This window comes from Bufo bufo, chromosome 1 (genome assembly GCF_905171765.1).
Source record: "Bufo bufo chromosome 1, aBufBuf1.1, whole genome shotgun sequence".
Lineage (NCBI taxonomy): Eukaryota > Metazoa > Chordata > Amphibia > Anura > Bufonidae > Bufo > Bufo bufo.
The window spans coordinates 532,220,975-532,365,153 of record NC_053389.1 but is presented as its reverse complement, the minus strand read 5'-3'; the positions used below and the strand labels follow the sequence as shown (position 1 = coordinate 532,365,153).

The 144,179-nt window shown below is 44.9% G+C and overlaps 1 protein-coding gene and 1 long non-coding RNA gene across 2 annotated transcripts; one reads left to right on the top strand and one right to left on the bottom strand.

Moving 5' to 3' along the window:
- Positions 1-41,995: 41,995 nt before the first annotated feature.
- On the bottom strand, positions 41,996-137,718 carry MAPK12 (mitogen-activated protein kinase 12). Its single transcript, XM_040411996.1, has 12 exons — positions 137,361-137,718; positions 102,946-103,075; positions 95,438-95,496; positions 87,289-87,400; positions 69,489-69,518; positions 67,261-67,308; positions 64,139-64,253; positions 48,562-48,633; positions 46,033-46,112; positions 44,747-44,825; positions 43,499-43,672; positions 41,996-42,465 (listed from the first exon to the last, which is right to left on the bottom strand). Exons 1-12 carry the CDS (start codon positions 137,480-137,482, stop codon positions 42,398-42,400), a joined length of 1,089 nt encoding a protein of 362 aa, XP_040267930.1. The 5' UTR covers positions 137,483-137,718; the 3' UTR covers positions 41,996-42,397.
- Positions 81,271-100,268, top strand: LOC120982084. Its single transcript, XR_005774837.1, has 3 exons — positions 81,271-81,281; positions 99,536-99,540; positions 100,137-100,268. It is a non-coding gene; the product is annotated as an uncharacterized LOC120982084 (long non-coding RNA).
- Positions 137,719-144,179: the final 6,461 nt, after the last annotated feature.

Below are 144,179 nucleotides of genomic sequence, written 5' to 3'. Positions count from 1 at the left end.
AGGCATGCAGCTGCATTTCCACCCTAGCCTTGCAATTACCTATCTATATAAAGGGTTTTGTCCGGGATTTCACAATTGATGGCCTATCCTCAGAATAGGCCATCAATATCTGATCTGTGGGGGTCCAGCACCCCACAACGCTGCCAATCAGCCGTTATACGGCACATCTGTCGCTGACTTTCAGAGCTGGAACTACACAGCTCTATTCATTGTTCATCTTCAGCATTGCTCCCATTGAACTGAATAGAAACGGCACTGCAGTAACTAGCTCAGTCCACTACACAATGGACAGGGCTGTGTACCTCCGGCACCGACTTCCAAGGCCAGAGCTATGATGAAACAGCTGATTGGTTAGGGTGTGGGGTGTCAGACCCCCACTGATGAGATATTGATGGCATATCCTGAGGATAATACAATGTACTGTAACTACTTGGACTGAATGGAACAGCACTATATCGCCATCTCTTGGTTATAAGTAGTACTGGCTTATGTATGGACTAGAAATAGATATTGCGTGGGTTTCCTCCGGGTACTCTGGTTTCCTCCCACACCCCAAAGACATACTGATAGGGACCTTAGATTATGAGCCCCATTGGGGACAGTTGGATGCTAATGTCTGCGGAATATGTCAGCATAAAATAGATAGATAGATAGATAGATAGATAATAGTTCTCCGATAAGAGGGCCAATATAAATAGGGTATAAGAGAATTGAAGATAGATAGATAGAAAGAATCTGTTCCCTATGGACCCACCCTATATTTCATCCTTTATCATTTTTTCTGAAACTTCCAGGCAGCTGGACACAGTGGGAGTGGAACCACATACACACTAATTAAACAGAGATTAAAATAACTGCATTCAATTAATCAACTATGTAAAAGAGGGAAATAATTGGGGCAGAACTTTTAATTAGAAAAAAATGGTGAACATTCAATTCTTGGTTTCTGCAGAAAGCAGTTTATTGAATTTAATTGAAGAAGTTTTTTTTATTATAAATGATGCATTTGGATATGCTCTATAATATATGCACGCATGGGACAGATTAGTCACAGAAATATCTACTACTGAAATTCAGCTTCATTCATTTGAATGAGGTTGTTTCACCTGGAAGCATGTGATAGCTGCAAGGTCATTCAGATAACTGGGACAGTCACGGAAATATCTGCAACATGTAGATATCAGGATCTCTTCTCTTATAGCCATAGCAGAGCCAACTGATGTCCATCTAACCACTGTGGTTGATATGCATATTGAATTGGATGCCCCTAGTAATAGACTTCAGCAGGGAAAATAAGCATTTAGGGGCACATTTATTAAGGCTGGTGTTTTAGACACCGGTCTTAATAAGGCCCTGCACTGGCGGTGGAACCGCCGAAGTTATGTAGAGACGGCGGCGCAATCTGCTCCAGAAATATACCTAATATAGGCATATTTCTGTTTAATAAATGACCTCCTTAGCTGCAGGTGCCGGGCTGAGTGGATCAGCAGTGGGACTTTTGTCACCAGGGCACATGCAATATATAAAGGAGGTTGTAGAGCGAGGCAACTCTTGGCATCTATAATGACTCAATGGCACACTAAAGGGGTTGTCTATGAGGAATACTATTGTTAGTTAAATAAAACCCAAAATTATGAAGATAATTTGTATTTACACAATAAAATGCTTCTATCGAGAGATATTCAACTTATATGCTTAGAATACCACCTACTGTTTCTCTACTAGTATGTCCACCTAAAGGTGCATTCACACCGGGCGAGGACAAGCCGATTGCGGGAAGGAAGCATTCCTTCCTCACAGTCGGCTGCTTGTTAAGTGGAGGTAAAGCGCTGCAGTTACATGTGATCGGTGCTGCCATTGCTTGTCCGCATACAAAATCATTGGGCAGCAGAGTGCTGTTTAGACAGCACGATCTGCTGCCCAGGAATTATGACTGAGTTGTCTGCACTTTAGACAGACAAATTATCAGGAACGATAATCGTGTTGCGTAAATCCAGTTTTAGGCCTAGTTCACACTTCAGTGGTTTGGTCAGTGTTTGATCAGTGATTTTCATTAGTGATTGTGAGCCAAAACGAGACACGGATCGAAAACGCAGAACAAGAGGAAACCTTTCCTTTATACCTTATCTCTGAGTAGACTCCACTTCTGGTTTTGACTCACAATCACTGATGAAAACATTAACGTGTGAGTTAGGCCTTAGTAAACATGCCAAGACGGACATGCATGTGCCATTTTGCTGCTCTCTCTCTCTCTCTGGTGTCCTTGGCTATGTAGAGCAAAGCAAACTCTGCTGATCAAAGCATGGATTTTAAAGAGATGTTCAGTTTATAATAAGTTATCCCCTATCCACAGGACCCCTACGAGCACAAGAACAGAAGCCCCACATCCTGATATGAATGGAACATCTGGTCGAGCATGCGCCGTGCCGCTCCATTCATTCTCTATGGGACTCTATGGGATAACTGAGTACAGCACTTGCCTATTTTTGGGCAATCCCATAGTGAATGCTTGACCAGACACTCCATTCATTTCAGGGTGTGGGGCCCCTGCTTTTCTGACGGGTAGGAGCTCTAACGTTCTAATAGTTATGTCCTATCCTGGCGCTAGGGGTAACTTGTTAGAACCAGAATAAGGAAGAAAACTGTTGAGCCAAAGAGTGTTGGCCAGCTTTAGCGAATTAATTTTAACCCATAATTTAACACACCCAACCACCACTACCAATTTTTGTTTGTAAAAGAATTGGTTCGACTATTGCTTACTTACTCACATGAAGTAGGAAAAATGTCCTTTGTGTATTTTCAAATCTGTAGCAGACTTGGGGTGTAACTATAATTCATAGGGCCACATAGCAAAATAAGATGGGACCCCCACCTCCTAGTGCAAGAAAAATAAAATAGCAGTATAAGCAGCAATAATTAAAGGCGTTATCTCACTTCAGCAAGTGGCATTTATCATGTAGAGAAAGTTCTGGTAATACAAGGCACTTCCTAATGTATTGTTATTATCCATATTGCCTCCTTTGCTGGCTGGATCTATTTTTCCAGCACATTATGCACTGTTTGTTTCCATGGTTACAACCACCCTGCAATCCAGCAGTGGTGGCCATGCTTTTTCCTATAGTGTGCAAGCACAACCACCATTGAAAGATTGCAGGGTGGTCGTAACCATGGAAACAAGCAGTGGATAATGTGCTAGAAAAATTAATCAAGTCGGCAAAGGAAGCAATATGGACAATCACAATACATTAGTAAGTGTCTTGTATTAACTTCCTCTACAAGATAAATGCCATTTGCTGAAGTGACGCAACCCCTGTAAAGGTGTGTATAATAGCACCATATATCCGAAAACCCACATTATAGCAAAAATCGACCATATTGTTATTCCCCACAAAAAGCTACAATGTTCTTACTCCCAATCTCCGAGCCTTATAGGAAGTGCTATGGCTGCAATGCTGTAGTTATGTCCATGCCTGCAATGCAAAGCATGAAAACAGCAGCAGAATCACCATGTAATAATTGCTGGATATATGTCATAGGGTGTGCATTTCAAATTCTAATGCACTCGGCTGTACAAATGCTGCACACTTCATGTACACTTCTGCAGTGAATGGAAAGGCCACATGCACAAAGTGCGTATTACACATGGATTTTCATGTGGAAAATCGAAAGCATAATACAGTACCAGCTAAGTAGATGAGATTTTTAAACTCTCATCTACACAGCACGGAAATTTTCCATTTGGAAATTGACCTGAGGTGTGGATTTAGAAATCTTCTCCGTGCAAAGTCTTATCAAAATCCGCAAGTAACACATGCTAGGTGTTTTACTGGTGAAAAATCTAGGACACTATTTTTCCCTTAAAAGTTGAATAAAATGGCGCTCATTAGTACACAGTGGGTGTGGGGAGCAGTGAGTGTAGCGCTGCTAGAGCTGTTATTACTCAGCGCTCCCTGGTCTTCTCCGGTCACTGCGTTGTGTCCTGACTGTGTACAGCATCAGGACGTTGTGCATGTAAGCAAACACTATGACCTAATGCTTTGTGAGGTCAGTGCAGCGCAGCAGGAAGAGCGCGCTGGATCTCCCGAGTGGTGGTGCCGTCCAGAGCAGGAGAGTTAAGAAGTTTTATTTTATTTTTTGTCTGATCTGAGGTCTGATGAAGATTGGGGGTTTGATCTGAGGTCTGATGACGAGTGGGGGGTCTGATATGAGGTCTGATGAAGATTGGGGGTTTGATCTGAGGTCTGATGACGAGTGGGGGGTCTGATATGAGGTCTGATGAAGATTGGGGGTTTGATCTGAGGTCTGATGACGAGTGGGGGGTCTGATATGAGGTCTGATGAAGATTAGTGGTTTGATCTGAGGTCTGATGACAAATATATTTTTTTCTTTATTTTCCTACTCCAAAACCTAGGTGCATCTTATAGAGGGAAAAATACGGTATATATTCATTGTTTACTTTCAATGCTCTTGTGCATTATTTATATTCTGTTTTCATCAGTGGACTATAGCCTGTGGATCTCCAGATATTGTGAGCAAGCAGGAGCAAGACTGGTCGAGGTGCAAGATATTTGGGACGTGTGAAATGTTTTCTCCTGATTTGTATCAAGTGACTGTTTTGTGTTTTTGCACCTTAGACTATTGGATCCATGAAGACCAGAGCTGCCATCAAGGCATTACAGATGGCAGGGGTGTCACTATGCCAAAACATCCAGGGCACTCAACTGTCACACATTCAATTGTATTGTCATCCTGAGGACATTGATACGGTTGAATATTGTGGCAGGTCAGTGGCTCCCTGACCTGCTGTAAATCACTCTTATACGCCACAGGCGACTAGGCCTGAAGCCTATTAGAGAATGCATCAATGGTGCAGGCTGGGTAATGACCTCATAGCGACCGCCTGCTCCAGGACGCAGGTCGAAAGGATCCCGTGGCCTACAACGCAAATGGCGATGGGAATCGGGAATGAGGTATTTGATTTTTACTTAATATTCTTGGGAGACATACCAATGGGGAACTACACTGCGCAAAAAAATAAAGGGAACACTTAAACAACACAATGTAACTCCAAGTCAATCACACTTCTGTGAAATCAAACTGTCCACTTAGGAAGCAACACTGAGTGACAATCAATTTCACATGCTGTTGTGCAAATGGGAAAGACAACAGATGGAAATTATAGGCAATTAGCAAGACACCCCCAATAAAGGAGTGGTTCTGCAGGTGGTGAGCACAGACCACTTCTCAGTTCCTATGCTTCCTGGCTGATGTTTTGGTCACTTTTGAATGCTGGTGGTGCTTTCACTCTAGTGGTAGCATGAGACAGAGTCTACAACCCACACAAGTGGCTCAGGTAGTGCAGCTTATCCAGGATGGCACATCAATGCGAGCTGTGGCAAGAAGGTTTGCTGTGTCTGTCAGCGTAGTGTCCAGAGCATGGAGGCGCTACCAGGAGACAGGCCAGTACATCAGGAGATGTGGAGGAGGCCGTAGGAGGGCAACAACCCAGCAGCAGGACCGCTACCTCCGCCTTTGTGCAAGGAGGAACAGGAGGAGCACTGCCAGAGCGCTGCAAAATGACCTCCATCAGGCCACAAATGTGCATGTGTCTGCTCAAACGGTCAGAAACAGACTCCATGAGGGTGATATGAGGGCCCGATGTCCACAGGTGGGGGTTGTGCTTACAGCCCAACACCGTGCAGGACGTTTGGCATTTGCCAGAGAACACCAAGATTGGCAAATTCGCCATTGGCGCCCTGTGCTCTTCACAGATGAAAGCAGGTTCACACTGAGCACATGTGACAGACGTGACAGAGTCTTGAGACGCCGTGGAGAACGTTCTGCTGCCTGCAACATCCTCCAGCATGACCGGTTTGGCATTGGGTCAGTAATGGTGTGGGGTGGCATTTCTTTGGAGGGCCGCACAGCCCTCCATGTGCTCGCCAGAGGTAGCCTGACTGCCATTAGGTACCGAGATGAGATCCTCAGACCCCTTGTGAGACCATATGCTGGTGCGGTTGGCCCTGGGTTCCTCCTAATGCAAGACAATACTAGACCTCATGTGGCTGGAGTGTGTCAGCAGTTCCTGCAAGACGAAGGCATTGATGCTATGGACTCGCCCGCCCGTTCCCCAGACCTGAATCCAATTGAGCACATCTGGGACATCATGTCTCGCTCTATCCACCAACGTCACGTTGCACCACAGACTGTCCAGGAGTTGGCAGATGCTTTAGTCCAGGTCTGGGAGGAGATCCCTCAGGAGACCGTCCACCACCTCATCAGGAGCATGCACAGGCGTTGTAGGGAGGTCATACAGGCATGTGGAAGCCACACACACTACTGAGCCTCATTTTGACTTGCTTTAAGGACATTACATCAAAATTGGATCAGCCTGTAGTGTGTTTTTCCACTTTAATTTTGAGTGTGACTCCAAATCCAGACCTCCATGGGTTAAAAAATTTGATTTCCATTTTTTTATTTTTGTGTGATTTTGTTGTCAGTACATTCAACTATGTAAAGAACAAAGTATTTCAGAAGAATATTTAATTAATTCAGATCTAGGATGTGTTATTTTTGTGTTCCCTTTATTTTTTTGAGCAGTGTATATGCATTATAACTGCTGGGGCACTACTGGGGTCAGGGGCATTACAACTATTGGGACTATACTAGATCACTATAAAGGGACTTTATGTCTACCAGGGGCACTATAGGGGGACTTTTTAACTGCTGGGCACTATAGGGGGCATTATAAATAGTGGGGGGACTACAGGGGCATCATAACTATTGGGGCACTAAAAGGGGGTGTCATACAGTAAATACTGGGGGCCTTAATACTACTGGGCACACTACAGGGGGGTCTTATTAATATTAGGGGCACTATAGAGAGGGATGGCATTAGTACTAACAGGGGCACTCTTGGGGAGCATTATCATTATTGGGGGCACTGTTATTAATGAGGGCTCTCTGGCAGAGCATTATTACTATTGGTCGGACTTTTGGGGGGGGGGACTATTACCATGGGGGGGAAGTATCTGTATGGCACTATTATTTCTGCAGTATAGTATTTGGGGGCATTGGAGAACACAGCGGGCACAGTATTGGGGTAGCAGCAGAATAACACTGTTGGGGCACCAAGGTGAAAAGGATAATGGAAAGCAAGTGCGGACTGAAAGGTTCGTTCTCAATAAATTGCCTGCAACATCGGTCCATGTAAAAGGACCATTCGTGGAAAACCAAATATCTGCATTTAAACTGGCAGTGAAGTAGTTAATTTTCCCACGTAGCTGCCTATAAATGTCTTAAGCTTCAGGTTTATTTTTAGGTGACCTACTTAGTGCGGCAAAGTCTACTTGTTTATCTATTTCTCCCCGTAAAATGCAAATATGACAGTTGCCAGTATTATCTATGCTGAAAATTGGATCAAATGATTTTTGCTTAACAGGTTTTGCAGAAGATTGTTTATTCATGATTTATTCAGTAATGACCTCAGTCTTTGCTTCCAAATTTCACCGATTCCAGCTATTTGTACACGTCTGTTCTTAGGAGAGTGAATATGAATGGACATTGGGTATACAATCTGATTCATACAATCTATAGTGACTTTTCGTCGGACAGAGTAGAGATAAGCAGATGACTCCTGACAGTCACAGAAGAATACCTTGGCTGCACCCTAGTTTCCATGAGCTGGCTTATCCTCAATTACATTTTTACATATATTCAGTAAAGTAAAATGTTAGATGCTCTTACCTTTCGACCCAGTAGAGCAGGGATCAGCAACTTTCGGCACTCCAGCTGTTGTGAAACTTCAATACCCAGCATGCTCCATTCGTTTCTATGTGAGTTCTTAGAAGAGCAGAGCAAGTCTGCATGCTGGGAGTTGTAGTTTCACAACAGCTGGAGTGCCGGAGGTTGCCTACCCCTGCAGTAGAGGTTTAACTAAAACAATATTACCATTAACAGAAACACAACTATACTTTACAAATGTGCCCCAGGTACTATTCCTTTGAAACTCAGTAGACGCTATAATTTCTACTTGCAAAATACTGAAAGAGAACCTGTCATGTTCTCCTAAACCAGCGACCACCATTACTTGGCTGTAGCTGCTGCTTTACAAATTTGGGCACAGTTTTTTCCCCCTCGTTCCCCTATTACAACATAACTGGTACTGGTAGTTTCGGCTTCCAATATTCATCCATGCACTGTCAAAGAAACAAGAGTTTCATTGTTGTCCATGCAGATTGGACAGCTTCCAGGTAATGGCTGCCACTGTTGAAGGGCTTGAGGGCATCAAAGTAGTTACCAAAGGTGCCAAGGACTGCAGGGGGGAGCTAGGCTATAGTGGAAAGGAGCATGGTATGAGATTGGCTACAGTGGGTGAAGAGAGTGGCCTGCAAAATAACCCCTTAATGACCGTGAAACAATTGTTCGCAATTTAATTAATGTGCATATTTAATACAACTTGTGACTCATACAGTTTGTGAAAGTTGTTTCATAGGTTTGCGTGTGTGCCCTGAAATGGATTCAGGATACTGAATTCCCACACCCATACCTTTCAACTTTTGAAAAGCCCAATTAGAGACAATATTGGCAGCCTAGTGTGCCATGGCAACATTTTTTACACTAAGCCACACCTCTGCCCAATGCCTATCTATACACAACCAACCCTGCCCAGTGCCCTTTGTGTCCCCACACAATAGTTATTCCCACTTGGGGCACTTCTTTCACACCTGCAGCTGGGTATTCCGCCCCGCAGGTCTGGCAGACAATGGTGGGAATCAGCTGGACAAAAACTGCGTGCTGACTCACAACAGACATACTGGCTGGATCTCTGCCAGACCCCATTATACTAAATGGGGTCCGGCGGGAAGGCAGTAGTATCCGGCAATGCCAGATCTGGAGAACTCCGGCAGGCTGTTCTCTACTGGACTTCCCTGCTGCATGTGTAAAACCAGCCTGAGTACTGTGAAGTTACACTCACACAGTAGTTATTCCCCCTTAATGTCCCTTCACAGTAGTTATGCCACCTAAGTACCCCCTCACAATAGCAGTTTAAATAAAATAATGTAATCCTCACCTAGCCCCATTTTCCTAATGAATGGAGTATATCATCCCCAGCCTGTGCTCTCTCCTGGGGAGCACACTGGCTGGCGAATGGTGGAGCGGGGAGCTGCTTCACCATTGTATTCAACTGGATGTGTCCTGAGAATGCCGATCCAGTTGAAATTGAGACAGACCACAGCTCTCCTGGGACAGCGGCGGAATCCAGGACTGACCCACCAGATCTGGGATGATTAGGAGGTATGCACAATTTGGCTGCTTGTTTGAATGTTCTTCATCATCGCAAAGTAAGCGTGCCACACGTTTTTACACAGAGCTGTTATTCAATATTGTGAGGAAGATGAAATTGTAGTTGCATGGCCATGAAGAAAACTGTTTTGTAAGGCAATCCTTTAAATTGCAAGACCTTAAATCTTTTGCATTTGCACTCAGAGATTTGCTGATCCTACAGTCTGAATTTTTAGCATTCCTGATGATGGCAATTAGGGTTTTGACTGATGTAAAGTGGTCATCTACAAGCCACTGCAAATTGAGACGACTGTAAATCTAAGGCTACTTTCACACCTGCGTTCGGTGCGGATCCGTCTGGTATCTGCACAGACGGATCCGCACCTATAATGCAAACGCTTGTATCCGTTCAGAACGGATCCGTTTGCATTACCATGAGCAAAAAATGTTTGTTTGTTCATGATAATGCAAACGGATCCGTTTTGATTTACACTGAAAGTCAATGGGAGGCGGATCTGTTTTCAATTGCACCATATTGTGTCAGTGAAAACGAATCCGCTTGGCTCCGCATCATCAGGCGGACATCAAAACGCTGCCTCCAGAGCGGAATGGAGGCTGAAAGGAGGCAAACTGATGCATTCTGAGCGGATCCTTATCCATTCAGAATGCATTGGGGCTGGACTGATCCGTTTTGGGCCACTTGTGAGAGCCCTGAAACTGACCTTACAAGCGGACCCAGAAACGCCAGTGTGAAAGTAGCCTAAATTAGTCCCAAACTGTGGAATCATGCACATTATTAAAGCATCTTAAAGCCACCCTAACTTAAGGCATAAGCCAAGAAATTAGAGTTAGAGTTCCAAACTTTTATTAACAATTTGTTCTAATCATTAACTTTAACTATCAGCAGATAACGGCAGAACTACAGAGAACCTCTTTAAAGAGGACCTGTCACCAAAAAATGCAATTCAATCTGAAAGTACCATGTTATAGAGCAGGAGGAGCTGTGCAGATTGATATATAGTTTTATGGGAAAATATTCAATAGAACTTGTATTTTATACATTTATATCTGCAGCCCTGTGAAGAGCTATCGGTACAGGAGGGAAGAGTAATCAGTGACTGACAGCTATCTCTGTATACACACTGCTGTCAGTCACTGATAACCCCTCCCGCCTGTACCGATAGCTCAGGGATGGCCAACCTGCGGCCCTCCAGCTGTTGTAAAACTACAACTCCCACCATGCCCTGCTGTAGGCTCATAGCTGTAGGCAGACTGGGCATGCTGGGAGTTGTAGTTTTGCAACAGCTGGAGAGCCGCAGGTTGGCCCAGCCCTGCGATAGCTGTTCGCAGGAGGAGTAAAAAGCAGAGATATAAATGTATAAATTACAGGTTTAACTGAATCTTTTCCAACAAAAATATATATCAATTTGCTCCGCTTCTATTTCTCTATAACATGATTCTGTTAGATTGCACTGTGTTTTTTTGGTGAGAGGTCCTCTTTAAGGATGCCTGTACACACCGCCTGGAAATTAGTAGTGAGCTGCCTGCAGATCCTGCTGCTGGGGCCACACCATATACTTTTTACAGAGGCCAATGCATAGGCAATTATCAGAAATGAACCAAACGTTCCTGACAATTGTCTAATCATTGAGCTGAGGTGATAGCTGTATTTGCATGCACCAGTCATCTCCTCTGTATAGGGAGGAGCGATCCCATACAGTTTCATTTAATGCAGGCAGCACATTCCTGTTTGCACAGGGCAAAGTGGTATCGGCATATAATTTTATGTGGCACATAAAAAATGCATTCATCGGGTGATCAGTGGCACCTCACACAGGGCAATTATTGGTAGAGTGTTTGAATAAACCCTTGTTCCCAATAATTGCTCCAATCCTCTTTCTGTGCAAAAGGCCTTTAGATGACCATGCAAAATTGCACTGAAAAGTGGTCTTCCAGGGAATGGTCTTCATAATGAAGATAGCCAGTTTGCGTAATATGGTGGGATTTAAAAGGGGTCTGAAATAATTAAAAACCTCGGACATTCCCCTGAATGCTTGTAAAAAAAAAAAAAGGATTGTGTACTTTCCTCCTTCTCTCGCTGTCTGTCTACAGGCAGGTATACAGCATGTCACTGCTGCAGCCAATCACTGTCCTCAGCGATATACCACTAAAGATTGATTGGCTGTATACCAGCACATCACCACTGCAGTCAGTAAAGAAGCGGAGAAAGAGCGCTTTTATTATTTTACAGCATTCGAGGGAGTGTCAGAGATTTATAATTATTTTGGACAACCCTTTAAAATATGTCGCAAGAAATTAGGGTTTCTCAAAGGGGGGGTCTTTTGGAGAGATTTCACTGTATTTAGATGATAGAAGATGAGTTATTCATATACAATTTCCTGATGTTTGGAAGGTGAAGCTGTAATTATGGAGTGTTTCTATGGAAGGCATAGAATTCTATTTGATGACATTGTTTGTGTCAGTATTTGAAAATCCCACAGATCAGTTCAGTAATAAAGAGTTTATTTTTGTGCCATGCAGTTGATGTATTATTCCTGAGCATATGGACACAATGAAATAAAGGAGCGTTTACCCAGTAAAATCCCTAACCTGCACAGCAGGCTTTAAAAGCAAGTACAGGCTGGAGAAAAACTAAAATTCCAAGGCTTACTAGCAACAGAAGCAAGTGAAGCATTTCAGGGTTTTGGGTTAAAAATCCTGCCATAACATTAAAGGGGTTGTCCACTCCTTTACATGTGATGTCATTGGCAGGGTCTGACACCCCAGACATCAGCTGTTCTGCAGTAGCCTAGGTGCCAGAAGTAGACGGCTCCGTCCATTGTTTAGTGAACGGAGCCAGTTACTGCAGCTCTGCTCCTATTGAAGTGCATGAGAGTAGAGCTTCGGTCCCCAGCTCTGTCCACTGCACAATGGACTGAGCGGTCAAGTTCTGGCCCAAATGTTACTGCCGAACCGCTGATCTGTGGGGTGTCAGACCCCAACAATTAGATACTCATGGCTTCTCCTGAGGGTGGACAACCCCTTTAAGACAACACAGATTTTCTTGTTATCTTTGCTTCAGATCTAGAACATAAATCATATAGATTTAGTTTTGTAATATTCCTTTTGTTGTGGAAATGAAATAGAGAAAACTGATATGCATCTTTATCATGAAACCTTTTATATGAAGGTGCTTGAACACAGTTAAAGGGTAACTAAACTTTTAACGAAGGGGCAGATGCGCAGCTCAGAGCCGCCCCCCCCCCCTTCATCTTTCATCTACTCTATTTTTCATCACATGCTTTTTAGCTGCAGAGCCAATGAACGCTGTAGGTACAGAGCACTCTTAGCAACCATTATGCCCTTCACGGGCAGACTGGCCATAGACCCTAGAGGGAATTTTCACAGTGGGCCAATGCCCACAGGGCCAACAGAGCCCTCCTGACTGCGACTGGCTGGTTACATACTACTGGGGGCACTATAGGGGGTCATTATTAGGCCCCTTTCACACGGGTGAGATTTCCGCGCGGGTGCAATGCGTGAGGTGAACGCATTGCACCCGCACTGAATCCGGACCCATTCACTTCTATGGGGCTGTGCACATGAGCGTTGGTTTTCACATATCACTTGTGCGTTGCATAAAAATCGCAGCATGTTCTATATTCTTCATAGAAGTGAATGGGACTGCGTGAAAAACGCATTGCATCCGCAAGCAAGTGCGGATGCGATGCGATTTTCACGGATGGTTGCTAAGAGATGGTGTTTGTAAACATTCACCTATTTATCACGTGTGTGAAAAATGCATCATTGCGCATTGCACCCGCGCGATAAAAACTGAACAACTGAACGCGATCGCAAATAAAACTAATGAACTTGCTTGCAAAATCGCGCAGTTTTCACTGAACGCATCTGGACATGCTCGTCTGCAGGGGGCCTTAGAGTAAGTCCACGAAGCATGCTAAAAGTCGGGTTGGCTTGGTGCTGTGGCTGTATCTCACCTGTTAAGCCCCCTGCTCTATATCTTAATTAGAGGCAATTAGTGGAGGAGGATGACAGAACATGGCAGCTATTGATGGCCACCACAGAGAGACAAGCTTCTGTGGAGGTATTTTGTGCTGAATATGGTTTTGTTGGATGGTATATTCTGCTGCACTGTGGTATTGCTGAATCTTGCCAACTTGTATTGGCCCCATTTACAAACCGGATTCCAAAAAAGTTGGGACACTATACAAATCGTGAATAAAAACTGAATGCAATGATGTGGAGGTGCCAACTTCTAATATTTTATTCAGAATAGAACATAAATCACGGAACAAAAGTTTAAACTGAGAAAATTTACCATTTTAAGGGAAAAATATGTTGAATCAGAATTTCATGGTGTCAACAAATCCCCAAAAAGTTGGGACAAGTCCATTTTCACCACTGTGTGGCATCTCCCCTTCTACTTACAACACTCAACAGACGTCTGGGGACCGAGGAGACCAGTTTCTCAAGTTTAGAAATAGGAATGCTCTCCCATTCTTGTCCTCTAACTGTTCAATCGTCTTGGGCCTTCTTTGTTGCACCTTCCTCTTTATGATGCGCCAAATGTTCTCTATAGGTGAAAGATCTGGACTGCAGACTGGCCATTTCAGTACCCGGATCCTTCTCCTATGCAGCCATGATGTTGGCATTATCTTGTTGAAAAATGCAGGGTCTTCCCTGAAAGAGATGACGTCTGGATGGGAGCATATGTTGTTCTAGAACCTGAATATATTTTTCTGCATTGATGGTGCCTTTCCAGTGACTCATGCAACCCCATACCATCAGAGATGCAGGCTTCTGAACTGAGCGTTGATAACAACTTGGGTTGTCCTTGTCCTCTTTGGTCCGGATGACATGGCGTCCCAGATTTCCAAAAAGAACTTTGAATCGTGACTCGTCTGACCACAGAACAGTCTTCCATTTTGCCACACTCCATTTTAAATGATCCCTGGCCCAGTGAAAACGCCTGAGCTTGTGGATCTTGCTTAGAAATGGCTTCTTCTTTGCACTGTAGAGTTTCAGCTGGCAACGGCGGATGGCGTTCACTGACAATGGTTTCTGGAAGTATTCCTGAGCCCATTCTGTGATTTCCTTTACAGTAGCATTCCTGTTTGTGGTGCAGTGTCGTTTAAGGGCCCGGAGATCACGGGCATCCAGTATGGTTTTACGGCCTTGACCCTTACGCACAGAGATTGTTCCAGATTCTCTGAATCTTCGGATGATGTTATGCACAGTTGATGATGATAGATGCAAAGTCTTTGCAATTTTTCGCTGGGTAACACCTTTCTGATATTGCTCCACTATCTTTCTGCGCAACATTGTGGGAATTGGTGATCCTCTATCATCTTGGCTTCTGAGAGACACTGCCACTCTGAGAAGCTCTTTTTATACCCAATCATGTTGCCAATTGACATAATTAGTGTTAATTGGTCTTCCAGCTCTTCGTTATGCTCAAATTTACTTTTTCCAGCCTCTTATTGCTACTTGTCCCAACTTTTTGGGGATTTGTTGACACCGTGAAAATTGGAATCAACGTATTTTTCCTTTAAAATGATACATTAAGGCCTCATGCACACGACCGTTGTGTGCATCCGCGGCCGTTGTTCCGTTTTCCGTTTTTTTTCGCGGACCCATTGACTTTCAATGGGTCCGTGGAAAAATTGGAAAATGCACCGTTTGGCTTCCGCGTCCGTGATCCGTTTTTCCAGTCCGTGAAAAAAATATGACCTGTCCTATTTTTTTCACTGACAACGGTTCACGGACCCATTCAAGTCAATGGGTCCGTGAAAAATCACGGATGCACACAAGGTAGTCATCCGCGTCCGTGATCCGTGTCCGTTTTTCCTATCATTTTCAATGCAAACTTGACTTAGTTTTTTTTTTCACTTTTCATGTCCGTGGATCCTCCAAAAATCAAGGCAGACCCACGGAAGAAAAAACGGTCACAGATCACGGAACAACGGAAATCCGTTTTGCGGACCGCAAAAAAAAAAACGGTCGTGTGCATGAGGCCTAAGCGGGAGTCCTAGTCATTTTAATTTGTCTGGGTATTTATCTGTGCATACGTTGCCTGAGAAACGTGTAAAAACTATGAAAAAATCCCAGTGGAAAAAGCTCTAGAAATGTATGCCAAGCTAGAAGAGGAAGAGTAAGACCAGACACCTGTTACTAAGACCTCATGAGAAGACCTGGCAAGAATGAATATGACTGATATTAGATTGTAAGCTTTATGTTATCAATAAATGTTCATGCTGTAAAGCTACAGCGTCTAATGTCATTTTTATATATAGGTTTTTATATGCAATCACTCTGCAGTACTCATGGAGATAATATTATGGAAGGAGATCATACTTCCTGCAATGCCCTATACCTGTGCAGATTTGTCACCCATGCCCTACACATGTGTGTGGTGCCCTCTGCAGATTAAACTGTTGAGTTCATAACTGCCAATATATTCATTAGCTGAACAATAAAGTTGACATTTTTTTAAAGCAGAGAATATACAAAAATTAGTGACACAATGAATCCTTGTAAGTCAATGCAGAAAAATAACAATGCTACATTTGCCCTGCAGTAGCTGTGGTAGCAGTTGATCGAGGGGGGTTAGAGAATTAGCGAAGCCAGACTTGTGTCAATCTGACAATCACTGCTGGATTCCAGTTGTCTTCAGTTGGGTACTGCCACACGGAAGTGCCTGGGGAAGATTCAAAGTTTATACTGTAGCAGCAATGTGAATTAGGTTTAAAAAAATCTCATCCACATGCTGTGGAAAATTTCTACAACAGTATCCACCCAAAACTATACCTGTGGTGTGGATATGCACATGGGCGGAATGGGAACTTAAAGTGGCCCTAATGTTGTAGGTGGGTCCAAATCTACAGAAGGTTGGGCAACACAAGTACAAACCGCATTCCAAAAAAGTTGGGACACTAAACAAATTGTGAATAAAAACTGAATGCAATGATGTGGAGATGGCAAATGTCAATATTTTATTTGTAATAGAAAGTAGATGACAGATCAAACGTTTAATCCGAGTAAGGCCTCATGCACACGAACGTTTTTTTTCACGGTCCGCAAAAACAGGGTCCGTAGGTCCGTGATCCGTGACCGTTTTTTCGTCCGTGGGTCTTCCTTGATTTTTGGCGGATCCACGGACATGAAAAAAAAAGTCATTTTGGTGTCCGCCTGGCCGTGCGGAGCCAAACGGATCCGTCCTGAATTACAATGCAAGTCAATGGGGACGGATCCGTTTGACGTTGACACAATATGGTGCCATTTCAAACGGATCCGTCCCCATTGACTTTCAATGTAAAGTCCGGAGTCCCCTTTATACCATCAGAGCGGAGTTTTCTCCAATCCGATGGTATATTTTAACTTGAAGCGTCCCCATCACCATGGGAACGCCTCTATGTTAGAATATACTGTCGGATATGAGTTAGATCGTGAAACCTCATTTCCGACAGTATATTCTAACACAGAGGCGTTCCCATGGTGATGGGGACGCTTCTAGTTAGAATATACTACAAACTGTGTACATGACTGCCCCCTGCTGCCTAGCAGCATCCGATCTCTTACAGGGGGCCGTGATCAGCACAATTAACCCCTCAGGTGCCGCACCTGAAGGGGTTAATTGTACTATCATATCCCCCTGTAAGAGATCAGGGCTGCCAGGCAGCAGGGGGCAGACCCCCCCCCTCCCCAGTTTGAATATCATTGGTGGCCAGTGCGGCCCCCCCCCCCTTCCTCCCTCCATTGTAATAATTCGTTGGTGGCACAGTGTGCCCCCCCCCGCCCCCCCCCCTTCCTCCCTCTATTGTAATAATTCGTTGGTGGCACAGTGTGCGCCCCCCCCCCCCTTCCTCCCTCTATTGTAATAAATCGTTGGTGGCAATTATTGGCCCCCCTCCCTCTATAGCATTAACAACATTGGTGGCCAGTGTGCGGCCTCCCATCTTGCGCCCCCCCCCCCCCCCCCCCCGATCATTGGTGGCAGCGGGTTACTAGCAATAGTACAAGATTCATACTTACCTGGGAGCTGTGATGTTCGTGTCCGGTCGGGAGCTCCTCCTACTGGTAAGTGACGGTTCATTTAGCAATGCGCCGCACAGACCTGTCACTGTCACTTACCAGTAGGTGGAGCTCCCGGCCGGACAAGAACATCGCAGCAGCAGGTAAGTATGACTCTTCAACTATTGTACTATTGCTAAGTAACCATGGCAACGAGGACTGTAGTAGCGTCCTGGTTGCCATGGTTACCGATCGGAGCCCCAGCGATTAAACTGGGACTCCGATCGGAACTCCGCTGCCACCAATGATGGGGGGGGAGATGGGAGGCCGCACACTGGCCACCAACGTTGTTAATGCTATAGGGGGGGGGGGGGGGGGGGGGCAATGGGGGGCGCACACTGTGCCACCAACGATTTATTACAATAGAGGGAGGAAGGGGGGGGGGGCGCACACTGTGCCACCAACGAATTATTACAATGGAGGGAGGGAGGGGGGGGGGCGCACACTGTGCCACCAACGAATTATTACAATAGAGGGAGGGGGGGGCCGCACTGTGCCACCAATGATATTCAAACTGGGGAGGGTCTGCCCCCTGCTGCCTGGCAGCCCTGATCTCTTACAGGGGGATATGATAGTACAATTAACCCTTTCAGGTGCCGCACCTGAAGGGGTTAATTGTGCTGATCACGGCCCCCTGTAAGAGATCGGGTGCTGCCAGGCAGCAGGGGGCAGTCTTGTACACAGTTTGTAGTGTATTCTAACTAGAAGCGTCCCCATCACCATGGGAACGCTTCTGTGTTAGAATATACTGTCGGTTCTGAGTTTTCACGAAGTGAAAACTCAGCTTTGAAAAAGCTTTATGCAGACGGATCTTCGGATCCGTCTGTATAAAAACTAAACTACGGCCACGGATCACGGACACGGATGCCAATCTTGTGTGCATCCGTGTTCTTTCACGGACCCATTGACTTGAATGGGTCCGTGAACCGTTGGCCGTGAAAAAAATAGGACAGGTCATATTTTTTTCACGGCCAGGAAACACGGATCACGGATGCGGCTGCAAAACGGTGCATTTTCCGATTTTTCCACGGACCCATTGAAAGTCAATGGGTCCGCGAAAAAAAACGGAAAACGGCACAACGGCCACGGATGCACACAACGGTCGTGTGCATGAGGCCTAAGTCAATGGGGACGGATCAGTTTGAAGATGACACAATATGGCTCAATCTTCAAACGGATCCGTCCCCCATTGACTTTCAATGTAAAGTCTGGACGGATCCGTTCAGGCTACTTTCACACTTAGAAATTTCTCTAAGTTATAATGCAGACGGATCCGTTCTGAACGGATGCAAACGTAGGTATTATAGGAGCGGATCCGTCTGATGAAAACATCAGACGGACCCGCTCCGAACGCTAGTGTGAAAGTAGCTTAAGAAAAGCCTGTGTTAGAAAATCCAGATGCCGCTCCTTCCCTTCTGAGCCCTGGTGTATCCCCAAACAGCAATTTATGGCCACAAATGGGGTGTTACTGCATTCAGAAGAAAATGGGCAACAAATTGTGGGGTTATAGTCTCCTGATATCTCTTGTGAAAAAGAAAGTTTGTGCCTAAAGCACTATTTTCTTGAAAAAATGAATAAAATTTTTTACATTTTTTACAGCTGTTATATAGTCTATGAAACGCCTCTTGGGTCAAAGTGCTCACTACACTCCCTAAAAATCACTATCGGGGTACCTCAGGGTCTCTTCAAATGCAACATGGCTCCCAAAAATCTGCCATGTGCCCATACAGCAGTTTAGGACCACATGTTTATGTAAACTGCAGAATCAGGGTAATACATATTGAGGATTGTTTTGTGTTAACCCTTGATGTGTTCCAGGAAAAATTTATTAAAATGGAAAATCTGCAAAAAAAAAAAAAGTGACATTTAGAAGTTTCCCCTCCATTTTGCTTTAATTCTTGTGGAATACCTAAAGAGTTAACCACATTTGTAAAAATCAGTTATGAATGGTGTGAGGGGAGTAGTTTCTAAAATTGGGTAATTTATGGATGGGTTCTATTATGTCAGCTCCTCAAAGCGACTTAGACCTGAATCGGTCTATAAAAAAGTTTATTTTGGAACTTTTCTTGAAAATTAAAAAAATAGCTTCCAAAATTCTAAACCTTTTAACGTCCTAAAAAAATAAAATAAGATTACCAAAATGATGCCAACATAAAGTAGACATATGGTGAATGTTAACTATTTTATGATGTATCAGTATCTGTCTTAAAAGCAGAGAAATTAAAATTTGAAAATAGCGATTTTTTTCCCAATTTTACGGTAAATATGGGATTTTTTTTTTATAAATAAAGGTAAAACGTATTGACTCATTTACCAATAACATGATGTACAATGTGTCACAAGAAAACAATCTTAAAATGGCGTGGATAAGTAAAAGCATTCCAAAATTATTACCACATAAAGTGACACGTTAGATTAGCAAAATTAGGCTTGGTGAGGAAGAAAGTAAATGGCCTTGTCTGGAAGTGGTTAAAGGAACACCAGTTTCACTCTAGATCAGGTATGCTCAACCTGCGGCCCTCCAGCTGTTACAAAACTACAATTCCCAGCATGCCCTAATAGCAGTAGGCCGTCCAGGCATACTGGGAGTTGTAGTTCTGCCACAGCTGACGGGCCACAGCTTGAGCATCCCTGCCCAAGATGAATAGTTATGCATTCAATGACTTATGCTTAATGATTGCATTGTAATGACTATAGATCACTTTGTAGAGATTGCTTGTCACCCAGAAACATGCAAAATAGCTCTCCTCTAGGAAGAAGAAAACGGTCTCTCTAGTGCCAGCTATAGGTAGCAACCCTGTGAGCCACTGTCAGACCCATTATAGAGCCTTGATACAAGACTAGGTATAGCAGTCAATCCAGAGACACTCATCTGTAGACGGCACGGTTTCAGAATTGAAGCTCCTCATCAGTTCAAAATAGGGCTCAAGTTTTCTTCCTATAGCAGCAAAAATTCCAAAACAGTGAATTTTTACAGGTGGGTGTCTCTAGTTTGCCTGATATCCCTAGTTATGTCTGAAGGTTCCATAATGGGTTGGACAATATTTTACAGGGTAGCTACAGTACAGACCAAAAGTTTGGACACACCTTCTCATTCAAAGAGTTTTCTTTATTTTCATGACTATGAAGGCATCAAAACTATGAATTAACACATGTGGAATTATATACATAACAAACAAGTGTGAAACAACTGAAAATATGTCATATTCTAGGTTCTTCAAAGTAGCCACCTTTTGCTTTGATTACTGCTTTGCACACTCTTGGCATTCTCTTGATAAGCTTCAAGAGGTAGTCCCCTGAAATGGTCTTCCAACAGTCTTGAAGGAGTTCCCAGAGATGCTTAGCACTTGTTGGCCCTTTTGCCTTCACTCTGCGGTCCAGCTCACCCCAAACCATCTCGATTGGGTTCAGGTCCGGTGACTGTGGAGGCCAGGTCATCTGGCGCAGCACCCCATCACTCTCCTTCATGGTCAAATAGCCCTTTCAAAGTTTTCCCAATTTTTCGGCTGACTGACTGACTGACCTTCATTTCTTAAAGTAATGATGGCCACTCGTTTTTCTTTACTTAGCTGCTTTTTTCTTGCCATAATACAAATTCTAACAGTCTATTCAGTAGGACTATCAGCTGTGTATCCACCTGACTTCTCCTCAACGCCACTGATGGTCCCAACCCCATTTATAAGGCAAGAAATCCCACTTATTAAACCTGACAGGGCACACCTGTGAAGTGAAAACCATTTCAGGGGACTACCTCTTGAAGCTCATCAAGAGAATGCCAAGAGTGTGCAAAGCAGTAATCAAAACAAAAGGTGGCTACTTTGAAGAACCTAGAATGACATATTTTCAGTTGTTTCACACTTGTTTGTTATGTATATAATTCCACATGTGTTAATTCATAGTTTTGATGCCTTCAGTGTGAATCTACAATTTTCATAGTCATGAAAATAAAGAAAACTCTTTGAATGAGAAGGTGTGTCCAAACTTTTGGTCTGTACTGTACCTATAGGTGGCACTAGAGGTACAGGTTTCTTAATTCTGGAGGCGAGGTATTTTGCATACCTTTCTCAGTATTAGGCTACTTTCACACCTGCGTTCGGTGCGGATCCGTCTTGTATCTGCACAGACGGATCCGCACCGATAATGCAAACGCTTGTATCCGTTCAGAACAAATCCGTTTGCATTATTCTTTAAAAAAGTCTAAGTCAAAACAGATGAAAGTCGGGATGGATCCGTTTTCAATTGCACCATATTGTGTCATTGAAAACTGATCCGTCCCCATTGACTTACATGGTAAGTCAGGACGGATCCGTTTGGCTCTTTATCGTCAGGCGGACACCAAAACGCTGCAAGCTGCGTTTTGGTGTCCGCCTCCAGGCGCAACGGAGGCAAACTGATGCATTCTGAACGGATCCTTATCCATTCAGAATGCATTGGGGCTGAACTGATCCATTTTGGTTGGCTTGTGAGAGCCCTGAAACGGACCTTACAAGCGGACCCAGAAACGCCAGTGTGAAAGTAGCCTTACCTGTAAGGCTACCCACACTAAATCTCTGCAAGGAAAATCAGCACCACAGTTGTCGCTGACACTAAAGGGTTAGTTTTATTTCATGTGGCTCTTTAATAAAAGACCAAAACCTGACTGAGGAGGCACTACAGTAAATGAAAAAGATCTGAAAATATTCCATGTCATTGTGGATTACCTATTCTATACACTGTGGGCTAATATTACAGTTCTTTCTTCTTGACAATGAGTAAGGTAATGATGGTAACATGACTCATCCTCCTATTTCAGGTTTCATTTCTACTTGCTTTTATTATGAATGTTTGATTCTCTACAGTGCCTTGAAAAAGTATTCATACCCCTTTAACTTTTCCACATTTTTCAGGTTATACCCACAAACAAGTCAATATTTTTTAGGAACACCTTTTGCTACAAGTCTTTTGGGGTATGTCACTTTGCACATCTAGAGGCTGAAATTTTTGCCCATTCTTTTTTGCAAAATCGCTTAAGCTCAGTCAGACTGGATGTAGAGCGTCTGTGAACAGCAATTTTCATACATACATTAAAGGGGTTGGCCACTTTCTGGTTATTGTTGACCAAAGTTTATATAAGATAATTATATGACACTTTCTAATATAGCCTTTGTTGAAATTATGCACCATTTTCTATATTTCATAAGGTACACAAAGTCTATTGTACTGTCTACAGAGAGGTCTTGTCCATAAAATGGCTGCTGACGGAGGGTCATGTGACCAGGCAAATCACCTCCATGTGATGTATCCTCCATTTAGATACACTGCCCCACCATTTGCACTTGTTTTGTTTAGTGCAGGTGCAGTGTGTTCGGATGGAGGAGACATCACATGGAGGTGATTTGCCTGGTCACATGACCCTCCATCAGCAGCAATTTTATGGACAAGATGTCTATGTGGACAGCACAAAAGACATTGTGTACCTTATAAAATACAGAAAATGGTGCAGAATTTCAACATAGGCTATATTAGTAAGTGTCATAATTATCTTATATACACATCGCTCAACAATAACCAGAAAGTGGCCAACCCCTTTAACATTAATCACCTCAACTTAAAATAATAAAAAAAGGAGAGGATATATGTGTGGTTTTACTTCACTCAGTAATTGCCCATGATTAAATCATAGTTTATCATATCGTAGCCAAAAAACAGCAGAGCCACTGCCTGTCATCAGACACATATATGAACTAGATGTAAAGTACATTCATAACAAACTATTCATATTTATAATCATAGAGTGCATATACCAGATGATGACCAAAAAATAATAATATTATGCATAGGAAGATGACTGGATGTATACTTGCGTGTCAGATACTTCCCTTAATATATAGCGCCAAGTTCAGGTCTGTGTTCAATTCAGCAATGGCTAAATACTGGGCATTAGCATTGGTGGTACAGTGGTTGCCATCATGATGGAGAGTTTGGTTTCTTCCAAAAGGCCAGATTTGTGGAGTACACGACTAATAGTTGTCCTGTGGACAGATTCTCCCACCTGAGCTCTGGATCTCTGCAGCTCCTCCAGAGTGACCATGGGCCTCATGCCTGCCTCTCCACTTTGTGTTCTCCTTGCCTGGGCTGTCAGTTTAGGTGGACGCCCATGTCTTGGTAGGTTTGCAGTTGTGCCATACTTCTTCCATTTTCGGATAATGGTTTAAAAAAGTTCTCCATGAGATGTTCAGAGCTTGGGATATTTTTTTAAAAAACCTAACCCTGCTTGTCACTTTTCCAAAATTTTATCCATGACCTGTCTGGTGTGTTCCTTGATTTTCATAATGCCGTTTGATCACTAATGAATACATTTTTAAGGCACTGTATGTGCATTTAGTGCAGTAAGGATAATGATGAGGAATTTGCCCCCAAAATATATTTTTATATATACACAATACATATATCTATACATGATGCTATTTTAACCCCCTAGTGACCAGCCTGTTTTGGGCCTTACTGACCAAGCATTTTTCTTCCTTTTTTCATCGTCATGTTCCAAGAGCTATAACTTTTTTATTTTTCCGTCTATATAGCTTTAGGAGGGCTTGTTTTTTGCGGGACAAGTTGTAGTTGGTGCCATTTTGGGGTACACATAACATTCTGATGAACTTTTATTAACTCTTTCTGGGAGAGAGATGGGAAAAACAGCAATACTGCCACTGCGTTTTTATGTTATAAATTTATTTTACGGCTTTCATTTTTCGGTATAAATAACATATCTTTATTCACTGGGTCAATATGATTACAGTGATACCAAATACATATAGTTTTTTTTAACGTTTTAAAACTTTTTTGCAATAAAACTCCTCTTTTAAAAGGAAAAAATGTTTTTGCATTGCCGCGTCCCAAGAGCCATAACTTTTTTATTTCTATGGAGTTGTGTGAGGGCTTAAGTTTTGCGGGACGACTTGTATTTTTCATTGGTATCAGATTGGAGTAAATGGCACTTTTTGATCTTTTGTTATTAAGTATTTTTCGGTGGCAACTAAGAATAAATTGGCAATTCTGTCTTTTTTTTTATTTAATTTTTTTATGGCGTTCACCGTAGGGGATAATTTATGTGATATTTATGTAGTCCGGGTAGTTACAGACGCGGCAATACAAAACATATATATATTTTTTTTGCAAATTGTTTCATTGAAAAGCATATTTTCAATGGAAAAAAAGCGTATTTTTTTAATGGAATTATTTTTATTTAATAAATGTTTGTTTTTTTACCACTTAATAGTCCCACAAGGGGACTATAACAGACAGTATTTTGATTGCTTTTAAAATGTAATGCATTATCCCTATAGTGCATTGTATTTTATTGGCAATGCTATTCTAACATTGACCAGCAGGCTACGCCAGAGAGGCGCAGCCTGCTGGAAATTTCTGAAGGCTGGTCTGGGGCCTACTTCAGAGCCTTCCCAGCCTTCACAGACATCGGCACCCCGTGATCGCATTTGTGGGGTGCTAATGGGAGTCCGCTCCCTCTGTCAGCACTTTACATGCGGCGGGCGCCATTGCCCGCGGCATGTAAAGTGTTCAACAGCCCGGATCGGAATTCCTGCCAGTCCGGACTGTGAGAGCCGGGGACACGTGCAGCGCTTAGACTGGGCCGCCGTAAAAAAGCAGCGGCCCAGCCTAAGGCGCCTTAGTGACCGCTGTAAAAAGGCGTATGGGTGGTCACTAAGGGGTTAAGGGTTCCCACACACATGAATTTACATTTTATTTTTTTATTTCTAAATGTGTGAACCACTTTTTCCCCTGTAGTTTTTATCACAAAAATGCATTAAAATGCAAATGTGCATAAAAACTGAACCCACCTTAAATGGTTTATCGAGTGTAAAAACTCAGGCAGCAGCTGTAAATGCGATAAAATAACAAAACAAACAATAGTAACCATTTATCTCCCCTGCCTCCCCAACTTCGTGCCCCGATTCTACAGCGCTGATGTCATTTTTCCTGGCTGCAGTGGCGATGGCCATGTACACACATATACAGCACCTTACTGCTCAGGACGATGACTGGCTGTAGTGGTGACAGGGTGTGCATGGAACTGTAGTCAGGAAAACAAACGAGGAGGACCAGAAAACATTGAGGTAAGCAGCAAGGAAGAAACTGGTGAGTATTGCTTCTTTTGTTATTTTATCACATTTACAGCTAGTTACTTTTTTTTTTTTTAAAACCCCTTTAGGCTTTCTTCAAACATGTTTGGTTTGCTATATTAATTCCAGTAAAAATTAGGGATCGACCGATATTGATTTTTTAGGGCCGATACCGATAATTTGTGAACTTTCAGGCCGATAGCCAATAATTTATACCGATATTCTGTGAAATTTCATTATTTTTTTTTAAAATCCTACACACATCTGCTGAAAATGAATATTTTTATTGTTAATGTGTATTTTTTTTTTTTTTGTAAATCTTTTTTTATTTATACTTAATATTTTGGTGTTTATTTTTTACTAACTTTTAACCCCCTTAGGGACTAGAACCCTTGTCCTATTCACCCATATAGATCTCTATCAGGGTGAATAGGATCTCACATTGTCCCTGCTGCTCTGTGCACACAGCAGCATGGAGCTGAACATGGCAGCCAGGGCTTCAGTAGCGTCCTGGCTGCCATGGTAACGGATGGGAGCCCCAGGCTTACACTGCTGGGGCTCCGATCGGAGGAGGGAACCCTGTGGCCACTGCCACCAATGATTAAAACTGGGGGGGCTTGGGTGGGGGGCGCACTGCGCCACCAATGTTTTTAATATGGGGGTGGGGGGAGCACTGCGCCACCAATGATTAATACTGGGGGGCCACACTGCGTCACCAATGAAGATAAGTCTCTCATTTATTCATATACAGTAGGCGGGAGCTGGCTGCAGAATCACATAGCCGGCTCCCGACCTCTATGAGCGGTAGCTGCGATCCGCGGCACCTAAGGGGTTAATTACCGCAGATCGCAGCTACCGCTCATAGAAGTCGGGAGCCGGCTATGTGATTCTGCAGCCAGCTTCCGCCTCCTGTTCAATTTGAATGAATTAGTAAGTCAACATCATTGGTGGCGCAGTGGCCACAGCCCCTCCCCTTCTTTTGTCCTCTCTCCTCTAATTGGCGGCAGCAGCATCACAGGGGGAGGGAGACACTGCTTCCTTCTCCCCTGTGCTGCTGAGGGAACACGGAGAGCGCTGAGCAGCGCGATCTGTGTTCCCAATACGTTATCGGAATATAGGCAAAATAGATGCCGATAACGGTCAAAATCCTGAATATCGGCCGATAATATCGGTCAATCCCTAGTAAAAATGTTCCATTTTGCATGTTAAGCATTTTGACATGCATTTCCCCCCCTCTAGGGTATGTCCACATATAAAGCCTCATTCACATGTCAGTGATTTCCATGTCAGTGATTTTGAGCCAAAACCAGGAGTGACTCTAAACACAGAACAGGTGCAGATCTTTCCCTTATACCTTATGTCTGTGGAGGCTCCAATCACCGACGGAAATCACTGACCAAAATACTGATATGTGAATGAGCCATAACTCAAAATACAGAGGGGCTCATTTATAACTGTAACCCTTACAGTTGTGGAATGTATTGTACAACACCGACAGCATTAGGTCAGTGTTATCCAATACATTCCAACTGTAATGGTTACATAGCATCATAAATCAATATAATGCTACGCGACCCCAGCAGGTCTCCAGAGTTCAGGAAGGGTGCTCTCTCTAACACACGCTGCGAGCGCCCTCGCCACATCCCTTTTCTCAATCTGTCAGAAAAGTGGCGTGAGAACTGAAAAGTCATGGATTTTGCGGCAAAATGGCGGGACAAAATCTGCGTCTGATATACGCCAAAAAAGTGGCATATATCAGTTCATGAATGAGCCCCAGAGTTTAGATGTGGATATCACTGTGGATTTTACCCTCTCCATTGCAAAGAGTGAAATCTGCATTGGAGAGCCACAGCTTAAGATCACATGCTGCACCCTTCAAACCTGCACTGCAAGTGCATTTTTTTTTAACGCAGCGTGTGGATGAGGTTTCTTAAAGTCTCATTCACTTTGATCTCTATAAACAACGTTGCATATTTGTTGCATGAAGATCTATGATGGCTAATCCACAGGATATCAGTCACACGTGGACACAGCCTTGTAGCTGTTCTTGCTGTGCAATGCCATATTACTTTTATGCCAGTTATGTCTCCAAGTAGTACAAAAACTGAATTCACCTTTTCTGCAAACATTGAAGAAAAAAATAAATAATAACAAATCTTTAAAGTGTCAGTCTCTGGTGTGTTACTATCCCATGGTTCTGTCAACAGGGTGGATGCAATAAGAGGCTTTCCAACACTGAAACAAACAGCATCAGAAAATAAGGCTGTCATTTCCAAGTGTTCCATTCAACTTAAGCCAGGGGTAGGCAACCTCCGGCACTCCAGCTGTTGTGAAACTACAACTCCCAGCATGCATACTTGCTCTTCTCTTCTCAGAACTCCCATATAAATGGAGCATGCTGGGAATTGTAGTTTCACAACAGCTGGAGTGCCGGAGGTTGCTGATCTCTGACTTAAAGGGAGTCTGTCACCACATTTGGGCATATTAGACCGATCAAATAGGGTTATATGATCCACCCAGAACTTAAAAACGGTACCTTTGTTGTAGAAAACTGACTTTTCTTTTAGCCGAAAATGAACTTATATGGTTATGTTAATGAGCCCTCTCAAGTGCCCAGGGCGGTCTCTCAATCCTCGGAGCCCCAGGCAGCACCTCCTCAACGGCTCATAACCCCGCCCTCCGTGCGCCTCTGCCCGACCGTTTACTCCCCTCCCCTGTCCTTTTCCACTGCGGCTGTGCGGTCCAAATCGTAGCGGGCGCATGCGCAGTAGGTATCGCGATGCCCTGCCAGGAGTGGGCATCGCATTGCGCATGCGCCCGCTACGATTTGGATCGCACAGCCGCAGTGGAAAAGGACAGGGGAGGGGAGTAAACGGTCGGGCAGAGGCGCACGGAGGGCGGGGTTATGAGCCATTGAGGAGGTGCTGCCTGGGGCTCCGAGGATTGAGAGACCGCCCTGGGCACTTGAGAGGGCTCATTAACATAACCTTATAAGTTCATTTTCGGCTAAAAGAAAAGTCCGTTTTCTACAACAAAGGTACCGTTTTTAAGTTCTAGGTGGATCATATAACCCTATTTGATCGGTTTAATATGCCCAAATGTGGTGACAGACTCCCTTTAACCACCTCAGCCCCCAGTGCTTAAACACCCTGAAAGACCAGGCCACTTTTTACACTTCTGACCTACACTACTTTCACCATTTATTGCTCGGTCATGCAACTTACCACCCAAATGAATTTTACCTCCTTTTCTTCTCACTAATAGAGCTTTCATTTGGTGGTATTTCATTGCTGCTGACATTTTTACTTTTTTTGTTATTAATCGAAATTTAACGATTTTTTTTGCAAAAAAATGTCATTTTTCACTTTCAGTTGTAAAATTTTGCAAAAAAAACGACATCCATATAGAAATTTTGCTCTAAATTTATAGTTCTACATGTCTTTGATAAAAAAAAAATGTTTGGGTAAAAAAAAAATGGTTTGGGTAAAAGTTATAGCGTTTACAAACTATGGTACAAAAATGTGAATTTCCGCTTTTTGAAGCAGCTCTGACTTTCTGAGCACCTGTCATGTTTCCTGAGGTTCTACAATGCCCAGACAGTACAAACACCCCACAAATGACCCCATTTCGGAAAGTACACACCCTAAGGTATTCGCTGATGGGCATAGTGAGTTCATAGAACTTTTTATTTTTTGTCACAAGTTAGCGGAAAATGATGATTTTTTTTTTTTTTTTCTTACAAAGTCTCATATTCCACAAACTTGTGACAAAAAATAAAAACTTCCATGAACTCACTATGCCCATCAGCGAATACCTTGGGGTCTCTTCTTTCCAAAATGGGGTCACTTGTGGGGTAGTTATACTGCCCTGGCATTCTAGGGGCCCAAATGTGTGGTAAGGAGTTTGAAATCAAATTCAGTAAAAAATGACCTGTGAAATCCGAAAGGTGCTCTTTGGAATATGGGCCCCTTTGCCCACCTAGGCTGCAAAAAAGTGTCACACATCTGGTATCCCCGTACTCAGGAGAAGTTGAGGAATGTGTTTTGGGGTGTCTTTTTACATATACCCATGCTGGGTGAGATAAATATCTTGGTCAAATGACAACTTTGTATAAAAAAATGGGAAAAGTTGTCTTTTGCCAAGATATTTCTCTCACCCAGCATGGGTATATATAAAATGACACCCCAAAACACATTCCCCACCTTCTCCTGAGTACGGAGATACCAGATGTGTGACACTTTTTTGCAGCCTAGGTGGGCAAAGGGGCCCATATTCCAAAGAGCACCTTTCGGATTTCACAGGTCATTTTTTACAGAATTTGATTTCAAACTCCTTACCACACATTTGGGCCCCTAGAATGCCAGGGCAGTATAACTACCCCACAAGTGACCCCATTTTGGAAAGAAGAGACCCCAAGGTATTCGCTGATGGGCATAGTGAATTCATGGGAAAAAAAATTTTTTTGTCACAAGTTAGTGGAATAGGAGACTTTGTATGAAAAAAAAAAAAATAAAAATCATCATTTTCCACTAACTTGTGACAAAAAATAAAAAATTCTAGGAACTTGCCATGCCCCTCACGGAATACCTTGGGGTGTCTTCTTTCCAAAATGGGGTCACTTGTGAGGTAGTTATACTGCCCTGGCATTTTCCAGGGGCCCTAATGTCTGGTAAGTAGGTAAATGACCTGTGAAATCTGAAAGGTGCTCTTTGGAATGTGGGCCCCTTTTCCCACCTAGGCTGCAAAAAAGTGTCACACATGTGGTATCTCCGTACTCAGGAGAAGGTGGGGAATGTGTTTTGGGGTGTCATTTTACATATACCCATGCTGGGTGAGAGAAATATCTTGGCAAAAGACAACTTTTCCCATTTTTTTTATACAAAGTTGGCATTTGACCAAGATATTTATCTCACCCAGCATGGGTATATGTAAAATGACACCCCAAAACATATTCCCCAACTTCTGCTGAATACGGAGATACCACATGTGTGACACTTTTTTGCAGCCTAGGTGGGCAAAGGGGCCCAAATTCCTTTTAGGAGGGCATTTTTAGACATTTGGATACCAGACTTCTTCTCACGCTTTGGGGCCCCTAAAATGCCAGGGCAGTATAAATACCCCACATGTGACCCCATTTTGGAAAGAAGACACCCCAAGGTATTCAATGAGGGGCATGGCGAGTTCATTGAAAAAAAAAAATTTTGGCACAAGTTAGCGGAAATTGATTTTTTGGATTTTGTTCTCACAAAGTCTCCCTTTCCGCTAACTTGGGACAAAAATTTCAATCTTTCATGGACTCAATATGCCCCTCAGCGAATACCTTGGGGTGTCTTCTTTCCAAAATGGTGTTATTTGTGGGGTGTTTGTACTGCCCTGGCATTTGAGGGTCTCCGCAATCATTACATGTATGCCCAGCATTAGGAGTTTCTGCTATTCTCCTTATATTGAGCATACAGGTAATGAGATTTTTTTTTTCCGTTCAGCCTCTGGGCTGAAAGAAAAAAATAAACGGCACAGATTTCTTCATTCGCATCGATCAATGTGGATGAAAAAATCTCTGCCAAAAAAAGAAAAAGGAGGGGAAAGGCGTCTGCCAGGACATAGGAGCTCCGCCCAACATCCATACCCACTTCAGCTCGTATGCCCTGGCAAACCAGATTTCTCCATTCACATCAATCGATGTGGATGAATAAATCATTGCCGGGATTTTTTTTTTTATATATACAAAGTGTTTGCCAAAGTATATGAACACCGCCACCTCCTCAGCTCATATGCCTCGGCAAACATATCTTTTACTGCAGAGGAGAAATCTCGTCTTGCAGCGCCGCATACACCGACTTGCGTGTAATCTGACAGCAGCGCAATGCTTCTGTCCGAATGCACATCAGTGCTGCAGCTGGTCGATCGGTTGGTCCACCTGGAAGGTAAAAAAAACAAAACAAAAAAGAAAAAACCAGGCCGCAAAGCAATAACTTTATTAACTTTAGAACAGAACATATTAACTTTTTTAAACTTTTTTACTTACCGGTAATTTTTTTTTTGTTTATTTTTTTTTACCTTTATAGAACAAACCTCTCCTTCCCCATGGGACAATGTGCAAAGCGCAAATCGCCCAAAGATGTGGCGAAGTACGTTATGCACTTTATCCCAGGTGAAAGGAGAGGTTTGCAGCAGCTGAGAGTTAGAAGGGCCCTAATAGCCCTGTGTGCCTGTCCTGTGAGATGCAATCCCTATGCTAGGTGTACCTGTGTGTGGTACTTCCGGAAACACTCTCCATAGCATAGGGCAGGGTGGTCCGGACAGTCAGGACAGAAATAGCGGGTGTCACGCCTTATTCCACTCCTGCTACAGACACGACATCTTTTTCGGGGTGACGGTTGGGTTGAGGTACCAGGAACGACACTGGGGAAATGTCGCTCGTGTAGACGGCTAACTACACTGGGGGATGGGGCCACGGAACCTCCTGGGTAAAGGAGGTTCTCGATGATCTCTTCCTGGAATTTGAGGAAAGATCGTGTTCTCCCAGCCTTACTGTAGAGAACAAAACTATTGTACAGCGCCAATTGAATTAAATATACAGACACCTTCTTATACCAGCGTCTGGTTCTGCGGGAAACTAAATACGGAGACAACATCTGGTCATTGAAGTCCACCCCTCCCATGCGCGCATTATAGTCGTGGACACAGAGGGGCTTTTCAATGACACGGGCTGCTCGCTCAATTTGGATTGTCGTGTCTGCGTGAATGGAGGAGAGCATGTAAACGTCACGCTTGTCTCTCCATTTCACCGCGAGCAGTTCTTCGTTACACAAGGCAGCCCTCTCCCCCCTTGCAAGACGGGTGGTTACAAGCCGTTGGGGGGAAGCCCACGCGACTAGTTCGCGCGGTGCCACAGGCGCAAATCCGTTCTAGAAACAAATGCCTAAAGAGGGCCACACTTGTGTAAAAATTGTCCACATAAAGATGGTACCCCTTGCCGAATAAGGGTGACACCAAGTCCCAGACTGTCTTCCCACTGCTCCCCAGGTAGTCAGGGCAACCGACCGGCTCCAGGGTCTGATCTTTTCCCTCATAGACACGAAATTTGTGGGTATAGCCTGTGGCCCTTTCACAGAGCTTATACAATTTGACCCCATACCGGGCACGCTTGCTTGGGATGTACTGTTTGAAGCCAAGGCGCCCGGTAAAATGTATTAGGGACTCGTCTACGCAGATGTTTTGCTCGGGGGTATACAAATCTGCAAATTTCTGGTTGAAATGGTCTATGAGGGGCCGAATTTTGTGGAGCCGGTCAAAAGCTGGGTGGCCTCTGGGACGGGAGGTGGTGTTGTCGCTAAAATGCAGGAAACGGAGGATGGCCTCAAATCGTGCCCTGGACATAGCAGCAGAGAACATGGGCATGTGATGAATCGGGTGCGTTGACCAATATGACCGCAATTCATGCTTTTTTGTCAGGCCCATGTTGAGGAGAAGGCCCAAAAAAATTTTAATTTCGGAAACTTGGACTGGTTTCCACCGGAAAGGCTGGGCATAAAAGCTTCCCGGGTTGGCGGATATAAATTGTGTGGCATACTGGTTGGTCTCTGCCACGACTAAGTCCAAGAGCTCCGCAGTCAAGAACAGCTCAAAAAATCCCAGGGCCGAACCGATTTGAGCCGTCTCAACCCGAACTCCAGACTGGGCGGTGAAAGGGGGAACTACAGGTGCGGCTGAAGTTGGTGACTGCCAATCAGGGTTTGCCAGCACCTCAGGGATTCTAGGGGCTCTACGGGCCTGTCTGTGCGGTGGCTGCGACGGGGTAACTAGTGCACGTGCCACCGTACCAGCTTCAACTGCCCTTCTGGTGCTCGCCACGTCACCATGTTGTACGGCAGTGCTGGTACTAGGTCCAGGGAGGGCTGCGCTGCTGGTGTATGCCTCACCACGTGATCCGGCAGCGACAGCCCCACTCTGCTACCCTTGAAGCGGATCCTGCATAACCTGTGGTCTAGCGACACGGGGCCGGGTACGCCTGGTGCTGCCAGGGACCTCCACCTCCTCGTCCGAACTTTGGGTCAGAGAGCCACTGCTTTCCACAGGTTCATATTCTGACCCGCTAGATTCGTCAGATGAGGGTTCCCACTCCTCATCCGACTGGGTCAGAATCCTGTAGGCCTCTTCAGAAGAATACCCCCTGTTTGACATTTTGGACTACTAAATTTAGGGGTATTCCCTGAGACTACCCAAGAAAAAAAGCAAACCTGTCTTACAAAGGGGAGGCTAGCGAAGTACCGGAGGCCGCTGCGGTTGATAAAAAATATCAAAACTGATTTTTTTATCGCCGCAGTGCGTGTAAAATGAATGTGCAGTGATCAAAAAATATATATTTTTTGTCACTGCGGTGGAGCGGGCGTGGGTGAACGCACGTGTGGGCGACCGATCAGGCCTGAAAACCTAACAGCCAATACCAGTGAAAAAAAAAAAAAAAGTGACAGTTTACACTGATCACTTTTTTTCCTTTCACTGATGATTGACAGGGGCGATCAAAGGGGTGATCAAAGGGTTAATTGGGGTGCAGGGGGGTGATCAGGGGCTACAGTGAAGTGTTTGGTGTACTCACAGTGATGTCTGCTTCTCTGCTGGATCCAACCGACGAAAAGGACCAGCAGAGAAGCCATATAACAGATCATATTTACTAATATGATCTGTTATATGGCTTGTGATTGGATTTTTTAAAAATCGCCAGCCTGCCAGCCAATGATCATTGCTGGCAGGCTGGTGACGAACTTGTTCTTTAACTTTTGCCGGCCCGCGATGCGCATGCGCGGGCCGGCTTGGAGCGAAATCTCGCGTCTCGCGAGATGACGCGTATATGCGTGACTGTGCGCAGCGCTGCCACCTCCGGAACGCGAATCTGCGTACAGCGGTCCGGAGGTGGTTAAGCAATAGGGGTTACCTCACTGCCAAACAGACATTAGTGACAAATCGTAAAAGTCAATGATATTTGTTATAGCTGAAGAGAAAATACAGTACATGTTATACCAGTGACAGGATCAGCACTACTTTATAGGAAAATGTAACCAATGAAAAGGGTTCAGGTACATCCACTGCTAAATTTCCATTTTTCTCTCAAATCTGCCGCCACAAAGACGACCCAGAATGAGCAGGTTTCTCCAATTGCATTGTTTCAGAAATCACTGCACTGCAAATGCAGGATAAACTGACACTGTGGATTGAAAAGGCAGTTTATGCTGCAAGATTTTTTTTACAGTGTCTGGATGATATTTCTACGATTTTACTGCTCCTTACAAATAAAGACCTTATTTAATAGCAAGCCATTCAATTCTGGAATAATTGTTAAGTGGTGAAAAGAAAAAAGAAATAAAATAATAAGCTGTTAACAAGCATTGTCTGGAATCACAAGAATGCAAAGTTCAGAAAAAGACAGATGCAGGAGAAAAAAAAAGAAAAGAAAACCCAAAGAAAAATATTCCAGAGCCATCTTGTGAGATGCAAAGGAAAAAAAAGAAACAGAAAAAAGACAGTTAATGTCAATCCTCAGCCCCCTCATCCTGCCAGGGGCTTATTCTTAGACCAGAGGGGCACCGAGAAAAAGGCTCTTGCAGACTTTAAATTGGAAATTCTCTTCTTCTTAACAAGAATACATGTAAATACAAGGCAGACACAGCGTCCAGGTATTTGATAAAGAAACTGTTTTTTAAAAGTTGCTGGAGCATTTCCAGGACGTGCACAACACCAGTTACAGATTGCCAGATGTTCCCATCAAATGATTGCGCTAATGGTCAGAAGAACTTACAACATGTTGTACATCTCAGTAGTGGCACCATCCATCACATTTCTCAGAGATGTCAGTGAGTCATCTAATCCGCTTTAAAAGCCATGCTTCATTGATCTGAATGACACATTGCTTTGCCATGAAGGGCTTTTACACACAGCAAAATGTATATGGTGCTTGAACATCAAAATACTTAACACTTGTATTATATAGGAAGCCTTAGATACAATGTAATCACGACATGTCCATTTCAGTAAATACTTGCCCGTGAAATAACAATTCTTGGGCATTTTTTGTACCATTCCTATGTTTTTCCACCTACAAATTTTATTGTAGAGAAGATGGATGCCAGCGGCAGTATTAGACTGAAGGGACAACACTTGGACTTGAATATTCAAGAGGAATAAGAAAAGATGCCCCAGAAATGCTATTTCACAGGAAATGTCAGTATGTACTCAGACAAGTCAGGAGGGGTGGCAGGTCCTCTTCAGTGGTCACTGATCATTACATCTTGGCTTCAAACAAAACTATTGTACTGTCATTTTTCTCAGTTTTTGTGTAATTAATGTGCCTCACATTCAAAAAACAAGCCCACAATATACAGGTAATAAACATGTAAGTTTGATATTGAGTGAGCAATCAATATTCAAAATCATAATATATTTATAAATCATAGTTTTTTTTATTGTGAACAAAGCCAAATAATACCAAACGCTTTATTAATTTTACATGAATGTTATGTCTATGGCGCTTGTATGGTCTGTCTGCAATATCACTAAAGACCCATCATTTTAAGTATGTTAATTTTAGTTAATATTAAAGGGAACCTGTCACCTGGATTTTAAGTATAGAGCTGAGGACATAGGTTGCTAGATGGCCGCTAGCACATCCGCAATCCCCATAGCTCTGTGTGCTTTTATTGTGTAAAAAAAACGATTTGATACATATGCAAATTAACATAAGAGTCATATCTTACTTGTGTGACCAGAGAAGTCATATTTTCAAGCTCTGACTCCTCTCAGGTAATTTGCATATGTATCAAATCGGTTTTTTGACACAATAAAAGCACACAGAGCTATGGGGACTGGGTATTGCAGATGTGCTAGTGGCCATCTAGCAACCCATGTCCTCAGCTCTATACCCAAAATTCCAGCGACAGGTTCCCTTTAAGCACAGGTTGAAATGTGTGTTGGAGGCTCTGTTCAGGACCTCGGTAGCAGATTCCGCCAACAAGAGCTGACAAAAAAAAAAAACCCTACATGCAGGACTTTCTTCTGATAAAAGGCAGACATCCGGAACAGAAACACAACGGAGCCCATAATAGCCAGTCGGGTATGTGTGGCTGTGTTGGTTCCAGTTATGTGCCAAACCTGCAATTTCCATTCTGCTAAGAACAACAGTGTAAATACCTAGTGCAGATGTGAACGTGGCCTAATCTGTGTGTAGCCACAACCATACACTAGTTTCAAATTCCTGCCAAACATTTCACAGTTTGAATTTTATTAAATAAATTTTTGGTCATAAGTCTTTCCATTCATATACAATGTGATACATGTTTCACTATACAGTAAGAGGTATAAGAGGCTATGGTATTAATTTCCACTAATATAATTAACTCCTACCCCTTAAATCTGTTCATGGAATACGCTGTGTAATATGCAGGATTATTAGAAGAATCCAGTTCAAAACTCATAATCTCAGTTATAAACACAGATTCTTAAAAGATGAAGTTGAAAAGTGCACAATTACAATATTTCCAGGGCTGCTTTTAAGTCAAATTCAATAAAAAATAAAATGTACAAATTTTTTTTTTTTTAAATCATTACCTTGCTTATATAACAATGCTGCAATTGTGAAAGCTAAATATGATAACCTAAAAATATACTGCTCAAAAAAATAAAGGGAACACCTAAACAACACAATGTAACTCCAAGTCAATCACACTTCTGTGAAATCAAACTGTCCACTTAGGAAGCAACACTGAGTGACAATCAATTTCACATGCTGTTGTGCAAATGGGATAGACAACAGGTGCAAATTATAGGCAATTAACAAGACACCCCCAATAAAGGAGTGGTTCTGCAGGTGGTGACCACAGACCACTTCTCAGTTCCTATGCTTCCTGGCTGATGTTTTAGTTACTTTTGAATGCTGGCGGTGCTTTCACTCTAGTGGTAGCATGAGACGGAGTCTACAACCCACACAAGTGGCTCAGGTAGTGCAGCTTATCTAGGATGGCACATCAATGCGAGCTGTGGCAAGAAGGTTTGCTGTGTCTGTCAGCATAGTGTCCAGAGCATGAAGGCGCTACCAGGAGACAGGTCAGTACATCAGGAGTCGTGGAGGAGGCCATAGGAGGGCAACAACCCAGCAGCAGGACCGCTACCGCTAGGAGCACTGCCAGAGCCCTGCAAAATGACCTCCAGCAGGCCACAAATGGGCATGTGTCTGCTCAAATGGTCAGAAACAGACTCCATGAGGGTGATATGAGCGCCCGATGTCCACAGGTGGGGGTTGTGCTTACAGCCCAACACCGTGCAGGACGTTTGGCATTTGCCAGAGAACACCAAGATTGGCAAATTCGCCACTGGCGCCCTGTGCTCTTCACAGATGAAAGCAGGTTCACACTGAGCACATGTGACAGACATGACAGTCTGGAGACGCCGTGGAGAACGTTCTGCTGCCTGCAACATCCTCCAGCATGACCGGTTTGGCATTGGGTCAGTAATGGTGTGGGGTGGCATTTCTTTGGAGGGCCGCACAGCCCTCCATGTGCTTGCCAGAGGTAGCCTAACTGCCATTAGGTACCGAGATGAGATCCTCAGACCCCTTGTGAGACCATATGCTGGTGCGGTTGGCCCTGGGTTCCTCCTAATGCAAGACAATGCTAGACCTCATGTGGCTGGAGTGTGTCAGCAGTTCCTGCAAGACGAAGGCATTGATGCTATGGACTGGCCCGCCCGTTCCCCAGACCTGAATCCAATTGAGCACATCTGGGACATCATGTCTCGCTCTATCCACCAACGTCACGTTGCACCACAGACTGTCCAGGAGTTGGCAGATGCTTTAGTCCAGGTCTGGGAGGAGATCCCTCTGGAGACCATCCGCCACCTCATCAGGAGCATGCACAGGCGTTGTAGGGAGGTCATACAGGCACATGGAGGCCACACACACTACTGAACCTCATTTTGCCTTGTTTTAAGGACATTACATCAAAGTTGGATCAGCCCGTAGTGTGTTTTTCCACTTTAATTTTGAGTATGACTCCAAATCCAGACCTCCATGGGTTGAAAAATTTGATTTCCATTTTTAAATTTTTGTGTGATTTTGTTGTCAGCACATTCAACTATGTAAAGAACAAAGTATTTCAGAAGAATATTTAATTAATTCAGATCTAGGATGTGTTATTTTTGTGTTCCCTTTATTTTTTGAGCAGTGTAGATAAATGATATACTTCCTGGACCAAAATTATCAATAAATGGTGAAACGGCAGCACAAAGATACAATGGGCCACATTAACTATTGACACTGCATCAATTTTGTCTAAATTCTGGAGGATTTTGGCTCAAAAGGTTTTATGCCAAGCTCGACAAGGGGTATGTAACTTAGTTGAAAGTGGGACTGAAATGAAATATAAAAAATAAAAAAACAGAAAGAAAGCAGAAAACTGTCTTTTAGACTAGCAATTTATAGTTGCACAAGATTTTTACTACAACCTGAGCCACTGTTATAATTTTGGTGTATTTAAAGACTCCTTGTCTACATGTTCACCCTGTCCAAAATCGCAGTAAACCTGGGCCATTGTTCACTGCGGGATGCTCCAATGGCCTTTCCCAAAAGTTCAGCTTCTAGGTGATGTGAAGAACAAATAAGAGCATCGAGATTTGCTTGTGCCATGTGTAAACACTGGTCTCTGCTGGTTAACAGATTAGTAAACAAAGGTGCTCTAATTATTATTTTATATAACAAAAATGTTGTGCTTGGAAAGCATCTCACCTGTGAGGTCTTATTTATGGAGCACACAAATATAACTGGGTGGAATATGTAAGTGGTTCTCTTTGAAGACATTGCCTATAGTACTGTGGTCCTTCAACCCTTGCTTGTTTGGATTGACATACTGGAAATAAACTACAGCTTGTTCAAGGTCAGTGGAGAGCTTGTCTGTGGGGGACAGTGATACTGGTTTTCACTAAGGAGAACCAGCTTGTGTATGGAGTCTTACAAGCAATGCTCCATGAAAGAGTATGCAAAATAGCTCTCTTCCAGGAATACGGCCAGTGCTGCAGCAGAGATACAAAGTGGCCATTACGGCAGCTGCTGCACATGCATACCTATACGTGGTCCTATAGTTTTTTTCTAAAGTGTGCAAGCACGGCCACTGCTGATTGATTTGCAGGGTGGTCGTAAGCCCCTTGATACAAGCACGGTGTAATGAATGTAATGAAAAAAAAAATTAAGCAAGCCAGCAAAGGAGGCAATATGGACATTAGTAAGTGCCTTGTATTAACTTTCTCTACATGATAAATGCCAAAGTAAGACAACCCCTTTAAGAGTTTGGAAATTGCACAGCTAATTATAGAGGAAAACTTTATTCAATACTACTTTCATCAACATGTAACAAAAGCCTGTCTTGAGAGGGTTGTTAGAAAGTAACTTTTCTTTAAAATCTTTAGCATTTTCTATAAGGACCTGTGTTATATTGCGATCTGAATCAGATCACCTTCCCCCTGGACATCCATCAAGTGTTTTTCTAAAGCCTCATGCACACGTCCGTGGAACAGGAGTGCATGGAGTCATTGGTTGCTATGATGCCGTGCGCTTCCTGCTGCCGCCGCAGTACAGTAATACACTGATATGATCTATACCAGTGTACTACTGTACTGCGGCGGCAGCAGGAAGCGCATGGCGTCATAGCAACCAATGACGCTGTGCGCTCCTGCACTCCGAAGAAATCCAGGCCTGTATCACATGGTCCGTGTTCCACGGAAGTGTGCATGAGGCTTAAGGAAACACTTCTGGGGTATGTTGGGGACTTTACACTGCAGAACTTAGGCTACACTCTTTGTAGCATGACTGAGTGATTTGAAACTATGGAACTACAACTACAGTCCAAATGTATGCACTCAGTTAAATGCTGTCAATCAGGCGCACTACAAAAAGTCAGTGTAGCTGAGACCTCCCTGAACACTGTTCTTCACAATGAGTCTAAAATAGTCCCTCTAACTTAAACAAGTAAAAGGCTGTTCTTAATAGAACAATTGAAAAAGACATGCACATCTTATGGTATTCAAAGAACATGTGAAATTGCACTTCTCTAAAGTTAGAAGAGTGCCACACTCTATGCATACAAGTAACTAGCAAACTAACTTTTTGGCAGAAAACTCTAGATGAACACAATTCATTGTTAAGACGCTTGATTATTAGTTTTTTTTAAAGTACCAAACGTATTAACAATTATCATGGTCTACAAGGGGTTGGCCTTCTGTATCTTTTAATGCATGCACACGTTCCAAAGCACAGTGTTAAAATACAAATTGATTTGTCTTCTGAAAAGAAAAAAAAAGAACAAATAATTTTTTTTTTTTACTCAATATCAGCTTGGAGTGCGTACCCTCTTTCTTCTCTCCTGAACACTCAAAGCCAACATCCTCTTCGTCAGTTTAGATGAGTGTTCATGAGAACAGAGATAAGGGTTACAGACTGATTCACACTAAATGGGACTGAGCATCCTGCAATGTTTGGGAAGACATGGAGGCTGCAGAAGACAACTACAGCAAATTTCTTTTTAATAAAAACTAAATTGCAAAAATGATTTTTAGCAAACAATGCATGCATTTAAAAAAAAAAAAAAACATTCCCCAAAAAGGTGTTCATAACCTTCAAGATTTAAATCTAATGGCTACCACTAAGCATTAGCCACCGTTTTTATATAAGCTGTGCAGCGGCTGAAATGTGATCTCAAACACTATCAGCAATTCTTTTTATGTGATATTTTTCAAAAACAAGACTGTTGTGATATTCTAAGGATTTTCAATTTCACCAGAATGCAGACGCTGTTTACAGCAGCCTGTTATCTTGTCAATGAGGCGGCAATACCATTTTAGTCCTGAAATGAAATGTGCCAACATTGGAAACATATCTCCCCCAAAAAGAACATGAGAACATATCATTGCAGTCCCTTGTTAAATACAGAGAATCTAAAAAAAATTAAAAAAAAGGTATAAGAAGTGCCCAGCGGCCACTGAAATGACACACTATTAGAGCAGAGATCAGTAGTACACGGCTTGACTTTTCCGCCGCACCAATTCCAAATAATGCCATCCATTCTTTTTCCATAAATAGCCGGCTTAGTCATTATGCTGCTTTCATTTAATAATCCCCTGTTCAAATGTTCTCAGAGGGAGGAACAGAGCAATAATTTGTTTTTTGGAAGTGTGCAATGCTAGTTCTCTGGTGATTAAATGATTACTGTACTGACCTTGGATTACTCCCCTGCACCTGCTGCCATGTGTGTAGCGCGGAGCACAGTGAAAGACGGAAGCTCCACGGGGTGTGTCAAGTGGGACGAGGGAAATTGAACACATTTTGATTATCTATTTAAAAAGGACAGCCTAACGGGGATTATCTCAACATGGCAGTTTCAGGAAACGTTTGTGTGTTTATTTTTAACCACGTGGGCATGCTTCCTTCTGCCAATAGGAAAAGTCTGTCCAGTAGACAAAATTCATGCACTTTAATTAAAATGTTTATTATTCATAATAATACTGCAGAGTGTATTGGAATGTGACAGGGCTTGCCCAAATCTACATCTACGGAAGTACAGTATACCAGCAATATCTCACTGCTACAGAGACAGAGCACTTTGCTTAGAAACACAGGAGGCCCGCAGAGTTGACTCAATGCTACCAGTATATTCACAATACTTCTCGTTGATACAGTACACTCTGCAGACAAATAGGCAAGACAAAAATCCCCACTTAAAAGAAATACAAAAAGGCACTATATATCCCCAACTGGAATGAAAACAATGACACAGATGACTGAAAACGCATATATATCCAGTTATCCAGTTTCAGAGTTCATGTCTCATAATTTATATCCTATTTTTCTTTTGGAGCCTTACAGCCAACTATACAGATGTTTCCTTGGACTCGGCCACTGGTGGAAGGAATGTTGTCACTTCTTTGTGAGTAAGACCTAAGGAGAGGAAAAGTAATTGGTCACAAACCCACCTCAAAACAGTACACTGAATTTCATCTAGGCTTCTGCATCACCATTATATATCTAGAACCAAAGATATCCCTGAGGTTTACTACTTTAAAATCCTCTGTACTGCGGTAGGATAACTACATCCACTATTTAAAGGAGAGACTGGTATTAAAAAATATAAAAAAAAATGTGCAGTTTTATGAAGGAATAAAAAAAAGGCAAAATTGATATTTAATATTGTCAATTAGTTTTTAACCCTTTCATGACCGGGCCTGAATGAGCCACTTTTTCGTGATTTAGCATTCACAACTTTTTTTCTTTTATTTGTTGGAATACCAAAATATTTTTTATGTGGCACTTAGTACTTTTTATTAATGTTTTTTTTTTTTTAAGAATGTTTTTCCCTTTTTGAAGTTGCATATTATATTTTTTTGTTAAGTAATGTTTAGCTTATTTTTTAAATATACAAACTGACACTAATTATTGCAATGGGTTCCCTATTTTTTGTTGAACGTTTTGATATATAATATGTATAGTTTTGCGTGAACAGGGCAACAGTTTTAGATGGCGTGGATGTTAATTTTTTTATTTGTATATTTTAAAATTAAAAAGTAAAAAAATAATTTTTGGCACACAATATGTCCCCCAAGAGGCCATTAAAAGAACTCTGGGGGACACCGAGTCCTCGAGACACCCCAGCGATCATGTCACCGCTGGGTCCAACAGCACTTATGTCCTCTGGGTCCCCACTGTCACTGACAGCCAGGACCTGACCTGATCCTGCTAGAGGGTAGAAGGAGTTTTAATCCAAGCACTTTACAGCACTAGAATTAAGGGGTTAGTCATTGATAGGCTGTACTTAGTACTTGTAAAGTAAAGGTAGACTGCACAACAGACCAATGCCTTTATGACGCTCCAGAATTTATTTCTTTTGGCATTTAGAGACTTTCACTAATTCCAAGAACAATGCAAGCTAAAATGAATAAACTAGAATTTGAATAAAAACAAGGTCATCACTTACACTTCCATTCATCAACAGGGAGATCTACATTATCACATGAATCGTCATAGGGATCTGCTTCCATCTCATCGTCAGAATCATGGAACTGCTCAAAGTAAGGATGACATAGAGCATCTGTGGCCGTTATTCTTTTTTCTGCATCCAGCACCAGCATCTTTTCCAGGAGACTGACAGCTACAGGGAAAACAGGTGAATTCGAATATTTTGTGACTGGCATACATCTAACAGACAAAGAACATGACTTGTATCAAGACGACAGTCTTGTTATCAGTTCAGTTCAATAGACTGGACTCTTCTTGGGCCCATTCCAGACGAGCATGTCCGGATGCATTCAGTCAAAACTGTGCGATTTCGTAAACAAAGCCATTCAGTTTTGTTTGCGATCGCGTTCAGTTTTTATCGCACGGGTGCAATGCGATTTATTGCGTTTTGCACGCGCATGATAGAAACTGAATGTTTACAAAACATCTCTTAGCAATCACTTGCTTGCGGATGCAATGCGATTTTCACGCATCCCCATTCACTTCTATGGGGCCAGCACTGCGTGAAAAATCGCAAAATATAGAACATGCTGCGATTTTCACGCAACGCAAAAGTGATGCGTGAAAACCACCGCTCATGTGCACAGACCCATTTAAATCAATGGGTCCGGATTCCGTGTGGGTGCAATGCATTCGCATCACGCATTGCACCCACGTGGAATTCTCGCTCGTGTGAAAGGGGCCTTACAGGAACACAGTTCATTTTACCATGGAGATACCAAGGAGTAAATATCGCAGAATTAATTTGAGCCAGGAAAAAAAAAAGTATCTCTTTACTGTTTCCTTATGGAGTAATAAATGCTTTCTATATTGGCTAAAATGTATCACTTTCCCCCCAAAAAAACAATCTGGACAAAAAAAAGCAAAAGCTTCAGACCTAATCTATTACTTTGTCTGGCTGATTGGTACAGAGCTTGTGAACCACTAAGAAACTTTTCACTCCCTTTGGACTACAGACTGGAAGAGAAAAAGGGAGAATCATATGATTTTCATTGACCGACGTCTATTTCTGTTTCACAATGCCCATGTACCCCTCTGTATGACTAAATAAATCTACTTAATGACAATAATTATAATAAATACACTGTAAATTATTCCTGTGAAAAAAAAATTGTTGATTGTCAGAAACAGCAGTTTCTGGAAACCAAAGTATGGATTACTTGCATTTGCCATGACCTATATTAAATTAACCTCAATCTAACATTACCTAGAGGGTTTGCATATCGCAGCAATAATCCAAAGTCTTTCTTTTGCACTTTTGGGAGACTCTTGATATAGTTTTTTGCCTATAAACACATAAAAAAATTATATTTATGATTTTAAAAGTGAATAAGTCACCAGGACATACACAGTTAAACTAGACACAAAGGCTTAAAGGGCTAGCTCAGCCGACTGCGATGATACATTGCTTCATTTTGCTTGTAATCCATATGCAAATCAGCAGCTAAGTGCACTCGGCAGAGCCAGCTCAGTGACTGGACAGTTGCACAATGTATCTGATGCCATTTCAAGAGCTCATCAGATCAACTGTGCAAGTGCCAAGTCAGCTGAGTGACTCGACATTATGCTGATAAGCACCATCAGATACACTGCTCAACCACCTAGACCCCAAGCTGACTCAGGTCAGGCGCAAGAATACAGGGCTAGATAAGATGTCTAGACCTGTCAATCACAGGGGAAGAGGAACGGCACAAAAGAGATGGGAGTTAGGATAGCAATGCTCCAAGCCGTCTGGCCGGCCCTTTGGTGCTCTTATCTTTGGAATGCTGCTACCTAGAGACATAAGTAAGGTACCGTTTTACTCAACATGATCAACTCTACCAGACAATATGCCTGGTTTAATAGGGTTGATCAGCCAACAGATGCACTTTAAGTCATAATGGTTATTAAAGGGGTTGTCTCACCTCAGGCATTGGGGGGATATGATTACGATATGCCCCCAATGTCCGATAGGTGCGGGTCCCTGAGGTGGAGCTTGCAAAGTGAATGAGGGGGCACCTGCCCTCCAATCATTCCTAGGAGAATGCCGAAAATAGCCGCAGTCTCGGCTATTTCCATCAGTCCTATAGAAGTGAATAGAGCAGTGGCCGAGCTCGTACGGTGGAAATAGCACTGGCTCAGCTATTTCCGTCAGTCCCATAGAAGTGAATGGAGTGGTGGCCGCTCTTGCACAGTGCACTTCCCATTCATTTCAGTGGACTGCTGAAAATAGCTGAGCACGCCAACCGGCTATTTTTGATGTTCCCATAGGAATGAATGGATGGCAGCCACGCATACACAGTGCACCCTCCATTCACTTTGCGGGCTCTGTTCTTTCTAAAGATAGATGTGGGTCCCACACCTATCAGACAATGGGGACATATCCTAGTGAGACAACCCCTTTAACATCTTTCAACAGTTGTCAGGGCCATGGCCATTCTATAACCTAGAAAGTGCATTGATAACTAGCAATACAGGTGTGATGTGTGACACTTTATACAAGGATTTACTTACATCAGGGCTTTGAAGTTTCTGCACAAAATCCTGAGTTGGTGTCCCTGTAATTTTCATGATTTCAGTCAGCTGATCCAGATCTAAAGTATGTCTTTAAAGTCATAACGCTTCAAAAATAGTTTCTCTATTACACGTCTATGGTCACAGCACTGTGAAATGCTTCATATCCCATATCAGACTTAAAAAATTAAGCATAAACCCAGGGGGGAAAAAAAAATATAGAAAATAAAGGATTAAAAGCAATGGCCATAAACAGACAGATAAGCGATCTTGTAAGATCAGTAACCTATAAAGCAAGCCCCAGGCATGATGGGAAATGCCAGACATATTTTAGAGAAAGAATAAGTATTTCAGTGTCAACTTATACAGATATTTTATCCTTTAATACGGCAAAGTCCCAAATGTAGTCTCTACTGTGGCATTCCACCACAGGCAAGGATTTGCTTCTTTTCTGCATGCGGCACATAATATGTAAATACTAATTACAGCTTCTCTTACAAGAACATTGATTCCCTAAGTGATGCGGAAGAACTTGCAAAAAAAAGGGAAAGTACATTTATTTTTAGCTGCAAGAGATTTTTTTTTAATGATCTTTCCAAAGAGCAAGTTCTTTGCCTTGTTTAAAAGCAACATACACTCTAACTTAGTCAATTAAGTAGTACACGGGCAGTTTCCAGCTGTGTACACCATAGGCTGCTAATGGCACACTCAAAAACGCCACATCCTGCGCAATCATGTGGGCATATTATATATCGTCTTTAGTGCTTGCACTAAGTAGAGAGCTGGTACAGTAATGTGCACCAACCTCTTGATGACAGGTTTTGTCTCTCCAGCTCTTCAGCCTGGAGCCTGCGATGCAGGTTTCAATAAGGTATAATAGATTTGTAGGGGAACATTTAATAAAAATGTTGAATCGCCACGTCAGCCTCCCCCAGCCGTAGCGCACACAACATCAATTTGCGTCATAAACCACCTTTTTACCTGCGCAAAAATGACCATTGCCGTGCCTCAAATCATAAATTTGGCACATGAACGAAAACCAATGACAGACTTTTAACCAAATCGAGATAGACCAAAAATGATAACTGCCCCCATTTATTTCTACTGAGCAGGCTTGTCACTCCATGTGTTAGAAATATGAAGTCTCATCTACTCCTTACTGATATATTAGTAATGATGAGTTTAGTGGGCTGAAAACTATTTCAGTATTGTACAAATCTATAATCTAGGTACTTTCACCTGATTGGCTTATTCTCATGTAACCAAAATTCAACTATAAAATCAAATATCTACATCACTATATAATTTATCTTTACCCATGTTTGGGGATGCAAAATAAATTCCTTATTAAGACTTGTCGCCACACCCATCATTGTAAATAGCTGCATCAATTTAAAGGGAGTCAGCAGTTTTGACACGGAACTGCTGACAGTGCTAGGTAGGGCTGTGGACAGCTGGTTAAATATTCATTCATGCATGCTTTTACTGGCAGAAGCATTGTGAAAAAGAACTTTATTCCAGCAAGAGACGCTCTCGCAATTGCCCTGGAAGCGGTCGCTCAATTTGAAATCTCTTTGCCTCCCACACACACACTGCCAGCAGGCACCAAGAGCGGAGGGGAGGAGTTGTGCAGCTTAGGACTTGTTCACATGTCCGTCATTTGATCACGTAGCAAAAAAATCCCAGCGGACGCTCTTGGTCTTCAAAACATCTCTTTATTACATCAATGCAAATACATATTGAGGATGCGTATCGGCCCGTCCAGCCTTCATCAGCTCATGATACGCATCCTCAATATGTATCTGCATTGATGTAATAAAGAAAGATGTTTTGAAGACAGAGCATCTGCTGGGATTTTTGGCTACATTTCCATTGGAGTGACTCCTTCCCCATGCCGACTAACTGGAAGTCAGGTGCTGACCATTTTTGCAAGTTATCAGTTATTTGCTCACAGCCAGGAGTGGAGGCTACACATTGATAAGGTATAATGAAAAGATCTGCAACTGTTCTGCATTTTTGACCTGCACCTGGTTTTGGCTCACAATAACGGATGTAAATAACTGATGTGTGAACAAGGCCTTAGTGGAGAGACCACTCCAGAGTGAGGGACAGTGTCCAGGGCATATGCTGGAATAAAAAGGTTTTTTTCACAGTGCTCCTGCTAATAAAAGGATCTGTAAATGTATGTTTAAACAAGCTGCCCATGGCTGTCAAAACTGCTGACAGACTCCATCGGATAAGTTCCCTTCTTACCTCAGAAGTAGAAAAAGACTACATATTGTGGATCTACTATTTACTATACTTGATTACTGTCACATGTCAGTGGGAGCCATATAAATTTAAATGCCATTTGCTCCCTCTAGTGGCAGCTGTGTACTGCCAAAATTCATACACAAATGTTTTTCTAGTTTCCCCAGGTGACAAGAAGGAGCAAGAGATTCCATTTTGGAAGCCAAAATGATCCCAAACAATGATCAATAGATTACCTGATGGTGGAATAAGGATTTATTCTCTGTAGAAAAAGGATACGGTCATTACCCTTGAAAAGTGGGCGCCCAGTGTACATCTCTGCCATGATACAGCCAACAGACCAGATGTCCACTGAAACAAAATGAAATATTTAGCTCCATAGTCCAGAACCACATCAGTAAAATACATTTTATTGTTAGTAAACAAAAAAAAAACTGCGATTTTCAAAACTTCTCAAATAGATCAATTACATTTACACAATAAAGTGCAATTCTGTATAACAGGTGTCTAAAGTGAATCACTACTTTTACTCAACAATGGTTAAACAGCCAGCAAACTGAAAAAAGTGCTACTACCAGGGTATTCATGCCAGGTAGTAGCCGTCCCACCGAAGTGAATGAGAAGGCACAGCTGCAAATACACCTGCTCACAAGCAGGTCAATAGTGAATTCTGCATTCTCTTCATACCGCTGATCAGCAGGGGTGCCGGAAGCTGGGCCCCCACAATCTTATATTGATGACCTATCTCGAGGACAGGTCATTATCAATTCCTATGATACATAGGAAAAGCGGACAACCCCTTTATAAAAGGGTTAATAAGCCAAATGAATCCGAAGCCCATTCTGAGTGGCACACTCTTGTGACCATGAAGGACTACAGACATAATAACCGATCCATTAGTAGCCACTAGGGATGAGCGAACCCGAACTGTATAGTTCGGGTTCGTACCGAATTTTGGGGTGTCTGTGACACGGACCCGAACATTTTCGTAAAAGTCCGGGTTCGGTGTTCAGCGCTTTCTTGGCGCTTTTTGAAAGGCTGCAAAGCAGCCAATCAACAAGCGTCATACTACTTGCCCCAAGAGGCCATCACAGCCTTGCCTACTATTGGCATGGCTGGGATTGGCCAGTGCAGCATGTGACCAAGCCTCTATATAAGCTTGGGTCACGTAGCGCTGCACGTCACTCTGCTGATTCAAGCATAGGGAGAGGTTGCAGCTGCGACGTTAGGGCGAGATTAGGCAGTGATTAACTCCTCCAAAAGACTTCATTCTGTGATCGATCTGCAGCTGTGGATCATTGAAGTGCTATTATTGACTTGCTCACTTTTTTGAGGCTGCCCAGAGCGTTTTTAGATCACTTTTTTTCTGGGGTGATCGGCGGCCATTTTGTGACTTGTGGTGCGCCAGCACGAGCTATCACCAAGTGTATTTAACCATCGATAGTGTGGTTATTTTGTGCTATATCCTACATCAGCTGCAGGCTGAGCCTGTGTCACCGAAGTGCATTTAACCATCAACAGTCTGGTTATTTTTTGGCCATATACTACATCAGCTGCAGGCTGAGCCTGTTTCACCCAAGTGCATTTAACCATCAACAGTCTGATTATTTTTTGGCCATATACTACATCTGGTGCAGGCTGAGCCTGTGTCACCCAAGTGCATTTAACCATCAACAGTGTGGTTATTTTTTGGCCATATATTACATCAGGGGCAAGTTGAGCCTGTCACCCAGCGCCTAAAAAATAGACCTGACATTTCTATTCAACCAAATCTGCACAGTTTTAGCTGGTCAAGTTATTTGTAGTGACCGTCAAAGCAGACTTTTTGTTCTGGGTTGAAAAAGCATTCCCAAATTTGCCATTCTGAAAATAACTAGTTTGTGGTATTTCAGGCCTACTTGAAATCTATCCCAAAAAGAAAATCTTACATTGAAGTTATTGCTAGTGTCATTCAGAAAAACCTAAGACACACGCTAGCGTGCTGATAGAAGGGTCATTCTGTGATTAAACCTATTAATGTCACACAGCGCAAAAAAAAAAAACAGGTCTCACATCTCTATTCAACCAAATCTGCAGTGTTTTAGCTGGTCAAGTTATTTGTAGTGACCGTAAAAGCAGACTTTTTGTTCTGGGTTGAAAAAGCATTCCCAAATTTGCCATTCTCAAAATTGTGGTGAACGGGAACAATGAGGAAAACATCTAATAAAGGGACGCGGACATGGTCGTGGTGGTGTTAGTGGACCCTCTGGTGCTGGGAGAGGACGTGGCCGTTCTGCCACAGCCACACGTCCTAGTGAACCAACTACCTCAGGTCCCAGTAGCCAGCAGAATTTACAGCGATATTTGGTGGGGCCCAATGCCGTTCTAAGGATGGTAAGGCCTTAGCAGGTACAGGCATTAGTCAATTGGGTGGCCGACAGTGGATCCAGCACGTTCACATTATCTCCCACCCAGTCTTCTGCAGAAAGCGCACAGATGGCGCATGCAAACCAAGCCCATCGGTCTGTCACATCACCCCCATGCATTTGAGGGAAACTGTCTGAGCCTCAAGTTATGCAGCAGTCTCTTATGCTGTTTGAAGACTCTGCTGCCAGGGTTTCCCAAGGGCATCCACCTAGCCCTTCCCCAGGGGTGGAAGAGATAGAATGCACTAACGCACAACCACTTATTTTTCCTGATGATGAGGACATGGGAATACCACCTCAGCACGTCTCTGATGATGACGAAACACAGGTGCCAACTGCTGCGTCTTTCTGCAGTGTGCAGACTGAACAGGAGGTCAGGGATCAAGACTGGGTGGAAGACGATGCAGGGGACGATGAGGTCCTAGACCCCACATGGAATGAAGGTCATGCCACTGACTTTCACAGTTCGGAGGAAGAGGCAGTGGTGAGACCGAGCCAACAGCGTAGCAAAAGAGGGAGCAGTGGGCAAAATCAGAACACCCGCCGCCAAGAGACTCCGCCTGCTACTGTCCGCCGCCATCTGGGACCGAGCACCCCAAAGGCAGCTTCAAGGAGTTCCCTGGCATGGCACTTCTTCAAACAATGTGCTGACGACAAGACCAGAGTGGTTTGCACGCTGTGCCATCAGAGCCTGAAGCGAGGCATTAACGTTCTGAACCTTAGCACAACCTGCATGACCAGGCACCTGCATGCAAAGCATGAACTGCTGTGGAGTAAACACCTTAAAAACAAGGAAGTCACTCAGGCTCCCCCTGCTACCTCTTCTGCTGCTGCCGCCTCGGCCTCTTCTGCTGCTGCCGCCGCCGCCTCGGCCTCTTCCTCCGCCTCTGGAGGAACGTTGGCACCTGCCGCCCAGCAAACATGGGATGTACCACCAACACCACCACCTGCGTCACCAACCATGTCACACGGCAGCGTTCAGCTCTCCATCTCACAAACATTTGAGAGAAAGCGTAAATTCTCACCTAGCCACCCTCGATCCCTGGCCCTGAATGCCAGCATTTCTAAACTACTGGCCTATGAAATGCTGTCATTTAGGCTGGTGGACACACACAGCTTCAAACAGCTCATGTCACTTGCTGTCCCACAGTATGTTGTTCCCAGCCGCCACTACTTCTCCAAGAGAGCCGTGCCTTCCCTGCACAAACAAGTGTCCGATAAAATCAAGTGTGCACTGTGCAACGCCATCTGTGGCAAGGTCCACCTAAGCACAGATACGTGGACCAGTAAGCACGGCCAGGGACGCTATATCTCCCTAACTGCACACTGGGTAAATGTAGTGGCGGCTGGGCCCCAGGCGGAGAGCTATTTGGCGCACGTCCTTCCGCCGCCAAGGATCGCAGGGCAACATTCTTTGCCTCCTGTCTCCTCCTCCTCCTACTCAGCTTCCTCCTCCTCTTCTTCCACCTGCTCATCCAGTCAGCCACACACCTACACCACCAACTTCAGCACAGCACGGGGTAAACGTCAGCAGGCCATTCTGAAACTCATATGTTTGGGGGACAGGCCCCACACCGCACAGGAGTTGTGGCGGGGTATAGAACAACAGACCGACGAGTGGTTGCTGCCGGTGAGCCTCAAGCCCGGCCTGGTGGTGTGCGATAATGGGCGAAATCTCGTTGCAGCTCTGGGACTAGCCGGTTTGACGCACATCCCTTGCCTGGCGCATGTGCTGAATTTGGTGGTGCAGAAGTTCATTCGCAACTACCCCGACATGTCAGAGCTGCTGCATAAAGTGCGGGCCGTCTGTTCGCGCTTCCGGCGTTCACACCCTGCCACTGCTCGCCTGTCTGCGCTACAGCGTAACTTCGGCCTTCCCGCTCACCGCCTCATATGAGACGTGCCCACCAGGTGGAACTCCACCTTGCATATGCTGGACAGACTGTGCGAGCAGCAGCAGGCCATAGTGGAGTTTCAGCTGCAGCACGCACGGGTCAGTCGCACTGCGGATCAGACCCACTTCACCACCAATGACTGGGCCTCCATGCGAGACCTGTGTGCCCTATTGCGCTGTTTCGAGTACTCCACCAACATGGCCAGTGGCGATGACGCCGTTATCAGCGTTACAATACCACTTCTATGTCTCCTTGAGAAAACACTTAGGGCGATGATGGAAGAGGAGGTGGCCCAGGAGGAAGAGGAGGAAGAGGGGTCATTTTTAGCACTTTCAGGACAGTCGCTTCGAAGTGACTCAGAGGGAGGTTTTTTGCAACACCAGAGGCCAGGTACAAATGTGGCCAGACAGGGCCCACTACTGGAGGACGAGGATGAGGAGGAGGTGGAGGAGGATGAGGATGAAGCATGTTCACAGCGGGGTGGCACCCAAAGCAGCTCGGGCCCATCACTGGTGCGTGGCTGGGGGGAAACACAGGACAATGACGATACGCCTCTCACAGAGGACAGCTTGTCCTTACCTCTGGGCAGCCTGGCACACATGAGCGACTACATGCTGCAGTGCCTGCGCAACGACAGCAGAGTTGCCCACATTTTAACGTGTGCGGACTACTGGGTTGCCACCCTGCTGGATCCCCGGTACAAAGACAATGTGCCCACCTTACTTCCTACACTGGAGCGTGATAGGAAGATGCGCGAGTACAAGCGCACGATGGTAGACGCGCTACTGAGAGCATTCCCAAATGTCACAGGGGAACCAGTGGAAGCCCAAGGCGAAGGCAGAGGAGGAGCAAGAGGTCGCCAACGCAGCTGTGTCACGCCCAGCTCCTCTGAGGGCAGGGTTAGCATGGCAGAGATGTGGAAAAGTTTTGTCAACACGCCACAGCTAAGTGCACCACCACCTGATACGGAACGTGTTAGCAGGAGGCAACATTTCACTAACATGGTGGAACAGTACCTGTGCACACCCCTCCACGTACTGACTGATGGTTCGGCCCCATTCAACTTCTGGGTCTCCAAATTGTCCACGTGGCCAGAGCTAGCCTTTTATGCCTTGGAGGTGCTGGCCTGCCCGGCGGCCAGCGTTTTGTCTGAACGTGTATTCAGCACGGCAGGGGGCGTCATTACAGACAAACGCAGCCGCCTGTCTACAGCCAATGTGGACAAGCTGACGTTCATAAAAATGAACCAGGCATGGATCCCACAGGACCTGTCCATCCCTTGTGCAGATTAGATATTAACTACCTCCCCTTAACAATATATTATTCTACTCCAGGGCACTTCCTCATTCAATACTATTTTTAATTTCATTTTACCATTATATTGCGGGGCAACCCAAAGTTGAATGAACCTCTCCTCTGTCTGGGTGCCGGGGCCTAAATGTGTGACAGTGGCCTGTTCCAGTGGTGGGTGACGTGAAGCCTGATTCTCTGCTATGACATGAAGACAGATTCTGCGCTGACATAAGGCCAGATTCTCTGTTACGGGACCGCTCTCCTCTGCCTGGGTGCCTGGGCCTAAATGTGTGACAGTGGCCTGTTCCAGTGGTGGCTGACGTGAAGCCCGATTCTCTGCTATGACATGAAGACTGATTCTGCGCTGACATAAGGCCAGATTCTCTGTTACGGGACCTCTCTCCTCTGTCTGGGTGCCGGGGCCTAAATATGTGACAGTGGCCTGTTCCAGTGGTGGGTGACGTGAAGCCTGATTCTCTGCTATGACATGAAGACTGATTCTGCGCTGACATGAAGCCAGATTCTTTGCTATGGCATGAAGAGACTGATTCTCTGCTGACGTGAAGCCAGATTCTCTGCTATGGGACCTCTGTCCAATTGATATTGGTTCATTTTTATTTTTTTAATTTTAATTCATTTCCCTATCCACATTTGTTTGCAGGGGATTTACCTACATGTTGCTGCCTTTTGCAGCCCTCTAGCTCTTTCCTGGGCTGTTTTACAGCCTTTTTAGTGCCCAAAAGTTCAATGGGGTTCGGGTTCGGGACGAAGTTCGGATCCCGAACCCGAACATTTCCGGGAAGTTCGGCCGAACTTCTCGAACCCGAACATCCAGGTGTTCGCTTAACTCTAGTAGCCACCTTTTTGATGGTTTTCACACTGGACATAGTACGCATGTATAAATATATGGGCTGTATAAAATTCTGGAATACTTAGTACTTTGAGTACATTGCTGTACTACATTTACCTAGTATAATAAAAAATAATAAAGGCGTGATACTTCTGCATTTTCATGTACGGTGATCTTCACTTGAAAATAATTCCAGTAATTTGTTGCCCAGCACTCAGTTGTACCAAAGGTATAGCTAGTGGGAGTGCAGGGGGGCCGGTGGAGGCATTTATTTAGCCCACGGATGCCCAACCTGCTGCAAAACTACAACTCCCAGCATGCCCGGACAGCCTACAGCAGGGCATGGTAGGAGTTGTAGTTTTACAACAGCTGTAGGGCCACATGTTGGGCATCCCTGATTTAGCCAATAAACACTAATGCTTCTGTACCGCAACTGAACCATTCCAAAGACTTGAGAATGGTTCCATAGAGGGACTGAAATGTTGGTGTTTCTTTGGTGTGTTTTTTTTTTTTTTGCAAAGACTTTTAGAGTGCAGGTTATTTGTGCACAGAATTGAGGAGTCAGTAGGCTGGGCGGCTTGTGTAAGTTTGGGAAAGGCACGGTATACACTGGAAAGCTGAGGAGTCAAAAATGTTTCCATTACAAAATATGCAGTTACAAGTTGTGGTGGTCTGGGCCAGATGGAAAAGATGGGGAAAATGAAAGATTCCCATTGGAGAACACAGACAGTAAGTCACTGGATTTTAATGTAACAATCACTTACACAGTCTGCAGAATATGTGTAGAACTGGCACCTACCCCTGTACAGTCACAGTATGATGGTCAGAGGTCGCACTACATTTTTTTCTCGAAGAGTAAAAAACTCCTCTTACCATTTTTGAGGAGTATTTTTAGCCAAGAGGGAGTGCAAAAGTTGCAATAATTCAGATACATAGGCCTACACTACATATCTGCGTTGGAGGCTGCATTTGGAGCCTCTGTTGCAGATTCTGTCAAAAAGATCGGACAAAAAAGCCTTGCATGCAGGACTTTTGCTTCTGGTAAAAAAAAATAAAAAAAAAAGTTTTGTGGACTCTCCTGTAAAATCTCTCTCGCTGAATGACGGATGCCACAGTATGGGGGAAGGGGGGTGGGGGGGGGGGGAAGACACAGGACCGTAGGTATAGCTGCTGCTGCCACTAGGAGGAGACACTAGGCTAAAAAGGGTTAGCTTCTCCTGCTGGCTATACTACCTCCAGCCTGGAGAGAGCAGCATATCAGTTTGTGCACAAGCAGTAGGAGTGAAAGAAAACAAAAATGAAAAAAACAGAACAATAACCAGCGGTCCGAACCCAGAACTGAGGACCCTACCAGCCAACCAACCGCCTTCACCTGTGGCAAAATTAGAGAAGAAACAATGGGTGGGAGCTGTGTCCCCCAATGAACTCAGCGAGAAAGAGATTTTACAGGAGAGTCCAGAAAAATCTTGTTTTCTCATACGTATCATTTGGAGACACAGGACCGTGGGACATTCCAAAGCAGTCCACAGGAGGGGGGGGGGGGGGGGGGGAGAGAAACAACACGCCCATGGAAGTCACAGTCGCGGGAGCCTAAGACACCGCAGCCCGCAAGACTTTGCGACCCAGAGCAGCGTCCACCAATGCAAAGGTATGCACCTGGTAGAACTTTGTGAACGTGTGCAAGGAAGACCAGGTTGCTGCCTTACACAGCTGCAAAGCGGAAGCAAGCCCAAGAAGAGCCCACCGCCCTGGTCGAGTGAGCAGTAATAGGGAGGGGCGGTGCCTTGCCCCGGTAGCTATACGCCTCGGCAATAGCCAAGCAAATCCGCCTGGCAATCTTCACCTTGGAGGCTGCCAGACCCTTGCAAGGAATAACGAACAGAGAGTCAGTATGGCGAAACGATCCCGAAGCAGGTAAGTAAATCCGCAGGGCACGAACCACGTCTAGCTGGTGGAGAGCCCATTGCAGAGGATGTGGAGGCGAGAGACAGAAGGAGGAGAGAACAATGTCTTCATTGACATGGAAGGCAGAGACTACCTTCGGCAGAAAGGAGGGCACAGAACCGCCTTATCTTGGTGCAGAATAAAAAAAAGGGCTCCCTACAGTAAAGCGCGGCCAGTTCCGAAACACGTCTGATAGAGGTGATCGCCACAAGGAAGGCCACTTTCCAGGAAAGAAGACTGAGTGAAACCACGTCGAGATGCTCAAAGGGAGACGATTGGAGGGCACCGAGCACAAGGTTTAAGTCCAAAGAGGGTAAAGGGGAGCGATAAGGAGGGACGGTGTGAGCCACCCCTTGGAGAAAGATCTTAACCGGGGCCTTTTGTACCAGAGTCCACTGGAAAAAGATTGACAGCACTGGCACTTGCCCTTTAAGGGAACTAAGACAGAGACCCAAATCAAGACCCGTTTGCAAGAAGGAGAGAATTGTGGGAAGGGAGAAACGGAGCAGAGGGAGGCTGCGGTCCGCACAAAAGCGAAGGAAAGATTTCCAAGTCCTATGATAAATTTTGGACTATGCTGGCTTCCTAGCCTTAATCATGTGCGGATGACTTCGTCTGAGAACCCCCGCCGCTTCAGAATAGCGGTCTCAATAGCCACGCCTTCAAACATAGCGATTTCAAATGCTGGTGGAAGACGGGTCCCTCAGAGAGAAGATCGTACCTGAGCAGAAGAAGGATGAGATCGGTGTACCAGGCGCACCGGGGCCAATCCGGGGCAATGAGATTCGTCTGGATGCCCTCCCTCTTGATTCTGCGAAGGACCCGGGGTAGGAGAGGAAGAGGAGGGAAGATGTACAGGAGAGAGAAACTGTCCCATGGGGCCACCAGTGCGTCCACTGCACTTGCCCAGGGGTCTCTTGTCCGAGAGATGAAGACAGGTAGCTTGTGATTGAGTCTGGGTGCCATCAAATACACCTCTGGACGGCCTCAACGGAGACAGATTGAGTTGAACACCTCCGGGTGCAAAGACCACTCGCCCGGGTCCACGGTCTCCAGACTGAGAAGTCCGCCGTCCAATTCTCCACTCCTGGAATGTAGACTGCCGACGGGGCTGGTACATGTTCCTCCGCCCACTGTAGAATCTTGGCCGACGACTCCTTCACCGCCTAACTGCGGGTTCCCACCTGATTTATGTAGGCCACCGCTGTGGCGTTGTCCGACCGGCAGGCCCCTCAGGAGGGGAGTCCAATGAAGCAGGAACAAATGGATGGCCCGAAGTTCCAGGATTTTGATGGGTAGTCTGGATTCCAAGGCGGGAAGACTCCGCCCCATCCGTGGAGGCTGGCATCAGTGTGATGACTGTCCATGAGACCAGGAGAAAAGATTTGACGGAGACCAAGGCTGGAGCCGAGAGCCACCACCTGAGGGCTGACCGCACCTGCGGGGGAAGGACGATGGTATGGTTCAAAGATCCCGGCAACTTGTCCTAGGATGACCCACACGTCGGAAATGTGGGACGGCCAAACCTCCTGAAATGCGGAAGACTGTCTGTTGGCAGACTGACTGCAGGCGCCAGGCCGGTTGAGGCCCAAAGGATTGTTTTTTCTTCTGCTCTTGTGTGGAGGCCCTGGGAGGTTCCCCTGCTGCCGGGCGTGTGCTGGAGCAGCGGCAAAAGGAATGGAACCGGAAATTTGAGGGCTTTGAGCGAAACGGGTGCTTGGACTTGCTTTGTGGGAGGAGAGTACTTTTACCGCCTGTGGCCTCGTAGATAATCTCATCCAATCGGGCACCGAACAGTCAAGAGGCAGAAACGGGAAGGCCCGTAAGGGAGCGTTTCGACGAGGAGTCCGCCGCCCGTACTTTAAGCCAAACTAGCGCCGCAAGGCGACTGTGAGAGCAGAGGAACGGGCAACAAGCGCGCCCAAAGAAGCCTCACAAAGGTACTTTCCAGCCTGAGAGATATGCAGGGCCAATGACTAGAGGTCCGCTGGGGGAATTTCCGCCGTGATGTTCTGATGCAGGCAAAGGGCCCATTCAAAGACCTCCTTAGCCACCCAAGCAGAGGCAAAAATGGGACAAAGTGCAGAGCCACACGCCGCAAAAGCGGACTTAGAAAAGGACTTCAGGCGCGAAACCACCAGGTCCTGAAGGGACGTGGCATTGGCCACTGGGATGGCGGTATGCTTGGCAAGACGCGCGAACGGAGGGTCCACCTTAGGAGGGGAGGACCATTTTGCTACCAAAGCCTCTGAAAAAGGCTGATAAAGCAGATCGAGGCACTTGGACGCGGTAAATCAACGATCTGGAGGGTCCCATGCCTTGGCAATGACTACCAAAAAATAGTCATGTAAGGGAAAGGCCTTAGTGGTTTGTCTGGAGCAGAGAAAATACACTGGATAACTGGAGCAGAGAAAATACCCTGGATAACTGTGGCCTAGTAGGCCCTCGAAGCAGGGGCCTAAATTAGTAATCGCGGCCGGCTCTGGCCAGGCTCCCTGGGGAACTGGGAGGCTAGGCGACCCTGTTCCCCTTGTAGAGAAAAAAGAAAGAAAAAGCAAATAAAAAAGCAGAATTGACCCTGCCACCTACGACACCAAGCTAAAAACTGATATGCTCTCTCCAGGCTGGAGGGGATATAGCCGGCAGGAGGAGCTAACACTATTTAGCCTAGTGTCGCCTCCTAGTGGCAGCAGCAGATATACCCACGGTTCTGTGTCCCGTCCCGTCCCCCCATACTGTGGCACCAGTCACCATCGAGTTCCATTATTAAAAAATATATATATATTTAATGAAACTCTATGGTGACATACTACAGTATGGCATCTGTCTGAGGCATCTGTTAACATAGACTTTTTTTTTTTTTAAACATACGACAAAAACCCAGCACTTCCCATTATTTTCGTTGTTCTCCTCATGTAAGAGCAGAATAACAGACGTAAATAGTGGTGGCATGAATGGGGCCTAAGAGGTGGGGATATATGTGGGGGAACCATGACTGATCTAACAGGCAGACAATTATAGCCAAGTCCAGTCCAATAAAGTGTACTTTAAAACTTTACTATAATATCCTGCTGTGCATTCACTACACTACATACATCACACACATCAATACATTATGCGCTGCGCTGTCACTTTGTACTGCACTGGATGTCCAGGCTGTAGTTGTCCACCACTTCCACTCTTCTGAAGCTCCACTGCTGCCATGATCGCTGGTGTTCTCGGCACAGCGCACCGCTCGCCCTACTCTCCCAGGTACAGCAACTACCCGGGAGCCAGCTTCTCCTCCTTACAGCTCCCGCCAGCTGCAGGGCGCAATACCGCTACTAGTTAGTGGTACTGGTAGTGGTCATGCTGTCATATTACATGAGATGGGGCCCACTAGGTCTCAGAGTTGTACATGAATTAGGCGTTTGCTTATTGCTCGGCAATGTGGCGCACATACAACTATCAGTTAGTACTAAACACAGTTACAGGGAGTTTAAGGCTTTCCAAATGGACTGAATGAGCTAAACCAGGGCTGGCCAACCTGTGGCTCTACAGCTGTTGCAAAACTACAACTCCCAGCATGCCTAGACTGCTTACAGCCATCAGCAGGGCATAGTGGGAAATGTAGTTTTACAACAGCTGGAGAGCCACAGGTTGGCCAGCCCTGAGCTAAACCTTTATAAGAGAGGCATTTGCTTTCAAACTCTTAGAACAACATTTGTAGCCATAAACTTTACATCTGTAATAGTATTTAATCAGCTCGACAGCATTTACTATTGTATTGCGCGCCTGCTGGTTTTAACCTGCGCAACAAGGGGCTCTGGCTTCATGGGTTTCATTTCAGTGCGGAAGATAAAAGCAGTGTTTTACTGCATTTCAATGTAATAAAACCTCTTCTTGTGGGAGGGAAATTAGAAGTGTTTGTATGCTTGTTCCCAAATAACGGCGGTATTGTGTTTCTCCGTATAATGGAGGCAATAATGTACCTGCTGCTGGGGTTGTGCAGAGTGCACAGAACACGGTTACTGCAGCAATAGACATTGTACAGTTCACTGCAGGAAACCAGAAACCTCACTCTGACGCATATTTATGTGGCAACTCCTATTACATACGGGAAGATTGCTTTTTAAGTGGTAGGCCACCTGCTGCTTATAGTGTCAAGGTTATATAATAGCCCAAGTCATACTTCATCCTTCGTATCTCAACACAACCCATATCTATAGTCACTGCAGTCCCACAGTTTATGGAGCTTTGTTGACTTACATAATATTTCCACCTTATTAAAATCCAGCAACAAAGACTGTAATGCATTGTCGCTATGCCCTTGTATTGTCTTTATTCCTCAAACACGCTGGGATTTATGTTAATTATCATTCAACACAGCAATTATTATTTCCCCAGTACAAACTTCTGCTCTGAAGTACACAATTGTGACAAAGGTAGCGTAATTGCCGGTATTTAATGTGCTTCTGAGTTTAGTAGTGTCAGAGGGTTGACTGAAGTACGCTGTGTCATAAGAGGAGCAGCGCACATTTTTTTCTATGGTACAAAAGAAAATTACCCACAATAGACTAATTAACTAGTAGTTTACAAGGTCTTACATTCCAAACGCTTTATATATTTACTGAATGTTACAAGAAGTACTTTTATCCGACTTTTAATAGAATAATTCTGGACTCTAGTTTTACTAAGGCTTCGTTCACATATCCGTTTCTGAGATCTGGCACAGATCAGCCTGCCAGATCTTCTACTTCACCGCCGGATCCCCAGTGACTGCATTGAGGTCCGGTGGTGATCCAGCATAAATGCCGGTTTTCGGACAAACAAAAAACATTGCGTACGTTGTTTTTTTTGCCAGGCCAACAGCCGCCTTTTGCTCCTCATTAGGCATCCGGATCTCCGAAACACAGATGTGAACGCAGCCTTATTCAAGCGACACAAACTACTAAAATAAAATACCAGAAGGAGGATTTAGGCAAAACTGTATGTATAATATAGAAGAGACATTAGTGACTGAGGCCAGAAGCTGTACACGAGTACAGTTACAGTACTAATCACCCCTCCATGGACTATAAGCATGTTAGTGGACATTCATTAGTATTTTGCACCTCCATAACCTCCTTCATATAACATTGTTGCTTGTGGTCATTTCTTCCTATTTCCATGGGAAGTTGTTACCGTAGGTTACATTTGCACTTTTTTTTATGGTAAATAAATGAGGAAAAAAAAGAAGTCCAAATGCCAGAATACAGAATATAATATAAAAAAAAGGGGTTGGACAATATTTTTCTTTTTTGCGCTTTAAAGGGGTCCACAAAGGTAAGCTACTCACAGGGTGTCCTACAGCAATCGGATGGAGTGTGTGGAGGTGAGGTACCTGGCAGCACCACCACATGAGAAAAGAAACATCACACAGTTCCAATTCAAATTATTGGACTGGGGAAACATTACACTGCACAGATGTGGGAGAAACCCCCTGAAACAGCTGTCTGCAAATAAGTGCCTTTTTCTTAGGAGAAAGATTCCTATTCTTGCTTATATCCCAAGTCACTGTTCCAAAGCCTGTTTGAAATGGTTGACCTATAAGGTAGCCATCCAATAGGTGGCACCAGACAGCCAGCTTTTGTCCACCCGGATAAAGCCTCATGCACACTACTGTGTCCATTTTGCAGTCCACAAAAAGTGCATCTGTAAAATATGGATACAATCTATGTGATGCCAATAAAAAAACTTTTTTTTGTGGACCCATTGACTTCAATGCGTCTGTATTTTGGAGACAGATTCTTTCTTTTTGTGGAATGGGCATACAGATGCAGAAAGCATATAGAATAATCCTTGTGATCATCCTGTTCAGCAACAAGGACACTATCCATATTTAATTGTATGGTGGAAGTCGTTATGGACGCGGCAATACCAAAAATGTAGTGGGGATTTCATTTTTTCAATTTTCCCATTGAAAAACTTATTTTTTCCCCCGAAAGAAAACACTTTTTTTTTACTTGGAGATTTTTTATTTATTAAAAGTTAATTTAACTTTTCTTTTAACCATTTTCTAGTCCCACAAAGGGACTTTCACATTTACAGCACAGCTCTCCAGCAGACTGTCCCATAAGAGAACAGCCTGCCAGAGTTCTCCCGATTCAGGCATTGCCGGATGCTACCAGAATGCCTGCCGACCCTTCTGACTATAATTGGGTCTGCTGGAGATCTGGCCAAAGAAAAACCGCTGCACGCAACAGTTTTTGTCTGTCCGATTCCTGGCATTCTATGCTGGAGAGCTGTACCTCAAAAGTAGCCTTATCCATGGCCTGTTGTCAGACAAGTCGAAGTGTCTGAAACTGGTTTAAAACGCTTAATAAATGTGTTGCAAGGCGTTTACACCGTTTCTTTTGGCGCAGTGTGCGATAGAAATCTGCCACATTTTGATTCATCTCCCCATTGCCTTCTCAGAATGTAAACCCTGTAAGGCTGTTAGTAATAAATCGATTGGTATCACTGAATAGTTAGGAGCCTATTCTAATATTCCAGGGGTCTCCAGAGTATTGGAAAATAATCTTTCATAGAAAAAGAATACAGCTAAACAAGTACGCTGGCCTAATACTTCCTGTGCTTTCATTTTGTGATCTACAGATTGACCCCAATACCTCATGATGAGACGCATCACATGCTGGGGGCATATGTCAGTTTACACACCCTGCCTGCTTCTCAGTAAGAACTGAAGACATGTATAGGAAGTGATGGACCCACAGACAATTAAGCTTTTCAGTTTTTGGTACACTACTGAATAATTACATGTTAAGGGTCCCTACCTGGGACTTCTGAGCAGAATATGTTTGTAGCTGGTTCCTACACTGCCCTGAATATTGTAGGCTTAAGTAAGTCCAAAGTGAGGCAGTATCTTTAGTGATAGGGACCCATCTGCGGAAGCCACCTTGACGCCTGGTAGATGGGCCCGACATGTATGTGCGCTAAGAGCTTCCATTATTCATGTAAACTCATTTATAGTCGGTATTGTACCACTTTTATCTAGAATGACCCCCATTTCTTAGCTCTATTGTTTGTATATATAATGGTGTGCAGCCATTTTGTTGTTTGTAATTGATGTTAAGGGTCCATTCACACATCCGTGTGTGTTTTGCGGATCCGCAAAACACGGACAGCGGCAATGTGCGTTACGCATTTTGCGGACCGCACATTGCCGGCACCAAGAGAATATGCCTATTCTTGTCCGCTATTGCAGACAAGAATAGGACATGTTCTATTTTTTTCAGGATCGGAATTGCGGACCCGGAAGTGCGGGTCCGCAATTCCGGTCGTGCAGCCCAATAGAAATGTATGGGTCCGCAATTCCGTTCTGCAAAATGCGGAATGGAATTGTGGATGTGTGAATGGACCCTTAATGTTATTCTAATGTATGCAAACAAGAATTTTGTTTTCCTTGCAACATTATCAATTCTATATTCAGGGCAGCCAAAACTCCTTACCTGTCTGTGTATAGTGCATCCAATTGAGAATCACCTCCGGCGCTCGGTACCATCTGGTCACCACATAACCTGTCATTTCACTGTCTGTGTGCCTTGCCAGTCCAAAATCCAGGATCTGTGAACATATGCGAGTGATAATTCATCAGGAAATCATCCAAATGTACTGCGTGGGATAAAAAAAACTAAACTAAAACGGTGTTAAGAGAACAGAGATAGCACACGCAATTTATTCTTAGTAATCAATATACCGTATTTTCACCCCATAAGACGCACTCTCTCGGAATATTTTAAAGAGGACCTTTCATCAGTTTTGACATAGGCTAATTACGGTATTACCTTGTAGGGCGGCCCCCACTGATGCTATGGGTGGTTTTTTAAAAGCTCCCCCCTGTTCGTCCGCTGTGCTCCTCCCCCCCCCCCCCCCAATGATTTGGCGTGCTGTATTATAATATTAATGAGCAGTATTGCCGCAATGGGGCGGAGATGCAGTCTTCTGCTGTGGGCATCTCCTTCTCCCTGGCTGTGAGCGAGATCCAATCAGAGCAGACCAATCACAGCCAGGGAGAAGGAGACTCCCACAGCAGAAGAATGCATATCCGCCGCATTGCGAGTTTACTGCTCATTATAATACAGCGCGCCAAATCATCGAGGGGGCCCACAGCGGACGAACTTAAAAAAAAAACTTAAAAACAAAAACACACCCATGGCATCAGTGGGGGCCGCCCTACAAGGTAATACCATAATCAGCCTATGTCAAAACTGATGAAAGGTCCTCTTTAAGGTTAAACACTACTTTTACTAATAGATTAGGGAACTGTATCATGAGCAACTCCAAAAACCTACATAGAGTTGCTCCCTTTACAAGCTGTATTGGTTTTGGTAATTGGGGAGAGAAGCCTCTATCTGTCAATATGGAGTAATAGTGACAGCCCACCTGACCACTCTATGGACAGAATATACACACAAAACAGTGCTGGGGAGCAGACATGGGGGACAAATCCCTCCCGCTTGTCCAGTGAACCACAGGTTTCATGTATCAAAACTGCCCATATTGCCTATATCAACCAATCAGAACTGCACTCTGATAAAGCCATAATCACTTGATGCCCCGTGGTTACCGTTCTGAAACTTACCTGGCCCCGCTAGTCTCCACACAGGATATATACACTGCAGCAAAGTGAATATGAATTAAAGTGAACCTAAACCTTTAAAACTGTGTCATTAAAAACTATTCTAAAATGTCATATAATGCATTTTTGAAATATAATTTTTTCCTGTTTTATTTACAAAAGGCATCTGAAGTTCAGGTGTCTATGGTGGTTTAGAATCCGGGCACACCTCGCTGCCCCTGCCTGTGCCAGCGCCACTCTGCTCAAGCCTTCCCTTCCACTGGGTCTATATACCAGTCTGCTCAGCTGTATATCATGCTGCCTGCAGACTGCACGCATTTCATGGCGACAGGTTCCCTTTAAGCAGATTTTTACATAGTAATACAAACTCCTGCTTGACTTCAGTTGCCTCAGATAAATCTGTTGCACTCTGTGAGGAGCTGCAAGTAGGGTTCCAACCCCGTTTTCAATGAAGCATACAACTACAGCTTATTTGGTTTGCAATTACGCAGATTCAGGTTTTTATTTGACTTGCGGCAATATTCATATCGTATAACGTTTCGGCACGCAGGCCTTCAGATACTGTACATGATAAAATAGAGACATTTTTAAGATATATCCAATGCATAATGACCATGAGTCAGTACAAATGATACCGTATATATTAACAGCATAACAAAACTTGATGACATGACAGACGCCTCACCAGTTCACTCAAGTGTGGATTACACAGTCTCCTTCTGCGTCTGCCTTCCTGCTACCAATTCTCCTTCTCCTTCTCCCAATCCTGCGGCATAGGCAAGTTCAATGGGTCTTTATATAAGCAATCTCTGTTTTCATGTGCCAGTATCTTAGCCTACCTACTCGTTATATCAGATGATCAGTTTATGTTACCAAGTCTTGACTATCACCAGATATGGTCCGTTTTTGCCCCAGCCTACCTGAGAGGACTATACCCTGCAAACCTCCAGTTCGGTCCTCAATTGTCTCTCCAGTTGATGACTTCATCTGTTATATACACATTTCTGTGATGTGACATCTATGTAGAATCTGATATACCTGATCGTATCAGACTACCTCCTTGATATCAAGTTTTGTTATGCTGTTAATATATACGGTATCATTTGTACTGACTCATGGTCATTATGCATTGGATATATCTTAAAAATTTCTCTCTCTATATTTTATCATGTACAGTATCTGAAGAAGGCCTGCGTGCCGAAACGTTATACGATATGAACATTGCCGCAAGTCAAATAAAAATCTGAATCAGCATAATTGCAAACCAAATAAGGCTACTTTCACACTGGCGTTTCTGGGTCCGCCTGTGAGATCCGTTTCAGGGCTCTCACAAGCGGTCCAAAACGGATCAGTTCAGCCCCAATGCATTCTGAATGGATAAGGATCCGTTCAGAATGCATCACTTTGGCTGCCTTTGGTCTCCATTGCGCTTTTGCGGCGGTCACTAAAATGCAGCTTGCAGCGTTTTGGTGTCCGCCTGACGATGCTGAGCCAAACTGATCCGTCCTGACTTACAATGTAAGTCCATGGGGACGGATCCGTTTTCACTGACACAATATGGTGCAATTGAAAACGTATCCATTCCCCCATTGACTTTCAATGTAAGTCAAGACGGATCCGTTTTGACTTAGACTTTAATTTTTTTTATGAATAATGCAAACGGATCTGTTCTGAACGGATACCAGCGTTTGCATTATAGGTGCGGATCCGTCTGTGCAGATACCAGACCGATCCGCACCTAACGCAGGTGTGAAAGTAGCCTGAGGTGTAGTTGTATGCTTCATTGCCTTCATTTCTGTAGCCACATGCAATCTTAGAGAATTGTGCTACAGTCAATGTAAGGTTTTCATGTACCCATTTCTAATTCCAGGTCTCTCTAAACAGAGAATACAATGATTTACGATAAACCTTCAGTAAATAACACAGGCAGGTTGCAAATATATATGGAGGACATGATGTAACAGACGGAGTACTGGAACCTATTTTACCTACCTTCAGTTCACAGTCTTCATTCACAGCTAGATTTCCAGGCTTTAGATCCTGAGGTAGAAAAACAAATGGAATTGTACAATAAGAAATGTTCTATAAAACCAAACTAACGTGGATATGAATTTTAAAAATACAAGAGGTTACTGGGCAGGTCTGCAGTTCTAAATGGAATACTCAAGACCCCAGGGGTTGACCTATCAGATCGGTGGAGACAACCACCCAGTAGGGCAGCCAATGGCACCAGGACATATCAGAGGATGTCCTGGCACCAGTGACCATGAGGATGCCGGGTCACAAGTCATGTTAAACTACAGCTCCACTTGTGAGTAGCTAATTACTAATGAAGATAAGCGGAGACATCATAAGGGTTATTATTTATTAGCTTTTTACAGAAAATCTGCTGCTGCGAACTACGAGGTAGCAGCTGGTACATTAGCTTGACCTTTTTCTTTTTATTCTAACTATCACATAACAGTAATCCTTTAGCTCATTAAACTATCCCCGCCATGTTTAGTACAAGTCCGCAATATGCCGTTCCTGTTCCCGGCCACCTGGATACCACCTGAGAGCGAATGCAATGTAAGACACATATACACTGAATAAATTGTCTTTTGAGCAGTTCTACCAACATAATTTGGGCATCTCACTTAATGGGATCATATTTTTTAGCTTAGGATGTGCATTTGCTTTACCTGAAAGAAAAGGTCTCAGCACAAGTCCAAACATAATTGGTGCATATCCGCTTTGCCTGAATTAAATGGATTAATGGTATGCGGACATCTTCCCTATATTCAGCAATGATTGAACAGGTTTGGACTATGCAGTGACATACCCTCCAAATGGTAACACCCAGATCTAACATTTACAGCAGGAATTACAGAGGGACATCACATCATAATTATGAGTAAAGATGCTCAAGAATTTATGTATTCATGAGTACAAGTGCTAAAACAGACAGACATTCAGGAGAGCAGAATAAAAACTAAAAAAATGACAGATTCCTACATCAGAATATTCTTATATTATTGCCTGTGCATTTAGGAAGCATACGCATTTGTTAGACATGACAGCAGTCACCAATACTGGGGAGGACTTAGGTCCTAGTCCAGGCATCCTCAAACTGCAGCCCTCCAGCTGTTGCAAAACTACAACTCCCAGCATGCCCGAACAGCCTACAGCAGGCATGCTCAACCTGCGGCCCTCCAGCTGTTGCAAAACTACAACTTCCAGCATGCCCTAACAGCCTACAGCTATCAGCCTACAACAGGGCATTGTGGGAGTTGTAGTTTTACAACAGCTGGAGGGCCGCAGGTTGAGCATGCCTGGCTTACAGGTATCAGCCTACAGCAGAGCATTGTGGGAGTTGTAGTTTTACAACAGCTGGAGGGCCACAGGTTGAGGATGCCTGTCCTAGTCTATCAGTATAAAACCATCTGCCCCAGAGATATCAACACCAGGATGATCGGTATATGGATGCATGTTCGTGGCACTGCAGTAAAAGGGCCTCTCTGGGCTATAGATATTGATAACCCATCTTCCACATAGGTCCTCGATATTAGATACCAATCGCTTTCGGGCTGCCACAGCACTGGTAGCAGACAGCGTACTGAGAGGAAGCAGGAGGCCATGTAGCACAGCTCCTATAGACTCCTGCAGAGTGTATGCACAGCGCCCTATAACAGCTGATCAGCAGTCGGACCCCCAACAATCTGATATTGATGACCTATGCTGACTATCTGTAGCCCAGAGAACCCCTTTAAATACAGTCATCTATAGTGGAGTGGGGTTGTAAAGTGAGCACTGTCCCACAAAACTGGTGACAGAGTCCCGTTAAATAAGGCATACCTCAGATAATGTAATGGAGTTACGGCACATCTCAAAGATTTCTTCCTTTTTTACATTTTACAACAATAGCATTATTTTAATGAATGTGATTTTGAAAACGCCAATGCAAAACATAATGACAGGAGGAACTGTTATATACACACAGGCAGGATGACAAAGTGCTAGTAGAAGCTGGGACTGTAACAGGGAATTAAGTCCAGTTTATTTTTGGCATGTTTCACAACCACGGGGGATAGTAAAGGAAGACAGCAGCTGGACCTGCTAAGACCTGATCCAAGAGAAAAAATACAGAATACGATGCAGTTCTTCAAATGGAATTATACCAATTTAAAATCTTTGAATAATACCGCCATCTAATGTACAAGAGATAAGAAGTTTATACTAACCCTGTGTATTATACCAGCCGAATGGATGTACTGCAAAGAGAGAATATTAAAGATTATCAATTGGCTCATTAGACACGTACAACATATGCAAGTAAGTAGCCATCAGACAAAGACTAACCTACCACGCTAAATTGCTGTGCACAAGTTAGGCTACTTTCACACTTGCGGCAGAGTGATCCGGATCCGTCAAAACGTATGCCATCTGATGGCATTTGTAAGACTGATCTCTGCCTGCTTAGTCGGTACGTGTAAATGCGCTTCCTGTTGGACTGTATCCATCCCTTTATAAACAGTCTTTCAGGTTACTGAACAATGTATAATTAAACCCATTCACAAAGTATGCAGGTAATGTATACTGTACAAGTCAAAGACACCTCACGCACACCTTGTAGCATTTAGAAAATACAATGTGCAGAATAGCAGTTTTAGGTATTAGGCGACATGCACACTGTGCAGATTACACACAATTTTTCCATGTGGAATTTCGTGCAGAAAATCAGCAGCATAACAATAGCAGAAAAGTTCTCAAAATCTCGCTTTTTTTACTGCATGTCAATTTTTTTAAATCTGCAGCATGTCAATGGTTTGTGCAGGTTTTCAGTGCAGATCTGGGGAAAATTTGCTTTGAAATCCTCAAGTAACAGGCAGATTTTGGGGTGGAAACGCTGAGAAATCAGCAGGAAAATCCACATAAACTACACTGCCGTGTGCGTGTTCCCTTTAAGGTCAGGCAGGACATGTGTACACAGGGATTACAAGTAAACAGTGCTTTATGGCTCACTTACGGTCACTGGTGCTAGAAGCTTCAGTAGTGGCTTACTATGAGAGTTCAGAAACACTGCACAAAAGACATCCCAATTTTGTACAATGCAGTAGTTTTCCCACAAAACCCAATGCATTACATGACCATTTATTTTATAAATGACTACATAGATTAGTGTCATCTGTAATTATATATATATATATATATATATATATATATATATATATATATATATATATATATATATATATATATATATTATATATATATATATATCTATCTATATATATCTATCTATATTTGAAATAATTGCATTTTTAGTAACTTTGAGTTCTACCTACATACAGCGGAGTGGATTGGCCATAGACCCTGCAGGGAAATTTTACGGTGGGCTGATGCCCCAGGGGGCCACCTAAATCCTCCTCTATGCCACTGACCAGGTAGCTATTGATGGCCACCAGAGGGCAGGATAGAGTGCTACACTGTGTTATTTGCTTCTGCTGGGATGGTATTTTGCACCATTGTATTGTTGACCCGCCTTCTGTTAATTTGGACATGCCTAGATAATGGGGCCACTTTAAGCTCCCAGTCCACCCCTGACATCTGGTATCTAACAAGGATAATATAAAAATGAAGCAGGTTAATAGCATGCTTTTTACAATGCTTATGAAATCGCTTCCAATTCCCTAGTTAGGAGAAACAAGTCAAAACAAGACTGAAAGCAAGTCAATCTCAAACAAGCCACAGCAGAAGTAGGGAATGTAGTTCACACCTTACAAAAGGAAAAGAGAACACAACAGAAGTTGCAGTAGTAATTGGCTGGATATACGGCTGGCAGATTTTGCCAAAAAATGAATCTCTATTTTTTTAATTTAAAAGGGCTTCTGTCACCCCGCAAAAGTCATATTTTTTTTTGGGATAGTTACATTCCTTATAGCGCGATATAGGAGAATATAATGGTATTACTTACTTTCATGCGGCAGTTTCTTTAGAAAACGAAGTTTTATAATATGTAAATGCGGTCTCTACCAGCAAGTAGGGCGTCTACTTGCTGGTAGCCGCAGCAGAAAACCGCCCCCTCGCCGTGTTGATTGACAGGTCAGTATTTCAAAAATCGCACGCCTCTGTTCAATCGGCGCAGGCGCTCAGATGAGGAGGCTCATCTCCTCAGAACTCCCTCAGTGCGCCTGCGCCGATGACGTCTTCTCTTTCGGTGATGTCATCGGCGCAGGCGCACTGAGGGAGTTCTGAGGAGACGAGCCTCCTCATCTCAGAGCGCCTGAGCCGATTGAACAGAGGCGCGCGATTTTTGAAATACTGACAGGGCCGGCCGGAGGAGGAGATCACGGCTGGCCCTGTCAATCAAAACTCAGAACCGACAGTATATTCTAACACAGAGGCGTTCCCATGGTGACGCTTCAGGTTAGAATATACTAAAAGAACTGTGTACATGACTGCCCCCTGCTGCCTGGCAGGTGCTGCCAGGCAGCAGCCCCCCCCTCCCTGTAGTTAACACATTGGTGGCCAGTGGGCCCCCCTCCCTCCCCTGTAGTTAACTCATTGGTGGCCAGTGGGCCCCCCTCCCTCCCCTGTAGTTAACTCATTGGTGGCCAGTGGGCCCCCCTCCCTCCCCTGTAGTTAACTCATTGGTGGCCAGTGGGCCCCCCTCCCTCCCCTGTAGTTAACTCATTGGTGGCCAGTGGGCCCCCCCTCCCTCCCCTGTAGTTAACTCGTTGGTGGCCAGTGGGGAAGGACCTGTGACTTACCAGTAGGAGGAGCTCCCGGCCGGACGCAGACATCGCAGCTCGCAGGTAAGTATAATGGTTCTACAAATTGCTAAGTAACCATGGCAACTGGGACTGCAGTAGTGTCCTGGTTGCCATGGTTACCGATCGGAGCCCCAGCGATAAAACTGGGACTCCGATCGGTACACTCCGCTGCCACCAATGATAGGGGGAGGATTTTAATTAGGAGGGGGAGGGAGGGGAGAAGGCCCACTGGCCACCAACGAGTTAATTACAAGGGAGGGAGGGAGGGGGGCCGGCCGCACTGGCCACCAATGAGTTAACTACAGGGGAGGGAGGGCCCACTGGCCACCAATGAGTTAACTACAGGGGAGGGAGGGCCCACTGGCCACCAATGAGTTAACTACAGGGGAGGGGGGGGGGGGGGGCCGCACTGGCCACCAATGTGTTAACTACAGAGGCGTTCCCATGGTGATGGGGACGCTTCAAGTTAAAATATACCATCGGATTGGAGAAAACTCTGATCCGATGGTATATTAACTCCTGACTTTACATTGAAAGTCAATGGGGGACGGATCCGTTTGAAATTGCACCATATTGTGTCAACGTCAAACGGATCCGTCCCCATTGACTTGCATTCTAATTCTGGACGGATCCGTTTGGCTCCGCACGGCCAGGCGGACACCAAAACGACTTTTTTTTCATGTCCGTGGATCCTCCAAAAATCAAGGAAGACCCACGGACGAAAAAACGGTCACGGATCACGGAAAAACAGAACCCCGTTTTGCGGACCGCAAAAAAATACGGTCGTGTGCATGAGGCCTTAATTTGATCACCCAGCCCTACCTGGATACACAACATATTTAGCTAGAATAGTAGTAGAAGACTCTCCCAGTAAACTGCAGGTCCCTGGGGGTCTCAGAGACACATTTTTATACAAGAAAAAAAAACTATCAATACTTAATACTGGGTTTCTGGTATCCAGAAGTGCAGGCGGCTATCAGGAATATGCTTCTATTACTCTAGCATCTGTCATATCTAGAAATTCCCCAGATACCAATTGGTGCAGAGAGAACAGCCTGCAAGGCTGCCGGGAATAGCAATTCAAGTGCTTTTGTGGTAACCCAATTCTCTCTCGCCAGGCAATGCTGACAGACCGTTGTGATTTGCGGCAAACACAATATAGCAAGTTAAAGGGGTTGTCTCACTTCAGCAAATGGTATTTCTCATGTAGTGGAAGTTAATACCAGATACTTACTATCGTATTGTGATAGTCCATATTGCCTCCTTTGCTGGCTGGATTTGTTTTTCCATCACATTATACACTGTTCATTTCCATGGTTATGAACACCCTGCAATCCATCAGTGGTGGCCGTGCTTGCACACTATAGGAGAAAGCACCAGCCTATGCGACCTCCCACGGTCCCGGCCACCAGAGAGGCCGGCGCTTTTTCATATAGTGGGCAAGCACCTCCACCGCTAATGGATTGCAGGGTGGTCGTAACTAGGGATGAGCAAACTTTTGTTTCAAGTTCAGCGTACAAGGTTCGGGTTACCTAAGAATTCCGTTATGGATTCTGCTACCATGGACCATAAGTTATGGTCCGTGGTAGCCGAATCCACAACAGAATTCTTAGATACAACAAACCCGAATCTTGTAAGCCGAACTTGAAACAAAAGTTCGCTCATCCCTAGTCGTACCCATGTAAACGAACAGTGTATAATGTGATGGAAAAATGAATCCAACCAGCAAAGGAGGCAATATGGATAAATCACATTACATTAGTAAGTGCCTTGTAGTAACTTCCTGTACATAATAAACGCCATTTGCTGAAGTGACAACCCCTTTAAGGATGCTACAATGCCTTGTCCTTACACAGATCTATTGTTTCTGGGCAGCAGATCCCAGTTTTCACAGAGGGGTCTGCTTCCAGAAATGATGATTTTGGCGTTTGCTCATTCATCCGATGACTGACCATTGGGAACAAGTGTTCATAGGAACATACATTCCCGATAATCGGCCAGTGTAAAGGGGCCTGTACACAATTCAATGTAATGACTCCAAAATGGAGCATTACCTTACCCAAAAAAGACAAAGATATAACTAATGCACAGTAATGTGAAGTAACAGCGGACTGCAAGATGTCTGTCTACAGTATGTAACCGAGCAGAGCTCTGTATAGGAGCTGTACCACAAAAAAGTAAGATCTGCCAAGTGGGTTTAAAAAAAAAAAAAAAAAAAAAAAAAATCATACAGAAGGTCTTATAGACTTTCACAAAATTACTTGGAATGGGTTTCAAAATCTATGACATTACAGTTTCTCCCTTTAACACGGCAAAAATACTGCACAGGGAACCTTGACAAGAGGCAAATTTCATAAAGAGTTACAACCAAAACCCAGCAGACGTGTTGTTCCAGAAGATTTTAATTTTTTGTATTTTAACACTGCATAAAAAGACACCTTCAGTTCTCTGTGCAGGTATTTAAAGGGTTTTCCAGGAGTAAAATATTGATGACCTAATCCTTCGGATAGGTGATCAATATCTGTTCATTTGGGGGTCTGACTTCTGGCACACTCGACAATCATTTCTTTGAAGAGGCCGTGGTGCTCAGGCCAGTGACATCACGTACAGTCAAATGACATATGCGCATCCCATGCAAATGAATGCCCCTGGACTGCAATACCAATGTATGGCCCTGTGCTTGTTAAAGGGAACCTGTCGTAAACTTTATGGTGTCCATACTAACGTCAGAATAAAGTAGAGACAGGTGAGTTGATTTCAGCGGTCTGTCATTTATAAGTTAAAACGAAGTGGTTGCCGAGAACCAACATCACAATCATTGCAGACTGGGCCTGGAAAAGAGTCCCGGCCACCTGAGAAGAGTCCTGGTTATTCCTGAATTCCAGCCCTCCATACCGACCTTCTGATGGCTGACAGGCTTCTACCTAGTTTTCTCCCTTTCTCCCTAGGAGAGAACTGCCAATCATCAGCAGATGGGTGAGAGAGCAGGAGATTATGGATAACCAGGACTCTTCTCAGGTAGATTTGACTCTTTTCCAGGCCTGGGCTGCAATGGTTATGATGCTGGTTCTCAGCAACCTCTTACTATTAGCTCATGAGTGACACACCGCTAAGATCAGCATTTCTGGCACTATTTTATGCCGCCCTATTTTATACTCGCGTTTTGGCTTTTCGTTTGCGAGATCCGTCATGGGCTCTCACAAGCAGTCCAAAACAGATCAGTTTTGCTCTAATGTATTCTGAATGGAAAAGGATCCGCTCAGAATGCATCAGTTTGCCTCCGTTCAGTCTCCATTCCGCTTTGGACGCGGACACCAAAACGCTGCCTGCAGCGCTTTACTGTCCGCCTGACGAAGCGGAGCCAAACGGATCAGTCCTGGCACAAAATGTAAGTCAATGGGGACGGATCAGTTTTCTCTAACACAATCTGGAACAATAGAAAACGGATCCGTCCCCCATTGACTTTCAATGGTGTTCAAGACTGATCCGTCATGGCTATAGAAGACCTAATACAACTGGATCCGTTCATGACGGATGCATGAGGTTGTATTATTATAACGGAAGCGTTTTTGCAGATCCATGACGGATCCGCAAAAAACGCTAGTGTGAAAGTAGCCTAAGCTGTTTGAAGGCCACAGCGCTCACTGGAGCACCACAGCCTATTCAGACAGCTGACTGGTGCCGACCCCACCGAATGTATAGTGATGACTTAGGCCTCATGCACACGACAGTATTTTTTCAGGGTCCGCAAAATGGGGTTCCGTTGTTCCGTGATCCGTTTCTTTGTCCGTGTGTCTTCCTTGATTTTTGGAGGATCACCAGGCATGAAAAGTGAAAAAAAAAAAATCTAAGTCAAGTTTGCCGGACACGAATCACGGACGCGGATGCCAATCTTGTGTGCCTCCGTGTTTTTTTGACTTGAATGGGTCCGCGAACCGTTGTCCATGAAAAAAATAGGACAGGTCATATTTTCTTGACGGACTGGAAACACTGATCAAGGACACGGATGACAAACGGTGCATTTTCCGAGTTTTCAATGGACCCATTGCAAGTCAATGGGAACGCAGAAAATCACGGATAACGGAACAACGGACACGGAACCCAACAACGGTCGTGTGCATGAGGCCTTATTCTGAGGATGGGTCATCAATATAGTAGTCCCTGAAAACGTTCCTATAGACCAGTGATGGCGAACCTTTTAGGGACCGAGTGCCCAAACTGCAACCCAGAACCCATTTATTTATGGGAAAGTGCCAACACTGAATACTACAGTCCAGTATAGTATATCTTCCATGTACTTTATCATTTAGCTATAATAGCCTGCCTACATTCAGTGCGCTGCCTGTGCTGTCCATAGCGTGCCCTGCACTGATGAATGGCAGGAAAAGTCTAAGACATATTGGTACACCATAGACCTTATCCAGGGAGTGGGTGCCCACAGAGAGGGCTCTGAGTGCCGCCTCTGGCACCCATGCCATAGTCTATAGCAGTGGTGGCAAACCTAACAGCAAACATCTGGCTGCAGGGTTTTTGGCTTTGAAAACTTCAGCAAAAATACAAACAGTTCTGCATTAATATTTGCAATCCAAGTGTAGCTCCACCACGCATCTTTTGATGTTCTGCTCCTGGGTTTGGCTTACGAATACTGATGCCTTGTACTGCACCAGCTACCAAAATACTTTGCAATCTTATAAGTACATCACAATAATCAATCTACATATCCTATTAGTTACAATTTAACAGGTTAGAGGTTTTCTGGGTCATGGCATTATTACTTTACCATAGTCCTAGTAGTAAGAATTTTGTTGCATTTCTATATTTTTTTTTTTCTCAATACGATTCACTGACCATTTCCTTTGGTGGTAGCTCCGCAGCCATGTATGCTGTATTAACATGGGGCTTTGTTGCAGCTACAGGGTAGATATTGTGAGACTCCCTTTTCCTGCATTACAACTTTAATATGTTGTAACTACTGAACCCTACAATCTATTCAATTACTAAAGGGCTCCTGATATTGCTGACCTATCCCTCAGGAGATTTCTAATTGGTGGGGCTCTAGCACCCTGCACCACCCAATGATTTGTTTGTTCCCTGCCGCTGCTGGAACTTCTAGAGCAGAGCCGCAGTAACCCAGCCCAGTCACTACACTTTGAACACGGCTGTGTTTCCGGCTCCATTCAAAGTGCCAGTTGCAATCATGGAAGCCAGTGATCAGAGGACAAAGGTCGCACCTTCTCTTTCTTTACATCTCGAGTTGGCATTTCACACATGTAGCCATCACCCTGAAGATGGTCCATGTTGGGTGCGTTCTCACTACAGAAGAATGTTCCAGTTGCCTAGACAAGGGGTAGGAACTTCAGGCATGGCCACCTGTGATTTTATGGAATATTTACTGCTGTTTTCACACATAGGCTCACTCGGACATAACCCGGAGTTAGTACTAGGGCTCTGGGGAGAAAAAGTCTGGATAAAGTCTGAGACTGATATTGCGGATGTGTGCGTTCACACATACAGTGGAATCTGGAGTTTACCCAGAGGGGCTGTAAGTGTGAATGGGGCTTTAGATGTTGCAGTTGCTATTGACTCAACTGTAGCTCAGACCCCCTGACTGCACCCAGATTTTTTCCCCCGCCCCCAATGAAAAATAATGATTTCTGGAGTTTAGCGCCGCAACGATAACATCTATGAGAAAGTAACCCGGGTTTCATCAGAACTGATGAACTCTAATTGGACTGCAGCGTGATGTGCTGTCTGACAAGCCTTGTCACTTATGGCATGTATTATGACACATACTGGAGGGTTCACTTCAGGAAGACGGCTTTAGAAAAGTTTCCTAGGTAACAAGCTTTCAGGCAGTTTGAATCATTTTGTCCTTGGCTTCCAGATTCCGACTACTTCCTAAAGCAGGGGGTGGAAGCAAGGAAAGGCATGCTTATTACATGAGAAGGTGCACTTCAGTTCTGACATGCATGAAGGAAAGCTTACAGAACGACACACGAGCCAATGCCACCAAATCCACAACCGGACTACGTGTCAGAGCATTGCATTACGTCTCCATACTGACTCCTCCTTAGGTTCAGCTTCCCTGTACAGTACTGGTATAGCTCTGCACAGAACCTACTGGAGTATAAAAGGTGGCTTCATGGGAATATACACTGATCAGCAGAACATTTTCCCAGGCACAGGAGTGCTCCTATACATGTGGTTATACCCAATACTGCACCGATTGTGAACGTGCAAGGATACACCCTGTGGACAACAGGAATGGTGATATCCAGCTGTCAGTTTAGTCACACATTTCCAGGCGGAATAACAGAGGATTGGCACAATGCAGATTTCTCAGAAAAGGTTGGATCAGATTTCGTGGATGCTACCAGTAAAATAGATGTTATACACATTAGAAGAAAGTTGGCTGAATCTGCCACTTTCAAATGGGACAATCTAATGAGTATTGGGGGCCTCCTGACTGTCCCTAGCAGATGCTAGAGGAAAAAGGGAAGGAGGCATGATGGATTTCAACATGCCTGATCCTTTGTTCCTGTGGGAGATAAGCTCCCACCATCTTACTCCCCACTACTCATTAAAGCAAACATGCACACTCAGCCGCTCAGGTATGTTTATGTGGGAGCAAGGAGGACGAGCAATATCTCATGTGTATGGCCACCTATGGTCTATTTCACACTGATGTTTGGTTGGATCAGCCAACAAATATGTCCGTGATTGTTACAAAATTTCACATCCCAATTTCTCTGTAGCCAGAAACACAAGGCTCCAGTAACAATCCCTTCCTTGGGACAAGATGTATCCTTAGGGCTCATGCACACGAACGTGTGGGCCCCGTGCCTGTGCTGTGGACCGCAAATAGTGGTCCCCAATGCACGAGCACCAGCCATGTGCCCACCATTTGCAGATGCAGACCCATTCACTTGAATGGGTCAGCGATCCACAACATTCAGTCCGCACCGCAAAAAATACGCTGCGGAAGCACAGATCGAAATCCCACAGAAGTGCTCTGTAGTGCTTTCACTCTGTATCTTGCAGATTTCTGACCCATTCAAGTGTTTGCGGGACACAGCACGGGCGCACATATTAGCGTGCAACAATAACATTTATCACAGCAGAACTTGTATGTAAGAAAGAGCTTAAAAGGGAACCTGTCACCGGGATTTTGTGTATAGAGCTGAGGACATGGGTTGCTAGATGGCCGCTAGCACATCCGCAATACCCAGTCCCCATAGCTCATTGTGCTTTTATTGTGTAAAAAAAACTATTTGATACATATGTATGCAAATTAACCTAAGATGAGTCCAGCGTGAAGGAGCCCAGCACCGCCCCGCATCATCAGAATCTCCTCCTTGCTCCCAGACGTCAGAAAGCTAGAGCGCCGTAATCTCGCGATGCGCAAGCTAGTGCATGCAGTGTCGTCATAGTGTTCCTTCCCTGTGCTGGCATCAGCCTCAGAGCAGAAACTGCGCATGCGCTAGCTCGGGCATCGCGATATTACAGCGCTCAGGTTAATTTGCATATGTATCAAATAGTTGTTTTTACATAATAAAAGCACACAGAGCTATGGGGACTGGGTATTGCGGATGTGCTAGCAGCCATCTAGCAACCCATGTACTCAGCTCTATACACAAAATCCCGGTGACAGGTTCCCTTTAACATTTTATCCTGGACACATATAGAAACAGTGTATGTAACTGTAAAAATAGGCCCCATGTTACATATTAAAATAAAATTTCCATTAATACATTTTAATGACCCCTAACACATAAAAAGACATTAAGGGTATGTTCACACAGTATTTTGGGAACAAGTTTCAGCGCTGATTCGGCACCAAAAACAGAGTCAAAACTCTGCTGAAACCGCTTCCCATTGAAAACAATGTCCCAGTTCATGAGGCCACGGTTTTCAAGACCACCAAGAATCTACAGGTCCATTCTTGGTGCAGTTACCGTGCGGACCTGCCGTACCATCAGGATGTTCCTGTGGATAGGGAATAACCAACTTTACACAACCCATATGTATCAATATAGGTATCAAGATGTGCATGTTAAAGGGGACCCGGTACCTCTCCTGACAGGTCTGTTTTAGCAACTACTTGCATTCCCCATGTAAAAATTCTGGAAAATCTTTTTACGTTGTGCCAGTACTCTATTAATTCCACTATAAGTTTATGAATGTTACCAGTAGTGGGAGTGTCCCTGCACAGTTTGACCCTATTCAAATCGGTGCTACCAGTGTCAGACTGTGCAGTGACAAATCTCAAACTGGTAACCCTCAGTTGGACCTTTATTGCAGACTATTTGCAATTCACTCATAGCTTCTAGTAACAATACGGGATCATGCACACGACCGTTGCAGTTTTTGCAGTCGGCAAAACACAGATACCGGCCCTTTATAGAACTGTCCTATGCTTGTCCATATTTTTTTTGCGAGGCTGCGGACCAGGCATACAGACACCCATGTGCTGCCTGCATCTTTTGCGACCCCATTGAAGTGAATGGGTCTGCATCAGATCCGCAAAAAATGTGGATTGGATGATGACCAAAAAGAAGTTCAGGTGCATTAGCCCTAATAGAGAAATGGCACAACATATAATTATATGAAATGACTAGCAATAAAGCCCATTGTGTGAAAAAAAAATCTACATCTAGAAAATGCACCCTAGGTATGCCACCACTCTGTCCCCTGTATGCCCATTGTGCAAAAAATACAATAGCCTCTAAAAAAAAAAACTGTTGATAATTTTTCATTTTTTCATGATACAGTAAACTGTAAAATGTGCAAGCATTTGTGGAGTGATAATCGGCCCAGAGCAGAAGTACACTCCTTCCACTTGTTGCTTCATAGTTGGATATTTTTTTGTTTATAGTTTATTTATTTGCGCCCCCCCCCCCCTTATATTATACTGACTGTATACACACAGGGACCTCCTGATAGCAATAGACCCCCCACTCCTTAGAGGAAGTGCAAAGCAACTCGCTGGGAGTGTCCACTTTCTGGCGATATGAAAGCTGTCCTGTGATGTCCGGTTGCTATGGGCAAAAGTTTTGAGAAACCTGCTCCACTAAATAGTTTACATGTAAATCAGCACATTTATCAGAATTATCCATGCAGGGAGATGAAAGATAGGCTGATAAACCCTGTCTCAGCAGTTACTCTTAGCAACTATACATTGTCTGCTTCAAATTGATGCCGATTGGATCAAGTGGTGACATCATAACCTCTTCAGCCAATCAAAGTCAGTCGTTGCAGTCAGTTCCTTTATATATTAGTATGATGCTCCAGGTTACTTTCATTTTATCAAGATCACTTTCCTTTGAAGGTTAGCCCCCTAGATGATGTACAGTGGTCTGACATATTGTCTAAGAGCCCCTTGCTATCGCTCTGTGAAACGCAGACTTTCACAATTATACCTGATACATAGGGTATACAGAACACCTGAGTTCCTACATAACATAGGTGTACGTGGCACATCTAACTGCCCCAAATGCAATATTCCAGGGGGACATATATTACACATGTTTTGGGAATGCACTGCCATAGGCCATTTGAGATCAGACTACCAGCCGAACCACTGATGTGTGCTGGGCCTGTTGCAAGGAGATAGAGAGATAGAAATTGACAATATGGCATGGTGCAAGTTAGGGGAGGGGGGGGGGGGGGGGGTAGGGTTCTTCATTCTTGTATGTTCAAGATTGTTTATTAATGTACCCAAATAAAAATTTTACCCATTTACATAAATGTACTTATGATGGATCTATAAATGTACTTATTCAGATTTTTTTTTATAAAAACGATTTGATTTAACAAGTATGATGCTCCAGAATGGTTATTACATGGGTGTAACGTAAAGTGAATTAGAAAGAGTTGAGAATGAATAAGCTTACGCAGGCTACGTGAATAAATATATTTACTAAGTGATTAAAGATACAATAACACAAATAAATCACATACAGAATAATGAAAAGTAAATAAACCTCACTAGCCTAAATGGGGTGGAGACTCCGTTGATCATGCTATAACCCATGGCCGTCTACCCTGTTATAACACATGACCGACACCCCAGGGTGTACAAGAGAGATAGGGCAATCATACTCGCATGCTACCTAGAATGGAGGCCTGGTGGAGTCTTCCGAGTGAAGGTGGGTAGCAGAGTTTTAACCTGTTAGCCCCACCTCCAGTGTGCATCACACATGTCTCTGAGATCACTCAGGAATGAGGTCTCATCAGCACAATGGGGGATGGGTACTATCTCTAACCCACTTCATTACAAGGGAAACTTATAAACTATTACACAGAGTATTAAACAGAATTAAAGGGGAGACCCAATCAGTCACTTAAAAATACCCTTACAATACAATGGGGAATGCAAGTAGTTACTAAAACTGACAGGTCAGGAGGTGACAGCTCCTCTATAATGGGGAAAATCAGGCCAATTTTTGCTTTCAAGAAGCAAAGAATTTTTTTGGTGTACTCCAACGTTTCAAACAGCCATTACTTATGCATTTATTTTTTATTGATATAGCTGTAGGGTGCTCTTTTTGTAGCTCAAAATACATTTGCCAAGTACCTGATATTCATTTACATAGTGAAGGAAGCATTAGTGCATATATTATATGCCTGCAGAGTGCTGTTGCATTGTGTTTGCTTTTACTTTTGTATTTTCTGCTATGGCGATGCGCACGTGTGCATTCACTTCATTTGTGCTGACTAACTTTGTCTTTTGTTTTTGCAGTATGCTTTTGAAGGCGTGTCTGTATCTACTGTGGTTGTGCACTCCTAACAAACCCATCATTTCCAGAGGCTGGTTCTAATTAGTGCAGTATAGCTGTAGCCTGCTCTCCCTGAATTCACGGGATGATGGGACTGTCACTTCATCAAATGTCATTTCTCATGTAGAGAAAGTTAATACAAGGCACTTACTAATGTCTTGTGATTGTCCATATTGCTTCCTTTGCTGGGTGGATTAATTTTCCCGTCACATTATACACTAGTCATGCTTGCACACAATAGGGAAATGCGTGTGCAAGCACAGCCACCACTGATCGATTGCAGGGTGGTCTGTAACTATGGAAATGAGCAAATTATGTATTATTGTGTATTATGTGATGGAAAAATGAATCCAGTCAGCAAAGGAGGCAATATGGATAATAACAATACATAAGTAAGTGATTTGTATTAACTTTCTCTACATGATAAATTCCATTTGCTTAAGTGAGACAACACCTTTAGCAGGCAGGTTGGCACAGAGGGGTATCATATAGAGTTGGTATCCACCCAGAATAAGGTCACCTCGCCGTAGTGAATGGGCACAAATGATTTTGATCAAAACATATTTACTAATCATTTTATATAGAGTATGTAGCATTATTTCATATATTCTATGTTTGCTGTTGCATTGTGTTTTCTTTAACTCGATCAGAGGTATGTTACCCCTTTGATCATGACGTGGTCAGCAGTGAACATGTCAATCAAGGGACGTATAGTGAAAACAATGACTTTCAATTTCATCATATTTTCAGCACTATGGGTGGAATTTATCATTCTAAAAAAGAAGCAACCTTGCGTTTGTGACTTTAAATGCCATCGCACTGAAATTGACATTTCTATGCCACCCTCACCACTTTCCCTAAAAGAAGTTGCGTGATGACGGCAGAGAGCGACTAGCAGACTCATCGATATTCTCTTCTTTTATGCCAGTTTTCTGGCATAAAAGAGGACTTAAATCTACAGCAGCTCAAAGCTGATGAAAACGGGATGGGCCGAAACACGTCCTGAGAGTGTATACCTTATGATATAATTAAACGCATAAGCCTTTGAAACACCTTGCATTTGTCTAGGCGCTTGGACTGCCAGAAGATGTGCCTCATCATAAATTAGGCACATCCTCTATCAGGAATATCATAGATCTGCGTAAAAAAAATTAAAATTCGGGTTTATGATAGCAGGTCATGTAGCACTCTCATTCGCATGTCATGTGTATAGTGTGGGATAGGTTAATCTCCAGCTTATTTCTTGAGTTTCTTACACAACAAACTGTTCAACTAATGCAATAAAGCCAGTCACGGACATTAGCTGCGCAATTCTAATTTAATTTTTCCAGAATAAAACTTGTTTTTCCTTTTGGTCCATCTACACATGGTGCCAGGGATGTCTACGTATTCTGCACCCTAAGGCATATTGCTATTAAGCAATACTACTGGAATTTTTTCCAGTGCACCGTGCTACTGGTGCTGGATTAGCGGTTAACCCTTAAAAGGTGCAATATTCAGGTCACTGTACTTCCTACAGACTTGCTTCTGTAAAACATGGGTGAAATGTCCAATGATGTACCACCGGCACCCCAGAGCCCCAAAGTCAAGAGATTAAAGGGGTTATCAACCCCTAAATTGCCTCCCCATAAGCCCAGGCCCTTCACACAGCTTGTACTTAGCTGGCTCCCCGGCACCCGCATCGCTTACAATACTGGTACGGCCGCCGCTGATTCTCCCCGTCGCACGGATCAACACATCTGGTGACCGGGGGGTGGGGGAACAGCCAATAGCAGGAACAAGCCTCACTAACGTCACCCGTGCTGGTATGAGAAGAGATACGGGTGACGGGGAGCCAGGTAAGTACAACCTGTGTGATGGGCCCGGGCGTATGGGGAGGCATTTTAGGGGTTGGATGGTATCTGCCTATTCCCCAGTGCTAGTCAGCATTACTAGATAATTGGTGCAATTACCATTAAAGTCTTCTTTTCTGAAATAGGAAGACGGGGATACTGTTGGGGGACTAGATTCCTTCCTGCCAAAAACAAACATCCGTCTCATCTACAATCCATACATAGCACCACTCTGTTGCCACCTTTGATTTTGGCATAGAAACATAGATCTTTATGCTACAGTGAATACATTACATAGCCAATAGTAATTGCAGAAGATCTCTAGCGCCGGGCAAGGCACCTACTGTGCCACCTTATGGCTTCACTAAGGTATACAAGCTGGTTATGATGGCCTGCTGAACAATTATTGGGCAGTTCCAAATATTGATTCTTATACATGTTTGGGCAATAGGGCTGCAGCTATCAACTATTTTTGTAATCTAGTATTATATCAATTAATCCAACGATCAATCGAGTATTCTAATAACAAAAAAAACGAATTAAAAGAAAATATTTCTTTATAAAACTCATCAGCCCCCCGTGCCACTATCTCCCCCTCCTAGCCATGTCCCCAGAACTTACCTTTCCTGTAGGGGCACCGCTCCTCCATCTTCTCTGCACGCTGCACGGTCGTCCCGACGTCACACAACATCAGGTCATAGTGCACGCTTACGTGTGTCAGGATACAGTAAAGTGCAGCACGGTGCCGGCCGGCAGGTGACCACGGAGCGGTGTGTAATAACAAGCGCTTCGCTCCCGCTCTGTGGTCACATGGAACAAATGAATCCTCGAGGCAAAAAATGCATTGCATTGAGGATTTTTTTTGTGTCGAATTACTCAGATTTACATGGGAACAAAAAGATCTTCCCCAGGGTCTGTCAGGATTACCAGATACATTGGCTAGGCGCCTGTAATACAATGTTCTTTGCTGTCCAGCATGCTCAGATTTTTTTTTTCTATCTACTTAAAAGGGTTGTCTGACGAAAAAATATTCAACATTTTTCAAACCAGCACCTGGATCTGAAAACTTTTGTAATTACATTTAATGGAAAATTTAGTATAGCCAGTGAGTTATTCAATAAAAAAAAAAAGTATCTGTATAGCGCCACCTGCTGTTTTGTCTTTTTCCAATCTCTGTCCGTCTGATTGAGATGGAAGCACATGCTCATTTCCACCCTTCAACTGCCACTAGCTGCAGTAGAAAGGACACAGCCCCTGAAAAAGTACAAGCCCCCTAAACCGCCAGCTTGAAATAATTCAAGAAGAGCAATTGGAAAAACGAATGGGGAGATCTCTGGGTCCGTGTGGTGTACAGGACTGGTTCGACGTTTGTTGCTTGATTTTCATAATTTTTTTTATTAATCTTGTAAAAACTCTTAAAAGGGGGATGTGTCACTTTAGCAAGTGGCATTTTTCATGTAGAGAAAGTTAATACAAGCCACTTACTAATGTATTGTGATTCTCCATGGTTACGATACCCTACAATCCAGCAGTGGTGGCCATTAGGGATGAGCAAGGTACCAATTGGAACTGAAGCAGAGTTCAGATTGGTACCCTGCAAGACTTCGGGAATAACAGACTTCGCCTCGCCGGAGGCTGTAAGGAGATGGATCTACGTACAGCATTAAACTGCAAAGCGACTTTGGCTCTAGGATCCGAAGCCGACTTTACTCATCACTAGTGGCCATGCTTCAACACTATAGAAAAAAAGTGCTGGTCTCTCTGGTGGCTAGGACTATGGGAGCTCACATAGGCTGGTGCTTTTTTCTATAGTGTACTAGATAAATGCTATTTGCTGAAGTGACAACCCCTTTAAGGCTACTGCTCTAACTAATGCAGAGACTAAAGCTGGGCACACACAAGATACCGGTTGGCCTCATTTAGCCGACGAGTGGAGTTACTGTATTACAGACCTCTCTTGGCAGTAGTTTAGGTCCTCAAGAACAAAAGGATCAGACATGTTGAAAGCCAATTGCCCCGTCTTCAAACATCTGCTGTCAATGAAGACTCTGGAGGCCTCCATATACTAACTTGTTAGCCCCACCGAAATCGGTGGGTTCATCCAATACTTAACTAATGTGTATGGCCAGCTTCAATCAGAATGCAAATGATCAGAAACAAACCCAATTAGACAATGAAGAAGTTGGGGATGCTGGAAATCAACGAGAAGAGATGTGACTGCAGCTATGGATAAAATGTTGCTTTATGGCACGATATCACTTATGGTTCTTTTCAATATAAGAAAAGCATCTACAAAGCAAGAAAATATACTCCACTCAGATTATAGCAGCGGAGAAGATATCAACAAGCACTCAAGCCATTTATATCAATTTCAACCTACATGTACAACACTGATATAATGGGAGTTGACTCAAGACTGTACATTTTTAGAATGAATATGAACAGCCCAGATGCCAGTTTAATGTTCCTAGTACCATAAATATCAATAGACAGTGCATTTCTTGTATCAGTGCTTGCCTGGCCCCTGGAATACGATCAGTTACTACTACTAGCTTTCGAATATTTACTTGCCCTAAGCAGACAAGGCCATAATCTGGACACACATCTTAAACTTACAGGTATTTTTTACTTTTATGAAATCTGAGTAAACGTACCAACCTTTAAACCTCTCAAGATCTGATATACTAGAAACTGAATTCTATCTTCTGACAGTTTCTCGTGTTTCATTATCTTGCCCAAGTCTGTGCCCATGAAAGGCATAACCAGATAACTGTTAAAAACAAAAATCAGACATTATGTGAGAACTTACGACCACTTGTGCCACGGTCAAGCAAGAAACATGGTCACATTTATTGTCTGAATTAAATGTGTAGATTTTTATTGTCAGTAGCTATTACTAGAATTACAAATACAGGCATATAGCACACCGGAAACAGGAGAGGACAGAATAATGTAGACCTGAAGACACATTACATAACGTCCACAACACAGTTTTTATAACAATACAATTCATATAGCACATAATAAAGACATGGACACGTGATGATGATCCTTCTAAAAACACAAACAGTAGAAATATGGAAACCAGAGGAAAATTCTAACTTTTACATTTTAAGTCTGCACTCACCTACTGTACCTCTACAATAATCTGATATCTCCTCTGTTCCACAACCCCAAACCTTTATCTCCCTACTCTGTTCCCAGGTGTACCCCCCCTCCCCCCCATCTCTCTTCTCAGCTGAGGACTTGGCCTCAGATTTTCAAAACCAAGATCAACAACATTAAAGACTTCAACCTGTGGTACCTGTAACCCTTTTATACAACTAGTCAGTGCTCTTCCCCCTAGCTGTCCAACCTACTCTCCTACAACTACCTGCGCGTTTGACCTATTCCCATCCTACTTTATCTTCAACCTTAGGCCTCATGCACACGACGAGTAATTTGGCTTCAGTGGTCAGTGTCCGATTTTGCTTCAGTTGTGTTTCCTTGTGTCTTCCTTTTTTTTTTTCTGACAGGAAAAAAAAGGAAGGTTCAAGAAAAGTGTCATTTTATTGCACCAAGGTCTTCTAGAAAAAAAACGGACACGGACGACATACCAGTTGTGCAACAATTTTTTTTGACGGACCCATTGACTTAAATGGGTCCGTCCTCAGTTTTCCACTGACAAGAATAGGACAGGTTATATTTTTTTGACGGACGCGGAGAAAAAAAAAAACGGAGGACTATCATTTTTTTTTCACAGCTCAATAGAAATTAATGGGACCTCAGCTAAACTGTGAAAAATGACGGAATGGACGCGAATGCACACAACGGTCATGTGCATGAGACCTTAAAGGGAATGTTGAAATAAGGCAATGGCTCACTCTTCCATGTCCAAGGATTTGTGTAGTCCAATTGAATCACCCTTTCAATGGTAAGTATTGTATATTATAAGATGGACTGGCACTCTAAGATAGGTAAATCACATGGATACACTGTAGATATACCATATGTACAGAGTGATTCTGCGACCCATATCATGCACCTACAGCAGAAACCCTCTTGGTACATACACCTATGTACATGTTTTTAGTCTGTACATTATTTTAGACGTAGGTTTTAGATGTATGTTTTAGATATGTATTAGATTTTGAATGACCCCAATAAGTGTTTTTTTTACAGTATATCCATGTTAGAGTGCCAGCCCATCTTATAATATACAATACTTAAAGGGAATGTGTCACTGGTCTTATGCTGCTAGGTTCTAACAGCTCCAGTGCATGCCAACGAGTCCTGATATTCATGAGCTTCTGGATTTCTCCGCCCCCTGCCACTGATTGACAGCAGGGGGTAGGGAAAATTAGAGGCTCATGAATATTCAGGACTCATTGGCATGCGCTGGAGATGTCCAATACAACATTTTAGTAGAATGGCTGAGACAATTAAAGAAAGTGACCTAGAATTTTGCTAAGGGGATCGGTCACTAGTTTATGTTGTCTTTTGTCAGGACACCATAAAACTTGTGACAGATTCCCTGTAAGGTGCCCATACACCATTGATGGCTGTCTCTCTCCCAACTAATACATACATCGGAGAAAGCTGCTGCCAGAAACTGCTGGCAGTGTCATATCTCCCCAGGAGAACCAAATGACGGAGATGAAATTCAGGAAGCTCCAAGATATTAGATTGTCAACCAGTCCTACTAAAAATAGTGGGTCTGACTGAACATAGTCTAATTCGTATGGGGTCTTTACTACTGTGTTTATCTAAACCCTATGCCATCTCTTCAACGTCTCACTTACCCACTGGTGTCTTCCCTTTTTCTTTTAAACTTGCAATCACTGCACCCATCCTCAAGAAGCCATTCCTCATCCCATCTTCCTTGTCCAGCTATTGCACACTACTCAAGTTTAGATCAAAACTCCTTAAAACATGTCCACCTAGAACTTTCCTCACACCTCTCATACCACTCCCTTGTTGACCAGCTCCAATCTGGTTTCCAACTCCACCTTTCAAAGTCAAATGTAACTTCTCTGCCCTTGATACAGCTGATCACTCCCCTCCTGTCAAAAACTTTTGATTACACACTGATTAAAAGGGTAGTCCGCAATAATTGGAAACCTCAGACAAGCCCCAAAATGGTGCTATGCTATACTGACCACCCCTTTCTCCAGCGATATTCTTGGTGCTGTTCTGGTTCTCCTGCCACTGTTTTATTACAACCAGCACTGGTGACAGGAGGGAGCGGGAGAACAGCGCTGTAGATACAGTAGTGGCTAGTATAACGCAATTTATTTTCAAGGGGTATTCTGGTTATGTAAAGTTATCCCCTAACTATTAGATTTGTGGGGGTCTTACTGCTGGGACCCCCTGATTACGATAACAGTAACTCTGTATCCCATGGAGACCCGCCAAAATGAATGGAGTGGCTGGTTGGGCATGCGCACAGCAGCTCCATTAATTTCTACAGGAGTTCTGGAGATAAGAGTATAGCACTCTGCTATTTCAAGAACTCCCACAAAAAATGATGGAGGGGCTGCACACACGCCCAACCAGCCACACCATTCATTTCAGAGAGCTTCACGGGTACAAGTGTAGGACGCCCACTGATCAAATAGTCATTCCCCTATCCTGTGCATAGGGGATAACTTTACACAACTGCAATGGCCCTTTGATCTATTTTAGGGCTTGTCCAAGGTTTATTATCTCGGACTACCCCCTTTACGTTTTAGTAAACAAGTAATACCCAAAGCATACAATTTTGATTGTACAATTTACTGTGCTTTTCTGTAAATACATATACATATATACTTGGCTTGAAAAAGGTTCTGAGAGAGAACCGAAACGTTGCTACAGAACATGTGTGAATAAATAGCACATTTTTTCATCTTTCAAGGAGTGCTGCGAAATTTTATTGTTTGTTCATCATCCTGAATCGAGGGATTACCGCTGGCACCCATCTTTTCAACTTCCAAGGGAGTGCTGCCTGATTTTTTATGGGTAGAGATTATATCTATCTATGAAAAAACCATTGGCAGCACCATTCAAAAAGAAAAAAAAAAAAAAGAAAAAAGGCGGGTGCAAGGTCCAAGTATGGCAATAGGGCCTTACCCACTTGTATAGAACAAAAATCGGACTGCACTCCAGAAGACTCTTCAATAAGTCAGTGTTTTATTCACCCATAAAGTGGCAAAGAGCGACGTTTCGGCTCATACATGAGCCTTTCTCAAAATAATAATTAAATATATATATATATATATTTATATATATATATATATATATATATATATATATTACAGACCAAAAGTTTGGACACACCTTCTCATTCAAAGAGTTTTCTTTATTTTCATGACTATGAAGGCATCAAAACTATGAATTAACACATGTGGAATTATATACATAACAAACAAGTGTGAAACAACTGAAAATATGTCATTCTAGGTTCTTCAAAGTAGCCACCTTTTGCTTTGATTACTGCTTTGCACACTCTTGGCATTCTCTTGATGAGCTTCAAAAGGTAGTCCCCTGAAATGGTCTTCCAACAGTCTTGAAGGAGTTCCCAGAGATGCTTAGCACTTGTTGGCCCTTTTGCCTTCACTCTGCGGTCCAGCTCACCCCAAACCATCTCGATTGGGTTCAGGTCCGGTGACTGTGGAGGCCAGGTCATCTGGCGCAGCACCCCATCACTCTCCTTCATGGTCAAATAGCCCTTACTTTCAAAGTCTTCCCAATTTTTCGGCTGACTGACTGACCTTCATTTCTTAAAGTAATGATGGCCACTCGTTTTTCTTTACTTAGCTGCTTTTTTCTTGCCATAATACCAATTCTAACAGTCTATTCAGTAGGACTATCAGCTGTGTATCCACCTGACTTCTCCTCAACGCCACTGATGGTCCCAACCCTATTTATAAGGCAAGAAATCCCACTTATTAAACCTGACAGGGCACACCTGTGAAGTGAAAACCATTTCAGGGGACTACCTCTTGAAGCTCATCAAGAGAATGCCAAGAGTGTGCAAAGCAGTAATCAAAGCAAAAGGTGGCTACTTTGAAGAACCTAGAATATGACATATTTTCAGTTGTTTCACACTTGTTTGTTATGTATATAATTCCACATGTGTTAATTCATAGTTTTGATGCCTTCAGTGTGAATCTACAATTTTCATAGTCATGAAAATAAAGAAAACTCTTTGAATGAGAAGGTGTGTCCAAACTTTTGGTCTGTACTGTATATAATCTTGTACTATAGAAAAAAAACATGTAGAGACAGAAACAAACCACACATTACATACTTGCATATACAGAATAATTGACTTGCTGCGATGTAACAAGGCGCAACCCATTTCACAAAAGTCATAAAACAATCACACTAGGCAAAGCATTAGGCATAATGACCGACAAACACTTGTAATGCACTTTTCTCACAGGGAATTAAAGTGCAGGGATAGCTGTGTGGCTGGGGCAACTACCTGGGAAGTCAGTGGCTGCCATAAAGGCGCTTGACCCCAACACACAATGCACACTAGGTGCAATTTTGTAGCGAAAATTGTAGCCAATTTGCATATTTTTAAAGGGCTTCTGTCACCCCACAAAAGTCATATTTTTTTTTTTGGATAGTTACATTCCTTATAGCGCGATATAGGAGAATATAATCTTATCACTTACTTTCATGCGGCCGTTTCTTTAGAAAACGAAGTTGTATAATATGTAAATGAGGGCTCTACCAGCAAGTAGGGCGTCTACTTGCTGGTAGCCGCAGCAGAAAACCGCCCCCTCGCCGTGTTGATTGACAGGGCCAGCCGTGATCTCCTCCTCCGGCCGGGTCAGTATTTCAAAAATCGCGCGCCTCTGTTCATTCGGCGCAGGCGCTCTGAGATGAGGAGGCTCGTCTCCTCAGAACTCCCTCAGTGCGCCTGCGCCGATGACATCACCGAAAGAGAAGACGTCATCGGCGCAGGCGCACTGAGGGAGTTCTGAGGAGACGAGCCTCCTCATCTCAGAGCGCCTGCGCCGAATGAACAGAGGCGCGCGATTTTTGAAATACTGACAGGGCCGGCCGGAGGAGGAGATCACGGCTGGCCCTGTCAATCAACACGGCGAGGGGGCGGTTTTCTGCTGCGGCTACCAGCAAGTAGACGCCCTACTTGCTGGTAGAGACCGGATTTACATATTATAAAACTTTGTTTTCTAAAGAAACTGCCGCATGAAAGTAAGTGACAAGATTATATTCTCCTATATCGCGCTATAAGGAATGTAACTATCCAAAAAAAAAAAAAAATATGACTTTTGTGGGGTGACAGAAGCCCTTTAAGAGTGTGGGAGGAAGCCCACACAAACACCAGAACATACAAACTCCATGCAGATGTTGTCCCTGATCGGATTCGAACCCAGGACCCCAGTACTGCCCCCATGGTAGAGGTATATCATTATTTCCAGTGAACTCCTTTTTGATCAAACACGGACAAGATAAAAAGTTTTTTTTGGTGGGAGGTCTGTGATCTGGGACTGAATACATGTTATGAATGATATACTGGTATATATTATGCACCCTGCAGCTCCATTCATTCTCTATGGGACTGCCTGTACTTCGCTATTTCTGACAGTCCTGGCATACACAATGCACGGAGCGGCAGGGCACATGCTTAACCTGCCACTCCATAAGGATGGGACCATGGGAACCCTGTTCTCGGGATTGGTGAAGGTTTCAGCGGTTGGATTGGCCGCGATCAGTTAGTTATCCCCTATCCTGTGGGTAGAGAATAACTGAAATACATGGTACAACCCCTTTATGGGTAAGGCCAAATGGTCTGGCCGGAGACTGATTGTGTGGCCATGAATGGGCATGGCCAGATAGTTTTGCCTTACCCCTCAAATTATTCACATCAAAGTGAAATTTACTGAAAAGCGACAAAAAAAAAATATACTAGAATAGCCCAAAAGTAATCCATTGTAAAAACATGTTAAATACATAAAAATATTTGCTGACATATACACTCCCACTCCCTTATGCCTGATTCAGACAATACCAGCCACGTGGTATTCGGACTGCACCTGTATAGAACACAACCCATTAAAGTAAATGATGCTATTGGTTATAGATAAGAAACTTGCAGTATGCTCTATTCATTTATTCAAATGACTGGGTCTGGGAAGAAAATTTGACGCTCCCAGACATCCAGGTATGTCCTTGTTTGCAGATGGAAATTGTGCCTGCCTTAAGATCACTTTGATACTTCTTTGTGTTGGCATCAGACGAACAGCTAAGTACACTACAAATGGTGGTAGTGTAGGATCTGCCAAGCCACTTCACTTTCCTTTCACCTGAGGAGTGGAGTTGGGGGTACATTTCAGTGTCTACATGTGGCCAAAAGCAGTCCCAGATGTGGTGAGCAGGGTTTTTAAAAAGCTTGCAACCTGGCCATACTATTTTACCAATAAGACCATTATTATAACCAGTGGGGTGCCTTGCATGGAGGCAGACCAGGTGACCGCAACAGTGCCCATGAGGGAAGGGGAGAGACACTGAGTAACTTTCACAGCTTTTAGACATCAAGTGAATTAGATGCAGCCACCACTAGGGGGAGCTCACTGCAAAAAGATTTCTACAGCTCTTATCACTGCATAAACTCATATGTACTGAGCTCCCCCTAGTGGTGACTCCAGACTTCCATAGCTTTATCATTTACAGTGGGATATGACGCTCACTGGGTGTATTTACTGCAATTCTATGGCATAAATACATAGAAAAAGTATGGCATTTAACCCAAATGTTGCATTTTCAGAGTCACAGAATACAAAGAAAGCCTTTGAAAAGGGACAGAAAAGAGCAGATCCAAACACACCTAATTAGGAAACATTCATTTTTATTTATTTTGGGTGGGGGGGGGGGGGGATTCCAAATTTTGCTATGGGTCCCTATAACTTCTGCGAACGGCATTGGTTTTTACATGGGTTCTGCAATCATCATTCTAATTGTATGGCTGACTTCCAATTTACACGTAGTAGTATATACTACAGACATGTCTGCCCTCTGAGGATCAGTCTAGTAATTAGTATATGCTTCCTGTTTACTAGGCAGAATATGAAGTCTCACAGTTATTCTCTATTACTTGCATCATGCGGTCTCTTCCTTTAGATTAGGGAGAATAAATTAAGTTTTTACTCTATGCCGCCCCTGATAAGAGGTTTTAAAACCTGGACAATTTGGAGAGCTGAGCCACCACATTATCCTGGACTCAACCAGCATCAAAACCGCGAGTGGCTACAAATGTAGCATAAAAAGTTGCATTTGCTATTTACTTAATGCAGTTCGTACTCTTTAAATGACTTTCCAGATTACCTTTGCAGTCAATTTTATGAATTATTTTTATGGGACTTATTTTAAGAAATAAATATAAAAGTTACGTTTTAAGTAAGTTTAAACTTTTCCAGTGATAAAGAGCTGACACATCTCATGACCAAACTAGCATCCCCTTGATATAAAACAGTCAAATCACAGTCAAGGAGCAAATATGATAGAAGTTGGAAAATGCAAGACTATTTACCAGTATCCAGTGTTTCAGTAGATCTTACAACCTGTCACAACTTGCTTCTGAAAAGGAGGATCACTGTAGGGCCTAACTGAAAATATGTTAAGTATGCAGCCAAAAGGGATTGCAAATGCTGACATTTCACGGCCATCGGTAAGACATCAGAGAGGCACACAATCTAACACGTCACACCGCAACACACACATTCACATGCAGGGCGTTTATACAAAGCGTGCAGGGGTCTCCTCCCTACTAACTGAAAACTAGAGGAATCGTCAGGTACAAAATGGGACAACTTACAAGTCAGTGAATTTTTCCAGGGACAAGTCAGGAGTAAATACATCTAGTAGGCCAATAACCTGCAAGACATTGGTACAAGTAAAAAAAGATTATTTGAGCAATTATGTTTTACTACAAAATGAGGGAAAGATGTAACATATTAAGACAAAATGTGGTAAAGAAACAAATGGTTAGCCAAATTTTTGCTTAAAAGGGATTCTGTCACCTCTTTCTACCCTATAGAGATGCGGACATGCACGGCTAGATTGCTGCTAGCATGTCTGAAATATACCTGTCCCATATCTCCGAGTGGTTTTATTGAGTAAAAAATAATTTTACAGATATGTAAATGAGCCTGGTAAGGAGCCCAAGGGGCTGCACTAACCGTTCTGGAGCCCAGCCACGCCCCCCTGTATCCAGGAATCTCCTCCTTGCTCATTAAGTCAGATCGCTGTAATCTCGCGGTGTGCGAGCTCGTGCATGCGCAGTGTCGGCATAGTGTTCCTTCCCTGTGCTGGTATCGGCCTCAGGGAAGGAACTGTGCATGTGCAAGCTTGCGCACCGCGAGATTACGGCGTTCTGACTTCGTGAGCAAGGAGGAGATTCCTGATACAGGCGGTGCTTGGCTCCAGAACGGTCAGTACAGCCCCTTGGGCTCATTTACACTAATATATATATATATATATATATATATATATATATATATATATATATATATATATATATACACACACACACACACATATACACACACACACACACATATACTTATTCTTTTTTACACTCAATAAAACCACTCAGATATGGGACAGGTATATTGCGGACATGCTAGCAGCAATCTAGCCGTGCATGTCCGCATCTCTATAGGGTAAATAGAGGTGACAGAATCCCTTTAAGAAAATGAACAAACGCACACAATAGAGAACACAAAATAAATACATTTTGAGCACTAGTCCAAAAATCCTTGAGAATGGGAATCCTTGAGCTGTCTCCTTCTGATAACAGGCTATAATTTTATTCACTCCTTTCTAGAACTGCTCAGACATTCAATTATGGACAATGGAAGCCGCTAATTTCATGAGGATCTGAAGAGAGATCCATTGCCCATGGGCACTGTCAGACCCTCAGCCAAGGATAGGGAAACATAGGCTGGGCACTGCAGATTCTGGATCTGCTCCGTCTTACAGAAACGTAGCCAAACACGCATTACAGGCCAAAAGCTGTTGGCTGGCTATTAAGCAGTTAGCCAATATATGAGTTTAGCCTCATTTTGGAATATTTCTGGAGGAAAAACAAAAACAAAAAAAAACACGGATCCACAAAAAATACGGATGACAATGACAATAATAGGACATGTTCAATGTTTTTGCGGAAAGGACATACGGAAACGGAATGCAAATGGAGTAACTTCAAATTTTTTTTTAACAGACCCATAGAAATGAATGGTTCCACATACGGTTCGCAAAAAACAAACAAAAAAATACGGAACGGACACAGAAAGAAAACCCGTTTGTGTGCATGAACCCTTACTGCTGCAATTACCTCCTTTAACGGGAGTGGTGACTTTCCTATCAATATGTCCTATTGTCATATGGATGTCACAGAGAGGGGCCCCTACTCATGATGGCCCTCTGTATGCAAAAGTGGAGGACTGCTCCAGCATGCCCAGCTATAATTTGATTACACCGCATGTAATACTTAGGTGAGGTCCCGCCCCAAACAATAACCTGATCAAGGGGTGTTGATAAGACCTCATGCACACGACTATGGTTTGGGTCAGACTCCAAGCCGCTTTTTTTGCTGGTCAGATGAGGACCCATTCACTTCAATGGGGCCGCAAGAGATGTCGACAGCACACTGAGCTGCTGCATCTGCATATCTGTTCTGCGGCCAAGCAAAAAAAAAAAAAATATATATATAGAACTTGTCCTACTTCTTGACCGTACCACAGACAAGGATAGGACTGCTCTATTGAGGGCTGGATGTTCCACGAAATGAATGTTCATTTAAGACCACCACTTAGTGTAAGTATGCCCGCCAAACAACTGATTGCATCTTTTATGTGGGCATATCATTTTTTTTGTTGGCATCACTTCCTCCAACAATATGCAAAATTTATGGTGAGCAGAAGTAGCTCTATACAGTGTTCAAGAACATGACAGAAGAGGACAACTTCTTCCTGAGGCTCTGTTGTAAATTTTACCAGATTTTATGTACATTTATCTGTGATTTAGGGGTAAATAACAGGCAAACAATAGTCTCAGAGGAGGTCGGCACATGTCCTATCACTGAACAGCAGGTAGAGGAAGGCATGTGAGGACATAATTGTGCCATCGATTACACAGCGTTGGGCAGTGACCTCCCTCGCCGGGCTTCCTGCCATTAAACAGAGGATGTTACATTCCTTAGTAACATGGTTAGGAAGGTTGAAGCAAGACAAAAGTCCATCTAGTTCAACCTCTTATCTTGCAGGGTTGAGAGCAGCCAGAAACCAGCTCCTTCCAAACTGTAAAAGTACGACAATCAGAATAAATCCCTGAATCCACTTGACCTCTCTAGCAAAACATATAAACCATTCTAACACCCAACTCAAAACGATTTCCACCAAGGGCATTGAGACTCCTTAAAGAAGAACTCACGATCCGGCACTTGGATCTTCGGTTCCTCTTCTCTTCTTTCTGTCTGCCGATTGGGATGAGCTGCGCCTAGGCCACGTGACCTATGGTCACATTGTCACTGAACTACAGGAAGCAGTGAGAAGGCTGCAGTGTTACTGCGAGCGCCACGGCCTTGTCAAACAGCTGACCAGCGGGAGCCCTGGGTGTGGACACACGGCAATCAGATGCTGATGACCTATCCGGAGGACAGATCATCAGTCAGAAAAAGGCCAAGAAGGCGGATAACCCCTTTAAGCCATCTTTTTGAGTAACCTCAAGTTTGATACAGCAATCATTCATGGTACTGCCGTCCACTCACTGAGGCTAGGTTCACATATGCAGTGAAATTCTGCTTTTCTGTTCCGGCATAGAAACTGGGATTGTCAGATCTGGCATATGCTGGATACCGGCAAGTGCCAGGATGGATCCTATTCACTATAATGGGGCTAATCGGGTTCCCAGCCTGGCATTCTGCCAGACAAAAACACTGTTGCATAAGCCTACATGCACACAAACGTTTGTGTTTTGTGGCCCTCAAAAAAAAAAAAAGAAAAGGATAGCGTCCGTATGGCATCTGTTTTTTGCGGATCCATTGTAACAATGCCTATCCTTGTCCGCAAACAGATTTTTTTTGCGGGGCTACGGAACGAACATACGGATTCGGACAGCACACAGAGTGCTGTCCGCATCTTTTGCGGCCCCATTCAAGTGAATGAGGCTCGGATGCGGGACCAAACCATGTTCGTGTGCACGTGGGCTAAAGCTGTATTTTTTCTAGAACCTCTGCTGCATGTGTGAATCTAGCCTAAGGCTGTGTTCAAGTCTGTATTGCATTTAAATATTTTTTTTTCTGTTCCATCATAAGAAAGCAAAAAGGAAAAAAAATGATCCCAATGACGAATCACCACATAACAGATCCTACTGACCTCAGGTTTTCATCATTGTGTACCTTATTTTACACTGGAAGAAAGCCTGCTGCACTTTTTGCCTCTATTTTGACAGAACACAGCCTACATTCTCCCTTCCGACGTGCCAGGATTATCTTAAACGCAGGTGCCAAAACTGCACTCAATGATCCATTAGTTCTCAAAGTGGTGATATGTACAGAGGTGTGCCATGTACACAAAATAATAGTATACAGAAAAATTTGTACGCTGATGCTACTTAAAATAAAGTGATGAAATTATCATGCTATGGCCTCTATTCACTAGGGGCACATTCTGCCCTTCGACTTCAACACAGGCAGCTACCCTATGAGCAGAGGGCAGGCTACTGTTGGCATATTTGCAGCTGCCAGAACAGTACGTGGAGAAGTAAAAGAAACACCCAAAAGCACAACTTCTCATAGCTAACCAATACCAAGTTACACAAGTACAATAAATGGTGAGCATGACACAAAACCACAAAAAGGACTGGTACTGCCAGACCTGCCCATTTTGAATATCTTTATGTGCTGCGGTAGTACTAGTGATGTCACACCAGCCCATATGACTGGCACAGGATAGGTTACCTGCACACGGGTGCAGGTCAACGTGCAGAAGATCTGCACAAAATTCCTTGCAGATTTCCGTATATTCCTGCACTATATCCACACTAAAATAAGCAATTTATAGTAACATATAGTAACAGTTTATAAGACATCTGTCCATCCAGTTCAGCCTGTTATCCTGCAAGTTGATCCAGCGGAAAAGGGTGAAATCTGCGGCTAAAACCACAAACATAATTGACATGCTGTGGATTTCGAAATCCGCCCTTCAGGTCAATTTCCACACAGAAAAAAATTAAATAAGTGTACATGGGATTTGTGTAATCCCATACACTTTGCTGGCACTGTACTATGCTGTGGATTTTCTGCATGGGAATCCACGTGGAAAAACTGCACATATTTCACAACGTGTGCAGTGGCGCTTTTCTGCACCATTTCTAGTTTTTAGCTGAAAGTCTAGGGGCGGGCAAGTTTTTTTTTTTTCTTTTTGCCAACATCTTCTCTAAAGGGTAAAAATGCCATGTAGGAAACACAAGTGGTTACACACACACACACACACACACACACACACACACAGTAAGGATCCATTCACACGTCCATAGTGTGTTGCGGATCCGGAATACACCCGGTCGGCACCCTTCATAGAACTGCCTATTCTTGTCCGCAATTGTGGACAAGAATAGGACATGTTCTATTTTTTTTTTGTGGGGCCGCGGCACGGAAATGCGGATGTGGACAGCACACTGTGTGCTGTCTGCATCTTTTCTGTCCCTATAGAGAATGAATGGGTCCGCACTCGTTCCGCAAAATTGCGGAACGGATGCAGACCCATTTGCGGATGTGTGAATGGACCCCAAGGGGAATTTATCAAAGGGTTTACACCACTATTTTGGCATAAAAAGAGGTCACAAATTGATGGCACATTATATTTGCGCAATAATTTGAAACTTCATTTCTGTGGCCACTTTTATGCCATATATGCCAGAAACTAGTGTAATTGTTAGTTCAAATCTATGCCAGCGGAGTCTTAAAGAGGAGCCGTCGCCTCTCCTGACAGGTCAGTTTCAGTAAGTACTTGCATTCCCATGTAATAACTCTGGAGCATCTAGTCTTATGACTCTACATTGTACCATTCCTCTGTTATTTCTACTGGAAGATTATTATTGAGTTGCAGTAAAAGGTGCAGCTGGGTGTTACCCTAGCAGGTGTGTCCCTGCACAGTCAGACACACCCACTACTGGTAACACCCAGTAGCTGCTGGCAATTGATTTATAAACTTCCTGCAGGAATAATAAAGGAGCCAGAGGAATAGATGCTCCAGCATTATTACATGGGGATGCAAGCAGTTGCTGAAACTGACATGCTAGGAGAGGTGACAGCTCCTCTAAAGAGATTCAGTCTCCTCCAAAATCAGTTTCAAAAGAAGTATTCCACCAACAAGTATTGCCACAAAACCATAATCCTTCCAAATCTTATGAAAGTCTGTGAAATGCTTCATGTTATTTTTATGCAGATTAGCTTTTTTGGAGCACAGTGGGTGGAGCCACTGCATTCGGTGCACCTGGCTTCTCCTGCGCCATCGCTGCTAGCTCAGAAATCTCCCAGACACGGTCAATCGAACAGGAAGGCAAGGCTGTGGGCGGAGTTGGCAACGGTGCACCAAACGGAGCAGCCCTGCCCACAATGCACTGAAAATATTATTGGCATAAAAATAACTAACAGAATTTCTCAGGATTAGGGAAACAAATTCTCACAAGATAGATAAGGATATGTTACCAGCACCTAACCTACATGGAGGTATTCTTATTTTGAAACCAATTTTGGATGTGACAGACACCCTTTAAGACCTTTACAAAAAAGGCAAGGTAGCTTAACCATTAAAGCAACCACGTAACAAGTCCTTTAACCCTTCCTCATGGCTAAAAAGTCAGATGTATGGAGGAACAACATTTATTTTTAGGGCATATTGTGAAGATCAGATTCATTAACTTTAGGCTACTTTAGATACAAAGTAGCAGGATGCAATCACCCTTCTCTACAGATCACGACAACCATAATGCCTGGAAAAAAAAAATAGTAAGTCATTGTCACGAGACCTCACACAAAATAATAGTGCTGCTGTAGAGAACTCAGCTTCTTTGTGCAGTATTCTATTTCAAGGTTGCAGGATGCTACAGAATGTTACTTTTATGATGCATACCATGGAGTCAGTGTCTCCATGGAGACTGGATGTATTAAAAAAATAAATTAATAGAAAAGAAATATCAGTCAACTCTGATGCGAAGATTCAAGGTCTTTAATTATCGTTAAAATATCCATGCAATCGATATTCACTTTAGAGGACTAATATCTAGCAGCACAATAAACATACCGCCATGAGCGCAGTTGCCAGGCATCTCAGGAATTGGATCCTCGGGGCAGCGTGATTTGGGGTCAGGATGCAAGAGGGAGCACATCAAGAATACAGAGGAAACATGGCTGCCAAAGTGGGAATTCAAAAAGTTCCAGTGACAATAAGGACTATGTTTTGTAAGATTGCAAGTTTGTGATTTACTGGGCAGAAAAATAAAAAATAAAGTCACCAAAAAATTACTAGCGTCCCTAGTGCAGGGATATGTAGTATATTGTATACTAACACATTTCATCTACTATACAAATTACAGTAAGGCTACCATTATAAATTGAAGAAGGACAAGAATGAAGACGCTGCCACCAACTAATTGATTGCTGGGACATAAAAAAAAAAATCATCATCTCTCTCAAATGGAAGACCAATTGCCTCTTTGAGCTCCTGATCCCAAATACATACGTATTTTTTGATTTATAAGACGCATTTATAACCAAAAAAACTGCAGTGCATCTTATAAAGTGAATACTAATGAACGCTTTCATTATGGGAGTGCTCATTAGTATGCAGGAGGAGCGGTGAGTGTAGCGCTGCTAGTGCTGGCTGTACTCACCGTTCATTGATCATCTTCTAGACGATGCAATGTGCTCTGACTGCTTATAGCATCAGTACGTTGTGCGAGGTCAGGTCACAGTTCAGTGCGGGGTCCGGAAGAAGACCAGGGAGTGGCGAGTGCAGGAAGAGCGCACTGATCAAAGCAGGAGAAGTTAATTTACTTATTCTATGTCCTATAGAGATTGGGGGCCTGATCTGAGGTCTAAGTGCGTCTTATAAAGTGAAAAATACAGTATGTCCATTTCCGGATATTTAAATTAGGACATGGCTTTGTGATCAAATACCAGTGAGCACCTTTCTATGTTAGAGGATCTCTATAGGTTCCCATTATAAGTCGCTTTACGTGCTGCTGGCACACTTGTTGTCAGTGTATAATTTGCATGACACATGAATACACAGCCAAGGCAGCTAATTAGATACTTACATTCTCATGCTGCATGTGCTTCAGAAGCCTCAGCTCCCTGTATGCTCGTTTTGCAAAGAGTTCCGACTGAAAAGGACGGTAAAGCTTCTTGATGGCCACTTTTGTTCCTGTCCTATTGTCAATGGATGAGCTGTAACATAAACACTTGCAATTACAAATCCGGTTTTGTAACCGCTGGAAGCATTTGACAAAAATTGAACTCTTTAGGCACATTCGTTTCTGCACAATTTATTATCATAGTACAATCATCATGGTGTACTTGGCAAATTTTCTAAAACCTGGCACCGGTTTAACACCCGCCCACACTCAGACGGTATGAGTTTGTATACAGGGAGCGCTGTCAATCACTGTGTGGGCAGGGAAGCAGGACTCACAGGCTCCAAGTCATAGAAATAAATATTTAAGAATCCTTTACATGAAAATGCTGGCTCATAGGAATGCACAGTATAGAGGGAAGACGCCGAGCATGCAGATCTGTATACTTTTCTAAGAAGCTGTGACGTCTAACTAGGGATCGACCGATATTGATACCGATAATTTGTGAACTTTCAGGCCGATAGCCGATAATTTATACCGATATTCTGGGAATTTTCATTTTTGAAAAATAATTATTTCCTACACAAATCTGCTGAAAATTAATATGTTTATTGTTAACGTGTATTATTATTTTTTGTAAATCTTTCTTTCTTTTTCATTTATACTTAATATTTTTTTGTTTGTTTTTTACTAGCTTTTAGCCCCCTTAGGGACTAGAACTCTTGTCCTATTCACCCTGATAGATCTCTATCAGGGTGAATAGGCTCTCACACTGTCCCTGCTGCTCTGTGCTTTGTGCACACAGCAGCATGGAGCTGAACATGGCAGCCAGGGCTTCAATAGCGTCCTGGCTGCCATGGTAACGATCTGAGCCCCAGGGTTACACAGCTGGGGCTCCGATCGGAGGAGCAGGTGAGAGGGGATTAATACTGGGGGGGGGCGCACTGCGCCACCAACATTTTTAATACTGGGATGGGGGTGGGGGGCGCATTGCGCCACCAATGAAGAGAAATCTCTCATTAATTCATATACAGGAGGCGGGAGCTGGCTGCAGAATCATATAGCCGGCTCCCGACCTCTATGAGCGGTAGCTGCGATCCGCGGCACCTAAGGGGTTAACTACCGCAGATCGCAGCTACCACTCAGAGGTCGGGAGCCGGCTATATGATTCTGCAGCCATCTCCCGCCTCCTGTATATGAATTAATGAAAGACTTATCTTCATTGGTGGAGCGGTGACCACAGCCCCTCCCCTTCTTTTGTCCTCTCTCCTCTAATTGGCGGCAGCAGCAGCACAGGGGGAGGGAGACACTGCTTCCTTCTCCCCTGTGCTGCTGAGGGAACACGGAGAGCGCTGAGCAGCGTGTTCTGTGTTCCCAATAAGTTATCGCTATATTGGTAAAATAGATGCCGATACCGATACCTGTCAAAATCCTTAATATCGGCCGATAATATCGGTAAAACCGATAATCGGTCAATCCCTACGTCTAACATACCTTATGCTTCAATTCCTCATCCTTTGCAAGGTCTCTCCTTATTGTCATAGTCAGGGGGGAACTAACTCTCCTTAGGGAGAGAGCACCTTAATCAGTGTGAGGAGACTTATAGGCCATACATGCTTCTCTGGAATTCTGGGAATAAAGGGATGTAAATTAAATATCCAAGTCATGTCTCAAGGCTTATTTTAAAAGCTGAACATTGACTTCTAGGATAGCTGCCTTACATCTGGTGGCCTTAGAGGCAGAGCTTGTTAAGAGCTCACTTGCATCCCTTCCCTCCTTATTGTCAAAGAATGGAAATGTTCTTCACAGTCATAGATTGCGCTCACATGGTCATATGTGGTCTTTGTGTGTCGTCCGCATTTCCTGGACCAACTGCAGTTCATGTGAGCCAAAGCCACATCATAGCGATCTATGAGCCACAGTTGGTCTGGGAAATGCGGCCATCACATGGAATACAGAGTTCAGACGGAACTTGCGAAAGCAGCCCATGGTTACTTTCACACTAGCGGCAGGACGGATCCGACAGGCTGTTCACCCTGTCGGATCGGTCCTGCCGCCGCTCTGTCCCCATTCACTGTAATGGGGATGGGGGCGGAGCTCTGCCGCAGCACGGCGAGAGGCCGCTGGACCAAAAGTACTGCATGTCTGACATTAGTCCGGCGGCCTCTCATCACGCACTGCTGTGCTGCACCGGAGCTCCGTCCCCGTCCCCATTATAGTCAATGGGGACGGAGCGGCAGTCCGGCGAAATAGCGGCAGGATGGATCCGACAGGGTGAACAGCCTGTCGGATCCGTCCTGCCACTAGTGTGAAAGTACCCTTAGGCTTCATGCACACAATCGTGCAAAATGCGGAACGGAGTGTCTGGAAATCGATAGAACAATTCTATCCTCGTCTGTGATACGGACAAGAATAGGACAAGTTAAGTTTTTTCTTTGCGGGGCCGCAGAATAGACCTGCAAATGTGGACAGCACAACTGTGCACTATCTACATCTTTTGTGGCTCCATTGAAGTGAATGGGTCCGCATCCGACCAGCAAAAAAATGCAGCTCAGATACGGACCCAAACCATGGTCGTGCGAGGCCTTAGGCTGAATATATATTACCATATTACAAGGAGGGCACCTGGAGCGCACACTCCTGGGCCTCCACCACAAGACAGGAAGTGAAATGCCTTCATGCTTCAGATGAAACTATAGCTTTGTCATGAGACCCAGTCTGGAATTCAGGCTCCGCATGGTTTAGCCAGCGTAACCCTGATGACAAGTTCCCTTTAAATTCCTCCCTTTAGCCAATCCACAAAAATAGCTCAAATTTAGCTCAGACCATGAACTCCAATTTATGACCCAATTTTGCAACATTATCCTTAATATATCTCACCATTAACACATTTACAGGGCATACGCTAAAATATATATGAGTACAGAGTAGAAGCCTTACACTGAGTGCACATTCTGGAGCGCCCACTAGCGGCTTAGCGTAGGGGGTTTCAAATTCCAAGGTGGCGCCGCAGCTGAAACGGGCACAGGCTGCTGACTTCCTTACTGCGCTGAATACATCACAGTACACCCAGAAGAAGACACACTCTGCAGAGCTATGCCAGCTGGTGTCTTCTTCCGGGAGTACTGTGATGTATTCAGTGCAGGCGCAGTAAGGAAGTCAGCAGCTGGCGAGCGTCCTTCCTGCACTACAAATGCGCCAGTTACTAAACTGCACGGCGCAGTCGCTAGATTACACCTGCACTCAGGGCCAGGCAGGAGGATGTGAACGCTGCCTGGAACTACTTTATCTGCTCATATATCTGGTTTGGTAACAGTTTTCAGACAATACCAGAATGACAGCAATATGTTCAGTACAGGGGAAGATATCACTGATAGAAATCGGGATGCAGTAAATGCAGCTGAAAGTGACAGTAAAAGCAAGTTTTACCCATGATTAATCCTGATTTGATTTCTAACAGTAATATCTCCTGTTTATCTTGGGCTAGTGGTGTCACTTTGGTCTTGTATGAAATGCCAGCTTTCAAACCACAGGCTTTGTTTGTGCTGTTTAAACAAAAAGGCGCACCACAGGGTAATATCGTATGTAACCGGTAAATATTGGTTCCAGTACAAGGCTCACCTTAAAAGGTTGTGCTACCTGTAGGCACAACTCGAGAAAGAGCTCGTCAGGATCTATTCCCGAATGCCGGTTGGTAGGTCTGCAGCCACGGATGAGGGTCTTCTTATCGGAGATGCCCAAAATCCCCAAGCTTATCCAGAGCAAAGGAATTTCCCACGGTGCAAGAAATAAACCACGGTTCAGATGATAGTAGTAAGTTGAGGTCTTTATTGCAGATATACTATAGGTATTTCTAAAATAAAGACCTCAACTTACTACTATCATCTGAACCGTGGTTGGTTTCTTGCGCCGTGGGAAATTCTTTTGCTCTGGATAAGCTTTCAAACCAGACCAGGCCCATGCTTCTAGCTGCTACCATTCCGGAGACATCAGCAGCTAAAGCAGCCCCCCCCCCCCCCCTTCTGCTCAAGCCCAGCTTGGGCAGAACCGTTGGTTAAAGGGGGTTGTGTCAAGAAATATATTCAAAATTTTTTAGATCAGCACCGAAATCTAAATATTTTTGTAATTTCATGTAATTAAAAATTTAGTGCACCCAGTGAGCTATGCAATAAAATATATCTGTATAGCGCCACCTGCTGTTTGCTGTTTGTCCGTTTCACTATGCTGGTCGAACATGAGCAGTTTAAATCTTTAACTGCCACCAACCATATGTTCTGCTAGAAGGTGTGGCAGTTACAGGGAGAGAGCTGGAGCAGAAAGGACACACCCCATGGGCTGCCAGGCTGAAGATAATTTAGCACAGCAATTGGAGCAGTGAATGTTGAGATCTCTGGATCCATATAAGGTACAGAGCTGGTTCTAGCTTTGTTGGAAAGGTATTGCCATGTACTATATGATGCGTGATTGAAACATCTGAAGTCGATTCGCATAAAACTTTGTTCGTTAGAATACTGTACGGAGCGAGCGACCCGTACAGTATTAGAATGTATTGGCTCCTATGAGCCGAAGTTATTACTTTGTGAAGTCTCGCGAGACTTCGCATAATAACTTCAGAAATTAATTTCTACTGTTAAAAACCTTTTACCAAACTCAATTTCGGTTCCAAGTGGTACCTTGGAACCAAACCAAAGATCGGTGAAAGGTTTTTAACGAGTGTGAACAGAGCCCAAGAAAAAAAACTCATATAGCAATGTCTAACTTTACTTCAAAGACCACCATAAAATAATAATGTAAGTGAAACTACCTCATAGTATAATGGTGATTATCCAAGGTTACCTGCCATTATTTGGCAGGGGCACCAACTCCAGGCTACACTGACATTTTTTTTTTAGTTTTTCACCAACGTGACATTTTACTATGCAATTCATCTCTGAAATTCCTGTTGCTTCTCCATATCATTTAGAAACATAAGTCCTGAGCATGGCTGCCATTAAAAGGCAATCAGTGAATAGATGAGAGGTTCATGCTAGGCAAGCCATCTGGTAGTGAGTCCCGCATATGCTCCTGTTACTTCCAGAACACCTGCAAGTCATGCGTAATATGCATCCTAGTATTTCTCGATCGTCGCTGTGCCAGCCTGGTAACAAGAGAGAAGGCATACAGGCATGATCGCTTATATTTTACACACAGTAATGGCTCCAGAAATGACCAGCTAGTTCGCGGTACAGTTCTTCAGACTCCATTGTTTTCAGCTGTGCCAAACATTCCTGTCCTTCCGTACTGTCCCCAAGACACAGCTCAGGGACCAAGCCAACACCATGGACATGCACATCAGGCTGAATGTAAAATGGAAACAAAGGGGGGATTTATCAAACTGGTGTAAAGTAGTATTTTTTACAGCTGCTTTGGAAAATAAACGCTGGTTGTTATGGGCAACTAAGCCAGTTCTACTTTACACCAGTTTAATAAAGCTCCCCCAAAGAATGGGGAGATCTGAGATAGAAAAAAAAAAAAAAAAAGTTGTATGTGACTGAATCACAACAGACTGGAAAAGCAGAATGACTAAGAGGAGTCTTAGGCCTCTTTCACACTTGCGTTGTCCGGATCCGGCGTGTACTCCACTTGCCGGAATTACACGCCGGATCCGGAAAAACGCAAGTGTACTGAAAGCATTTGAAGACGGAACCGTCTTCCAAATGCGTTCAGTGTTACTATGGCACCCAGGACGCTATTAAAGTCCTGGTTGCCATAGTAGTAGTGGGGAGCGGGGGAGCAGCATACTTACCGTCCGTGCGGCTCCCCGGGCGCTCCAGAGTGACGTCAGAGCGCCCCATGCGCATGGATGACGTGATCCATGTGATCACATGATCCATGCGCTTGGGGCGCCCTGACATCACTCTGGAGCGCCCGGGGAGCCGCACGGACGGTAAGTATGCTGCTCCCCCGCTCCCCGCTACACTTTACCATGGCTGCCAGGACTTTAGCGTCCCGGCAGCCATGGTAACCACTCTGAAAAAGCTAAATGTCGGCTCCGGCAATGCGCCGAAACGACGTTTAGCTTAAGGCCGGATCCGGATCAATGCCTTTCAATGGGCATTAATTCCGGATCCGGCCTTGCGGCAAGTGTTCCGGATTTTTGGCCGGAGCAAAAAGCGCAGCATGCTGCGGTATTTTCTCCGGCCAAAAAACGTTCCGTTCCGGAACTGAAGACATCCTGATGCATCCTGAACGGATTTCTCTCCATTCAGAATGCATTAGGATAATCCTGATCAGGATTCTTCCGGCATAGAGCCCCGACGACGGAACTCTATGCCGGAAGACAAGAACGCAAGTGTGAAAGAGCCCTTAAGGGGTTATAGGAGGAAACCAGAGAGCGCACAGTGCACTGCTGAGGCCAGTGATTGGCTGCAGAGGTCACATGTCTTGAAGCAGTGGCCTGGGATCTTTTACACAAGTAATGATCACTTTTTTTATTGCAGGCTGATTCCCTGTGTTGTCGAGTTTCAGGAAGAAACTGGACAACCCCTTTAAAGAGCAGGATCAATCCTACCAACATGGCTGCTAGGCACTTACTTGCCCTGTAAAAACTGGCTGTGGCGTTCCCAAGGGAAAAATAAAATAAAATACATTCTTTAGGCAAATAAAGACTTCAGTGCTCTCTTTGAGCATCTCAACTTTCCAGTGCTGGCCACACCCCTTAGTGCACTGTAGCCCTCATTTACATAAAGAATTTAGGCTATTTTCACACTAGCATCACGGACCTCCGGCAGGCTGTTCCGTCGGGTTAGCCTGTCGGATCTGTCCTGGCGCTAGTGACAGTGTTTCCCCGGACTGCCGCTCCGTCCCCACGGAGGCACGGCAGTGCAGGGCGAGAGGCTGCCAGAATAAATGTCGGACATGTCGTAGTTTTATTCCGGCAGCCTCTCGCCGTGTGCCTGCCGGAAATCCTCCCCGATTATAGTTAACAGGGACGGAGCGGCAGTCTGGGGGCACACGGTCACTAGCGGCAGGACGGATCCGACAGGCTGTTCACCAGACGGAACAGCCTGTCGGAGTCCCATGCCGCTAGTGTGAAAGTAGCCTTAGGGCCGCTTTCAGACGAGTGAGTGACACGCTCCGGACTCACAGTGCAGCTCCTGTCCTGAACTTCCAGCATTGCCGGGGTCGCATATCATATTGATTTATGATGCTATGTAACCCTTACAGTTCTGGAATGTATTGGATAAAACTGACAGCATTATATCAGTGTTATCAAATACATTCCAGAACTCTAAGGCCCCTTTCACACGGGTGAGTTTGCCATTGCACCTGCACTGAATCCGGACCCATTTACTTCTATGGGGCTGTGCACATATGCAGTGATTTTCACGCAACGCAGGCCCCATAGAAGTGAATGGGGCTGCGTGAAAATCGCAAGCATCCGCAAGCAAGTGCGAATGCGGTGCGATTTTCATGCATGGTTGCTAAGATGACAGTCTATTCACTGTATTATTTTCCCTTATAACATGGTTATAAGGGAAAATAATAGCATTCTTTAATACAGAATGCGTAGTAGAAGGTCAATTGAGAGTTAATAAATAATAAAAATTAACTCACCGGTCTCTTCTTACTTCTTTAATCATGAGCTGCCGACTAAAGGACCTGTGGTGGTGACGTCACATCACATGATCCATCACCGTGACGTCACCACAGGTCCTTTGACAGGTCCTGAAGAAAGAACAGGAGACCGGCAGCTACGCGATCAATTGGAGGAGGTGAGTTAATTTTTTTATTATTTTTTAACCCTCAAATTGACCTTGTACTAAGCATTCTGTATTAAAGAATTCTATTTTCCCTTATAACCATGTTATAAGGGAAAATAATTACATCTACACAACACCGAACCCAAACCTGAACTTCAGTGAAGAAGTTCGGGTCTGGGTACCACATTTAGTTTTTTATCACGCGCGTGCAAAACGCATTGCACCCAATAAAAACTGAACAGAACGCAATCGCAGTCAAAACTGACTGCAATTGGGTACCTACTCGCGCGGGTTTGCCGCAATGCACCCGGGACGCATCCGGACACGCTTGTCTGCAAGGGGCCTAAGGGTTACATAGCATCATAAATCAATAAAATGCTATGCGACCCCGGCAGTTCTGGAAGTTCAGTACGGGAGCTGTGCTGAGAGTCCGGAGCGTGACACCCGCTCGTCTGAAAGCGGCCTAAGTAATATGGCATGATTGGGGTAATTTTTGCTTAAAGGGAACCTGTCACCTCTACTATGCTACCCTCACTGAGCGTTTCTAAATGTTCATTGTGTTACCCTAAACATATTGAATTAGTCTGCAAATTAAATGAAAAGTGTAATTTATAAGTATTATGCATTTTTGTACTTCCCGCCTTTTATGCAGATTAACATAAAAGAGTCATATCTTACTTGTGTGACCAGAGAAGAGTCATATTTTCAAGCTCTGACTCATCTCAGGTTAATTTTCATATGTATCAAATCAGGTTTTTTTACACAATAAAAGCACACAGAGCTGTGGGGACTGGGTATTGCGGATGGGCTAGCGGCCATCTAGCAACCCATGTCCTCAGCTCTATACACAAAATCCAGGTGACAGGTTCCCTTTAAGCTGAAGCATCCTACAATGATGAACCTCCAATAATTTGAGCTGTTTGGGACAGGGTTACCAACTCCTGGACAGATGCGATCATCTGACTAATACATCCATTTCTAGTTTACATATTAAAACTAAATCATGTCAACATCAAATCTAATGCACAAAGAGGGGCAGATTTGTCAAAACTGATGTAAAGGAAAATTGGCTTAGTTGCCCATAGCAACCAACCCGATTCCCACCTTTTATTTTTCAGAGCTTCTTTAGAAAATGAAAGGTGGAATCTAATTGGTTGCTATGGGAAACCAAGCCAGATTTCCTTTACACCAGTTTGATACATCTCCTCCAGTCTTCATTGGTACGCACAAAACAGGCTATCTGGTGATCAGTACAATTAACCTCCTCAGGACCGCCGTACGCAGGATTGCGCCTTTGCGGCGGTCCTGTTTCTCTGGGTGGATGCGCCGGTGCGTCCTCTCGCGAGACGCGAGATTTCGGGCATTGCCGGCCCGCGCATGCGCATCGCGGGCCGGCAAAAGTTAAAGAAGTATTTCGTCACCAGCCTGCCAGCCAATGATCGTGGCTGGCAGGCTGGCGATTTTCAAAAAATCTAATCAAAAGCCAGATAACACATCATATTAGTAAATATGATGTGTTAAATGGCTTGTCTGCTCCTCTGCTGGTCCTTTTCGTCGGTTGGTTCCAGCAGAGGAGCAGACATCACTGTGAGTACCCACCAAACACTACCCTTAGCCCCAGATCACCCTCCATCACCCAAATTAACCCCTTGATCGCCCCCTGTCAATCACTTAGTGAAAGACAAAAAGTGATCAGTGTAAACTGTCACTTTTTTTCCCCACTAGTATTGGCTGTTAGGTTTTAGGATAGTTTAGGCCCCTTGGTTAGGTAGTTAGCGATCGGTTAGCGCCCAGCCCACCGCACTCACTGATTCGCTGATTAGCGTATCGCTAATCAGCATTTGTACTTTTATAGTATCTGTAAGTGATCAAAACTGATCACGGTCAGATCTATAAGGCCTCTTTCACACGACCGTTGTGTGCACCCGTGGCCGTTGTGCCGTTTTCCGTTTTTTTTCGCGGACCCCATGACTTTCAATGGGTCCGTGGAAAAAACGGAAAATGCACCGTTTTGCAGCCGCATCAGAGATCCGTGTTTCCTGGCCGTGAAAAAAATATGACCTGTCCTATTTTTTTCACGGCCAACGGTTCACGGACCCATTCAAGTCAATGGGTCCGTGAAAGAACACGGATGCACACAAGATTGGCATCCGTGTCCGTGATCCGTGGCCGTAGGTTAGTTTTTATACAGACGGATCCGAAGATCCGTCTGCATAAAAGCTTTTTCATAGCTGAGTTTTCACTTCGTGAAAACTCAGAACCGACAGTATATTCTAACACAGAAGCGTTCCCATGGTGATGGGGACGCTTCTAGTTAGAATACACTACAAACTGTGTACAAGACTGCCCCCTGCTGCCTGGCAGCACCCTATCTCTTACAGGGGGCCGTGATCAGCACAATTAACCCCTTCAGGTGCGGCACCTGAATGGGTTAATTGTACTCTCATATCCCCTGTAAGAGATCAGGGCTGCCAGGCAGCAGGGGGCAGACCCTCCCCCCCTCCCCAGTTTGAATATCATTGGTGGCCAGTGCGGCCCCCCCCCCCCCCTCTATTGTAATTATTCGTTGGTGGCACAGTGTGCGCCCCCCCCCCTCCCTCTATTGTAATAATTCGTTGGTGGCACAGTGTGCGCCCCCCCCCCCCTCTCTCCCTCTATTGTAATAAATCGTTGGTGGCACAGTGTGCGCCCCCCCCCCCCCTCTCTCCCTCTATTGTAATAATTCGTTGGTGGCACAGTGTGCGCCCCCCATCGGCCCCCCCTCCCTCTATAGCATTAACAACATTGGTGGCCAGTGTGCGGCCTCCCATCTTCCCCCCCCCCCCCCCCCCCCCCCCCCCCCCCCATCATTGGTGGCAGCGGAGTTCCGATCGGAGTCCCAGTTTAATCGCTGGGGCTCCGATCGGTAACCATGGCAACCAGGACTGTTGCCATGGTTACTTAGCAATAGTACAATAGTAGAAGATTCATACTTACCTGCTGCTGGCTGCTGCTGCGATGTTCGTGTCCGGCCGGGAGCTCCACCTACTGGTAAGTGACAGGGTCTGTGCGGCGCATTGCTAAATGAACTGTCACTTACCAGTAGGAGGAGCTCCCGGCCGGACACGCACATCGCAGCTCCCAGGTAAGTATTAATCTTTTACTATTGTACTATTGCTAGAACTCCGCTGCCACCAATGATGGGGGGGGAGATGGGAGGCCGCACACTGGCCACCAATGTTGTTAATGCTATAGAGGGAGGGGGGGCCGATGGGGGGCGCACACTGTGCCACCAACGATTTATTACAATAGAGGGAGGAAGGGGGGGGGGGGGGGCGGGGTGGCGCACACTGTGCCACCAACGAATTATTACAATAGAGGGAGGAAGGGAGGGGGCCGCACTGGCCACCAATGATATTCAAACTGGGGAGGGGGGGGTCTGCCCCCTGCTGCCTGGCAGCCCTGATCTCTTTCAGGGGTATATGATAGTACAATTAACCCCTTCAGGTGCGGCACCTGAGGGGTTAATTGTGCTGATCACGGCCCCCTGTAAGAGATCGGATACTGCTAGGCAGCAGGGGGCAGTCATGTAAACAGTTTGTAGTATATTCTAACTAGAAGCGTCCCCATCACCATGGGAACGCCTCTGTGTTAGAATATACTGTCGGAAATGAGGTTTCACGATCTAACTCATATCCGACAGTATATTCTAACATAGAGGCGTTCCCATGGTGATGGGGACGCTTCAAGTTAAAATATACCATCGGATTGGAGAAAACTCCGATCAGATGGTATAAAAGGGACTCCAGACTTTACATTGAAAGTCAATGGGAACGGATCCGTTTGAAATGGCACCATATTGTGTCAACATCAAACGGATCCGTCCCCATTGACTTGCATTGTAATTCAGGACGGATCCGTTTGGCTCCGCACGGCCAGGCGGACACCAAAACGACTTTTTTTTCATGTCCGTGGATCCTCCAAAAATCAAGGAAGACCCACGGACGAAAAAACGGTCACGGATCACGGAAAAACGGGACCCCGTTTTGCGGACCGTGAAAATATACTGTCGTGTGCTATAAGCCTAATAGTATTAGTGTCACTTTAGTTCGCCCTCCACCCAAAACGCAGTGTTTGCCCGATCAGGCCTGATCGGTCGCCCACACGTGCGTTCACCCACACCCGCCCCGCCGCAGTGACAAAAAAATTTTTGTTTTTTGATCACTGCACAATCACTTTCCAAGCTCTGCGGCGATCAAAAAATCAGTTTTGATATTTTCTATCAACCGCAGCGGCCTCCGGTACTTCGCTAGCCTCCCCTTTGTAAGACAGGCTTGCTTTTTTTTCTTGGGTAGTCTCAGGGAATACCCCTAAATTTAGTAGTCCAAATGGCAAACAGGGGGTATTCTTCTGAAGAGGCCTACAGGATTCTGACCCAGTCGGATGAGGAATGGGAACCCTCATCTGACGAATCCAGCGGGTCAGAATATGAACCTGTAGAAAGCAGTGGCAGTCTGACAAAAAGTTCGGACGAGGAGGTGGAGGTCCCTGATAGAACCAGGCGTACCCGGCCCCGTGTCGCTAGACCACAGGTTGTGCAGGATCCGCTTCAAGAGCAGCAGAGTGGGGCTGGCGCTGTCGGATTACGTGGTGAGGCATACACCAGCAGCGCAGCCCATCCTGGACCTAGTACCAGCACTGCCGTACAACCTGGTGAAGTGGCGAGCACCAGAAGGGCAGTTGAAGCTGGTACGGTGGCACGTGCAGTAGTTACCCCGTCGCAGCCACCGCGCAGACAGGCCCGTAGAGCCCCTAAGGTGCTGGCAAATCCTGATTGGCAGTCACCAACTTCAGCCGCACCATTAGTTCCCCCTTTCACCGCCCAGTCTGGAGTTCGGGTTGAGACGGCTCAGATCGGTTCGGCCCTGGGATTTTTTGAGCTGTTCTTGACTGCGGAGCTCTTGGACTTAGTCGTGGCAGAAACAAATCGGTATGCCACACAATTTATATCCGCCAACCCGGGAAGCTCTTATGCCCAGTCTTTCCGGTGGAAACCAGTCCAAGTTTCCGAACTTAAAATTTTTCTGGGCCTTCTCCTCAACATGGGTCTAACTAAAAAGCATGAATTGCGGTCATATTGGTCCACGAACCCGATTCATCACATGCCCATGTTCTCTGCTGCTATGTCCAGGACGTTTTGAGACCATCCTGCGTTTCCTGCATTTTAGCGACAACACCACCCGTCCCAGAGGCCACCCAGCTTTTGACCGACTCCACAAAATTCGGCCCCTCAGACCATTTCAACCAGAAATTTGCAGATTTGTATACCCCTGAGCAAAACATCTGCGTAGACGAGTCCCTAATACATTTTACCGGGCAATTGGCTTCAAACAATACATCCCAAGCAAGCGTGCCCGGTATGGGGTCAAATTGTATAAGCTCTGTGAAAGGGCCACAGGCTATACCCACAAATTTCGGATCTATGAGGGAAAAGATCAGACCCTGGAGCCGGTCGGTTGCCCTGACTACCTGGGGAGCAGTGGGAAGACAGTCTGGGACTTGGTGTCACCCTTATTTGGCAAGGGGTACCATCTTTATGTGGACAATTTCTACACAAGTGTGGCCCTCTTTAGGCATTTGTTTCTAGAACAGATTTGCGCCTGTGGCACCGCGCGAACTAGTCGCGTGGGCTTCCCCCAACGGCTCGTTACCACCCGTCTTGCAAGGGGGGAGAGGGCTGCCTTGTGTAACGAAGAACTGCTCGCGGTGAAATGGAGAGACAAGCGTGACGTTTACATGCTCTCTTCTCTATTCACGCAGACACGACAATCCAAATTGAAAGGGCAACCCGTGTCATTGAAAAGCCCCTCTCAGTCCACGACTATAATGCGCTCATGGGAGGGGTGGACTTCAATGACCAGATGTTGGCTCCCTATTTAGTTTCCCGACGCACTAGACGCTGGTATAAGAAGGTGTCTGTATATTTAATTCAATTGGCTGCCTATAATAGTTTTGTTCTCTACAGTAAGGCTGGGAGAACAGGATCCTTCCTCAAATTTCAGGAAGAGATCGAGAACCTCCTGTATCCAGGAGGTTCCGTGGCCCCATCCACCAGTGTAGTTAGCCGTCTACACAAGCGACATTTCCCCAGTGTCGTTGCTGGTACCTCAACCCAACCGCCACCCCGAAAAAAATATGTCGTGTCTGTAGCAGGAGTGGAATAAGGCGTGACACCCGCTATTTCTGTCCTGACTGTCCTGACCACCCTGCCCTATGCTATGGAGAGTGTTTCCGGAAGTACCACACACAGGTACACTTAGCATAGGGATTGCATTTCACAGGACAGGACAACACACAGGGCTACACACAGGGCTATTAGGGCCCTTTTACTCACAGCTGCTGCAAACCTCTCCTTTCACCTGGGATAAAGTGCATAATGTACTTCGCCACATCTTTGGGCGATTTGCACTTTGCACATTGTCCCATGGGGAAGGAGAGGTTTGTTCTATAAAGGTAAAAAAAAAAAAATATATAATAATTACCGGTAAGTAAAAAAGTTAACGTTCAGTTAAAAAAAGTTTCTATGTTCTGTTCAAAAGTTATTATAAAGTTAATAAATTTATTGCGTTGCAGCCTGGTTTTTTCTTTTTTGTTTTGTTTTTTTTCCCTTCCAGGTGGACCAACCGATCGACTAGCTGCAGCACTGATGTGCATTCTGACAGAAGCATTGCGCTGCTGTCAGATTACACGCAAGTCGGTGTATGCGGCGCTGCAAGACGAGATTTCTCCTCTGCAGTAAAAGATACGTTTGCCGAGGCATATGAACTGAGGAGGTGGCGGTGTTCATATACTTTGGCAAACACTTTGTATATATAAAAAAAAAAAAATCCCGGCAAGGATTTATTCATCCACATCGATTGATGTGAATGGAGAAATCTGGTTTGCCAGGGCATACGAGCTAAGTGGGTATGGATGTTGGGCGGAGCTCCTATGTCCTGGCAGACGCCTTTCCCCTCCTTTTTCTTTTTTTGGCAGAGATGTTTTCATCCACATTGATCGATGCGAATGAAGAAATCTGTGCCGTTCATTTTTTTCTTTCAGCCCAGAGGCTGAACGGAAAAAAAAAAAATCTCATTACCCGTATGCTCAATATAAGGAGAATACTCCTAACTCCTAATGCTGGGCATACATGTAATGATTGCGGAGACCCTCAAATGCCAGGGCAGTACAAACACCCCACAAATAACACCATTTTGGAAAGAAGACACCCCAAGGTATTCGCTGAGGGGCATATTGAGTCCATGAAAGATTGAAATTTTTGTCCCAAGTTAGCGGAAAGGGAGACTTTGTGAGAAAAAAAAAAATCCCAAAAAATCTATTTCCGCTAACTTGTGCCAAAATTATTTTTTTTTCTATGAACTCGCCATGCCCCTCATTGAATACCTTGGGGTGTCTTCTTTCCAAAATGGGGTCACATGTGGGGTATTTATACTGCCCTGGCATTTTAGGGGCCCCAAAGCGTGAGAAGAAGTCTGGTATCCAAATGTCTAAAAATGCCCTCCTAAAAGGAATTTGGGCACCTTTGCGCATCTAGGCTGCAAAAAAGTGTCACACATGTGGTATCGCCGTACTCAGGAGAAGTTGGGGAATGTGTTTTGGGGTGTCATTTTACATATACCCATGCTGGGTGAGAGAAATATCTTGGTCAAATGCCAACTTTGTATAAAAAAAAAATGTGAAAAGTTGTCTTTTGCCAAGATATTTCTCTCACCCAGCATGGGTATATGTAAAATGACACCCCAAAACACATTCCCCAACTTCTCCTGAATACGGAGATACCACATGTGTGACACTTTTTTGCAGCCTAGGTGGGCAAAGGGGCCCACATTCCAAAGAGCACCTTTCGGATTTCACCGGCCATTTTTTACAGAATTTGATTTCAAACTCCTTACCACACATTTGGGCCCCTAGAATGCCAGGGCAGTATAACTACCCCACAAGTGACCCCATTTTGGAAAGAAGACACCCAAAGGTATTCGCTGATGGGCATAGTGAGTTCATAGAACTTTTTATTTTTTGTCACAAGTTAGTGGAATATGAGACTTTGTAAGAAAAAAATATATATATCATTTTCCGCTAACTTGTGACAAAAAATAAAAAGTTCTATGAACTCATTATGCCCATCAGCGAATACCTTAGGGTGTCTACTTTCCGAAATGCGGTCATTTGTGGGGTGTTTGTACTGTCTGGCCATTGTAGAACCTCAGGAAACATGACAGGTGCTCAGAAAGTCAGAGCTGCTTCAAAAAGCGGAAATTCACATTTTTGTACAATAGTTTGTAAACGCTATAACTTTTACCCAAACATTTTTTTTTTATCAAAGACATGTAGAACAATAAATTTAGAGAAAAATTTATATATGGATGTCGTTTTTTTTTGCAAAATTTTACAACTGAAAGTGAAAAATGTCATTTTTTTGCAAAAAAAATCGTTAAATTTCGATTAATAACAAAAAAAGTAAAACTGTCAGCAGCAATGAAATACCACCAAATGAAAGCTCTATTAGTGAGAAGAAAAGGAGGTAAAATTCATTTGGGTGGTAAGTTGCATGACCGAGCAATAAACGGTGAAAGTAGGGTAGGTCAGAAGTGTAAAAAGTGGCCTGGTCTTTAAGGGTGTTTAAGCTATGGGGGCTGAGGTGGTTAAAGTGTTCTTCTTTCCAGGATGGTGGCCATGGGTAACGACTACATTTTGCTCGCACTCGTTTTCATGCATGAGGTCCACTGTGAGCATAGATCCAAAGACCAGCTAGAACCCTAAACTCTTGCCAACTTTCAAGCATAAAACACTCCTGTTTCGGCTGATTTGCAGCTTTCATGAGAGAGATGCACAAGTAACAGGCGGCAGATCTTCCTGTGATGTACTGCCGATAATCAATACAACTGAGAAGGGGAAGAATAAGTGCGGTAACCATCACTCCTACATTCACCTTGCTTTGGCCTGTGTAATAGGTCGATACAAACAAGCACCAATGGACGTGTTCATTGTGTTGCATCCTTCATCATTACTCGTTCTGCTCGAATATCGGGCAGTCTAATAGGGCCTTAAAGCTGGCCAGCTGGAGGCCGTCAGCCATCTCTCCTGACCCCTCCATGCACATCTGAACGAAAAGAGGAGAAAAATATTGCCACTGGCTTATCTCCTGAGAACCAAAAGGAGACAGCAGGTGAAATACAGTCCTGATCAAAAGTTTAAGACCACTTGAAAAATGGCAAAAAAAAAAAAAATCATATTTAGCATGGCTGGATCTTAACAAGGTTCCAAGTAGAGCTCCAACATGCAACAAGAAGAAATGGGAGTGAGAAAAGATTTTTTGAGCATTCAATTAATTGAAAATAACGATTAAACTGAAACAGGCTGTTTTTCAGCTGATCCAAATATTAGGACCACATGCCTTAAAAAGGCCAAATCTGTGCAAAGATGTGGATTCATTGTCATTTTCTGTCAGGTAGTCACACGTTGTGATGCAAAGGCAAAAAAACGCTCCCTTTTTTAACGTGGTCGGGTTGTTAAACTGCATAAGCAGGGTCTCTCACAGCGCGCCATCGCTGCTGAGGTGGGACGCAGTAAGACAGTCATTTGGAATTTCTTAAATGATCCTGAGGGTTATGGAACAAAAAAGTCAAGTGGAAGACCCCAAAAAATTTCATCAGCACTGAGCTGGAGGATCCAATTGGCTGTCCGTCAAGACACTGGACGATCCTCGACCCAAATTAAGGCCCTTACTGGTGCTGACTGCAGCCCCATAACCATCAGACGGCATCTGAGACTGAAGGCTTCAAAAACAAAAAACGTCTTCAAAGACCTCGTCTCCTTGAACGCCACAGAACTGCTCGTTTGGACTTTGCAAGAGAGCACCAAACATGGGACATTCAAAAGGTGGAAGAAAGTTTTATTCTCTGATGAGAAAAAATTTAACCTTGATGGTCCTGATGGTTTCCAACGTTACTGGCATGACAAGCAGATCCCACCTGAGATGTTTTCTACGCGCCACAGTGGAGGGGGCTCCATAATGGTCTGGGGTGCTTTTACCTTCAGTGGAACAATGGAGCTTCAGGAAGTGCAGGGGCGTCAAACGGCCACTGGCTATGTCCAGATGTTGCAGAGAACATTCCTCGTGACTGAGGGCCCTCGTCTGTGTGGTAACGACTGGGTTTTTCAACAGGACAACGCTACAGTACACAATACCCGCAGGACAAGGGACTTCTTCCAGAAGAATAACATCACTCTTTTGGCCCATCCTGCGTGTTCCCCTGATCTAAATCCAATTGAGAACCTTTGGGGATGGATAGCAAGGGAAGTTTACAAAAATGGACAACCGTTCCAGACAGTAGATGGCCTTCGTGCGGCCGTCTTCACCACTTGGAGAAATGTTCCCACTCACCTCATGGAAACGCTTGCATCAAGCATGCCAAAACAATTTTTTTTAAGTGATAAACAATAACGGCGGAGCTACTCATTACGGAGTTCATGTTAGGAAGTTGGATTTCTGTTTTGTGGGGGTTTATTTTTTGGAGGTGTGGTCCTAAACTTTGGATCAGCTGAAAAACAGCCTGTTTCAGTTTATTCGTTGTTTTCATTAAAATTAAATGCTCAAAAAATGTTTAGTCTCACTCCCATTTCTTCTTGTTGCATGTTGAAGCTCTACTTGGAACCTTGTTAAAGGGAACCTGTCACCGGGATTTTGGGTATAGAGCTGAGGACATGAGTTGCTAGATGGCCGCTAGCACATCCACAATACCCAGTCCCCATAGCTCTGTGTGCTTTTATTGTGTAAGAAAAACGATTTGATACATATGCAAATTAACAAGAGTCATATCTTACTTGTGTGACCGAAGAAGAGTCATATTTTCAAGCTCTGACTCATCTCAGGTTAATTTGCATATGTATCAAATCAGTTTTTATACACAATAAAAGCACACAGAGCTATGCGGACTGGATATTGCGGATTTGCTAGTGGCCATCTAGCAACCCATGTCCTCAGCTCTATACCCAAAATCCTGGTGACAGGTTCCCTTTAAGATCCAGCCATGCTAAATATGATTTTTTGCCATTTTTCAAGTGGTCTTAAACTTTTGATCAGGACTGTACCACTACCCAAACCTCATCTCCTCCAACATCTGCCACTGGGGATAGTCGGGAGGCCACATACACATCAAATGTTTGTCTGGACCATCTAACATCCAAGGCCAGCATAACAATCCACTCCCAAGACAGCAAAGACCACTCCTTTCACAGTCTCCCACAACACCCCTTCTAATTGGAATGACTCAAATCAAGCCAGACCCTGGGACATGTGCCAGAACCATGTTGCCTGCATCAGATCCTAATTTTCTATCCAGATTATGTTTTCCCTCTAAAGGAGACTTGGAATCTCTGGCCACTGTCCATACTGTTAGCCACAGTACTTCACTCCCCTGTCCACCTGAGCATTGCCTTGTAGGCCAAGTTCACATCTGCAGCAGAGGTTCTGGTAGGAGCTGCCATTGCAGATTCTGGCCAAAATAAAATAGGTCAAAATACGCCTGCATGCATTTCTGTTCCTATACCAAGGCAGAAAGAAATGCGCAGGTAAACCTAGCCTCACCTGTCCAGAGGGAACACTTGAGATGTTCTGGCTGTCAATACCAATAGTCTTCAAGTTCTATTGAGCTATTTTCAGATCTATCCTGGTGGACTCTAAGGGGGTCATTTATTATTAGATATAGGCCAATTTTTGCCCCGCTTACACCGGGTCTAAAAAAAAAAAAGGGGCGTGGTGTGGGCAGCAGAGGGGGCTTGCCGGGCGGACCATCTAATTCATCATTTTCTACTCCTATTTTAGGCGTAGAAAATTATGTAAATCTATGCCAGCAAGGGAACTGCCATAGATTCAGGCAGGCAGTGGATGAGTCTAAGTTAGGGCTCATGCACACAAACGTATTTTCTTTCCGTGTCCGTTCATATGGGGAACTATTCATTTCAATGGGTCCACAAAAAAACTGGAAGTTACTACGTGTACATTCTGTTTCTGTGTGTCCGTATTTCCGTCCTGCAAAAAAAAAATAGAACATGTCCCATTATTATCCGCATTACGGACAAGGATAGTACTGTTCTATTAGGGGCCAGTTGTTCCGTTCTGCAAAATTCGGGATGCACACGGACGTCATCCGTACTTTTTGCGGACTGCAAAATACATACGGTCGTGTGCATGAGCCCTTATGTATAGTCCAGGTATTAAGACCGGTGTCTAAACGGCAGTCTTAATAAATGACCCTATAAGTCTACATGTAAATCACGAACAGCACTACTTGGAGACATGCACTACTTTGATCTGTGATGAAGACCAAAACACGCCCATCAGTGTTGTCTCAGTGATTTTTCCCGGACCACAGATAGGAGATGCTCCGTAAATTAATTTTCAGCTGAGCAGTGTCTGGGGAATACGGATGACATACTGAGGGCAAAAATGGCCATATGGACCAAAGACTAATCCTTCATAGACATCAAGGATGACTCACTGACCATCTTGTCACTGATGTTAGCATGGACATAGACGTGTGAATAAGGCCCAAGGATGGTTCACATGTGACAGAAAATTGGCATATGGCGAAGATATGTCATGCCTTAGAAGCACCACAAACTTCTAGAAAACTGTGCCTATGAAATACAGAGGGGTTTAGATATATAACACATACACACAGTAAAAACTAGAAAGTACCAGAAACGTGAGAACGGTTTAGGAGGAGAGAATCCTGCCCACAAAGCTACGAGACTGACCAGTGGTGGTAAGGCTGCTGAAACCTCCTCTAATCACAGACATCAGTTCAGTGCTGTACAGGGGAAGAGGGAAACTACAACTATGTAACTGTATAAACTTACAAGGAGCTGCGGTGTAGCCATGTACTAAAGCTTTAGGCTACCTGCACCCGGGTAAACATGCAGAAGATCTGCACAAATCTATGTGCGTTTCCCACCAAAAACCGTGTGCGTTACTTGTGGTTTTTGCTGTGGATTGGATGCAGTTTTGCCACAGGTCTCACCCTTGCAATGAAAAAGGTGAAATCCGCACAAGAATTGACATGCTGTGGATCTCTAATTCTGCACGGTGGGTCAATTTCCACAGGGAGTAAAAAAGCAAAGTGTGCATACATGGGATTAGTCTAATCTCACACACTTTGCTGTAGTGCGTTACGTTAGTTTTTCTGCACAGGAATCCACGTGGAAAAACCATGCGTAATCCGCAATGTGTGGAGGTAGCCTTAGGGGGGGGAAGGGGTCTTTAAACGTAGCTTAAAAATCCAACCTCCCTTGGGGACCTGAGCATGCGATCTTCAGATCGCTTCTGCCTTGCATTGCAATGAATGGCAAAACTAGATTTTTGTACTCACCATAAAATCAGTTTCTCTTCCATTCATTGAGGGACACAGGAATTGACCTTGGGACCTTCCAAAGCAGTCCCTGAGGGTGGGCTTAACTACAACCCCCTGCCAATCAGATAACCGATGTTTTCAAAACTCTACGCCCCAAAGAAGCGTCAGAAGATGCAAAAGGTGTGCACCTTGTAAAACCAAGTCGCCGCCTTGCACACCTGAAGGGCCGAAGCCCCATGATGCCTCACCCAAGAGGCTCCCACTGGGGCCCGGTCCTTAACGTGGTACGCTTCCACAATAGCCAAATGAATCCATTTGGAAATGGAAGTCTGACACTGCCAGACCTCATCTCGGCCCCTCTGGAATCACGAACAGGAAATCCGTCCGCCTGAAAGATGCCATCTGGGACAGATAGATACGCACTGAACGCACGAGATCCAGAGTATGGAGGAGACGGGTCTGGACAAAATGAAGGAAGAATAATCTCCTCATTTAGATGGAATGTCAACACAACCTTCGGCAAGAAGGACTGCACAGGGCGAAGGACCACCTTATCCTGATGGATGATCAGGAAGGGCGACCAACATGACAGAGCCGCAAGTTCCGACACTCTACGGATAGAAGTAATTGCACCCAAAAAAGCCACCTTATAAGACAAAGGCTCAAACGGAGAAGATTGGAGAGCGTTAGGCACTAGATTAAGATCCGACGGAGGATGGAAAAGGGGCGCAGCATGCACCAACCCCCTGCAGAAAAGTCCGAACCGCCGAAAGCGAAGCTAAATTTTGCTGAAAAAGAATGGAGAGAGCCGACACTTGCCCTTTGAGGGAGCTGAGAGCCAGCCCCAAGTCCATGCCCAACTGCAGGAAAGCCAAAAGTCGCGGCAAAGAAAAATGAATGGGAGACAGCTGTCTCCACTCGCACCAACTAAAGTAGGACTTCAAGTCCGGTGGTAGATTCTGGAAGACGACGGCTTCCTGGCATGAATCATAGTCTGGACCACTGCATCCGAAAAACCCAGAGCCTCAAGTACGCCGGCTTCAACAGCCATGCCGTTAAATGTAGCGACCCTAAATTCGGGTGGAAGATCAGCCCTTGCGACAGTAAGTCTTCCCGAAGAGGAAGACGCCAAGGTTCGTCGGTGAGAAGTACGACTGGGGATGCGTGCCACACCCTGAGCGGCCACGAGAATGACAGGTAGTCCGTCGGACCTGATCTTACTGAGAAGCCGTGGAATGAGCGGAAGAGGCAGGAACACGTAAGGAAACGTGAACCGACTCCAAGGGATCACCAGTGCATCGCATGTCAGGGTCCCTGTACCGTGCGACAAAGTCTTTGACTTTGTTGTTGAAGCGTGAGGACATGAGAGCCACATCCGGCTGACCCCACCTGTCGCAGATGTCTCAAAAGACCAGCGGGTGAAGATCCCATTCGCTGGGATCGAGACGCTCCCGGTTAAGAAAGGCTGCGATCCCGTTGTTGTCTACGCCTTGAATGTGAACTGCCGATAGCGCCGGAACCTGTTTCTCCGCCCAGTTGTCCTAAGTCTTCTGCCCCCCTGGCTCCAGTCGGATCACCACATTAGTGAGGGACGCTACATCAGAAACAGAGGGGACTTTCGCTGGGGCGGCCATGGTGATGCGCTTGCTGGCAGGAGACAGAGGTTTTTACAGGGACCTCTGGTCCTCCTTTTCTTCTAGAGAGCGGGAATGAGCAGGGGGTTTGGGCGACCTCCTGGTCTCCCATCTCCTGGGTGGGAGTGCAGGCAGTTTTTACCCGGACTGCCTGAAGCTTCCAGCTATAAAAAAAAAAAAAAAAAAAAAAAAAAAACACAATTAGTAAATCAGCAGACCTGTAATGTAGGAAGGTCTGCCTCCTACAGACACCAAGCTTAGGACTCTTTCACACTTGCGTTGTTGGGATCCGGCGTGCACTTCCGTTGCCGGAGGTGCCCGCCGAATCCGGAAAAACGCAAGTGTACTGAAAGCATTTGAAGACGGAACCGTCTTCCAAATGCTTTCAGTGTTACTATGGCACCCAGGACGCTATTAAAGTCCTGGTTGCCATAGTAGGAGCGGGGAGCGGGGGAGCGGTATACTTACAGTCCGTGCGGCTCCCGGGGCGCTCCAGAATGACGTCAGAGCGCCCCTTGCGCATGGATGACGTGATCCATGCGATCACATGATCCATGCGCTTTGGGTGCCCTGACGTCACTCTGGAGCGCCCGGGGAGCCGCACGGACGGTAAGTATACTGCTCCCCGCTACACTTTACCATGGCTGCCAGGACTTTAGCGTCAGAAAATGCTAAATGTCGGCTCCGGCAATGCGCCGAAACGATGTTTAGCTTAAGGCCGGATCAATGCCTTCCAATGGGCATTAATTCCAGATCCGGCCTTGCGGCAAGTGTTCCGGATTTTTGGCCGGAGCAAAAAGCGCAGCATGCTGCGGTATTTTCTCCGGCCAAAAAACGTTCCGTTCCGGAACTGAAGACATCCTGATGCATCCTGAACGGATTTCTCTCCATTCAGAATGCATTAGGATAATCCTGATCAGGATTCTTCCGGCATAGAGCCCCGACGACGGAACTCTATGCCGGAAGACAAGAACGCAAGTGTGAAAGAGCCCTAAAACCGATTAGCTTGGTCCCTACAGGGATATAGCTGAAAAGGGAGGATCTTACACTTTGTGTCCGCCTCCTAGCGGCAACAGCTATACCCATGGTCAATGCCTGTGTCCCCCAATGAGACGGAGGAGAAATAGATTTGCTATGTACTTATGGAGCCCTGCAGCCTGTAGGCCTACATAAGAACTTCAGCTGTGTTAGCATGGGTTTCTTCCGAGAGACCCAGGCTATTGCAGAAAACAAACCACCCCCTTGCCCTCCACGTGGGGGAGCCATTTGGGCCCTGGGATCGCAGCGCTCCGAGGTAATGCCACTTTTGATGCTGTGGTGACAATTAACAATGGCATCCGAGGGGTCAGATGTTTGCGATCAGTGTTTTTGCTGATCATAGACATTAGCTCCGGGTGTCTGCTGTTAAAAACAGTAGAAAACCACTTGCTCACAGGCGCCATCTTTAAAGACCCGACATCCACCATACAAATATGCAGTGGTCAGAAGGGAGCTTATATAGGTCATCAATCTCAGATCAGCAGTGATTCGACTCCCTGCACCCACACTGATTAGCTGTTTGAAGGGGTAACGGAGCTCATGCGAGCGCCGCTTCCTCTTCAAAATTACCTGAGTTCCTTTGCAGCAGTGGTAGATTGCGCACATTTTGGGAGGTACTGAATGGAAGCTCCCACCTATATAACATTCATATGACCTTTTATTAGTCAAATAGTGAAAGAAAATGTGATAAAACCAACGATCTGTGGTCTTCTAGGACTAAAGCAACCGCACGCTAATAATTGGGGTTCCACGTGTCCCTTATTTTAGTACGTACGTGTTGAGTTTCTGACATATCTCCGGCACCTCCTTCAGTATATACAAGCTAGCGGTGTGTTCTTCTCACCATCAGAAAGGGAGCATATGGTGAAATAAAACCATAGTGCATGTGGGCTGGAGAACGGATTTATCTACTGCCTAGGTTCTTGATCGCTATCTTGATGCAGTACATTCTAAGCCGAGTAGGGGTACTTGGATTAGGAATGTTGAGAAACACTGATCTAATGCATCTGTGACTCGTATGTTCATGCACAGAAAGAAATATTTTGGCAAAGGTGTTGTCTGGGACTTTAATACTGTAGGCTCTTGGCACCCGCACCAATAATCTGTTTGAAGTAGTACATTCATGTACTATATGGACGGTCCTTCATCAGAATGGGCACCATGGGGGAGATTTATCAAGACTGGCGCTTTCACACCTCATCAGAAATCAGGCGCATCCTACATAACACATAGGGGGTCATTTATCAAACAGAAAAACGCCTAACTTAGGCATATTTCTGGAGCAGGTTGTGGTGCTGAGGTCCTTTGCGCCCCAATCTGCGACTTCTCCCCGCTCACGCCAGGTCTAAAAAATGAGGTGTGGTGGCGTGGATAGGGAAGGGGACGGACAGTCTTATTTACTATTTTCTACGCCTGGTTTAGGCGTAGAAAATGACCTAAATGTAAGACAGCAAGTAAGCCGGCTTACATTTGGAAATGGCGGAGGATCCGCCGAAGTTATGTAGAGACCAGCGCCTCTTCATAACTCCAGCGGACCCACTGCCAGGTACAGGGGTTTACCAAGATCGGTGTCTAAAACACTGATCTTAATAAATGTGCCCCTAGTTTGCAATTTCTTAACGCCACTTTTCAGGTGCAAGCGAGATGATAAGTCTCCCCCCATGTACTAATACACTGCTCAAAAAAATAAAGGGAACACTTAAACAACACAATGTAACTCCAAGTCAATCACACTTCTGTGAAATCAAACTGTCCACTTAGGAAGCAACACTGAGTGACAATCAATTTCACATGCTGTTGTGCAAATGGAATAGACAACAGGTGGAAATTATAGGCAATTAGCAAGACACCCCCAATAAAGGAGAGGTTCTGCAGGTGGTGAGCACAGACCACTTCTCAGTTCCTATGCTTCCTGGCTGATGTTTTGGTCACTTTTGAATGCTGGCGGTGCTTTCACTCTAGTAGTAGCATGAGACGGAGTCTACAACCCACACAAGTGGCTCAGGTAGTGCAGCCTATCCAGGATGGCACATCAATGCGAGCTGTGGCAAGAAGGTTTGCTGTGTTTGTCAGCGTAGTGTCCAGAGCATGGAGGCGCTACCAGGAGACAGGCCAGTACATCGGGAGACGTGGAGGAGGCCGTAGGAGGGCAACAACCCAGCAGCAGGACCGCTACCTCCGCCTTTGTGCAAGGAGGAACAGGAGGAGCACTGCCAGAGCCCTGCAAAATGACCTCCAGCAGGCCACAAATGTGCATGTGTCTGCTCAAATGGTCAGAAACAGACTCCATGAGGGTGATATGAGGGCCAGACGTCCACAGGTGGGGGTTGTGCTTACAGCCCAAAACCGTGCAGGACGTTTGGCATTTGACAGAGAACACCAAGATTGGCAAATTCGCCACTGGCGCCCTGTGCTCTTCACAGATGAAAGCAGGTTCACACTGAGCACATGTGACAGAGTCTTGAGACGCCGTGGAGAACGTTATGCTGCCTGCAATATCCTCCAGCATGACCGGTTTGGCATTGGGTGAGTAATGGTGTGGGGTGGCATTTCTTTGGAGGGCCGCACAGCCCTCCATGTGCTCGCCAGAGGTAGCCTGACTGCTATTAGGTCCCGAGATGAGATCCTCAGACCCCTTGTGAGACCATATGCTGGTGCTTTTGGGCCTGGGTTCCTCCTAATGCAAGACAATGCTAGACCTCATGTGGCTGGAGTGTGTCAGCAGTTCCTGCAAGACGAAGGCATTGATGCTATGGACTGGCCCGCCCGTTCCCCAGACCTGAATCCAATTGATCACATCTGGGACATCATGTCTTGCTCTATCCACCAACGTCACGTTGCACCACAGACTGTCCAGGAGTTGGCAGATGCTTTAGTCCAGGTCTGGGAGGAGATCCCTCAGGAGGCCGTCCGCCACCTCATCAGGAGCATGCACAGGCGTTGTAGGGAGGTCATACAGGCACGTGGAGGCCACACACACTACTAAGCCTCATTTTGACTTGTTTTAAGGACATTACATCAAAGTTGGATCAGCCTGTAGTGTATTTTTCCACTTTAATTTTGAGGGTGACTCCAAATCCAGACCTCCATGGGTTGAAAATTTGATTTCCATTTTTTTATTTTTGTGTGATTTTGTTGTCAGCACATTCAACTATGTAAAGAACAAAGTATTTCAGAAGAATATTTAATTAATTCAGATCTAGGATGTGTTATTTTTGTGTTCCCTTTATTTTTTTGAGCAGTGTACATTTCCACTGGAGCAACTGCTGCAGGAGAAATGCCTGGATGGCTGCTAGACCCCAGGGAACCACTGCTCAGGAGCCAAGCCCACTGCTGATTGCCATGGTCAATGTCAACTATGTTAAGGGGGAAATCTGGTTATGTGAAGTTATCCATAGGGGACAACTATTAGATCGGTAGGGATCCTATGGAACATGAGAACGAGGACCCTGTAATCCAGGAAGCCCCTCGAAAGGCCGTCTACAGGAATCCCTTTAGAAATGAATGAAGCAGCAGTGCGAATGCCCGACCGGCCGCTCATTTCAGGGGGCTCCACAGTGTTCGGGATGCCCATTCTCATGGTCTGTTATCTCCTATCCTGTTGAAAGATGGGGAAGGGGGACCATGTTCATGTGCACAGGTTTTTTGTCTACTTTTGCACAGTAACTAATTAATATATATTGAGCTGTGTCACGACATTTGCGAACATAGCTATACCATTTTCTACACATTTTTTGTGCAAATAAATGTATCTGTAAGGCTACTTTCACACTAGCGTTTTTCTTTTCCGACATAGAGTTCCGTCACAGGGGCTCAATACCGGAAAAGAACTGATCAGGCATATCACCATGCATTCTGAATGGAGAGTAATCCGTTCAGGATGCATCACAGGGCTCCAGATGGCGACCAAAATGGTCGCCAATGCGACTTAGAATTTACAAATGGCGACAAGACTTTTTAGTCTTGTCGCCATTTGCGACTAGACCCGACGCCGCAGCTCTGCAGTTGAATACAGCGGCGGGGCACCGGAGATGATAGTTCTCTGCCCTGCCGCCGATGATCTTCTCAGCAGCGCAGTGGAGAAGGAATCTCTCCCTCCCCCTGTGCTGCTGCCACCAATAAGAAGAGAGAGGGGAGGAGGAGGGGAGGGGCTGTGGCCACTGCACCACCAATGAAGATAACTGACCTGTTAATACAAATACAGGAGGCGGGTGCCGGAATCAAATAGCCGACACCTGACCTCTGACAGGGAGCTGCGATCAGCGGCAGTTAACCCTTCAGGTGCGGTACCTGAGGGGCTAAGGGGTTAACTGCAGCGGATCGCAGCTCCCTGTCAGAGGTCAGGTGCCGGCTATTTGATTCTGGCACCCGCCTCCTGTATTTGTATTAACAGGTCAGTTATCTGCATTGGTGGCGCAGTGCGCCCCCCCCCCCCCCCCCAACACCCCAGTATAATAAACATTGGTGGCGCAGTGCCAATGAGGGTTAAAAAATATTTAAAAAATTAACTCACCTCCTCCAATTGATCGCGTTGCTGCCGGTCTCCTGTTCTTTCTTCAGGACCTGTGGTGACGTCACTGAGCTCATCACATGGCCCATTACCATGGTGATGGATCATGTGATGAGCACAGTGATGTCACCACAGGTCCTGAAGAAAGAACAGGAGACCGGCAGCAACGCGATCAATTGGAGGAGGCGAGTTAATTTTTTTTATTTTTTAACCCTCAATTGACCTTCTACTAAGCATTCTGTATTAAAGAATGCTATTTTCCCCTATAACCATGTTATAAGGGAAAATAACAGTAAATAGACTTTCATCCTAGCAACCATGCGTGAAAATCGCACCGCATCCGCACTTGCTTGCGGATGCTTGCGATTTTCACGCAGCCCCATTAACTTTTATGGGGCCTGCGTTGCGTCAAAAACGCACAACATAGAGCATGCTGCGATTTTCACGCAACGCACAAGTGATGCATGAAAATCACTGCTCATGTGCACAGCCCCATAGAAGTGAATGGGTCCGGATTCAGTGCGGGTGCAATGCGTTCACCTCACGCATTGCACCTGCGCAGAAATCTCGCCCATGTGAAAGAGGCCTAAGGGTGAATAGGACAAGGGTTCCAGCCCCTAAGAGGGCTAATAAGTAAAAAAAAAAAAAAAACACTAAGGCTACTTTCACACTTGCGGCAGTGTGATCCGGCAAGCTGTTCCGTCGTCGGAACTGCCTGCCGGATCCGCCCATCTGGATGTGACTGAAAGCATTTGTCAGACGCATCCGGATCCATCTCACAAATGCATTGCAAGAACGAATCCATCTCTCCGCTTGTCATGCGGACAGACGGATCCGTTTTGTATCTTTTTACACATTTTACCGGTCTGCGCATGCACAGACCGGAAGGACGGATCCGGCATTCCGATATTTTGAATGCCGGATCTGGCACTTATATATTCCTATGGGGAAAAATCCGGCATTCAGTCAAGTCTTCAGTTTTTTTTCGCCGGAGATAAAACAGTAGCATGCTGCGGTTTTATCTTTTGCCTGATCAGTGAAAAAGACTGAACTGAAGACATCCTGATTCATCCTGAACGGATTAGGCTACATTCACACTTGCGGCAGGACGGATCCGACATGCTGTTCACCATGTCGGATCCATCCTTCCACTATTTTGCCATGCCGCCGCTCCGTCCCCATTGACTATAATGGGGACGGGGCGGAGCCCCGGCGCAGCACGGCGAAAGCCGCCGGACTAAAAAGTCAGACATGCAGGACTTTTTAGTCCGGCGGCTTTCGCCGTGCACCGCCGTGCTGCGCCGGAGCTCCGCCCCCGTCCCTATTATAGTCAATGGGGACGGAGCGGCGGTCCGGCGGCACGGCAAAATAGCGGAAGGACGGATCCGACATGGTGAACAGCATGTCGGATCCGTCCTGCCGCAAGTGTGAAAGTAGCCTAACTCTCCATTCAGAATGCATGGGGATATGCCTGATCAGTTCTTTTCCAGTATTGAGCCCCTGTGACGGAACTCTATGCCGGAAATGAAAAACGCTAGTGTGAAAGTACCCTAAAATATTACGTTTAAATCCCCCCTTTCCCAATTTTACATATAAAATATATAAACAATAAATAAACATATTATATAGCTCTGTGTCCGAAAAAAGTCCAAACTATTAAATTATTAAAAAATATCTCCTATGCGGTGAGCGCCGTAACAGAAATAAATAAAAAACAGGCGATTCACCATTTTTTTGTCACCTTGTCACCCCAAAAAATAGGATAGACTGTTCTATTATGGGCCGAACGTTTCATAAAATGCGAAATGCACGCAGCTTTTTTTTTTCCGCGTGGTATTGAGTATCGCAATATTTTTTTATGGTGACGAAACCGAATCAAAATTTTGGTATCGAAACAACCCTACGCCGATCTGATCGGCGTAGCGTTGTCACGATACCAAAATTTTGATTTGGTTTCGATTTGGCGACTAAAAATTTAATTTGGCTCCTAAATTTTTTAGTTCAGGAGCCAATGGCTACTAGGCATTTTTTTTTTTTGTCAGGAGCACTGCATCAGGATGTCTTCAGTTCAGTCGTTTTGACTGATCAGGCAAAAAATAAAAACCGTAGCATGCTACAGTTTTATCTCCGGCGAAAAAAAAACTGAAGACTTGGTATTCAAAATACCGGATTCATCCTTCCGGCCTGCGCATGTGCAGACCGGTAAAAATTTTAAAAAAGATACAAGACGAATCCGTCTGTACGCATGACAAGCGGAGAGACGGATTCATCCTTGCAATGCATTTGAGAGACGGATCCGCATCCAGATCCGTCTCACAAATGCTTTCAGTCAGCGGCAGATAGGCGGATCCGGCGGGCAGTTCCAACAACAGAACTGCCCTCCGGATCACACTGCCGCAAGTGTGAAAGTAGCCTAAGAGAAAAAAAAGGATCAGGGTGATTGTTAGGGTGGGTTCACATCAAAAACAAACGCTAAACTGATGCCATAGAGTATCATTGTGCTGCATTTTTGTATACTTTATTTTTTTCAAGCGCAGACCTAAATGTGATGTGAACCCACCCTTAGGCCTCATGCACGCGGCTGTTGTCCGGCCGTTCCGTGCATTGGGGACTGCAATTGCGGCCGGCCAATGCACGGGCAACATCCGTGCAGCGGGCCGGACCCATTCAACTTGAATGGGTCCGTGGTATGTCCGCACCACGAAAAAATATGACTTGTTATATTTTTTTGCGGTGCGGAACCACGGAAAGAACCACCACGGAAGCACTCCGTAGTGCTTCCGGTGTTCTATTCCGTGACTCCGTTCCGCATCTCCGGAATTGCAGACCCATTTAAGTAGATGGGTCCGCATCCGTGCGGGGTGCACAAGGCCGGTGGCCGTGGATTTCCGACCCGCCGTTTGCAGGCCACAATACAGCTACAGCCGCCCATAGGCCATGTGCATGGAGACTTAGATAAGGAAAGCCTCATTATCCTGCAGTCGCATTTTCGGGTGGCAGCCTCTCCCTTTCTCTTAAACTGCCAGGGTTGGAGTTAGGGCTCATGCACACAAACCTATTTTTCTCTGCATCCGATCTGCACTTTTTGTGGGTCGGATGGGGACCCTTTCACTTAAATTGAGCTGCAAAAGAAGCGGACAGAACACCATGTGCTGTCCACATCCGAACATCCGTTCTGCGGCCCCACAAAAATATTGAACCTGTCCTATTCTTGTCCGTATTACAGACAAGGATAGTACTGTTCCGTTATCCGGTATCCGTATTTTGTGTATCTGCAATTTGCAGACTGCAAAACAGGCTATAGTTGTGTGCATGAACCCTTAAAGGGAGTCTGTCACCAGATTTTGACCTTATAGACCGCTTACATAGCGCTCTAGCATAGCAGTCTATGATTCTAATGGTACCTTTGATGTTTTCTTGTGAAGTTCCCCCAAAGCAAAAACGGACTTTTATTCATATGTAAATTAGGGCTCGCAAATGCCCAGGGGCGGCGTTCACCTTGTTGGTGCCCAGGCTGTTCTGCCTCTTTTCGTCATATCCCCGCCCCAGCCTCTTCCTCTGCCCGCCCCGCTCTTCCTTTGCGTCCTCCTTCTCTGCAGCGAGATCCCGCGCCTGCGCTATCCATTGCTTGGCCGGGGCATGCGCACTGCGATGCCCATTATGGGTGTCTCTGGTCCGCCTCCTCGCCGCTGTTTCTCGCCGTTGGCCGGCGCATGCGTACTAGCTACTGCGATGCCGTGCCCACAATGGGCATCGCAGTGCGCATGCCCCGGCCAAGCAATGGATAGTGCAGGCGCGGGATCTCGCTGCAGAGAAGGAGGACGCAAAGGAAGAGTGGGGCGGGCAGAGGAAGAGGCTGGGGCGGGGATATGACGAAAAGAGGCAGAACAGCCTGGGCACCAACAAGGTGAATGCTGCCCCTGGGCACTTGCGAGCCCTAATTTACATATGAATAAAAGTCTGTTTTTGCCTTGGGGGAACTTCACAAGCAAACATCAAAAAGTACCATTAGACTCATAGCCTGCTATGCTAGAGCGCTATGTAAGCGGTCTATAAGGTCACAATCTCGTGACAGACTCCCTTTAATGCCAATCCAGACAGTGAGAGCAGGGTACCAGCTGTAAAGGGTTCTTTATAAGGGCCGAGAACCTGGCAGATAATGGCTAAAAAGCATTCATAGGAGGAAAGCCTGTTAGCAATTATAAGGCAGCCATTTAAACAGTGAGTTTGCATGGGGACGAGTGATGACAATAGCGATCGCTTCTTCCCATACTGTGCAGGAGATCGCTGCATGTAAATGTGAAGGTGTCCTCTACTGAGGATTGTCGGGAAGGAACGCTGACTTCCCAACAATCGCCTGCTGTGTCGTCCCATCTTAAGGGACCTTTAAATACAGCTGGTACCAACAAGTGATGGCAGGGGGACCGAGCCATCAGTGTGCCTAGTATGGCTGCATGCAGGGAGGGAAACTGAAGACAGTGCTAGGTAGAGGCCCTTGCTGATTTGGGTAATCATACATGCACATGACTATTTGTTTCAGCCCGCAAGACATGGATACCGGCAGGGTGCATGCTGCCATTTCTTTTTTCCAACTCCTGTGGAAACGTCCTATTCTTGTCCGCAAAATGGAGACGAATAGGACACGTTCCATCTTTTCTGTGGGGCAGTGGAGCAGACAGCACAGGGGTGGCACCATCAATGAGGCCAGGTGAGGTGATCGCCTCAGGCAGCACCAGGTAGGGGCAAAAGGGGGGCAGCAGAAGGGCCATGGGCAATGAGCGCTTTCATTGTGGCAAAGGGGTTAGGTTAAGAAATCAGTATTTGGGGGGGGGGGGGGCGCAGTTTCAGTTTTCACTTCAGGCAGCAAACCTAGCTGCACCCCTGGCTGTCCACTTTTTTGCGACCCCACAAATGAATGGATCCGCATCCAATCCACAAAAATCGTTTACGGTAGTGAGCATGGTGTCTATAACTTCAGGACTGAGACACTGAACCCCTGAGTGACAGCTGTAGCGGGCTCCTAGATGGCCGTTCTAGGACTCGCCCAAAAGGAGAAGGGAAGGCTTGTGAAGCTCCGCCCCTAGTGCACTTGCAGGAGCAACACCCGCCAGAATTCAAGGTTAGTTTCTGTATTGGGTGGCCTAGCCAGACCTGAATAATTCTCAGGAGTCCGGGGCCGCCTACATGACTCTTCTCTAATAATTTACATACAGCATGTGCTGCATTACAAGTTCCTTTACATGGCATGTTTAGAAAGCTCTGCCCGCGTCGGATGATGATATAGCGGGCGGACATCTAGTAATGGGTGCAGTCCAGGATGCATCTAACCAAGAACTCATTACTGATTGCACAATGAGGATCCACCCATGTCTGCGATGGCTTACCTCCGGCACTCCAGGGGTGGTAAACTACAACTCCCAAGAGGCATGAACTCCATAGAAATAAATGGAGCATGCTGGGAGTGGTAGTTTCCCCACAGCTGGAGTGCCGCTGCCCTATGACATACAGGCACACATTATACTGGCGGACCTTCTGAACAGCCCAATACTTTGCACTAGCTGACGGTTGAACGCCATAAGATGACACAGACTACCATGGTAACGCCAACTATACCCGCAACCAGGCGTTCAGCAAATAAACAGCCCCCAGGCTGAGAAATCTGATCCCTGTGCACCAAGACAGTGACGGGCACCGGCAGACTCAGCTCAAGGAAATGAGCCACCATTACCTGCATTTACAAGGAGTCCAACTCCACCCTAATAGACGCTATGCAGTCAGCGCAGGACCCTAACCACTACACAGCCAAGAGTCAGACACATACATTACTCCTAACTACAAGTAAGTGCAGATCTGGGGAATGGAGCCACAAGTGCACTTAAGGAAAAAACCTATGTCATCAGCCCTAATGCATGTTGACTGCAATCCGAAGCCAGTGCTTGGTGGTGCTCCCTGCAACGACATAGCCGAACATGGAGCTCCCCTTTAAGAAGATAAAGTGCCGGCAGCCCCAATCTCCGCAGTTCCTGTAACTTTCCAGGAAGCCCCCTGTAACTCCTGCACTCACCACACAGTGCCATAGGCTCCGGAGCCCACAGGCAGCAGGTCCCGGTAGCGCTCCTTCACCTCCCACATCGTCTTGTTGACCTCCTGGCGGTAGAAGCCCTTCTTGGGCAGCGGCAGGGACATGGCTCCTGAGCTGGCTGGGGTGTCAGGCAGCAGTGTGGTGTCAGCTCAGCGGCGGCTCCGGTCTCCTGAGAGAGAGCGCGTCATGCAGCCGCATACATACACCATGAATGACTGGACGCCCCCTCCTCCTCGGTGTGGGCTGCTTCCACCCGCAGTCCTGTGCGGGAAGTGCGCCCTGTGCACGGCGCCCAGCTTTGTTGTCCCCAGTCACGTGACCCGTGCACAGCGGCGCTCTCCCCTCCCCTTCCCTCTGATGTGACTGCGGCCCGCAGTAACCCTCTCCGTGCCGCGTGTCGGTGGTCGTCTAGACTGCGGCCAGATTCCGCCTGCAGAGGGCAGTGTTTCTGATCACAACGACGCTCGGCGGACGCCATACCTGACAGATGGTTTTCAGCAGTTTCCTGCGACACCTGGAAAAAGGAAACATCCCACAGTTCTTTCCTCCTCAGACCCCATTCACAATTAGAACATGGCCCCCACCTCCTGTGTGCCTAGTACTAGTGCATTCTTATGAGGCAGAGCATGCTTTGGGCCTCCTTATTAGAGATCAGATTTTCAGTGGATTCTGGGACAATATCAGGGGCATAGCAGACAGCGCACCTCCCCCATTTGCCAAATTCTTGACCTAACCCCTTCCCTCCAGCCAGAGGTGTAACTTGACCAGCATGCACCTTCTATAATACCAGTGTCTTCTTATGTGGCACAATTGGGCCCCCTCAGGCTCCTAGGCCTGGTAGCGACTGCTACCTCTGGACAGGTGTCTCCCCTTGGATCTCCACTCACCCGCAGTTGTCACATTTCCTAGGTGTCACTTCTCCTGTTACGTCAGTATAATCAGGGACTGGCTAAGGCCTGCACAGTGGCCTTCCTCTGGACCTGATCTGCACCCTTAGGGCGAGCGAGTCCATTGCGGGAATCGCGCTCCGTGTGTGAGTGTGAGCCTCCGCTCTGGACTTGCAGGAGCGCACGGCATTATCATGATTTATAATGCTACGTGTCTCTGCTTGACCTTATTTCTACAGAATCCTAGTGACATAAAGCTGTCAGTATGATTCTGTAGAAATAAGGTCAAGCAGAGACACATAGCATTATAAATCATGATAATGCCGTGCACTCCTGCAAGTCCAGAGCAGAGGATCACACTCACACATTCCCGCAATGGACTCGCTCGTGTAAAACAGCCCTTACTGCTGTGTGCGACACCATCTGGGGGCCGCATATTGTGTTCAGCGCCACAGCGCAGCTTTAGTCGTATTCATGCAGGAGCTAGGCTGACTCTGAACTTGTTTACCTGCAGCAGCCACTGCAGCGGGCTTTTCCCGGCACTCACCCCTAGCAGGGGTCTCCTGTCTGTTGCAGAAATATTCAACTTTAAGATCCCCTTCGGCGAGAGTCAGGGTGAATGGGTACACATCGGACTCCTTCCCCTTGGGTAGAGGCACTAGACAGGGCTGCCCTCTCTCCCCCCTGTTATTTGCATTAATTATGGAACCTTTGTCGATACTCATATCCTCTAATTCAGGTATAGAAGGCTGGGAAATAGCTGGAATATCAGAAAAGCTTTCATTATATGCTGATGACATGCTGGTTTACCTAGCAGATTCAGGGAAATCCTTGGATACCCTTTTAGGTGTTGTTGATGAATTTGGGGGTTTCTCGGGTCTCCGTGTGAACTGGGATAAGTCTAGTCTATGTCTGGTTGATGATGTTGACCCAGCTCGCATTTCGGTGAACAATAAGCTTCAGATTGTGGAGCAATTTACATATTTGGGGATTATTGTTCATAAAGAAGTAGCAAAATTTTATGATTTGAATGTTGCTCCTACAATGCAATCCATTACTCGAAAGCTAGAGGCTTGGGAAAACCTTCCTTTAACTCTGGTTGGGCGTATCAATGTGGTAAAAATGATTCTTCTCCCAAAATTGCTATACTTATATAGGGCTGCCCCAGTGTTACTCCCCAAGAGACATTTTGCTACTTTGGATAGAATAATCGCTCCCTTTCTATGGAATAAGTCTTCTCCCAGAATAGCGAGATCCACCCTCCAGGCGTCTTACCTGCGGGGGGGTCTTGCCTTGCCAAACCTGTACATGTACTATGTAGCGGTGCAGCTGAGCTATGTGGCGTGGTGGGTACGGGCTGACTCAGGTAACCCGGCGGTAGTGTTGGAGGCAGCTTTATTGGGGTCCTATGAGGCACTTATGAACTTGGCGTATAGGAGGGGGGCTAGGTCTACAATACACTACACCCAATCGATGGCTGCTGCAGTACATGTGGGTCAAAGGGGGGCAGAAATGTGACACTGATGAGAATGATATTACTTGGTCGCCATATTTGCCTTTGTGGAGAAACAGAGTGCTTCCGGAGCTGTTCTCATTACTGGAGTTTGAATTTTGGCCTCAGAGGGGGGTGCTCTACCTTACCCAACTATATGATAAGGGCCTATTTAGAACCTTTAATAGTTTGAAACAGGAGTTTAATTTGCCCCAGCGTTGTTTGTATAGATATCTTCAACTCAGGCATGCCTGTCAGGCTCAGTTTGGTAGAGAACCTTTAAAGCTGGAGTGTGGTACAGTTGAGGCAGCGATTAGGAGGGTTCCGTTGGTCAAACCAGTGTCGACCCTGTATGCGTCGTTGATGGCGTTGCAGGACTCCCCCCTAGACAGGGCATTTGTTAGGTGGAAAAGGGACATTGAAGGTTTGGAAGATGTTCATGTTAAAGAATCTAGCTGTACATGGAGATCTACAGTGGTAAGTGCTAGGGATCAGTTGATTCAAGTTAAATGGCTTCATAGGATTTATTATACTCCTGTGAGACTATTTAAAATGGGTAAATTGCCGAACCCTCATTGTACAAGATGTGGACATGAAAACGGTTGTCTTATACACATGGTTTGGCAGTGTCCGATTATTCATGGCTTCTGGGAAGAGATCCATAAATATTTTAATGACAAACTAGGCTTTCCTAACGTCTGTACTGAACTCACTAGTCTGTTGGGAGTAGCCAACGAGATTGTTCCCACCAAATTTGGCAGGAAGCTGTATAGAATACTCTTATATTATGCTAGGAAAACTATCCTTCTCAACTGGAAACCTCCTAAGAATCCTACTGTGCAACAATGGGTACATCTAGTTAATGCTGATCTTGAATTATACAAGTTTGTGTATGAGAGAAGAGGGACCCCTGATCGCTTCATGAAGATATGGGACCCCTGGATTGGAGCCCAGACTCTAGATGGCACTGTTATGGAGAGGATCTGTGGATGGCACTGTTATGGGGGGATCTGTGGATGGCACTGTTATAGAGGGGGATCTGTGGATGACACATACCGTATATAGCATCTTATGCTATGTGTCATCCACAGATACCCCTCCATAACAGTGCCATTCACAGATACCCTCCATAACAGTGCCATCCACAGATCCCCCCCATAACAGTCATCCACAGATCCCCCCCATAACAGTGTCATCCACAGATCTCCCCCATAACAGTGTCATCCACAGATCCCCCTCCATAATGGTGCCATCCACAGATCCCCCCCATAAGTGTCATCCACAGACCCCCCGGCCCCCCCCATAAGTGTCATCCACATGACAGACCCCCCCCCCCCATAACAGTGCCATCCACGGATCCCCCGCCCTCCCTATAACAGTGCCGTCATGACGTCATCCATATAGATCCCCCCCCGCCACTCACAGTAGTATACATTAATAAATCGGTGCAGCCGTGCAGGCTGCAGACAGTAACTTTAATTTTAGCACAGGCACAGCGCTCATCTCTTTACTAAAATACTACCTTACATTCAGCTCCTGCCTCCTCCCTCCACCCTCCAGCCTCCAGTAACAAGTGCGCGCGGCAGCGCTCACTCACTGACGTCACGCGCCTGCGCCGCCTAGTGGGAGGAGCAGGCGTGTGACGTCAGTGAGTGAGCGCCGCCCCCACACTGCCTGCTGTTACTGGAGCCAGCCCACTGACAGCAAAAAAATTAAAATGGCTCGGGAGTCGGCAGCCCGGGCCCCCCTGTCAGCCGGGCCCGGTACAACTGGGCCAGCTGTACTGGCCTATCAGCGGCCCTGCCGGCAGCACATCCTTTTAGCAAGGGGCGATGTGCTAACAACAAAACCTGCATGCAAACGGACAGCATTTGTAGACGGATCCGGATGTCATCCGGAGAAACGGATCCGTTATGTATTTTTCTCACATTTTTACCGGTCTGCGCATGCGCAGATCGGAAGGACGGATCCGGCATTGCGGTATTTTTAATGCCAGATTCGGCACTAATACATTTCAATGTAAATTGATGCCGAATTCCGGCAACTGATCTGGAATTTTGGATGCAGATAATACTGAAGCATGCTGCGGTATTTACTCTGTCCAAAACTCTGTTCAGTGACTGAACTGAAGACATCCTGATGCATCCTAAACGGATTTCTCTCTATTCAGAATGCATGGGGATAAAACTGATCAGTTCTTTTCCGGTATTGAGCCCCTAGGACGGAACTCAATGCCGGAAAAGAATAACGCTAGTGTGAAAGTACACTAAAACATCCGGTCATCTAATATTGAAGCTGATATAGCTCATCACTCACATCTAACCTTTCTTTGCCCATTACACTGCTAAAATACTAGCGTACGTCCCAGTCAGGGGTGCACCTAGCCTTTCTACTGCCTGAGGCAGAAACTGAAAATGCACCCCCCACAGCAATTTCTTAACATAACCCCTTTGCCACAATGAAAGCTCTCATTGCCCATGGCCCTTTCGCTGCCCCCTCTTGCCCCTACCTGCTGCTGCCTGAGGTGATCGCCTCACCTGGCCTCATTGGTGGTGCACCACTGGTCCCAGTTATCTCCAGACTCCAACTGCATTGTATGGCGTATTTGTATTTAGGCCAGTGCTGTCCGCTGTGGCTTATATTTCTTCCTACATGACATATGTCATACAAGTGCTATTGATTTTTCTATAGATTTTTCTAACAATCTGCTCCGTATTTTGATTGGGACGATAAGGTTTAAGGGTTGAAGCTGACCTGATATATGACAACCTTTTACAAAATGAAGGTTTGTAACATGCCCAAGATGATTTTGCATCAAAAACCCTTGCCGTACTGTGAACCTTTAAATCCACAATTTTACCAGACTTTAATTTCCCTTTTCATTTACCAGGAAGAGGTGTAGCTTGAAGCTCCTTCAGGGATTCAGCTATGGGGGGCAAATATGCCTCAAGTACTCCTTGTTTGGGGAGGGGGAGTCACCAACAAGCCTTTTTACCTCCAGCAGGTAAGGGTGGTGAACGGAACCTTTTCTCAGGGAGAAGGAAAGTCTATTAATGGCTCTTATGGATGAAAACTGGCGCAGACAAGAACTGAATGGGGGACATTTATCAATAAAGGCGTAATTTGCAGCAAAAAAAATACTAACAATACAAATCAAAAGTGTTGATTTATTTAGCCTCATATGTGAAAAGGCGCACGCCACTTTTAAAATGTGACTTTTTAAAATATAAATCTGATTATTCGCCTATTTCTCTATTTGCGACATTTTAACACCAAAGGCACCAAAATTCTACTTTTTTAAAACAAAATGTGCCATTTCAGCCACCCCCCTGCCAGACCACACTTTTGAAACATATTTATGACTTTTGAAGCATATTTGCGACATTTCCAGTGGTAAATTGCGACTTTTGTCTCAGACTTAGCTCTTATGCATACGACCGCAGTTCGGGTCCGCACCCGAGCCGCAGTTTTGGCAGCTCAGATGCGGACCGATTCACTTCAATGGGGCCGCAAAAGATGCGGACAGCGGACAAGAATAAGCATTTCTACAATGGGCCGTGGTTCCGTTTCCGCAAATTGCGGAAGGCACACTGGCAATTTCTTGGTGAAAAAGAGGGATGGCGGCCACAGACCTGTCATCAACTTGAAGACTCTCAACAATTATGTCTTCTACTGACATTTCAAAATGGAAGGTATCCATTTACTGAGGGATCTACTTTTACAAAAAGATTGGCTTGCAAAAATAGACCTGAAAGACGCCTATCTCATGGTGCCTATGCACCCCATGTCTCAACCCTACCTACAATTTCTATGGGATGGTCACAAATACCAATTTACCAGCCTACCGTTCGGACTGTCCTCCGCACCATGGTATTTCACGAAACTCTTGAAACCAGTGATAGCAACTCTCCGGACTCGGGGTGTACGTCTCATCATTTACCTAGACGACATCCTCATCATGGCTCAGTCTCACTCATTAATTCTCACAGCAGCAAGAGACAAACCTGCAGCAACGCGAGGCTAATAAGCAGCAGCATGAGACTAACCAGTTGCTGCTACAACACAGGATGGCTTTGCAGACAGCAGGAGCAACCCCGAGCGTCCACGATGCCCGGAAAGCAGTCTGTGCCGCGATTCCTAAGATGACCCCCACAGACGACATTGAAACCTACCTGGCGATGTACGAGAAAGTGGCCATCAGGGAAAAGCTACCCCGTGACCAGTGGGCTGAGGTCGTCACTCCGTTCCTGGCATCTGATTCCCAGCGGGTGTATTTCAACTTGCCGGACGATCAAATGGTCGACTACCAGAAAGTCAAGGGTGAGATTCTGGCAAGACTGAGGGTGAATGTGTTGGTCCGGGCCCAGCGGGTGCATCACTGGGGGTTCAACCCGGCTGAGCCTGCAAGACCCCAGTATTATA

Excerpts from the sequence above, each read along its gene's own strand:
- MAPK12 (XM_040411996.1), bottom strand. The coding sequence starts at position 137,482 with ATGTCCCTGCCGCTGCCCAAGAAGGGCTTCTACCGCCAGGAGGTCAAC. Across the intron at positions 69,519-87,288 it reads AGATCTTGAGAGGTTTAAAG|TACATCCATTCGGCTGGTAT; the intron begins GTTGGTACGTTT and ends CTCTCTTTGCAG. Across the intron at positions 64,254-67,260 it reads ATGAAGACTGTGAACTGAAG|ATCCTGGATTTTGGACTGGC; the intron begins GTAGGTAAAATA and ends ATATGTTCACAG.